This window comes from Bombina bombina, chromosome 4 (assembly GCF_027579735.1).
Source record: "Bombina bombina isolate aBomBom1 chromosome 4, aBomBom1.pri, whole genome shotgun sequence".
Lineage (NCBI taxonomy): Eukaryota > Metazoa > Chordata > Amphibia > Anura > Bombinatoridae > Bombina > Bombina bombina.
This window is the reverse complement of record NC_069502.1, coordinates 310,382,003-310,526,181: the sequence shown is the minus strand read 5'-3', so window position 1 is coordinate 310,526,181 and position 144,179 is coordinate 310,382,003. Positions and strand designations below refer to the sequence as shown.

Below are 144,179 nucleotides of genomic sequence, written 5' to 3'. Positions count from 1 at the left end.
CTGTCTGCCTGTTACCTAAGCTCCCCTCATGATTTTTACGACACCTCCTCCTCTCCCTGCACTTTCTGTCTTCTTAGCTATTCTGTGTTTTAAGATGTAATCTGTAAATTCCATTGAATTAGTCAGTATTGCTTCAGACTTGATAAAGGAAGGAACTCTTCCGAAAGCTTGTCAACTTATAAATGTATAGTTAGTCCAATAAAAAAAGTATTATTGCTCAATGCAATACTCTTGTTATTTTGATATCTAAATCTCTGTACTAACACGGCTACTCCAATATATATATATATATATATATATATATATATATATATATATATATATATATATATATATATATATATATATATATATATATATATATATCTTAGTTAATATAAAGTAATTATTTGGTTGAAAATGCAAAAAATTACACTGGTGCATCTTTCCTATTAAATTGTAAATTGAAGAAAGACTAATAGAGCCTCATTCTCTTTGGGCACACAATGATATACCAGTCATCGTCTTATCAAGATGAATAACTGCAACAGTGAGCCTGAACTGAGTTCACAGCAATCTTCTTTAGCTTTACATTTGACCTTTCCAACTTTATTTTTTCCATATTTTTATTACAAAAATGAACTGTCCTCATGTATTCACTCTGCCTGCCAGAAAGGTTGGCATGGACATTAAGAACTTGGTAATCTGCCACTGTTGATTAAACACCTCTATTTTCAACCTAAATGTAGCAGTATAATTAAAGGTCTGCTGTGTATTTGTTTCTCTAGCATCTGTATAAAAGAGCCTCAGTGTTCTGGCGTACTGTAGAAATACTGTGCTAGGCATGTTTTGGGAGTTTGTATTATCTGACTCTCTTCATTCTTCCTGACTGTTTATTCAAAAACCCTGATGTGTAGCCACCTAATGAACATCAAGTCCAAATAAACTCTGACTAGACATGGTTTTATTTACATCTGATTATAGAAACTGACAAGTGTGGTATTGTTAAATCACACACCACCACACTATAATCATAGCCAAAAAAACAAATTACTGATAAAAAAATATATAGGTATTTTTCTCATTTGTAGAATGAATGATTTATTTTAGTCAAAACAGCAATTTTATATAATGTAACAAAAGTTACATTCACTATCAGAGTAAAACAAACCGTTTTTTTTCTTTATTTGTTTCAGAGTAAGTTGTTTAGTTGAATAAAATCCACACTACTATAGCAAGTCAGCTGTGACTGGGATACAGTTTTCAATTTTGAAACTGGTTCGTTGTAATTTTCTGTCAGAGATAGATTTATCCAATTATGTCTTGGCAAGCCTATAGTACTTCTTGGGACAAATAACTCTCCCAGGCTGTCAGCTTTAAGTAAAAGTGGTTGTGCAAGAGGACACATTTCTTGAATAATGTAGAAACACATGTTCCCTTAAAGCAGTTATGTTTTATTCTTCTTTTTTTTTCTTTTATGGATTTACCTTGTATTCATGTTCAGCGTCATTCTAAGCATAGGAAGAGAAGGTTCTATGGATTTATAGATACACAATATTGTATATATAGACTTTATGGGGTAGATTTATCAAAGTGCGAGTGGACATGATACAATGTAGCGTATCATGTCCACTGCACATCGATAAATGCCGACAGTCTTTAGACCGCTGCTTCATAACTGCTGTTTCTGGCGAGCTTGATAAATCGGCCCCTATATATCTTCATATGTATTTATGTTTTCTACATCCTTGTACTCTAGATAATATTTCACTAAGTAAATAGAAACAAGTGCATAGTTAATTCATAGAGACAAAACATATCTATTTGTGTTAATCTAGAATGTAGCTGGATACAAATTATTACGCAATAAATAAATAAAGCAAGAGCTTATGTTATCCATCAAAACCAATCAGTAGGCCACTCTAAATGGTAATTATCACCACTAGAAGAAAGCAATACAAAATACATAACAATTACATTACAAAGTACAGTTACACTCATAAGAACACCATCTAATAAAAATTATTTAAAAAAATATTGCACAAAGTTGTAAGGGCTCAAAGATTTGAGGTCTCAAAGGCTGCAAAAACATAGAGATACAAACATACTGTATATATGTCTAAAGATGTATTTGTATGTGTGTGTGTGTGTATATATATATATATATATATATATATATATATATATATATATATTATTTTTTTTTAATATGGATGTATCTGAGTGTAATAAAAGTAAATTAAAGCCCTTTGCAGTAAAATCATATTTATGTAATATTCATATTATTATTTTTTTACAGAATATTTTTTTTATTGAGGTCATAAATGTCCAATACAGCTTATGCATTTCAATATGCTTGTTTCTTACAGATACATAGTATAACATACATAAACATCGAAATTATATTTAAAAAAAAAAAAAACTTCCAACAGTTCTTATTACCTCGTTTTTACAGAGGTCACTTTTTGTTTTTGTTTTTTTTCCCTCACTTATTCATTTTATTTTACAGCAATAAACATTAAAGGTGTGACCAAAGGTATAACAACTTAGTCTTCCAAGACTTCTCGCTGAAGTTTTTGGACTCTAGCAGGGGGGGGGGGGTCAAAGCTCCCCTCTGCTTACAGATATTTACTTAATGAGGCTGGTTCGATAGAAGGGGGAATCGGAGGGAGTATGAAAAGTATGATCTGGGGAGAGGATCAGTGGGAGGAGGAAGGGGTAGAGGGGGTCTCATGGTCAAGTTGTTACCATAGCTTAATGGGTCTGCTAGGTTATGATGTTCTCTGGGCCCAGAGGGACTCCCAGGGTTCCCATATAAGGCAGAAGTCATTTATTTGTCTTCTCTCTCTGAAAACATAGTTTTCCATGGTTTTGACATAGTTTACACATTCTACTACTCCCTGCCACCTGGGGATTTGATCTTTTTTCCAGTTCCTTGCAATGAGTAATTTAGTTGAGGTGAGAATATATAGAAGCAAGCAGTGCTTCGTTTTGGGAAGTCTGTCTATACCTCGGTGTAGTACTGCAAGGGCTGGATCTAATGTCTCTAGAAGGTCTAAGGGGGGTTCCCAGCTCTCCGCACTTCCTCCAACAAATAGGGGAGTGCTCAGGAAAGATTTTCTGCAATTTTGCTGGCACCAAGTGCCATCATGTTATAATCTTGAAATATAGTTCATATAGGGTAACGCAATGAGTTATTTTTTTTGTGAGACTAATCGCTTTCGCCCAGTCCTCTGATGTATAGGTCAGTTGCAGGTCTCTCTCCCAAGCCTCCATATGAACCGTTTTAGGGGAAATCAGTTCCTCTATTAGGCATTTATAGTGTGTGGAGAGGGGTTTATACAGTTGGAGGTTAGTCACCCATCTTGTTTCCCAGGGGGGGAGGTCTCGCAGTCTATCCTCTAGGAAACCCCAAGATCTCATCAAGGATCTCAGTCTTAACAGGTCAAATTGAAATCTGGGAGTCAGCATTGGGAGAGACAACATATCTGAATGAGGTCGTAAGTGGTTGTTACAGTAAAAGTCCTTTAGGGAGGTAATGTCTGTCTGAATCCACGTATTAAGGTGAGTGTCGGGAAGCCCCTGTAGTAGTCCCTTTACAGAATGTATAGGTGAGGGGTGAGGGGCGATAAACTTATTGTGCCACAATTTTAAACAGGTTCCCTGGCATCTCTTGCCTATGTCGTTGGCAATGTGTATTTTAGATTGCCAATGCGGGAGGAGCCAGAGCAAGTCCGCCAAGTCGACATACGCTGGCAATGAGGCTTGCTCAAGGTCCCTCCATCTAGTTAGAGGGAGGTCCCTCCCCCATGCCGTCACATGGGATTTCATTGCTGCCTCATATTATGCCTTCACATTAGGAAGGCCGATAGCCCCTCTCTCAGTTGGGGCTTGAATTATGTGCGCCGCCACCCGAGGTCTTTTATTATGCCAGACATTGGAATTGAAAAGTTCTTGAAATTTATGAAGCAGGTTTGATGGGATTGAAATAGGAATGCATAGGAATAAGTAGGTGAGTTTGGGGAGGATCATCATCTTGAGGGCAGCCACCCTTCGCATCCAATATATTTCTCCATATCTCTTGGAATTAAGTTCTGAGTTAATCTCAGCCAAAAGGACCTCATAGTTCTCTTTTATAGTTATGGATTTTATATGGGAGAGAAAAACTCCCAGGTGACGCACTCCTCTAGTTGACCATTTGAAGGAATATAAATTTTGAATAGCCTCTTGTTCATTAGGTAAAATGTTTATAGAGTATGCCTCAGTTTTACCTACATTGATCTTGTAATAGGAGACTTCACCAAATAGATGCAGCAGAGACATCAATGAGGGGAGAGACTCTAGGGGATCCAAAAGGAAGACCGTGAGGTAATCTGCAAACAGCGCCAATTTCTGCTCAGTGTCATGCAGCTTGAGTCCCTGTATAGCCGTGCATTTCCTGATTGCTGACCCTAGGGGCTCAATCGCTAAGCCAAATAGGAGCGGAGAGAGGGGCAGCCCTGTCTTGTTCCATATTTTAGCACTATTTTGGGTGAACAGAAACCCAAACCCCTCATGACTGCTGAATAAAGCGCCTCGACCGCTGTACTGAAGAAGCTTGGAATACCAAATGCTGAGAGGGTCTGAAATAGGAACTCCCATCTCACCCTGTCAAACGCTTTCTCAGCATCAAGGGACAGGGCGAGCATGGGAAGCCCAAGATCCACAGCTTCGGTAAATATATTTAGAAGGCGACGGGTGCTGTCTGATCCCTGCCTATCGAGGACGAATCCCACTTGAACCAGATGTGTGAGTGCCGGTAAATTTTTGCATAGTCTAGTTGCTAGAACTTTGGCGTAGATTTTTGCATCTACATTAATAAGGGAAATAGGTCTGTAACTAGAACAGAGCAATGGACTCTTCCCTTCCTTGTGTATAGTAATGATGTTTGCTTCTAAAAATTCTTTGGATAAAGCAACCTCTATCAGCTACACTCGTGAATAGTTTGAGTAGGGGTGGGGATACAATCAGCAAAAGGCTTTGATAAAAGGTGACAGTGAACCTGTCTGGTCCCGGGGCTTTACGGAGCATAATATTGGCTATTGCCATTTTCTCTAATGTGAATGGTCCCTCTAACTCCCTTCTGGCCTCCTCAGATAGGGTGGGCAGGGCAAGTCCCTCTAAGAACTTTCGTATGGTGCTGGGGCTAGCTCTATCCATTGTCTCTGAGTGTTATACAGGGAGGAATAGTCTGCAAATGCTTTGCCTACTTCCCTAGGTGAGTGGACTACACCTCTAGGGGTTTTAATTAGTGCTATCCTCTGTTGCTGCGTGCGTTTGCAGAGTTTATTTGCTAAGAATTTATCCGCTCTGTTCCCTTTATAGTAACAAGTTTGCTTGATTCTATGTAGGTTTTCCTGCACCCTCTGAGTTTCCCGTCTATCAATTTCCTCCCTAATGGGTCCTATCTGTTGGGCTATCAGGGGCCTGGGATTTAGCTTATTCGATGTCTTGAGCGTGCGTAGGTCTCCGTAAAGTTTAGCTAGCGAATGGCTCCCCGTCTTGCAGGATTTAGCAATTTTTTTGATAAAGTGTCCTCGGAGATACGCTTTTAAGGCTGCCCAAACCATGTCCATACCTATGTCTCCTACATCGTTGTGCACCAGGAACTCCTGCATGATCTTAGAAAGCTCAGGGTTTTCTGTCTCTGATAGACACTGCTCGGGTAGCCTCCAAGAGTGTCTACTGGCCAGTGACTGTAACAAAGAGAAGTCTAGGCAGACCGCATCATGGTCTGACCAGGTGCATGGTTTAATGGTAGGGTTGCTGAAACTATCCAATGACCATGAGTCACATAATAGGTAATCGATCTGCGAATAAGAGTTATGGGCCTTAGAATAGTGCGTAAAATCTTTTTCTAAAGGTGATAGGAACCTCCAGATATCATATAAATTATGTTGATACACAAGTTTGCGGAAGGCATTGGAAGTCGAGGAAATATTTCTGTCAGTTTGTGTCGTCAAGGTGGATTGCTTGTGGGTCCCATACTAAGTTAAAGCCCCCCCCGATCACCAAGTGTCCTCCCCCCCCCAATCACCAAGTGTCCTCTTTTAAGTTGGTCAATGCGGGTCAAAAGCTTATGGAGGAAGGGTATTTGCTTGGTGTTTGGGGTGTAAACTGAAACTAAAGTATACAGAACATCTTTAAGTGTACAGACAACTATGAGAAATTGACCCTTGTCATCACTTTCAGCATAGTCTAGTTTATAGGTTAAATCTTTGCTAATTAGAATAGCTACCCCTCTTTTTTTCCCTTCAGTGTTAGAGGCTAACTCACTTATGGGTAATGTTGGGAGTTCTTGATGACCTGGGAACCCCCTGTCCAGTGTGTCTCTTGGATAAATAGCAAATGTATCTTATGCGTTAGTAGGTAGTGCAACAGGAGTGTTCTTTTCATAGGGGAGTTTATCCCCTGGGCATTTAGAGTGGCCAATCTAATTGGTGCCATGATCCCAGAGGGATGGGTAGAGGAGGGGGGATTTATGAGGGCCTATTGAGGTTGGGTAAAGGTCTCATATTGACGAGGTGCAGTAAACTAGACAACTGAGTATCTCTTAAGGTAAGGAGACTCAAGAGCCCTAGAGACTATTTAAAAGTGATAAATATACACTTTCGCAATGAGTGTTCTGTCAGGGGTGTACCTAGAGGAACACAACTAAGTTATTGGGGGGGTGTTTAGCAGAGAGGAGCCTTTCCCCCCGCCAGTCCCTTATAACAGTAATATAGCATACTTTACAATATATATAATGTGTTAGTCAGCAGGTAGGGTTACGTAACCCAAACAGGGAAAAGGTAAGAAACAAAAATGAAAGGAAGAAAGAAAAACACTGACATATCATTTGTGCAACATTTGTCAGCCATCCCTAGTGGGTATCCCAACAGTCCCCGGACAAGCTTACAGCAACAATACATCCCTATGTATTGAGGTATATGTTGTTGTTTTTTTTGTTCTGGTGCGGGCTCTGGTGACTGGACATTGAGGTGTGTCTCACTAATCATTGGATACAATAATAAGCTTATGGTAATTCTTAGGATATCAGCTGTAAAGCTCAGGTCCTAGAGAGGGGGAAGATCAACAGATTCTTGAACTATATTTAGCTAAACATGTTTGTAAGGACACAACATTCTGATCAACAGTTCAAACATTAATAACAATAACAAAGAATGATTCTAACTTGTATTTTAGTCTCTCAAACAACTGTCTAGGTTTCAGTTATAACAGTCACTATATAAATATTGTTGTTCTCACCCATGTTCATCTATTCTCTCAGATCTCTTCAGGGGGCTGTTTGGGTATCCCGCTGCAGAATAGTCCCTTGTCCCCTGTAAAGGGATATAGAGTGCCTGCAAGTAGGTTCTCTATGTTGTCTCAGTGGGATTCAAGTCTCTAGACTCTGGAGGTTTTTTCGTGACAGTAGCAGATCTTTGCGGGAGTGGTCTCTATGCTAGTGCTGATACCCTCAATTCACTGGCTGTAGTTGAGCTCGTAGAAGGTCCTTCCGGGTCTGGTGGAAAATAATCCCATATCTGAAACAGTTCCCGTGTTTGTTGTGGGGTGGAGGCTATGTATTGTTGACCATGTCTTGTTATGAAGAGCCTCATGGGAAACCCCCACCTATATTTAAGACCCTTGTCTCTCATTATCTTGGTGTATGGTTGGTAATGTCTGTGGAGCTGGAGTGTGTGAGGCGAAAGGTCTGGTTAGATTTGAAGGTTAAAAGGAAAAAAGATGGGATAAAACCCCTTTATAGACTAAGACATTTCGGCTACAGGAGCCATACTCATAGTCCTTAAAATTGTGAATTGCAAGCAACCTTAAAAAGCCTAATGCTCCAATCTAATTTGTAGATGCATTGATCAAAATGTAAAGGTACAGAGGTGAGATAACCAGATAATAGCAATGCAACATTGAAAAAAAGGTATATCTAACATTATTTGTATATATGTATATATCTTAACCCAAGACACGCTTTCATATAAAAGTGATATCTGATGCCTTAACCTTTTCCTACCCAAGATACGGATATTTAAGAGCCAAAATGAGTGCAAATCAATAGGCACATAAGGGCTCAAGTAAGTGCCTGGATTAGTAAACCCAGAAAATATACATACAAATATATTTAATTCAATATGTTATGGACACTAGGCTATAGGGATGGAAATGGTCATAGGTGACTAAATGATATCAAGCGGAAATCCAACTCTGGATCAGGAAAAGTTTTGTTTATATGCTTCATACTGGTGGCATGGATTTGCCAATAACCCCTTAAAAGACTGCATTGCTAAGGAGAGTACCTCTTTTTACACGGTTATCTGTTTTTTCAGACTTCAGCTTATCTGGTGGAATGTATTGGGGCAGTTATATATATTGACATTCTGTTTGGGACTCTTGTTTTTGTTTGGACTAGATTTGAAGTTTAGCAAATTTGTCCGGCAGGTCCTTGTCTTTAACCAAGGCTCTGAGAAGTTTTTCCCGGAAGGTATAATAGTGGAGCCTGGCAATTACATCTCTTGGCTTTCCTTCATCAGCTGATCTTGGCCTGAGTGCTCAGTGGGCTCTGTCAATAAGGGTTTCATGGCCAAGAGTAGTCCCTAATATCGCCTTAAAAAGGTCTTGCAGGTAGTTCTCAAGGTCCTGAGGTTGGACAATCTCTGGGACCCCCTTGATGCGGATATTGTTGTGGAGCGATCTATCCTCAAGATCGGCTAGCTTCATCTCCAAGTCTGAAATTTGGCCGGCTAAGTTTTGCAAATAGCTTAGAAGGTTGGTATGATCTATCGTCAGATCCTCTTGTTTGTGCTCCAATGCCTCAGTATGCTCTCCAATAATGCCAATGTCTCCTTTTAAGTCAGCATGAGATCTGTCAAATTTTCTTGACAGGGACTTGTGATGGGAGGCCAATAGCGATTTGATAGAGTCCATCATGTTGTTGGAAAGGCTGTCGGTTGTAGGAAGGTGAGAGATCTGTTGCGATAAAGTTGTGCCTAACTGGGCATCTGAGAGACTCCCAGTGTCTGAGCCCTTGTCTTCTGAGCCCGTGCGAGCCATTCTAGCTGGGCGCTGAAAGTGATCTACTACTGTTCTTTTGGGTGTGGAGTGGGGTTTCTGCTTTCGCTTATATGCATGAGACATTATACCATAGGTGCAATAAGTATGTCTTATTGAGAACCTTGTTTGTTGTAGGTATGCTACCTTGAGCGTATGGACTGGTGGGGGTACAGGCTTTTCATTTTTATTTACATGCTGCGGCGGTCCAGTATCTCAAATGAGAAAAAAATTACTGAAATATTAACAGACCCTGGCTATCCTCACAGAAATGTATCCTCACTGAGCCCTGCTGGGGGTGGGCTATTGAAAATTTTCTGTAAAAAAACACCCCTTTTTATTGAAAATTTTCTCCCTGCCCCAGGTCTAGAGCAGCCGGATAAGGCTAGAGTAGCTCCTCTCAGTCGCCCCTGCGGATTGTATCAGTGTAATACAGGTTTGAAATATCCAATGAGGAGTGAACGGACACTATAACAACCAATCTGTCTTCTTTGATTTGTTTCCTAATGTCCAGCAAGTTGTTAGTATTGGTTTTATAGGGGAGCCTGGCTATGACTTATCTTGCAAGGATTTCGCTGCTACCTTAGATTTATAGGGCTAGACAACCTCCCTCTATGTCTTAGCTAAGACTCTCCCCCCATCCAGCTCTCAAGAGGCATCTGATTAATAGCCCAGTGTAACTCTACCTCTTCTTGTGCTGACTGATAGGTGGCTGCTGCAGCATGTGTGAGGGGATCCTTAACAGTCTCCTGTTTTAGGGAAAGTCACTTCCTTTGCTTATATTGGGCACTGTAAATTGGCCCTGAGAGTCTCTTGCCCCCTAATAGGCCCCCTGTGCTGAGTGAGTATGTAGGCCCAGTAGTGTGACAGAGAAACCGCTCACCTGATATGGGGTCAAGATGGCAATTTGTGCCAAAAGTGAAGTGGTCCGCCATGTAGCTGCTCCGTTACTAAAGAATCTGGCCTTGTGTCGGTGTTGACTCTCAGGAGCTTCAATGCTGCTAATCAGATCAGCAGTGAGGTGATTGGGAGTGTGGGGCCCTTCTGGTATCTTCCGGTCACCACTTGGGAAGTGCAGGCCCTGTCACTGCCGGGTATCTATTTTGTGGCTGTGGCCTCAATAGGTGCCGTGACCTCAGGAGAGCTCGAGAGAGACTGACTGCGAGCTCTGTATTCTGTCTCAAAGAAGAGGATGCTCCATTTCCCAAGTCATGGTCCCTGGTATAGGCAAACCCCTCAGCTTGCGGTAGTGTGGAGCACTGTTTGTGTCCGATCACTCAGAGTAGGTCAGCGAGTTTCCTCACTGCTCAGACAAGTGTGGGTGATATTTTAAGACCAGATGTCTTTTTTTAGGTAATTTTAAAACTGATTTGCACTAAACTTGCTACGGAACATCAGCCATAGACGTCCGCTCATCTTGCAGGCTAACTCCGCCCCTCCGTAATATTCATTTTTAATAACGCGTTATACTGTGTATTTACTATATATATTTTCCAATGTTCTTCACATAGCATAATATGTTCTAAGGATTTTAAATAAATATATATATATATGGAATAACAGGGTTTCTTGATGAGTACTGGTCTTTTTAAACATCTCCCTTTACTTTTGAAGTATTCTGACTGTTTCTTAATGCTATTGATTGATTTAATTCAAATAATCTAATAGAAATGGACATGGATCCTATTGGAAACCAAACAGCAGAAATGACTTGTATCCTATTGGTTGTATATACCAACTACTAGATTTGTGGATTAATACTAGTGGCTGATTTCATGATCCTAGTACTTAATCATTTACAACTACCTGCTATACACAGGCATTATATAAAGTTACTATTTAAAGATACCCTACATAACTGATAAACATTCCCACTAATGTGCTGATAGTATATTCAACTAAAAATATCTTCTTTGTATCTGGAAAATCCATCTTACGTCCCTTCTGTCAAGGACGAGTTCCCTTTCACCTTTACTTAAAGGAAGTTTAATGTATTCTATAAGTACTAGTATCCTTTATGAAGCCGATTTTGAAAAGTATGGAAATCACTGAGGCTGTATATGATATTCCGTATCATATGGGTGTTCCGGAATTATATCTATTTTTCATGCATAATGTACATGGACATCACACACTGGATATGTAATTAAATAAGTAACATTTTCATTTACATCCTGATGTGAAACTCTATCTCTATCACTTTGGAGGAGAACCTATATATTTTACTCAACTTATTCTCACAATTGAAGGTGCCTTTCTATATGAAATGTGGGTCTATTTTGGCTTTGAATAATAGATAAAGATAATATATTTTGTAGAGTTCTAAATATTTTTGGCACAAACTTAAAACTACAGTATCAGTAATAATTTCTGAAAAATGTTCATACATGCATGGCATCTGCAAAGCTTCTTTCCCAAAATAACATACTTTATACTCTAAAGAATAATCTGTAGTAAAATAAATACAATTTTAGTTTTCTGGACAAATCTAGATATATATATATGGACCAATGATAATGAGCTACTTGAGGTCCTACTGTATGAGTTATGCTATACTCTGACACAAGGTCTATATGCTGATGGTAATGTACTGCTTATATACTGCTTAGGTTCTGATTATTAAGATGTCCATAATGTATGACACAGGATATGGTATGCACACTGTGAGTTGTTTGATATAAACACAAGGGTGCAGGTTTATTCTTTATTCTTTATTTTGTTATTTTATTGTTTATAGTTTGCCTCTGGGTCTCCTGCTAACACCCTTTTCTAATATTATACTGATACAGAATTGACACTGAATCCCTGGTCATATCAGTGTTTATAACCTATGTTCTATTAGAATATCCCACGAGATAGTCAGTACCCACATACCACACTGTTGAGCAGTAACAGTTAACTAACTACTCGCCTGAGATATAATATGTCTACAGATGCTGAGACCTTTGTAGCCATATGGTTGACACCTAGTCACCATATAGCCCATGGGTTACACATCTAGCTATATACAGTATATAGTGCACATAGTATCACCATTTACATAGAGCTGATCTCAGCGGCCGATCTTAATAGCTATGAAACTTTATTGTGCAGTTTGCAAGATATAATAGCTATGTTGATTAATGTAGGTATCCACTATATGACCAGCTCTAATAGAAACTCTGATGCATTAGTGTAACTTGATAGGAGTTGGCAACAGCCACATGCACCACACATCCAGTCGTCCCCTTCAGCAAGCTATGCAAATTAGCCATGTGGATTGGCCTGGAGTCACGCAGATGTCGGATCTGTTACATCCACGCCTGTTTTAACTAAGTAACACAAAGGGTTGCCTAGAGACATATGAGAGCCCAGTACACCAGAGGGATTCAACTCAGGTACGGAGTTTGATTATATAACCATATATACTTTGGTAAGCTCGAGCACGCTGCTCAGTTTATCCCCAGTAACACTCAGTATAGTATATGTGCTGATTTAAATGACAAGTGTCTTTTACCGGGCGTGGTTTTCACATAACCCTGATACTATACACGGCATACCGCATTACTGGTTCAGTTATGTCCCCATAGCATTTCTATTTGGAATATTATCCTCTATTATTCCTTGTGGGTACTAATAATGATCAGTAAGAACTGGATATAGTTTAGTGTGCTGGCTTATCTGATCAAACACATTTTAGTGATATGTATACACTGGCACAATTTATTCACTAGGTCTTTCTGTTTATTTATATCATGGATTACACTATTGTCATATATGTTTTATGTATATAAAGTTGAGATGAGGATACACTTGTTTGATACATCCTGAATGTTTTTATTTTTATTTTTGTATAAAAGTGTGTGTTATATTTGTTACCTGGCAACCAAGGTATTGCCAAGGCAACACAATTTTGGCGCAATTTTCTGTAATTTTGGCATAATTTTCTGTAATTGTTTGATGGGTGGGGCTTAGCACCTTTAAATTGCACTTTGTTCACTTGCACAATTGTCTGGTTTGAGGAAGGGGTCTGTGAACCCCAAAACAATACCACAATAAATAATTAATTTTTTATCTCAATCCAGCGAGTGCAGTCCTTGATTGAAATAGACTATATATATATATATATATATATATATATATATATATATAATCCAGGTTAAAGACTTGCACTCTAGACCCCCAAATTTAGGGTAGATAATTACAAGAGTGCTGGATCAAAAAATACAAACTGTCCAGTTTAACGACAGCACTCACTGTAACCTTCCGTATGCCAGGACTTATCATCTGCCTACATGCTGGGTGATACCATTTGATAAAGGTTCCAGTTGGGCACCGAAACGTCATGGGACTCTTTTTAATACCTTTGCAATAAAAGTTAATTTTTACAAAATCCAATGAGTGCTGTCGTTAAACTGGTCTATATATATATATATATATATATATATATATACACCCCCTTATTTTTATATTGTTTTAATTTTTCCTCATCATAGCCTCATTTGATAATCCTACTTAGCTATTGTTACTAACATTAACCCCTTTACGCCTTTAGGACATCTCATGCCGTTCTAACAGTGCAGGGCTTTAATGTCATTAAGACAGAATGTAACGTCCTACCATTTAAGGTTAACTGCAGCCTGGAGTGTGTAGCAGCATAGGCAGTCCCCCATGATCCGATCCCAGCCTTGAAATCACGTGATCAGATCGGCGATTGGGTGATTTCATTTTGTTTTTGTTCAGATGTGAACACTATTATTCTGCAACGGTCATGTTAAATATTAGTGTAGAAGTAAACTACATCACTTGGGGTCTACCAACAGTAAGTTTGCCACTGTATGGATTCCAAATGGTTGATAAGATTTTAGTAGCTAAATAGAGGCAAAGCAAGAGGTTACAAGTGGTCAATAAATTCAGCAAGTACTCCCTTCCGTGATCCAATATCACGCACAATAAAGTAACACAATAGATTAACTAAACATTAAAAGAAAAGATAGGCATTATACATTCTGTAAATACTGCAATATCATTATATTAGTAACACCCTATTCCTTAGTTGAATTAAACATAATATTTTTCAAGAAGAGACTTTAAGATTTCAATGTATTCTAACACATGTTAATCATTCACTTGTATTATAGGGTTATTAAAGTTCTGAGACCTGTCCATAATTACAACCAGACTCTATTTGCTTTTCTGATAACCAAAGAACTGTTAATTTTAAACTATTCAAGGCAAGTTAAAAGACTTATGTTTAGATAAAAGCACTTGTTTGAGGAAATTACTAAATATAGCTTCAAAGAATTTAGCAGTAAAAGATATATATAATTCCACCTTTAACTCTGTGAAATGTGTGACACAAATACAAAAGTTTAATGAAATAATTCAAATAATGTGCTTCCTGAAATGGCGTGAAAATGAAAAATTGTACTTTGGTGCAGTCTTAGATATAAAGTAAAAAGTATATTAATATAACAGTGTTGGTTGTGCAAAACTGGGGAATGGGTAATACATGGATTATCTATCTTTTTAAACAATAAATAGTCTGGATTACGCTGTCCTTTTAACCTCATAAGGACCAGAGGCGGACCCTGAACGTTGCTTGTCTTTCTATGGGATTGCGTTATTAAGAGCGATATTTCCGGTTACCAGAAGGGAGGAGAGAGGGTATTATAGTGTGGTCCCGGCACTTCTGTAACTTTTAATCCTTATTCATGTGAATTCATTTTCTTTTTAGCACTTCTTCCTCTTTGGTAACTATAGGCATATCTGTTAAATAGTTTATTATATAGGTTAAAGGGATATTACACAGTAATAACATGCTAGGCATAATGATGTGTTCAAAGTAAATATAAGCCTTAGAATAATATGTAGATACATTTTTTTACTATCATATTAGTTAAGTATTGAAGATGTCAGTGTAAAGTTTTAGTTTCTCTTTGGTAATGTGTGCTACCATGTTTGAATGTAAGCTTTTATTTTACATCTCTCTTCTGCTGAGGGCAATTAGTGACAAATATAAATCAAGCTGTGTAAACACAGCTGCATGTAAATCCTGTTAGATAATAACGTTAACAATCCCATGCTCCACACAGCATTTTCTGCAGTCACTTTGATTGTCTGTTTTATATATTACCTATCTTTAGTCACTAGGAGAGACAGATAAATCGAAAACTTAAAGGGACATAATACTCATATGCTTGAAAGTGATGCAGCATAACTGTAAAAAGCTGGCAGGAAAATATCACCTGAGAATCTCTATGTAAAAAAGGAAGATATTTTACATTACAATTTCCTCAGATCACTGTGTAAAAAAGTTATACTTCAGCTGCTGTTCAGCTGCAGGTAAAAAAAAAGGAAGGAAGAAAGAAAGAAAGAAAGAAATGAACATCAGCCAATGAGCATCAGTAGTGCTGAGGTCATGAACTCTTTTACTGTGATCTCATGAGATTTCACTTAACTCTCATGAGTTTTTATAGTAAACTTCCTGAAACTGAATAGGGAAATAACATGAGTGTGCATGAGGCTCGCTCCCTTGCAGGTCCCGGGACATATATACTGATTTGCTGCTTAAAGTCCATTACAATGGGGTGTGAATACTTTGGACATTTTGAGGTAAAATATATTTCTTTTTTACATAGAGATGTTCAGGTGATATTTTCAAGTCAGCTTTTTACAGCTATGCTGCATCACTTTCAAGTGTTTCAACATTTGGGTATCATGGCCCTTTAAGTTCAAACATAGGGGCATAAATTACTTTATAGAAACTCAGAAAAAAAAAGTTTTTAAACTACATATAATTAAACATTTTGGCCCAGATTATAAGTGGAGCGCTATAGATAGACCAGGGTGCTCTATTAATATTATGGGCATGCACTCAGCATAGTAAAAATCTGGTATTACAACTGAATTGTGCGGCCACACAGCCTAAAATAGCGCTAAAAAGTTAACGTGACTAGAGACTTTACTGAAGTAAAGTGTAGGAGCTAAAAAGTGATAAATTATAACAAAACACATGTTAGAAAATATTAAAATAAAACATTTCACTCATATTTATGCATATTAAAATTGATATGTTCAAAGTGATATAAAGGGATATGGTATATGATAAGTTGTTGGACTGTGAAGGGCTCAAAGGTGTATATGTGTGTGTATACATTTGTATGTGTGTATGTATATATATATATATATATATATATATATATATAAAAATATATATAAATACATATGTATGTGCTCATATACATACACACACATACATATGTACTCACACATATGCATATATACCTAAATACATACACATATCCCTTTGAGACCTTTGCAGTCTAACACCTAACATATACCATATACTTTTATATCACTGTATATATTTGAAGTGCTATGGAATCTGAGACTACAAATAACTGATAATAATAATGTATGCATTAATATATATTAGTAAATATAGGAACAAATGTCAGTCAAGGATCTGAATGCTCACAAACTGTATCCAAGTCAACATCAATGGCGCAGTTAAAAAAATGCAAACGAAAAAATTAAAAGGAGACCACACTCACTGAATTTTAGAAAAAAAAACAGCCAAAATATTTATTCTATGTGATGTTTTGGTAACTAATTCCCCTTTCTCAGTCAGAATGTGTCTACAAATCATAGATATAAAGCCCAAAAGCCCCACCCCCAGAGAAAATGCTGCCCAAGCTGTTGTCATAGTGATAATATGTAAATATAGACAGTGACTTGTATATATACCAATACCTATACATACAAATTTACATAACAAAAAACAAAACAAGAAACAAAAATAATGAATTGTTACCCCCTGTGATAAGCTTCAATATTGGGAGTCAATGCCAGCCATAAATTAATGATCCCACAGTTAAGGGGTGTTTGAATATCATCCTGTTAGGTAAGTAAATCTGATCATGAAAATGTGGTAGACATGTTACAAATTCTAACATATTACTTAGATGTTTATATTTCCATCCGCTCTAACAGAGACAGCTCCACTTGGTGAGTGTGTATATAGGTGGAAGAACAATATTCCAATTGGAATGCAACAGGCCACCCTCATGGCAGGACAAGCCCACTACGAAAGTACAACTGTTTGCATTGTGTATAGAGCCCATAATCTTATTGCTTTGTAACAAAAATGTAAAAGTTTCATTGTTGCAGTTTGGAAAACAAGCATACAGGTAGATTATGAGTTTTGCGTTCATGTTTTAACGCTGAAAAAATGGTAATTTCAGCGTTAAAACAGCATCGCAGCCATTACGAGTCTTGTCAGTATAGCTGTATCACAAGCCTTTTAGCCTGTAACGCAATGTCAGTCCTGCACTCGAAAATATTTCATTTTTTATTGGGATTCCCATAGCGCTGCCATTACGAGTTGTGCGGTGAGGCTAAAAAGCTTGCATTAGACCCTATAACGACAAGTTCCGTACCGCCATCTGAGAGCAGTAGTTATGAGTTTTATGCAACAAAACTGTTACATAAAACTCATAACTAAAGTGTTACAAAGTACACTAAGCACCCATAAACTAACTATTAACCCCTAAACCAAGGCCCGCCTGCATCACAAATACTATATTAAACTTATTAACTCCTAATCACTCCCGACATCGCCGCCACTAATACAATTTATTACCCCTCTTCCGCCGTTTACAGACATCGTCCATTATACTAAAGTTATTAACCCCTATTCCCCCGAACTCCAACATTGCCCAGACTATAATAAATATATTAACCCCTATTCCGCTGCTTCCCGACATTGCTGCCACTAAATAAAGTTATTAACCCCCAAACCTCTGGCCTCCCACATCACTACCACTAAATAAACCTATTAACCCCTAAACCGACAGCCCCTCATATCGCAACCACCTAAATTTAACTGTATTAACCCCTAAACCTAACCCTAAACCCAAACTGTAACCCTAAGCCTAACCCTAACCCTAACCGTAACCTTAACCCTAAACCTAATACCCCCTAACTTTAACATAATTAAAATAGAGCTAAATTAAAGTTACAATTATTAACTAAATAATACCTATGTAAAACTAAATACATACTTACCTGTGAAATAAAACCTAAACTAGCTACAATATAAACTAACAGTTATATTGTAGCCAGCTTAGGTTTTATTTTTATTTCACAGGTAAGTTTGTATTTATTTTAACTAAGTAGACTAGTTAGTAAATAGTTATTTACTATCGACCAACTACCTAGTTAAAATAAATACAAACCTAAGCTGCCTTACACTAAAACCAAAAAATAAAAAAACCTACCATTACAAAAAATAACGAAATTATCCAAAACAATAAGAGAGTTACGTTGGTTTTTTAGTCAGTGCAAGGGTTCCTACGCCTGCAATTTGTGGCAAGATAAGAATGGAGTAGATTTTCTGAATTCTGCACGCGTAAGTCCTTACGCTGTATATTGGATACCAAACTGCGCGTGTTTTGTATGTCAGTCTATGGGTAAAAATAATACGGGCGAAGGCAGAAATATACGCGCGTAAGTTGTATGCTACGCCATATATGTGATACCAAACAAGCGCAAAATTTGGCATTGACGGCTTTTGCGGGCGACACCGTATATCGAAACGTGCCCAAGGTCCCTTACACTAAAACCTAACATTACAAAAATAAAAGACCTACCATTACAAAAAATAACGAAATTATCCAAAACAATAAATGTATTCCTATTCTAATACCCTGTTTAAAAAAAACAACCCACCCCAAAATAAAAAAAAACCTAATCTAAAATAAACTACCAAGGGCCATTAAAAGGGCCTTTTGTAGGCCCTTAGAACAGCCTTTTGTAGGGCATTGCCCTAAAGAAATCAGCAATTTTTCTACAAAAGAAAAACATATACCCCCTAACAGTATACAAACCTCACCCCCAAACCCACAAAATAAAATTAAAGTAAAACCTAATCTACCCATTGCCCTGAAAAGGGCATTTGTATGGGCATTGCCCTTAAAAGGGCATTCAGCTCTTTTGCTGCCTATTAAAAATAAAAAATGGCTATGCTAAAAAAAAACACACCCCAAAACGAAAAAAAAAAAAACACACAAAATAACAATCGAATTATCAAAAATAATAACAATTATTCCTATTCTACTAACATTTCAAACCCCCACCCCCAAACCCACAAAATAAAAAAAAATATCTAAAAAAACTAATCTACCCATTGCCCTTAAAAGGGCATTTGTATGGGCATTGCCCTTAAAAGGGCATTCAGCTTTTTTTTAAAAATGCCCAAACCCTAATCTAAAGAATAAAACACCCCAAAAAACCTTAAAAAAAAACCTAACACTAACCCCTCTTTAGGTACTCACAGTTGCTGAACTCCCGCATAAACGATTTTCATCCCGGCAGCTCCATCTTCATCCAGGCGGCTCAATCTTCATCAATCGCGGAACCGGCATGTTCTTCATCCCTGCGGAGGCGGAGTGGTCGATGCGTGGAGGCGGAAGTCCAAGCGAAGGTCCAAGGCGGAGGTCCAGAGGAAGGTCTAAGGCGGAGGTCCAGGCGGAGGTCCATTGATCCAACGTGGAGGTCCTCTTCATACGATTGTCTGCTGCACACTGAGGATTCAAATGCAAGGTACCCCTTTTATACTGGGGGTACCATTGCATTCCTATTGGCTGACAAATTTAAATCAGCCAATAGGAATTAGAGCTGCTAAAATCCTTTGGCTGTTCATATCAGCCAATAGTATTTAAGCAGCTCTCATTCTCTTTTAAGGGCAAGAAAAAGAGCTGAATGCCTTTTTAAGTGCAATGCCCATACAAATGCCCTTTTCAGAGCAATGGGTAGATTAGTTTTTTGTTTTTTTTTTTCTCCAAAAATCTTTTATTTGAATTAAAGCAAACATGCATCTCAGGATTGTAAAATATACAGTAGATACCATTACATATGTAACGTTTTGTTGAGATTCTAGTAGTAGGATTTTGTTGAAATAGTCCAGTGATCACAGAGTAGGTATCGTTTTGTGTACATTTACATTTTTCAGTATATAACAAACATAAAAACAATAATATGAACAATAACAGTCCTTGTACAAAAGTAGTACATTTTGAAAGGACACATAATAATGTTCATTCAGTACTTTTTGAAACAGTGTATTGGTTTAAACTTGGTATTTGTTTGATAGTGTCGGCATTTATCATTGCACCAGCAGTTCTTGTGAACTGCTGGTGCATTGCCGCCCCCTGCAGCGTATTCGATTGGGTTGATTTCTGGCGATGTCTGTCAGACGCCTCAGAGCAGGCAGACAGGTTATGGAGCAGTGGTCTTTAGACCGCTGCTATATCTTCTGTTTCCGGCGAGCCTGAAGGCTCATCGGAAAAACAGGGCATCAAGCTCCGTATGGAGCTTGATAAATATGCCCCTATGTGTACAAGGGGGAAAATAGTTAAACAAAAAACACACATGGCTTATGGGGTCTGTGATGTAGGAGTATGGCCGTGCCCCTGGCCTTCTTAGTGAAAGGGGAGTGGTCAGGTATCCAATAGGAGCGGGAATAGAAACGTTGTGGGGAGTCTATTTTCCAGTGGGTTTCTTGTATGAAGACAACATCGGGACTGTAGAATTGGAGTTCCCTAGCCAAGAGGCTTCGTTTATGGGGGGAGTTGAGGCCTCTTGCATTGTGAGTGAGAAATCTAAGATGGTTCGCCATTATTTTTAGAGTGGGAGAAAAAAGGGGGGGGAGGAATGTTGGGGGTGAGGGTATGTAGGAGACTCAGAATAAGTCTTATGTCAGTGAGCGCTATGCTGATTTTATGAGGTGGAAATAGTCCACCTAGATGGAACCCTGGTGTGGGCTACCTATTTGGGGGGGGAAGCTATATAAGGAAGGGCCAGTGTGTCCGGCCTCACTCCGTCTAGAGTTAAGTTAAATCTCGCTTGTGATTGCAGTGTGAGGGCATCAAGTCATTTGTGCGAAGTTGAGGGATTGTGAAACTTATATGTGTCTATATTGTAACAACAACCCCTAAAAAGTGCCCTGAACAATAACTTGTAAATATAAACAGAAACAATAAAACATTAGATAGCAAATGTTGTAACATCAACAGTTTTGGTAACAATATCGACCATATCTCTCTAGCAGGATATAAATGCTCAACCTGTGCAAGGGTGACCCGTTTTGTCATTTTAGTGCAGCATGTCTTATAATTTAAAGATTAACAACAACAAAGAAATTGTCTGTAAATAACAACCACAACCTATTTTTAACTATTTATGACAAGAGGTAGACATATTTATAATTAGTACGTATTTGACACACAAAAATAACAAGGGCACTATATAGGCAAGCTCCTCATTGGTTTCAATTATTTTGGATACTATATTTAATTTTAGTATCACTATATTATATTCCTTTTGAGGAGTGGTGCTAGCATCTAGTACTGAACTTACAAAGCAAATTGGGATAGAATCCCTTGAAAGAAATGCTATATAGCACTCTCTGCCCAGACTGGGGTAGAGCCACTGATACAATTTAAAATTTAACTTTTATTTCTTTACTTTAAAAAGATGGGTAGACATGAACAGGTTAAAATCATTCTATCTCAAATTGCTAATGACAATTTTTTCGATTATTATTAACTTATTCAGGAGACCGGTTGATTCTTTGATATTAATTGTGTTATTCTATTGAGTCAGTCGGTACTCCCTTATATTAATAAAGTAAGGCTAATAAAAGTTTTCAGAGGTTATTAGTTGTATTGTCCATTTATTCTGTACAGAATAAAAGAATATAAATGGACAATACAACTAATAACCTCTGAAAACTAGTGATACCAAAATTGGGGTAATTGTGCATAAACGTAACAAAGTGAAGTGAATTGTATAACACAAAATCACACAGCCCAAGTTTACATGTAAATGTGAATTTAGCTTGATAATCCTTTCTGCCACCCAAGCCAAAATCCAGTCAATTCATCACCAATACTAATCTTAACAAATATATGAGACATCAAAACACCAGTAATACCCACTACAGGGCTTTTATTAGCCTTACTTTATTAATATAAGGGAGTACCGACTGACTCAATAGAATAACACAATTAATATCAAAGAATCAACCGGTCTCCTGAATAAGTTAATAATAATCGAAAAAATTGTCATTAGCAATTTGAGATAGAATGATTTTAACCTGTTCATGTCTACCCATCTTTTTAAAGTAAAGAAATAAAAGTTAAATTTTAAATTGTATCAGTGGCTCTACCCCAGTCTGGGCAGAGAGTGCTATATAGCATTTCTTTCAAGGAATTCTATCCCAATTTGCTTTGTAAATATTTATAATTAGGCCTAGCCAGACCTAACCCCCGTTGGGGATCCCCTTTTTAGCAATGCTGGAAAGAAAAGGAATTAAAACAGATGGTCAGATATAAATCAGCAATGACTCTTATCTTTGCCAGAAAGTCAAGGTGGGACTGCTGGGGACCCCTGGGGCTCCCGTGCTGTTTGGGTTTTCTGCCTTTTAGGCAGCTGATCTTCAGGTGGCCAGTCAGGTGCAGTGGCTCTCAGTTTCGCCTTGACTGGAGTTGGTTCAATTGTGCTGCCCTGTATTAGGCCCCATTGTGCCAGGAAAGTGGTGCCCTGGGTCAGGGATGAAACAATATGGGTTTGGTTGTCTTTAGTGACAATCAGTTTGGCGGGGTAACGCCAGCAGTATTTAAGACCTGCCTTTCTAAGCTCAGAAGTGACTGGTTGATAGAGTCTTCGGCTTTGCAGGGTGTGGGCTGATAGATCTGGTAAAAGTTGAAGATTCTGGAACTTTTCTGCAATTGGAGGTTTTCTGAAGGCAGCTTGCATTAGCTTATCTTTAAAAAGGAAACTGTGGAAGCAAACAATAACGTCTCTAGGTTTGTCTTGCGTGACTGATCTTGGGCGTAATGCTCTGTGTGTCCTTTCCATTGTGGTGGTCATACCTTCAGTGGAATCCAGTAAGTTGTCAAAGAGTTCAGATAGGTAGGTTTGTAAGTCCGCATTTGAGACCTCTTCTGGTATGCCTCGGAATCTGATATTGTTCCGTCTGGCACGGTCTTCGACATCTGCCAATTTGAATTCCAATTGACTTAATTGATCAGCCAATGACTCAGAGTATGCGAGTAAATTTGATTGGTCAGTAGTGATATCATCTTGTCTCCTCTCTAATGAGCCTACCCTGTCTCCAATTTCTCCGATATCCTTTTTGAGCTCAGCATGACTCCTCTGGATTTCCTTTGTGATAGAGCGTGTCTGCTGCTCAAACATTTTTTTAGTGTTTCTTCTGTGATATAGTGCTGGGACCTGGATATTGAGTTAGCATCCGATTGGGACCTTTCTGCAACTGAATCTGGGTCACTTAGTTCGTCGTGTGAATCATCAGCCGATCTCCTAACTGGCTGTGCGAAGTGATCCAAAACGTTTTTTTTAGGAGGCCCAGGGGTCCTAGATTGCCTTCTCATCGTGTGGGGCATAGTTGCTTCACTGAGCTGTCTTCTTATCGTCTGAAGGGGCAACCTAAGTAAATTGCTAAGTAAGTTAGAAGATGAGAGACTCAAGTATTTTGTTGGATTTGGTGCAACTACCCCTCCATACTTTCCGATCCCAATCAGGTCAATATTTTAACTAAATGAAACAAAAAAGAAAGGGCGCCTCCTAGTGTAGCCAGTATATATAAGGATAAATAGAATGAGATATAGATTTTGTACTCACATGTAGTGAAGGCAAAGATAATGCCTAGATGAGCAGTCTGGAAACTTATCAGTGTCCCAGTTGACTGTGCATAAGAATGCTAGGGCAGCTCCTCTTAGTAGATTTCCAAAATCATCTGAAAAGTAAAAAGATATACAGAGGGCGACTCCTAGTGTGGAATTAGTAAGCAGAGTGTGAACCCACCAGCTTTACCCTTCAGAGATATACTCACAAAGTATAGAGCACACTGTAGTGCTAATGAAGCAAGCTGGGTATATTAAAAGTGGCCCAGCGCACATACCACTCCGGTGAAAGATGGTCCAATGTATTAAAAATGTTCAGATAAAAAATCCAGGAGACTCCAGATATATATAAAAAAACACTTTATATGAAGATATAACAGTGTACAATAAAAATCAGTAGAATTCGCTACGCGTTTCTCAGAGCTACCACTCTGTTTCCTCAGGCAAGTTATATCTTCATATAAAGTGTTTTTTTATATATATCTGGAGTCTCCTGGATTTTTTATCTGAACATTTTTAATACATTGGACCATCTTTCACCGGAGTGGTATGTGCGCTGGGCCACTTTTAATATACCCAGCTTGCTTCATTAGCACTACAGTGTGCTCTATACTTTGTGAGTATATCTCTGAAGGGTAAAGCTGGTGGGTTCACACTCTGCTTACTAATTCCACACTAGGAGTCGCCCTCTGTATATCTTTTTACAATATTTTAACTACAAGTAAGGAAGTGGAGGAAATCACCCCGTAAGAGCAGGAGTCGGCCAGAGCCCCCCCACACAGGTTGAGCAGAATAAATGTTTCAAAGCCTTAACACCTCTAGCTGGCCCGGGAACAGTGGATACGACCTGGAGGAAGGGAAAAAGGAAAAGGGAAGTGACCAACCCAAACGAGGAGCCAAGCTTGGCAAGGGTGCTGGTTACAGGTAACAGAAAACTGTTCTTGGTGTCAAAACCTAAAAGTGCAGGTCTCTACTACTCTGCATGGAGCAGATGGATAGCAATGAAGTTGGTGTCCTGTTAAGGCCTCTACAGGCTTAGTATTGCTGTATAGAAGCAGGTGTATAAATAAAAGTTTCCTGACTGTTTGTTGACAGGAGGGGGGGAAATACGAGACACTAAACAGATCCCCTCTCACTAGAGACCGGCTAGATGCCGGTGTAATTTCACTTTGTGGTTGGGTGACCAGCTGCCTAATGGTATAGTGGTGGCAGGGTTTATTACTCAGGGGTTATGTGTGGTGTTGTCCGGAGTGGAGCCCCGACCCTCCGGACTGAGTCACTGCGTCCCTGGATCCGCTGTCCCCCTTCCTAAGACACAATACAGTTATCTGTGATGCAATGGTGGGGAGGTCCAGGGAAATCGTACGGTAAGTCAGACAGCCACAAAAGTGAGAATCAGTCAGATAGAGAGTCTTACCAGCTCCTTGAAGATGATACTGCGTGTCAGACCTGCCCTCCACTACTAAAGGCCCTGGTGTTGTCTGGTGGCTGGGCCGCAAGATGGCGGAGGTTCATGCCAGAAAGCTGGAGGGCGCGCTTCAGATCAAAGGTGAGACTGCTGAATTTCTGAGTTCCCGGTGGCAGCGGGTAGCAACCTTATTGAAGCGGTACCTCAGGTGGTGGGGCCAAACGAATTGTCAGCTTCCGATGTTGCGGTAGGTGCTTGAATCCTCTCCTCCTTCCCTGACCGCAATCCGCCGCCCCGGAGCGGAGCCCCGACCCTCCGGGTAGCGGTGGCAGACACCGGAGGTGTATGTGGATTAATCTGAAGGCAGGGTCAGCAGAGCCAGGATCCTACTTCTGGGTAGGTAGCTGTGTTGTGGTCTCCAGGCTGTAGGGCCGGTCTCCCGGACTTGTCTGTTGCTGGCTATATTCAAAGGCTGGAAATTGCAATGATAACTCTTAGTCCGACTTAAGGAGTTCTCATCTATGTTAGGTAAAGATGGTAAATTGCACTAGGTAGGTTTATCCACTATAAATGAGAGTTATTTGTAGTTAAAAGAGAGAGCTCTCCACAAACACGTCTCTCCAGCTTGATGGCTAGCTCCGCCCCCCCCAGATTAGGTTTTTTTAGATAGCTTTTTTTATTTTGTGGGTTTGGGGGGGTGGGTGTTTGTAATGTTAGTGGGCCTTTGTATTTTTGTGTAGAAAAAGACCTGATTTCTTTAGGGCAATGCCCTACAAAAGGCCCTTTTAAGGGCTATTGGTAGTTTATTATAGATTAGGCTTCTTTTATTATGGGGTGTTTTTTTTTTTTTAAATGGGTATTAAAATAGGAATAATTGTTATTATTTTTGATCATTCGTTTGTTATTTTGTGTAAAAAAAAAAAATGTTTTGAGGTGTTTTTTTTTTTTAGAATAGCCATTTTTTATTTTTAATGGGCAGCAAAAGATCTGAATGCCCTTTTAAGGGCAATGCCCATACAAATGCTCTTTTCAGGGCAATGAGTAGATTAGGTTTTACTTTATTTTTATTTTGTGGGTTTGGGGCGTGGTAGTTTGTATACTGTTAGGGGGTGTATGTTTTTCTTTTGTAGAAAAAGAGCTGATTTCTTAAGGCAATGTACTACAAAGGGCCCTTTTAAGGGCCCTCGGTAGTTTATTATAGATTAGGGTTTTTTATTCTGGTGGGTTTTTTTTTTAAACAGGGTATTAGAATAGGAATAATTTTCATTGTTTTGGATAATTTCGTTTATTATTTTTTGTAATGGTAGGTCTTTTATTTTTGTGATGTTAGGTTTTAGTGTAAGGCACCTTGGGCACGTTTCGATATACGGCGTCGCCCGCAAAAGCCGGCAATGCCAAATTTTGCGCTGGTTTGGTATCACATATATGGCATACAACTTACGCGCGTATATTTCTACCTTCGCCCGTATTATTTTTACCCATAGACTGACATACAAAACACGCGCAGTTTGGTATCCAATATACAGCGTAAGGACTTACGCGCAGAATTCAGAAAATCTACTCCATTCTCATCTTGCCACAAATTGCAAGCGCAGGAACCCTTGCACTGACTAAAAAAACAACGTAACTCTCTGAAGGCCTAACAAATGCATGCTCAACAACATACATATCAGTAGCTTGGATCTCAAACAGTTAAACCTCTTCCAATCATTTATTATTCCTGCCCCTACAAGTGTGTCAAACCAATCACAAACACCACAACCTCACAACAGGAAGCCTAAAAAACCCGCCAATGCACATCCTCATTAGCCACCATGTTTCCCCTGCTTTCCATAGAGATGCAGCATCATGGGACACAAGGGGTGCATCATGGGGCACAAGGGGTGCATCATGGGGCACAAGCGGTGCTGGAAGCCCTACAAGCCCCTGTTGTTTCGTTTATACATGCTGATTCTATAGTTGCTGCTGAGGTCCCTGGTCATGGTGCTGCTCCTGCCTCAGCTGGTCATCGAATTACATACTGCAGATTTCCACTGCATGTAAGTGAAACTACTACATCCCACCCCCCTTCCCTTAACCACCCTAAAATATCTCCTTAGTTTAATTCATGTTTAGGTCACTATGATTTATGACTATTATTAAGAAGAATCAAAATGGATGTTTATACCTTATGTTCACACCTTCTGTAAATACATTATTATTTAGATATATTACCCATGTGCAGGGATAGGCAAGGTGTCCTTCACTAAAGGTCTTTACTTTAGAAAATGTCCGCCACAGCCTTGCCTCGTGCCTATCCCTACCCATGTGTCAATTTATATTGGATGTGAGAAATCTTGATTTAAATCTTAGAAGTGAATATTACTATATGTACCCTTCAAACACAACTATGTGATGTGGTTTATAGAACATGAATATGTCATAAACATGATAATATTACCTTTTTTGGGCCCATTTCCACACAGGCCTTATTATATGTTTAAACAATATTAGTGTACTAAAACACCCCTCACATAGATGTGGATGACAATTATATTGTAAATAACAGAGGGCAAGATTTATTGTGAACTATAAGAATATTTATTTCTTTTTAGGCTTCTTGGATGAGGGGGCTGAGGTGACTGGAGTGGATTTCCTTGTTCTCCTGGTTTGGGAAGATTCAGATGATTCTGCTGGAGTGCTGGCCACAGATGATAGGCTGGAGGCAGTATCCTGCTGGTGTGTAAAGTGCTCAACCAACACACCCAAGAGTTGATTTTGTTCCCACCATCTATTGTCCATCTGCATCTGCATATCAGAAAAAACTTGCATCATCTGCGACTGGTTTTGAACAATTCCATTTAATGATGCTGCCATGTCCCTCTGCAGCTCTATGTTACACTTGAGTAGCCTCTCTTGGCTCCTTTGAAACCTCTCTTGGCTCCTGTGAAACGTCTCTTGGCCCCTGTGAAACCTATCTTGGCCTCTTTGTCTGCTCTCGCAGCTTGTTATGAGCCTCCTCTGCAGTGCAATGTATTCCTCACCCAGGGGAGAATACAATGCATCCACAGGCTCTTGAGCAGCGGGGCTTCTAGGTGCTTGAGGTGCATGTTCAGCTGCATCTGCTGGTGTTTAAGGAACTACTTCAGCTGCATCTGCTGATGTTTGAGGAACTACTTCAGCTGCATCTGCATGTGCTTGTGGAACTACTTCAGCTGCATCTGCATGTGCTTGTGGAACTACTTCAGCTGCATCTGCATGTGCTTGTGGAACATCTTCATCTGCTGGTGCTTGTGGGACATCTTCAGCTATATGCTCATCTGCAGATGGTGGAGCTCTCCCAAGGGAAGAGGATGGTGGAGCTCTCCCAAGGGAAGAGGATGGTGGAGCTCTCCCAAGGGAAGAGGATGGTGGAGCTCTCCCAAGGGAAGAGGATGGTGGAGCTCTCCCAAGGGAAGAGGATGGTGGAGCTCTCAGGGTGGATTGGTAGTCCCATTGTGAGCACTCAGCCTGTCCAGTTTGCACTTCTTGGGACATACCCTGTGTGTAATAGTCATGACTGCCCTGATATTGTGTTGGGGGGTAAAGAAATGGACCCTTTGTGGCTGACTTGGCTCCTCCTCAAAGCCAAAAGAAGAGTATTCCTCTGGCCAGGAATCTTGCCAGGGCTCATATGGCAATGGTGGTGGCATCACTTCCGGGTCCTCAACAGATGCCATCCAACCCTGCTCATGCCTGGGAGCATAATGTTCATGTAGTTGCCTGTAGACTGGTGGTGGTGGTGGAGGTGGTGGCATGCCTGTGACTGGTGGTGGTGGTGGAGGTGGCAGCATGCCTGTGACTGGTGGTGGTGGTGGAGGTGGCGGCATGCCTGTTTGCAGCCTGGTGACAGGAGGTTCTGTGGAGGAGTCAAATAATGAGAGGGATTAGTACAGTCATATATATATATATATATATATATATATATATATATATATGTCCATGTGGGCATACAATGTACATTGATACATGCTAGGGCCTATACTCATTCTCATGTCAAACTCTATAACATGAATGTGCACAATGTGATTTGTGATATGAGGGATTTTAATCTGAACAGTATACAGGTATGTGTTTCATACAATAGTTATGTGTACATGTCAATGATGGAAAAAATGTGTTCTATAAGTGACACTATGGTCACACAATTTACTTTAGCCTGATGTAGGCACAGAACCTGCTTTCTTAAGCTAAAAGTATTGTGATGGCTATAGTGTCCATTTACTGAAAACTCTACATGTGGCTTGTGGCCTGTGTTACTCTGAGACATGTTAGTATTGCACTATTCAATTTCATATCATGAATTACATTGTTTTACATAGCATTAATGTCAAATATAATTGTAGATGTTTTTGTTAGTAGGCCAAATACCATGCTCCTCATTGTGTACATGAATGTGTGACATTAAAGGATGTTATATCTCAAATACATATCATACTGGTGTGTGGGATGTTACTCACCAGCATGAGGTGCTGTGGTTGCAACCCCTGAGTCACGAGCCCCTGGAAGTCCACAGACTGCTGTGATACTCAGGGACCTGCGTATCATCTCCTGCCAGGTGTTGTATTCTGCTTCCAAGGGTGGACCACCACCTGTTCCCCTCTGGTGCATGGCTTCCTGCCCCATCTTCTCTTTCACCTGCCTCTTACAGTTATTTCATCTTTTTTTGAGGCCCTCAACAGTCCTCCTCTGCAGGGCCACACTGTTGACAGCATCCTCTACCGTCAACCATGCTGTTTTCCTCCTTTTGGCAACACCTTTGCCCTTCTCCTGGCCAAAGAGGGCACTGTGATTGCCCATGATGACCTGGACTAGGGCAACATTCTCAGAAAATGAGAAATTAGGACATCTCATCCTCTTATCCTCTGTGGATACCTGGCTTCCTCCCTGCAATGTCCCTGGTGTGGGTTCCTCCCTATCCTCTCCCTCCTCACCCCTTCTGTCCCCATGTGCACCCTCTGTCCCTCTCCTTGATGTGCCTGGTCTCTGGGGCTCTCGGGCATCTCCCCTCCCATCATCCCTTCTAGCTCTCCCTCTCCCCACTCCACTTACTCCCTGACAGGGACCCTGCTGCTCCTCCTGTCCGCTACAATACTCCTCTCCCTGCCACTCCTCTCCCTTCCTCCCCTCCGCCCTACCTCTCCCTACCATCCTCACACTACACACACTGACACACTCACACTCACTCCCAGTTCAATCACACACAATCACAACCAAAACACTCAGCCTATCACACTGTAAAATTGAAATAAAATGTGTGAGGTGTTAGAAAAAAAAAAAAGTGTTGTGTATTTTGTATATGTATGTATGCAAAATGTGTGCAATATGTAAAAAAGATTTGTAAGTGTACAAGCTTACCCAACCAACAATGCGACCTAACTCCTCTGTTTGCGCCTCTCTCTCTACTAATTCTCAACTGTAGCTCAACGAACCATCCAAACACACTGCAGAAAATGGCGGCTGCGCATGGGTTTATATATGAATTTTAAATAGCGTAATTACGTGGCGCATTTTTAGATGAAGTCGCAGGTCATTTTTACGAGTGTTAGCCTAATTTGCATAAAACTACACTTTATTGAGACTTTACATGGACAAAATACTGGCGTAAGTATTTGCGACGACTAAAATGCGTATTTGCGCACTTTTCGGAACAACACTACTTTGTCCTACTTACGCCACTTTAGCATCTGACAGCGCCGTATATGTAATACCCCGATGTGCGAGGTGAAATTACGGGTGGCGCGGGTTCCCTCGCTTGCGCCGTAAACTACGCCGTATATCGGATTGCGCCCCTTAGGTTTTATTTCACAGGTAAGTTTGTATTTATTTTAAATAGGTAGTTAGTAAATAGTTAATAACTATTTACTAACTAGTCTGCCTAGTTAAAATAAATACAAACTTACCTATGAAATAAAAAAAAAATCTAAGTTAGCTACAATATAACTATTAGTTATATTGTAGCTAGCTTAGGTTTTATTTCACAGGTAAGTATGTATTTGTTTTAAATAGGTATTATTTAGTTAATAATTGTAAATTTAATTTAGCTCTATTTTAATTATTTTAAAGTTTGGGGTGTTAGGGTTAGGTTTAGGGTTAGAATTAGGGTTAGGTTTAGGGTTAGGTTTAGGAGTTAATAGTTTAATTTAGATTGTTGCGATGTAGGGGGCTGGCGGTTTAGGGGTCAATAGGTTTATTTAGTGGTAGTGATGTGGAAAGCCAGAGGTTTAGGGGTTAATAGCTTTATTTAATGGCGGCAATGTAGGGGCGGCAGAATAGGGGTTAATATCTTTCTTATAGTGTTGGCGATTTTGGGGTGTGGCGGAATAGGGGTTAATAACTTTAGTATAGTGTCGGCGATATCGGGAGTGGCAGATTAGGGGTTAATAGATTTATTTCAATGGTGGGGATGTCAGGAGCGGTAGATTAGGGGTTAATAAATGTATGTAGGTTTTGGCGATGTCGGGGGCAGCAGATTATGGATGTTTACACGTGGGGTTTATGTTAGAGTGTTAGGTTTAAACTTAACTTTTTTTTTACCATATTCATCAAATGGGTTGCATTACAGAGCTTTTCATTCCGCGCTTCAGGTGTTAATTTTTTTTCTAAGACTCTCTCTCCATTGATGTCTATGAGGAAAGTGTGCACGAGCACGTCAAAGCAGCATTTGTATTTTGTACGATATGGAGCTCAACGCAACCATATCGCACACACAAGCCGGCTTTTCAAAAACTCGTAATGGCAGTGCTATGGAGGGTGAAATAACGCAACTTTTGTTGCATTCGTTAACTACCTTCTATAGCGCAAAACTTGTAATCTAGGCGATAGTAACAGAGCCAAAGACTACAAATGATATAAAAGTTTTACAATTATGAGGTATCTTATAGGCTATAATACTTTATGTAAAGACTCCTACATTATATCAAACAATTGATTTCCTGTGCTAGAGGTATAGAACAAGTCTCAAAATTATTAACCTACTAAATGTAATTGGCAATCAGAAAATAGCAGCAAAGGTTCAATATTAGCCTCTTTCCCATTCACTAGTGCCATATAGGGCAGGTCTCATCATAGTAGATCAGTGACCTGTCATCACAATCAACTGTATAAAAGCTCTCTTTAACACAGAGACCTAATCATTGATTAACATAAAACAGCTATCTCTAGTAACACCATGTTGCAAGGTTGCAAAGACGGTCACTCTCTTGACCTGATCTTTAGCTATCGATGCACTCTCTTAAACTTCTTTCTGACCACCATCTCCTTACTTGCAACATATCATCCCTCCCTACAACTCTCCCTCCTTCTACTCCTCACACCAAACTTCACAGAAGCATTATGTCTTTAGATCAGCAACAACTTGCTAATTCCCTTAAACCGCTCCTCTCACCCTTCTCCTCCTTTTCCTGCCCTGAACAATCTGTCTGCCACTATAATTCCACCCTTATATCCGTCCTTGACAATCTCGCCCCTCTTACCATTGCTCGGAAATCACACACTCATCCCCAGCCCTGGCATACTTCTCTGACACGGTACCTACGCAGATGTTCCCGTACTGCTGAACGGCATTGGAGAAAATCACGGAGTTCAGCTGATTTTCTTCATTACAACTTCATCTTGAACTCCTACTATTCTGCCCTTAATCTCCACAAGCAACACTATTTCTCTACTCTTATCTCTAATGTTTCTTCAAACCCAAAATGTCTGTTCTCCACTTTCAATACTCTCCTCCGCCCTCCCCCACTTCCTAATACAACTTCTCTGTCAGCTCAAGACTTTGCCAGTCACTTCATTAACAAAATTGACTCCATCAAACATGAAATCAGCTCTCAACATACTTCCATTCTCTCCCCCCCTCAAATACTCTCACTCAACCACAACCCTCATAACCTAAAACTTAGTTCATTATCCCCTGTTACTGAGGAAGAAGTTTTAGCACTTATACTGTGCTCTCACCTCACTACCTGTCCCCTTGACCCTATCCCCTCACAGCTACTCCCCTCCCTCTCTGCTACTCTTACCCCTATACTAACACACATTTTCAACCTCTCCCTCAGCACTGGTACATTTCCCTCATCGATGAAACATGCACTGGTCACACCTATCCTCAAAAAAACCTTTCCTTTGATCCTACCTCCCCATCCAACTACCGCCCTATTTCCCTCCTCCCTCTTGTTTCAAAGCTTCTCGAAAAACTAGTATATGCACGCCTATCCCATTTCCTTACGTTAAACTCCCTTCTTAACATGCTGCAATCTGGATTTCGTCCCTATCACTCCACAGAGACAGCTATTGTTAAGGTCACCAACGACCTACTTACAGCAAAATCAAAAGGTCACTTCTATCTGCTTATCCTCCTTGATCTGTCCGCAGCCTTTGACACTGTTGACCACCTTTGTTTGCTCCAAACCCTCCAATCCTTCGGCATCTGTGACACAGCCCTTTCGTGGCTCTCTTCCTACCTATCAAACCATACCTTCAGTGTAGCCTTCTCTGGGGCCTCCTCTGCCCTGTCACCACTTTCTGTCGGAGTACCGCAAGGCTCTGTCCTCGGTCCCCTTCTCTTCTCAATCTATACATCATCACTAGGTTCCCTAATTAAGTCCCACGGTTTCCAATATCATTTGTATGCCGATGACACCCAAATCTACTTCTCTGCACCAGACCTATCTCCTTCCTTGCTAACCCGTGTCACTAACTGTCTTTCTCAAATCTCTTCCTGATTGTCCTCAAACTACCTCAAGCTAAATCTCTCCAAAACTAAGCTCCTCATTTTCCCCCCTTCTTCCAAAATCTCCACCCCCAATATCTCTATAACTGTCGACAACTCCATCATTACCCCTACCCCGCATGCCCGATGTCTCAGGGTCACATTTGACTCAGATCTTTCCTTCACTCCTCACATTCAGTCCTTGGCTAAAGCCTGCCACTTCCACCTTAAAAACATCTCCAAAAATTAGACACTTCCTTACACAAGACGCAACTAAGATTTTAATCCACTCTCTCATTCTTTCCCGCCTTGATTACTGCAACTCTGTCCTCTCTGGTCTCCCCACCTGCCGCCTAGCTCCTTTACAATCCATAATAAATGCCTCTGCCAGACTCATCTTCCTTACACGTCGCTCTTCATCTGCTGCTCCTCTCTGCCTATCCCTTCACTGGCTTCCTCTTGCCTCTAGGATCAAACTCAAAATTCTCACGCTGACATACAAAGCCCTCAACTGCACTGCTCCCCCCCTATATCTCAGACCTTGTCTCCAGATACTCTCCCTTCTGTCCCCTTCGCTCTGCTCATGACCTCCTACTCTCCTCCTCTCTGGTTACCTCATCGCACTCCCGTTTACAGGACTTTTCCAGACTGGCTCCCATCTTGTGGAACTCTCTGCCTCGCCCCACAAGACTCTCCCCTAGTTTTAACAGCTTGAAGCTCTCCCTAAAGACTCTACTGTTCAAGGATGCATACAACCTACGCTAACCTTACTTTATACCAGTTCCATTCCTCCATTGCTATCCCCTGAACCCCCTTAAGTCCAGCTGTTTGTATATCACCTTCTTAAGAGCTAATTACAACAGTGCAACTCTTGGCAGGGCCCTCTACCCATCTGATCCCTTTAATTGTTTTGTTGTACTACCCTCTGTTTACAGTGCTGCGGAATCTGTGGGCGCTCTACAAATAACCGATAATAATAAGGTAAATCTATATAAGAACTAAAATATTTTTTTTTTACATTTCTGTTCTGATATCCCAATAATTAATTTCATTATCATACTCCTTTCTAGTGAAATGCTTTTGCAATTCTGCCCCCTGCTCACTGGTGGCCAATTGACAGCTAGCCGGTGCTGTCATTTATCCCGATCAGAACGGGATGATATTAATCCACCTAAAAGGTGCGGACAGGTTAAGGAGCAGTGGTTTTATGACCGCTGCTTCTTAACTTCCGTTTTAGGTGCACCTGAAATGATGGGCTTCCGAAGCAGCATCTGCTGCTTATTAAATGGAGCCCATTGCATATACCCAACACTAGATCAATGATTAACTTTTATTCTGCATCTTGTTGAGTTCTGCTTCTTGTCTTTCCTGTCTCTTTCATTAATCACAACCCTGAAGTATCACTTTCAATTTCTCTCTGAATAAAATGTAAAAGCTGCCAAAATATACATTTTCTATATATTTGCATAAATCATCATAACATTGTAAGGATTTATAGTATCTCACAATCCAAAACAAAATAATAATATGTTTGCTTCAATCAAGAGTAAAACATAAAAATAAACACAGTCTTATGGACACTAATGAAAAAATAAAATGAATCAGATAAAGCAAATTTAATAAACTTTCCCATTTACTTTCATTTAAATTGTGCAGTGCTGTTGTATGCACACTTTCTGAAAGACCAGCTTCTACTGAGCATGTGCAAGAGTTTATAGTGTATACTGTATGTCTATATGAGTTTGTGATTTGTTGATGGCTGTCACATGTTACAAGGAGTAGGGAAATGGAAGGTTTGAAATTGATCAGAATAAAATAGACTGCTCACTTGAAATTCAGAATACTGGTCCTTTAAATATCTGCCAAATGATTGGGTTGACATTAAAGTGAATGTCAATTTTGATGCTAAAGTGCCCGTTTTTTAAAAATTTGATTAATAACAGGGGCACTTTAATTCATTGAAATTTACATTTCACTCCTGTTGAGAAAAAAAAATTACCTTTTAATCTTCACAGCAGCTCCAGCTTCCTCCACCCGTCGCTAAGCCTCTTCCTGGGTCTAAAATGAGGAATACGGCTTCCTCCAATCACTGTGTTGAATCAGACACTGATTCCCCCGGGGGGGGGGGGGGGGAGCCGTGATTGGAGGATGACCTATCCATCATTTCTGACATCAGAAATGGCTTGCCACAACCAGAGGAAGCTGGAGCTGCTGTGAAGATTAAAAGGTAAGTTTTTTTTCTCAACAGGAGTGAAATGTAAATTTTGATGAATTAATGTTCCCCTGTTTTTAATAAAATTTTTAAAAAACAGGCACTTTAGCATCAAAATTGACATTCACTTTAAGAAGGGGAAACATTGGACAGAACAAGGAGAGAAGTGGCAGTAATTCTTATGTACTTTGAATCGCTCTTGTGTGTGTTTGTCAGCAGGCATCTACATAGGGAATCAATGGAGTTACAGAAATAGAAACCAAAATAAAAAAGGGTTAAAGACATATTGAAACAAGGTCTACTAGAACTCTTTTCCTGTTATTTCTCTCTTTTACACCACCGACCACAGGGATCTGTTAATTAGATATGGAGACTTTTTAAACTAAAGAGATAAAGGTCAAGTGATTTGTGTAATCAGAAACCCCTTACAGAATTACACACTTGAAACCTGGAGCCATAACATAATATAAGCTTGATGGGCAATGACAGCTGCTTTCAACTGGACACATGTTTTCACCCATGACACAAAGAGGATGCAAACAGATATAGCTAATTACTGGTGTGTTACTAACTAGCTGTTTTGTTTACCATATAGTAACATAGTCTTAGAAACCTAACATGTTTGTTAAATGTTACCTATTATTTTTACTGTAATTATTAAATATACAGGTAATTCTATTAAATGCATTTTTAAATTAGCTCAATAACATAGGAGCATGTTACTTGTAGGTGTCTCCATACTACTTTTGATTAAGTGGACTAGTATATTTATCATAAAACATATAGCATGTTTTAATTGATGGAGTTGAAAAAATAGTGGGTATAATGTATGTCTAACAGGTACATACTGTATATCAATAACGTTGCAAAATATTAAATCTTGAGGTTATTATTTGTATTGTACAATAATGTCTATTTCCCTAGCAGTAAAATGGCATTAGGTGACATAAATTATGGTTGGTACATCCTATTATAACCTATTGTCATTTCAAACTAATCTCTGTGCTCCCAAGCAGAGAAAAAAATTCTACCCATAACTAAGAGCATTGCAGTGTGACTATAAGAAGTAGACCATTAAACATGGATGAAATGTGATCATGCAATTCACAGTTTCACACATACCCTAAATGCTAAAACCAGTTTATGCTCCATACAATCAGTTTGCATATTACAACTAAGTGAGAAGTTGACTGTGTTATGTAGTGAGCAGAACTGTTTATCTTGTACATTGAATTGCAATAAAAAGCTTTATTATATGCTTTATGGCCTATTCTGCATTCTGCACGATCGGTGAAGCTTAGTTAGCATAAATGTATGTAAAAGTAGTCAGTAACCCTTTTAATGCCACAATATCAGATACATAGAGGCCGAATTATCAAAGGTCTTGCTGACGTGATCCGACAGTGCGGATCAGGTCCGCAAGACCTCGCTGAATGCGGAGAGCAATACGCTCTCCGTATTCAGCATTGCACCAGCAGCTCACAAGAGCTGCTGGTGCACCGCCGCCCCCTGCAGACTCGCGGTCAATGAGCCACCAGCAGGGAGGTGGCAATCAACCCGATTGTACTCGATCGGGTTGAATTGTGGAGATTCCTGTCCACCTCATCAGAGCAGGCGGACAGGGTTATGGAGCTGCGGTCTTTAGACCGCTGCTTCATAACTGCTGTTTCTGGCGAGTCTGCAGGCTCGCCAGAAACATGGGACGTCAAGCTCCATTCAGAGCTTGATAGATAGGCCCCTTACTCTTTACCTATGGGATAGATATGTTTTTACATGTTTGTTGTGCACTTGTTTGATTCCTGCAGTTTTGTGTCAGCATGCAAATGCAGTATTGTTTCAACTACATGGTGTTGTATTCTGCATAAATTAAACTTTATGTCACTTAAAGCAAAAATGTCCCCATTTATCAAATTTTACAAACTTATATAGCCAAAAATAAAAAAAAACTGTCACAGGGAAGACAACACATTATATGCAATTAATAAATAATTATATTACACATATATATTAAAACACCATATATAAAAAGCTTATTAATAAAAATGTAGGATCCTACAAAAAACAGAACCATTCTTCATCATGCACTTTACGTTTTTGAAATTCTAAAAAAAAAGTACACTCTTACAAAACCATTCCGATCCGATGTTCCTCTATTCAAAAGTTTGTCAAAGGGAGAAATTTATAAAGCTGCGAGATGCAGCTTTATGCAGCTTCAATCCGGGTATTCAGTAACTAATATGTTACAGTTCAAAATTCCAGGAATAAAGCAGATACTTTGTAGCAACTTTGGAACAGCCTTACATCAACTTAGTTAAAATTGAATATTTTAATTAGCAATCGCTTATACCGGTATAGCTATTCATAGGAGTTTTTTCCTGCCTTGCCTTTGTATGCTTACTGCATTGGAAACTTCTTTTACACCTAATCTCTGAGCATTAACAGCTTGAGAATCTTCATCCCGATCATCCAGTTCAATGTCTTGATCTCAATGGTTTCTCAATTGCTTAGAGGGTTAGTTCTGGCTGCAACGTCATCTACGGTAGCATCCTGGGGACACAAATTACTGCTACGCATTTCGGCAAGTGCTTTGCCTTTCTCAAGCACTATCTTGTGACTATTCACTCTATTTCTGTTCAATTTGGGTAAAAAAAAGTTTAATCATTGCACAATTCTACATGATACAAACACCTCTATTTTCTTTTGAATTCTTTTCTTCTTCTTCAAATTATATATTATATATATAGTCATGCCAAAATTAATGTTTGAAAATACACACATTGGGATAGATTATAAGTGGCACACTAACTGTTGTGCATGAGCAATAAGGGGTCACTCGTTGCACAAATTGGAAATAGCATGCGTATTACAAGTTGAAAAGTAAAAAGCTTAAGCACAATTAAATTTAATGCTCTTCGGGTTAGCTCAACTTCAGAGCGCTGGTTAACTGTTATGTGAGACAAAAATGTGGCACAAAAAAACATCAAAAATATATTTAAAAATACAGTTACATTCATAATAACACTGATAAAAAATATAGAAAACTTGCATTAAAAAGTTTCAAGGGATTAATGATATGAGGTCTCAGATGTTAGGGAAAAAAAGGCAGGCAAAGGGTTTTAACATAAAGATACACATGTCTAAATATGTATTTATGTGTTTATATGTGTATATATGTATTTACAGACATATGCACACATATAAACACATAAATTACGACACTGCATTGGAGCCCTTTGCAGTTAAGTAAAGAAAAGATGTAAAAGCATATTTATGCAATATTCATTTTTAAGAAAGTGTAATAGTGTGTATTTAGGTATATATCTATACCTAAATATAATCATGTATGTGTGTATATATATATATATAAATATATAAATATATATATATATATATATATATATACATACAGAGTATATATACAGTGTTTATATATATTTATATATAGTTATATTTATATTGATATATGTATATATACACATGTATAGGTATAAATATATATTTGTGAAAAAAACATCTGATAAAATAAATATGTATTTATGAATAAATAGAACATATTCTTCTATGTGAAGAAAATTGGAATGTAAAATATTCATATTTTCATGTTGGCTTAGCGCACTTAAGAATATGCAATCATGGTTGTGCACAAGTAGGGTGTTTTTTGCTACAGGTCTATGGGGGAATACGTGACTAAAAGAAAACAGTTTACTTTCAACTTGTAATACGAGCACTACCCAGCGCGTGCAAAAAGAGTTAACTCTCAAGCGGGAGTTTTAAATAACGTTCCACTTGTAATCTGGCCCACAATTGGCTGAGTTCATAGGGAAAAAGACCTCTATTATATCAAATTATTTAAACAAAGTCAATCTTCTCTTATTAAGTACTGTTTACTTCAGCACTATAATGTGGGATTTTTGTCCTCATAGGAATAAACCTTAGGACATTGAGCAAATATTGTAGTAATCAACTATATAACACTGGCTGTTTAACTGGACTTTTAACTGGTTATGTTAAATAATCAAACATTGTTTCTCTGAAACAGGCTCAGAACATTCCATAGCACGATCTGGATGGCCTTTTGATAATGGCACATTGCTGCTATTTATACTTGCTCTGGGGTAGTGCAGGATTTACACACAGGGAGTTAATGTTTTGACTCCAGGTTGCCATGACACTATTTAGATGCCAGGTTGCTCCGTCTCACGTCACTCTCGACGCATCACATCACCTGTGATGTCTCACGCTGGTTTTCCCACGTTGCGTCATTTTCGACGCATCGCACAATTTTTCCTTTAAATGCCATTCAGTTTCTCTGTCTCATGGCCCTAGTATTGAGTATATCTCATGGGTGTGCCTTGAACTATATTTTTGGATATCGAATATTGGCTTGTGACCTGGACCTCCTTTTAACCATTCTTCTCCCTGCTGATTCCACTCTGTTTGTTGCCCGATTGGTTCTGACCTTGTATTTCCCTGACTAAGCTTTTGGACTCTGATTCTGTTTCCTGTGTCTGTTTGGTTTAATCCCTGGCTTGTCGACTCTGTTTGACCTTCCAGGTCACTTCCTGGTATTTAGCTCCTTGCTATTCTCCTGATACTGGCATCCTTCTCCTGAGTCCTTCCGCTACTATCCTAAAGATTTTTTGTTATCACTCCACTTGACGCCGGGATAACAAGACTACTGGCCAGGATTGGTTTGATAGCAAAATATCTGAAGGATTATAACAGTTAAAAGTAAATAGCGTGATCAATTCCAAACAATGACATGTCTATTCACAGCTACAATATTTGTAATTGGCCCACATATGTTGAATGACACAGCGGTGTGACGTAATTTTCCGCTGGCTTTCTCCGGTTCATATATGATTCTGGGCACATTTAAATTTTTTTGTATTTTAATGCCTTCAATTGTAACGGAGCAGGCTGTTTGTTATATTTGACAAAAGACAATTAAGTTGTCCACCTCCTTATGGTATATATATATATATATATATATATATATATAGAGCTAGATACAACATAGTTAGGGTTGCACTGACAAATCAATAGATCCATCAGGTCCAATTTTATTTTTATAAATATATATATATATATGATAGCATATAGAAAAAAGAGAGAGAAGATATATATATACCCGTATATATATATATATATATATATATATATATATATATATATATATATATATATATATATATATATATATGCAATCCTTATCCTTTTTGTTTTCATGTTTTGTTATATTGAGATGAGACTGGAGAGTGCCGTCCCTTGCAACTGAAAGGATAAGATATGCACATGTTTGTTTTTATTTGATTGGCACCACAGTAAGTTGACCTTTAAGGAGTGCCATCACATTCTATATATAAATACAATTATTATTATTAATAATAATAATAATAATAATAATAAAAATTTCAACACATCGCGTTAAAGAATTATAGTAAAGGTCAAGGTATTTGATTGGGAAGGGCTCAAAGGTGTATATGTATGGATTTAGATTTATATATATATATATATATATATATATATTTGCATAAATCTTTGATGAAGCATAAACAACTGAGCATGCATTAAATGCATCTTATTTATCTGATGCTACCCATACAAGTGTAATGCTTACTGCACGCTGATTAAAAAACACATTAGGTGGCTACTTGTTCCGTTTATGAGCTTTATTTCATGCTTTATGTATATATGTGTAAGCATGTAGAAAATGTGAGTATGTATTTATGTTATGTATGTATACACATACATATATATATATATTTTATATACACACATATATAAATGCATACATATATATATATATATATACACAGGGCTGCCACTAGAAATTTTGGGGATATATACACAGGGCCGCCACTAGAAATTTTGGGGCCCCTGACGTAACCATTTATCAGGGCCCCCCTTTTGACATGTGACATTTTTTAACAAGTGACTAAAACATATATGCACTTTATTCTTAAGTGTAGTCATACTTGGAAATGTTGTAAAGGTAGTAGCACACAAACACAGAAACACACAGACACACTCATACATTGAAACACTCACACATAAGTATTCACATATAGACACTCTAGCAGACATGCAAAGAAACACACAAAACACACACAGACACCCAAAAGACACTCAGCACTTGTTTACATTGACCTGACAAGTAATGAGGTAGACTACAATTTTGTCAAAAAAGGAGATTTACAAAACAAGGTATGGAGTTCTGATTTTCTTTTTGTCAAGGAAGATGACAACTAAATGATGACAACAGCATGCAGTGGCTGAAAGGAAGGGCCCTGAACTGCCTAAACAATAATTGAAAGGTTAAAAGGTTACAATCTCAAAGTCTGTAGAAAGATGTGAATAATCAGTAGTAAGGTCAAAATGTCCTAAAAAGGAACAGATAATGGACACACACACACACGCAAACTCAAACACAAACTTGAACATACACTCAAGGAAACAGAGACAGCCTCAGAAAACACACAAAGATATACAGACACACACACAGACACCCACAAAAAACACACAAAGACATACACACACACAGAAACAACCACATAAAACACACAAAGACATACATACACACACACCCTCACTGAGACATCCACAGAAAACACACAAAGACATAAACACACTCTCACAGAGACACCCACAGAAAATGCACAGACATACACACACCTTCAGAGAGGCACCTACAGAAAACACACAGACATACGCACACACCCTCACAGAGACATCCACAGAAAACACACAATGACATATACACCCACCCTCACAGAGACATCCAGAGAAAATACACAAAGGCATACATACACACACCCTCACAGAGACACCCATAGAAAAAGCACAAAGACATATGCCCAAACCCTCACAGACATCCACAGAAAATGTACAAAGACATACACACCCATCCTCACAGAGAGATCCACAGAAAAAAAATACATTCACAATCTTAGAGACACAAAAAAAAGCACAAAGACATAAACACAGACACCCACAGAAACACTCACAGGAGGTAAAATGTCTGCACATTGCATCCCCTAAATCAACAGTGTGCATGATAAAAAATTGCAGAAATTAAGAGATCACTTTTTAAAGAATCATATTTTTAAATGTGCAAACAAAAATAATTCTGTGAATTCAAAATTGTGCATTAATGATCTGGGTAGATGGCTAGATGAAGAAAAGTACTTTTAAAAGGTTGACATATGTTTGTTTTTTTCCCCCATTTTCCCCAACCATGAGCACCACTTCAAATATGGTGTACAAATGTTCCCATCTGTCAGCTGTACTTATGGATTTTGAAAATGATGTACTCTATATGGTCTTCGTGGAACCATAAGCTGTGGTACGCAGTCTCATACCATTAGATCTGGTTAAAGGGACACTGAACCCAATTTGTTTTCTTTCATGATTCAGATAGAGCATGCAACTTTAAGCAACTTTCTAATTTTCTTCTATTACCAATTTTTCTTCGTTCTCTTGCTATTTTTATTTGAAAAAGAAGGCATCTAAGCTAAGGAGCCAGCAAATTTTTGGTTCAGAACTATGGACAGCACTTATTTATTGGTGCTGTCCAATCAGCAAGGATAACCCAGGTTGTTCACCAAAAATGTTATCAATTTTCCTTCATTCTCTTGCTTTCTTTATTTGAAAAGGAAGGAATCTAAGCTATTTTTTTGGTTCAGTACCATGGAAAGCACCTTTTTATTGGTGGGTGAATTTATCCACCAATCAGCAAGAACAACCCAGTTTGTTCCCCATAAATGGGCCGGCATCTAAACTTACATTCTTGTTTTTCAAATAAACATACCAAGAAAATGAAGTAAATTTGATAATAGGAGTAAATTATAAAGTTGCTTAAAATTGCATGCTCTGTCTGAATCACGAAAGAAAATAATTTGGATTCAGTGTCCCTTTAAATGCAGGGTTTAGGCTTGTTTGCATGTATTTCAAAATTAAGTCAGCTGTAGTGTAAACTGAACAGTGTTAAGTTAACCTGTCTCATTTCAAACACTGAGCAATCTTAGTCTGAGAGTATAACATTTTATGCTGATGTAAACATCTTAGATAAAATGCCTCCTTGCATCTGGAAAGTCCTTGCATAAAGGGGCAGTAAACTGGAATGTAATTAAAATATATATATTAATTAAAAAAAAACTCATATCTGCCAAACGTGCCCCTACCATTTGTGTATTAAGGAAGAAACATTTCTGCATGACTTTAAATATAGAATTTCTACAGCATTGTCAAATAATCATAAATACACTGCTGCATATTGCTAGCAAAAATGTGTTTTTATGCCATACAACTACTACCACACTGAAGTTACAATCCAAAATTGCACAAAGAAATAAAAAACATTTACTAAGTAAATCCTACCTCCTCTGCAAATGAAAGTGATCTGCCGTCTGACTCAGGCACACACTGTAAAAACTTAAGGGCCAAGTCTGTCTCACACTGTGCATAGTGGTTTAGTGCACACTCATAAATCCTCTCAAATGCTAATGCTTTACTCCTTGTAATAATATTTCCCACGCTCAATAGCATCTGCTGTAGTACCCTCTGGTGACTACCAACATTTTAAATAAGTTATTCTTGCCTCATGGGCCCCCCTGGCCCATTGGGCCCCTGACAGGAGTCACCCCTGTCACCCCCTGATAGTGGCCACATGCTCACATAAAAATCCACACCAATAAATATACATTTTTGATCCCATCATAGTCCAAAACCTTGTCATATACCATACTCCATTAACTTAGTATTTTAACATTTTTTTAATAATACATTTCCTTTTTTTTTACATTTAATATGTAAATATATGTGTGAATTACAGTACTTTATTTTAATATTTTATACATGTGTTTTGTTATACTTAAATGTTCACAGGCTATTATGCACACACAACATGTAACTCCCCACTTGTAATATGAGTAATATAAGCATGCCCCCCCCCCCGCTCTCCATTTAAAGTATAGGAGTGTGCTATAAAAATGTCAGCTGCTCTAACATTCTCTGGTAAAACTATTTTACCATTGACTTGTAATGCCAGATTGTGTGGTAATCTAGGCCTATATATCTTAAACAGATCCTGCTGTTCCTTTCCCATGCTCCAGATCAATTCATCCTTGATTGAGTTTGTTTTATTTTTAATACACTTGCAGGATTCATCTTTAGCTTTAATCTCCTGTTGACTGGGCTGTGTCCTTCAAAAAGGTAAGTAAGAGATATGCACAGATATTGAAAACAGATTAATTGTGCAGCAAAATGTGTATTTTTAGCAAGCTGTGAATATTTTATAGGGACATGAAACCCAAAATGTTTCTATCATAATTCAGATAGAACATACCATTTTAAACAACTTTCTAATTTGCTTCATTCTTTTGACATCCTTTCTTGAAGAAGCAGCAATGCAAAACTGGGAACTAGCTGAACATCCGATGTGCCAATTACATGAGGCATATACTGTATGTGCAGCCACCAAGCAACAGCTCCTGAGTCTACCTAGGTAAACTAAACAAATTATATAATAAAAGTAAATTGAAAAAACAAAAATTGTATGTCCTTTCTGAATCATGAAAGAAAAAATGTTGATTTCATATCCTTTTAATTTAATTTAATATGTGCTGTATTGTGATATCACTATGCTATGTTCAGCATACATAAATATTTTAACTGAATTTATATATCTTTATTTAAGATGTTTGTCACATTATCAAATTGCACATATAACAAATCAGATGTCTAAATGACATTGACAAGCATATGCAATTAAATATAATACAATGATAAGATTACTCTTAAAGAGTCTTTAATGAAGATATAATTTGCTATATAAATTCATTAACATATAAATTATGTTTTCTTCAAATACAAGTCTAGACTAAAGAGTGCTTATTGTACACATCTTACACATACATTGCATTAGTTCATTTAACTATAATTGCTTAATGATATTATATTATATGTTTGTATCCAAAGGAATATTTTTGGCATAGTTAGTATTAGTTTAGTTTTATAACAATAAAACATGCAGTACACTTTAGTCATCATATCATATTACATTTTAATACTATTGTCACATTATCGCATGCGACTAAGTTCCATAAAGCAATAGCAGTTCTAAATCTTAGAATTTGTGCAGGCAACTATAAAGGTGGTGAAAAAGTTGAAAGACACAGAACATACAATTTATATGGCTGCTTGGAAGACGACGCGTTTCACAGCTCATCGGGGTGCTATACATGCATTTGGAGGTGCATAGCACCCCCCAACACTCCCATAGAACCATGACAATGACTACAAATTCATATGACTACATACCATAATGAAGAAAGAGTCCAGTTTGCTGTTTATAGATAAATAATTATGACTATGTACAATTATGTTTTGAAGCATATGAACTAATAACATAAGTTTAAAAACAAGTTTGAATAATGCCTCTTTAAACTTACATTCCACCATGCATATAATATACACATTGAATGATGAATTAATTACATTTGATTTAACATCAACCATCTTAGTTGATAAAGTGATATACAAAGGGGTTGCAATATTGCGACCACACTAACCTGTGCGTGCATTTCAAGTTTAAATCAAATGCGTTTGGTTTAGCAAGACTGAAGAGACTAAGGGTTCAAAAAAATATAAATACATTAAAATAAACTGTTACACTCATAAATCTCCTAACCCTTTCTTTATATATTAATTTAGTATTGTGGGGAAGTGGATTTCTTTTGTGTGACTATTAAATGTATGTTCATTTTTATTTAAGATTACAATTCTTGGAAGATTCAGTGTATTTGTTTTTAATCTAGATACAGATTGAGTTCATTTTGTGGGGACATACAGTGAGAAACCTTTTGCTTTCTTTTAAATAGCTTATCAATTACATACTTCTAATGTAATAATTAGATATATTTTGGGGACTTTGTCTTGACCTCCTTGGTTTTGGTGTCCATGTGTTCTGCTGTGTTGAGTGAGATATATAGAAAGATCATAGTTTGAGCTGGGCTACAAAGAATTATCCTGGATTAAAACTGAATATTTGTCAAAGAAGCCAGTCATCTTTGCACAGACCATATTGTGAGTATTATTAGAGTGGTGATAACTGTTGTAGGAATAATTGAGTTTATTGGTCATATTTGAAAAATAATCGCATTTGATGTGTTTCATGAGTTGCTTGATACAGATTTAAAATACACACTTTTTAAAAACATAACCGCAATGCTATTGGATAATACAAATGCATTTGAATCATTTCTACAACTCAGTTTTAAGGTGGACTAATAGTATTCATGCAACATTTACATTAATTTACAAAGGGATTTATTAACAAATTTAAAGGGACACTGAACCCAAATTTTTTCTTTCGTGATTCAAATAGAGTATGCAATTTTAAGCAACTTTCTAATTTACTCCTATTATAAAATTTTCTTCATTTTCTTGATGTCTTTATTTGAAAAGCAAGAATGTAAGTTTAGATGCTGGCCCATTTTTGGTGAACAACCTGGGTTGTTCTTGCTGATTGGTGAATCAATTCACCCACCAATAAACAAGTGCTATACAGGGTTTCTGAACCAAAACTTGGCTGGCTCCTTAGCTTAGATGCCTTCTTTTTTAAATAAAGTAAGCAAGAGAATGAAGAAAAATTGATAATAGAAGTAAATTAGAAAGTTGCTTAAAATTGCATGCTCTATCTGAATCACGAAAGAAAAAATGTGGATTCAGTGCTCCTTTAATATTGTGTAGTCCAGCCTACATATTGTGAACAACACTGGGTGCACCAAATGAAATATACTACAAATGTTCTGCCGTTTACATGAACAAATATCATAACTACATGCTGTTTGAAATTATACAAAATGTGAAGCAAAAGAAGCAAATCTAAATGGTTTACATTGTGAGGTGCCACATCTACACATTCCTTTACAGGTTAACTACGAAGTTCCACTTTGAGGTGGCTTTCATAGTTCAATGGGAGATAAAAAATTACTAATTGTAAACCCTCTCTTATAGGAGATATGACACCCCTTAATCAGAACAATCCATCATTTCTCATCTGCTGCCAAAAGGGGGGGGGGGGGTCCTTTTAATTATTTTACAATTCTTGGAATATTGTGAAGAATAAAGAGTTTTCAAAAGTAAGCTTTGTAGTAGAATGCATAAATGTATCGCCATTCCAGTTTTTATAAGTTGTTAACAATCTCATACACATATCTTTTAGCCTTCTCTACTATCATTTTTGTCACATACAAATTTATTGTCTCTTTCTTAGCTTCATGTGTGAACTTAATTCCGTATTCATTATTATTATTAATATACTAATATACTGTACAAGCTTCCAACTGTAATTCTCTACCCTTCCAAATGAGTTAAACATAATCTATATATCTCCAATCAAAATAAATTTCATCTTTATGATTCCTATCTTCAAAGATGTGTGAGACATCCCACCAACCCAAGTAAAGGTTGGGATAGGAGGGGGAAAATTCAACCCACATCTCTGGAGATAGTAAATGTCATCAAAGAAACAAAAAAATAAAATAAATAAATAAATATGGGTAGAATTTCAGCAGCATTAATAATGTATTTTATAAAACTTGCACTAAAGTGACAAGATTGAAAATACCTCAACATTTGTAAGCCAAAAACATGAGGAAGAGAAGAGAGCTGTCACATCTATGACCAACCACATATTCTTTTTCCAAATCACATGTTCCTTAAATTCCAAAAGATTTTTAATATCACACAAAAATATGTATTTAAAGTAATAACTAAAAGGTTGTAAAATACTATCAAGTCATTGCAGCAATGGTTCACATAAGGAACCCATACCTGAAACAGTTGGACTCCCCTTCACCTTGGATAGTGATTTGTGAACTTTGGGCAAGATGTGAAATATAGTTATCACTGGATCCTTGACATATAAAAAAATCAAATGTATCCCGATCCAGATGTCTAGTAGCACACAAACCATCATCAGATAGACTTCTCAATTCCTTCTGAAACTTCCATACCAGATTTCAATTCAATTTGTTATATTCAAAATTATTATTTAACTGTCTCAATACTTCATCAACAAATGTTGACTTATACAAAATTACAATATCTTTATCTGCATTTTTGATGACCAAGAATCTAAGGCTACTCTTTCATCTATTGTTAATTTAGAGCTCATGTTGTCATTTGTCATGCAGCCTCTGTAAGTTGAGGTGAAAACTTTTTGGTACACATTGCAGATATCTGATGAAGTGAGATAGCCATTTAACTCTGTGATACTGCCTAATGAGTGGCTGAAGGAGTGGTGAGTCCCATTAGCTGGGTTATTTTTTTGTCTTGTTCCCTCGTTAGTCATTAGTTACACTTATTCATATTGTGTATATGTTTCCAGATAGTTACTGTTGACTTGCTTAACTAGTCAAAAAAAGAAGCACCATTTCAGTACTCACTTGAATAACCATCTACTCAGGTAGAAGGTCCATTGGTATATATAAAACATAACTAATAAAAACAATAATAATAATAATAAACAGTAAGTGTAAAAATAATTAAAAAGCTTCAAATTCACACTGGATAAATGACCTGTGCACTACACCTTATTGAAAAAAATAACTCAGATTAGCTTATAACTATAAGCAACTATAAAGCACCATAAGGGAGTACCCAATAGGTTCTAAAGATCACTTGATATGCATTTCGCCTCTTGGCTTTCTCAAAAGCAAACTAAACATTCCTAAATCTGAGTTTAAATAAACCTTATCTACCAATCAAGGGGTTGTATTCACACACACCCTCTTAATCACCTATCCAAAATAGGACAAACATCATTGTTTAGTTGTGTGTCATATGACCCTTAATATCCATTAATAGGGCTTCCATAACTTGATCAACATTCCCCAATATTATGATAAAAATGTTGAAAAAACTATCCGTGCCAAATCACACTGATGCATCAAAACACATAACTATCAAATTATTATTATCCACACAATAACATGATACCCTTTGTATTTGTTTATATCATAATTAGTGAATGCATTGCCAACTTGCAGTCACATGTTTCTGAGAACCAATTCACGATTTTCTATTCTATGTAGCAAATGTATTGCATCTTGAAGTCATGTTTTTGGAAGGACAAATCACAGAGGAAAGCATTTTTATTTACCTATAAAATGGACTAATGTTCTATAATTTCATATTTCAAATATACTGTTAATATATTCCATATGGCCCACATTTCCTACCACATATTTCCTGATATCCAGAATACTTAAAGATCTAACATATTGTCATATTTTAATATGTGTTCTATTTGGCCAATCCCAACAAAGGGCTGTGTGTATCCAAACGTCATCTGTAAAAAAAATAGTAATACTCTCAATACAAATTTAGGCACTATAATGTAGCCCTCAGTCCTCCCAATTAAATCTTACTAGCAAGTTCTTATCAATAAACTTTACTTCTTTACCACTAAGTATATGGGAACTAACAGTTGTAGATAATAGTTGATGGCAAGAATTCTATCTTTATTTAAAACATGGTTAACCAATATTAGATTGCTGATTTCCAATCTAATTTACTCTTAACAGAATTAGCAGAATCCTGTCTGTCCATTCATGTCTTTTGGTATCAATGATTGGAGCCAAAAGATACACCTTCTTTCTGCATGTAATAAGGCACATTCCACACCCTCGCCACATATTCCTAATCTGATCAGCTGCTGAATTATCAAGCTTTGAATGGAGCTTGATGCCCCTGTTTCCAAACAAGCCTTCAGGCTCGCTGGAAACAGCAGTTATGAAGCAGCAGTTTAAAGACTGCTGCTCCATAACTGATCCGCTGCCTCTGAGGCTGCGGTCTTCAATTCGCCCGATCCTATACGATCGGGCTGATTGAAACCCCCTGCTAGCAGCTGTCCGAATCTGCAGGAAGTGGGATTGCAAAAGCAGTTTACAAGAACATTTATCAATATGCAGCAGACATGATAAGCTATATCGTATCATGTCCGCTCGCACTTTCATAAATCAGCCCCACAGTCTGGGGCTGATAGTGATGTATCTGTGGCTGCTAGCCTCCCTGCCAGAAGGAGATGTATTGCTCCAGCTGGCATTGCTGCTGAGGAGTGGTTAGTGCCTCATCACCAGAGGCCAGAAATCCCACCCTTCACTGCAAATCCTGGCAACAATATGGATGTCACAGGATTTATCCCCCAACAGCTTTTGGAGTAGTTTCTGGGCAATGATGGGGAACATTGTCGCCAAAACTAATTTATATGCCCATCAGTTCCGTGCTGCAAAGCCTGACTCATATTTGGCAAAGCAGCAATGGGCCCCCATCAATGTGCCAGAATTTAAAAAAATTCTGGGCATTGACTATGCTGATGGGCATCATAAAGAAACCCTCCATTCGCTCCTACTGGAGCAGTAGCCCCATCTGCTCTACCCCCATATTCTCCCAGAGTATGTCGAGGAAGAGGTATGAAATGATTCAACATTTTATGCACTTCAGCAACAACAGTCTATTCCCCCCTAGGGAGCATCCCCAATTTGACAGGTTGTATAATTACCCACTTTGCTGCCAGGTTTGCAGAGTCTTATACACCTGGAAGGAATATATGTGTGGATTAATCCCTGATGAAGTATAAGAGAAGGCAGGGATTCAAGCAGTATATTCTTTCCAAATGCTCTAGGTATGGGGTAAAAGTGTATAAGCTCTATGAGAGCTAGACTAGGTATACTCAGGCCTTCCGAGTGTACAAAGGAAAGGAAATCCACCATGACTTTTCAGGTTGCCCAGAACATATGGAAACCAGTGGCAAGATTCTCTGGGACCTGATATTACCCCTGATGAACAAAGGGTACCACTTGTATTTAGATAATTTGTATACAAGTATCATTTTGTTCAAGCTACTGTATTGCTTTGATGCAGTAGCTTGTGGTACAATTAAAAAGAACCACGCAGGTTTCCCAGGACAACTTGCAGGCACCCGGCTACAAATGGGGGAGACCTCAGCTCTGCGCCAAGAGGAGCTGTTGGCAGTTAAGTACAGAGACAAGAAGGATGTATACCTTCTTACCACCATCCACACTTTGGAGGTCTCTGTAGGTGGCAGAGCTGAGAGCAGAATGAAGCCACTGTAGATCAAGGCTTATAACCGGCATATGGGTGGGGTTAATCTGGCAGATCAACTGTTGCAGCCCTACCTAATTATGCGGAAGACAAGGGCCTGGTACAAAAAAGGTTGTAATTTATTAAATGCAGATTGCAACCCACAACGCTTTTTTGTTGTTCAAAAAAGCAAACTCCAGAATGAAACTTTTTTTTACAGTTTCAGCTCCAGATCATTTCGGGGATTTTGTAACAAGATGCACCTGCTCCCCGGCTGTGATGGGAGAGAGCAGAGTTGGGGCTACCCATTTTATTTTTAAAATCCCCCTTACTACGGCAAAGCAGAAACCTAAAAAAAAAATGCAGACTCTGTACCAAGAGGCGGCAGAGAAAGGACACCATATATCACTGTCCTGATTGCCCTGGACAGCCTGGACTCTGCATTGGGGACTGCTTCAAGAGGTACCATACAATGGTCCAATTTAAAAATAAAAAATTGCCGTTCAGTGTTTTTTTTTTTTTTGGTTATGTTCACTGTTAGAGGTTTTTTTTGTTTGTTTTTTTACTTTTACAGTGCCAGATTTTAGATTTCACTACTCTATTTTGTATAAGTTCTAAAATTGGTGATGTATTTTACCAAAACCCCGTCAAACTTATGAATGGGGGGCATTGGTGTACTCAGAGGGCCTTGCATAAAACAATCTGGAGTGTTTTTTGCAATAACTTACAACAGGCTCTCCTAAATCATAGTCAAAAAGCAATGTGTGTGTAAAAATGAAAATTTAAAAATTACCACCATACACTTTCTCCAATTTCTTTGGCTAAAATGGTTACATCAAAGCACATCATATACAATACCTTGGGGTGTATACATTTCAAATATATACACTTTCATGAAAATAAATATAACTGGGGTATGCAATAGGCCCCAAATTAAAGAAAGGCCTATCAGAAGAAATACTCTCACTTTTAACTAAAATTACAAGTCATAAAATTGCAACAGAACCTTCCCAAAATCCTGGCAAACCTATGCATGGGGGGCATAGGTGTACTCAGAAGGTCTTGCAGAAAACAACCTGGAGTGTTTTTTTTTGTTTTTTTTTAATAACTTACAGCAGGCTCTCCTAAATAATAGTTAAAAAGCAATGTGTGTGTAAAAATGAAAATTGAAAAATTACCACCATACAGTTTCTCCAATTTTTTGGGCTAAAATGATTGCATCAACAGCATCAAAACACCCCATATACAATACCTTGAGGTCTCAACTTCTGAAATATATGCATGTTCATGGCAAACAAATAAATTGGGGTATGTAAAAAGGCCCTCCAAAAGAATATAGGCAAAGAAGCTATGTTACATTTGAAAAAATCACAAACACGTCAGAAGTTTGGCATTGCAAACCTCAAACAACCTTACAAACCTATGCATAGGTGGTATCACTGTACTCAGGAGACCTGCTGAACAAATATTGGGGTGTTTTTTGGCAGTAACACATAACAGGAACTGAGAATCCATGCCTAAAGAACGTGTATGAAAAATAACACAAAAAAATGACTACCCAAAAGTTTGACAAAGACTGGTGGTTGAAATAGTGCAATTAGTTGGGAGTAAATTATATTGACCGGTTTCAGAAATTGAATTAGTGCATGGAAAGTGTTAAAATACCAGTATTTTAAATACACTAGGGTGTCTTCTTTTAAAAAAATAAACAGTTTGATGGGGGTAAATTACATTGGCCGGCTTCAGAAATGTCCCAAATAGGACATGGGTGCATGAAGACAGATGTGAAAATTCCAGGTTGGAAAACTGAAATGCGCCCCCTAAAAATAAGGCCTTTTAGCCTCCTGAGAACCAGACAAACCTATTCATGGCCGGTATCACTGTACTCAGGAGATGTTGTTGAAAACATACAGCTAGATTACGAGTTTTGTGTTATGAGGGAAAAAGCATCGTTATGCTTCATAACGATGCTTTTTCACTAACGCCACTATTACAAGTCTTGTCAGAATAGGTGTACCGCACACCTTTTTGGCCATCACGCATCGTCAGTACCGCACTTTAAGAAAAGTTCTTTTTTCAATGGGGCTCCCATATTACGAGTTTTGAGGTGATGCCAAAAAGTGAGCGGTACAGCCTAAAATGACAAGATCCGTACCGCCATCTAAAGTCAGTAGTAATGAGTTTTATGCTACAAAGCTGTAACATAAAACTCATAACTAAACTGTCACAAAGTGCACTAACACCCATAAATGACCTATTAACCCCTAAACCTAGGCCCTCCCGCATCGCAAACACTATAATAAATGTATTAACCCCTAATCTGTATTAACCCCTAAGCCCCCCACAACGAAAAATATACTATAATAAACTATTAACCCCTAAACCTCTGGCCTCCCACATCACTACATAAATACATTAACCCCTAAACCTAACCCTAACGTAACTCTAAGCCTCACACACCCTAACTTAAATATAATTAAAATCAATCTAAATAAAACTTACAATTATTACCTAAATAATTCCTATTTAAAAATAAATACTTACCTCAAAAATAAAACCTAAGCTAGCTACAAAATAACTAATAGTTATAATATTGTAGCTATCTTAGGTTTTATTTTTATTTCACAAGTAAGTTCGTATTTATTTTAACTAGGTAGACTAGTTAGAAAATAGTTATTAACTATTTACTAGCTACCTAGGTAAAATAAATACTAATTTACCTGTAAAATAAAACCTAACCTGCCTCACACTAAAACCTAACATTACAATAAAATGAAATAAATTAAATGAATCAAATACAATTATCTAAATTACAAAAAATAAAATACGAAATTATCAAAAATAAAAATGAATTACTCCTAATCTAATAGCCCTATCAAAATAAAAAAAGCCCCCCCAAAATAAAAAAACCCTGGCTTACAATAGACTACCAATGGACCTTAAACAGGCCTATTGCGGGGCATTGCCCCAAAGAAATCAGCTGTCTTCATCCAGACGGTATCGTCTATCTTCATCCATCCGGCATGGAGCGGGTCCATCTTCAAGACATCCGGCGCGAAGCATCCTCTTCTTACGATGGTCAACGTAGAATGAAGTTTCCCTTTAAGGTACATCATCCAAGATGGCGTCCCTTACATTCCGATTGGCTGATAGAATTCTATCAGCCAATAGGAATTAAAGGGGAAAAATCATATTGGCTGTTGCAATCAGCCAATAGGATTGAGCTTTCATCCTATTGGCTGATCCAATCAGCCAATATGAAAGCTCAATCCTATTGGTTGAACTGCCAATAGGATTTTTCCCCCTTTAATTCCTATTGGTTGATAGAATTCTATCAGCCAAACAGAATGTGAGGGACACCATCTTGGATGACGTACCTTAAAGGGAAACTTCATTCTACATTGACCATCGGAAGAAGAGGATGCTCCGCGACGGATGTCTTGAAGATGGACCTGCTCCATGCCGGATGGATGAAGATAGAAGATGCCGCCTGGATGAGGACTTCTGCCGGTTTCGATGAGGACTTCGGCCCACTTGGATGAAGACTTCTGCCACCTGGATGAGGATGGATGTCCGGTCTTCGAAAACTGTAAGTGGATCGTCGGGGGCCAGTGTTAGGCTTTTTTAAGGGTTTGTTGGGTGGGTTTTATTAATAGCTAAGGGTTTGGGCAGTAAAAGAGCTAAATGCCCTTTTAAGTGCAATGCCCATACAAATGCCCTTTTCAGGCCAATGGTTAGCTTAGGTTTATTTAGATAGGTTTTTATTTGGGGGTTTGGTTGGGTGGGTGGTGGGTTTTACTGTTAGAGGGTTGTTTGTAAAAAAAAATTTACAGGTAAAAGAGCTGATTTCTTTAGGGCAATGCCCTGCAAAAGGCCCTTTTAAGGGCCATTGCCAGTTTAGTGTAGGCTAGGGTTTTTTTATTTTTGGGGGGGCTTTTTTATTTTGACAGGGCTATTAGATTAGGAGTAATTCGTTTTTATTTTTGTTAATTTTGTTTTTTATTTTGTGTAATTTAGTGTTTATTTTGTTTGTAATTTAGATAATTGTATTTGATTAATTTAATTTATTTTATTGTTAGTTTTTAGTGTAAGGCAGGTTAGGTTTTATTTTACAGGTAACTTTGTATTTATTTTAGCTAGGTAGTTATTAAATAGTTAATCACTATTTACTAACTAGTCTACCTAGTTAAAATAAATAAAAACTTTCCTGTAAAATAAAAATATAACCTAAGCTAGCTACAATATAACTATTAGTTATTTTGTAGCTAGCTTAGATTTTATTTTACAGGTAAGTTTGTATTTAGTTTTAAATAGGTAATATTTAGTTAATAATTGAAAGTTTTATTTAGATTGATTTTGATTATATTTAAGTTAGGGGGTGTTAGGGTTAGGGTTACGTTAGGGTTATGCTTAGGGTTAGGGTTACATTAGGGTTAGGGTTCGGTTTAGGGGTTAATATATTTATTTAGTCTTAGTGATGTTGGAGGCCAGAGGTTTAGGGGTTAATAACTTTGGTATAGTGACAGCGACATTGGGGTGGCAGATTAGGGGTTAATAACTGTAATGTAGGTGGCGGCAATGTTAAAGGCAGCAGATTAGGGGTTAATATGTGTATTTAGGTAGCGGCGATATCGGGAGTGGCAGATTAGTGGTTAATAATTTTATGTAGGTGGCGGCGATGTTAGGGGCAACAGATTAGAGGTGTTTATACGTGGTTTTTATGTTAGGGTGTTAGGTTTAAAAATAACTTTTTCTTTCCCCATAGACATCAATAAGGCTGCGTTACGGAGCTTTTGTTTCCTTGATCGCAGGTGTTAGGCTTTTTTTTTGCCGGCTCTCTCCATTGATGTCTATGGGGAAATCGTGCACGAGCACGTCAAAGCAGCGCTTGTATTTGGGTAAAGCATGGAACTCAACGCCACCATATCGCACGCGAAAGCCTGCTTTTTTTAAACTTGTAATAATTTAAAATTTGGCATAGATTGGTGGTAAAATGGTTGCATGAAAAGAGTCAAAATACCCTAAGTTTATTACCTTAGGTTGTCTTCTTTTAAAAAATATATATATGTGAAGGGTTATTCAGGGATTCCTGACAAATATCAGTGTTCCAATCTAACTATCGCTAATTTTGAAAAAAAAAAAAAGGTTTGTAAATTACAAAGTACTTGTACTTATTGCCCTATAACTTGCAAAAAAAACAAGGAACATTGAGTATTTCTAACCTCATGACAAAATCTAAAAACTATTTAGCATGGGTATTTTTTGGTGGTTATAGATGTGTAACAAGATTTTGGTGGTCAAAGTTAGTAAAAGTGTGTTTTTTTCAATTTTTTTCATCATATTTTATAAAAAAATTTATAGTAAATTATAAGATATGATGAAAATAATGGTATCTTTAGAAAATCCATTTAATGGTGAGAAAAACGTTATGTAATATGTGGGGTAACAGTAAATTAGTAAGAGGAAAATTATAGCTAAACACAAGCACTGCAGAAATATAGTTGGTCACTAAAGGGTTAAAGAAACATGAAACACAAATTTTTTCTTTCATGATTTTGAAAGCACTTGCAATTTTAAACAGCGTTCTAATTTACTTCTATTATCTAATGTGCTTCATTCTCTTTTTATCCTTTGCTGAAAAGTATATCTAGATATGCTCAATAGCTGCTGATTGGTGGATGCACATATATGTCTTGTGTGATTGGCTCACACATATGCATTGCTATTTCTTCAACAAAGGATATCTTAAGAATGAAGCTAATTAGATAATACAAGTAAATTGGAATGTTGTTTTAAATTGTATTCTCTACCTGAATCATAAAAGAAAAAAATGTGGATTTAATGTCCCTTTAAAGAAACATCTTCAATTTATATATAAAGTTTTTTTTTTGTTTTTTTTTTAACAGAACACAGAATTGAGCATTAACTCTTCAAATTGAAAAACAAGAAGCTTACTGGAAGTCACACAAGTTTTTAAATGTATCACAAGATATAAAATCATAAGTTGAAATAATTTAGACTACATCTAAAATTCATACATATGCACCCTGCAGAAATTGATTTGGTAACTTGACTTTTTTTCTATCACTTGTGTCCTACTTTTTGAACAAAATGACTGTTCCTTCATCTGTCTATTTTAAAGACTGTAAGCTATCAACTTTTCTGTTATCCTGATAATTTGACAATTCTGTCATTACATAGCATTCTAAATCCATTGTAGTATTTTATATTACGTTAAGTTCAATCTGACATATTTCATAAAAAGCCTTGTGGTATAGTTTAACCTTATTTTTTTTAGTTTGCTTTCTTACCAAAAAATATATATTACTTTCATGTCTAATGTATTATTAAGCATATCTTTTGCCATCTCACACAAACGCTCAACAAACGTTTCTTTGCTAGGAGCACATGTTCAATCTTAAAGAATTGTTAAAGATTGCTCAGGAAAAAAATGACAATGTAGTTATCTACAATATTGTTGTAAGTCAAATACAATATGTGTAATAATGGTTTGTATTTAATGAGCTGCAGAGTGATTAAGTGTATGTTGCATATAAAGTATTAAATAGTTTTCCCTCTGTCCTTAAAATATTATCTATTTGTAAAACTTACATTATCAAATCTAAAATGCCCTTATATTTAATTGTGCATTCTCAATGCCAGACAAAGTACCTAAGTGTCCTGACAGATTGCAGTAGTATCCACTATTAGTTAGCTATTAAAGGTATCACCTATACTTCGCTTTTGTTATTTTTTACAAAAGGATTTTTACTGTCTTTGAATATACTGGCTAAAACAATACTGCCCTTTCTCTGCAAACAATAATGAAATAGAAACACAAAGTTAAACAGTCATGTATGTTAGATTGGAGTTCACCTTGTATCCAGAAAGCCTACCTTGCAATAAAACTTTTTCCTGACACCTGGACTCAGCTCTCCTTCTTCCTCATTTTGTTACTATTTATGTACAAGAATGCATTTTGAATTGCTTTATATTTTTTGAAACTTGATTATTCTTCCCTGAATGAAGCAAATTTTAATTTTCAGTCTCGTGTATACTTATCTCTCTTCACCAGTGGAGGGGTTGTTGATAAATTGTCAGTGTGCATCAAAGAGACATAGTGCTCAAAATGTAATTTGGGTGTCTGTAGTTAAACACTGTGCTTACTCAGATATCATGTAATTTATTGGGGGTGTATCAACTTGCATCATTACTGATGAATACACATAACTGTCAGCACTTTGAACAGGTGTTATACTTGAATGAGAGTGCACCAGGTATATGTATATATGCTCCATGCACAGTAATTCTGCACCTCAATTTTGAGTTTTATTTATTTTTAATATAACCATATAATTTTGCCTTAATTTAAGTATAAGTAGCTCTGACGTAACATTTTAATCAAAATATGTGGGGGGTTTTTAGATGAATTCTGGCTTTTTTATGCAATGTCCATAAAAAACCGACAATAAAAATAATATAAAACTTTTTTTTTTTTTTAAACAATGTATTCCTTTTGCTTGGACTATAGAATTGGTTACAGATAAAAATGAAAGTTTTAAAAGGAAGTCTGGTATAAGCAGTATTTAGACTGTCCTTATTAATATTTTAGTTAGTACACCATCAGAGGATTGTTGTTGTTGAATGCCAGATTGTGGAGGGTCAAGCCAGTCGCTGAGTGAGTAAAAGTGACAGAAATAGGTATAACAGATCCAGTAGAGTTGTGGTGAGAGGAGGAAAGGAGATTAAGCAATAATTAGAGGGAAATATGGGTTGAAGATGTATTTTTTTACAATAGGAGTAATTATATCATGCTTCAATTGGAAATGGATATATTCCAGTACATATAGAGGGATGGGAAGGATCTGTTAAGAGAGGATATTTGGTGGTGGAGATGGGGCCTATATTGGTAAGAAATAGGATCAAGTTGACAGGCTATTTGGGAGTTGAAAGAATGACAGAACAGGCACTCTGGGCAGCTGAAGATGGTGGATGAATTGAAAAGAGGCAGTGATAGACTGACATTATATTGCGAGCAGGTGCACTGTCTAAGGGATTTTTTATTAAAAGTGACAGGCAAAGTTTTAGACTGTGTGACTAAATAAGGTGAGGGTAGGAAGGCAAACAATATTGTTAAAAGTAGAAAAGAGGAATATGTGCAAGAATTTAAAGGGACACTGAACCCAAATTTTTCTTCTGTGATTCAGATAGAGCATGCAATTTTAAGCAACCTTCTAATTGACTTCTATTATCAATTTTTCTTCGTTCTCTTGCTATCTTTATTTGAAAAAGTAGGCATCTAAGCTTTTTTTGGGTTCAGAACTCTGGAGAGCATGTTTTTATTGGTGGATGAATTTATCTACCAATCAGCAAGGACAACCCAGGTTGTTCACCAAAAATGGGCCGGCATCTAAACTTACATTCTTGCATTTCAAATAAAGATATAAAGAGAATAAAGAACATTTGATAATAGGAGTAAATTAGAAAGTTGCTTAAAATGTCATGTTCTATCTGAATCCCGAAATAATTTTTTGGGTTCAGTGTCCCTTTAATAAGGAATAGCAGGTTTTATTTTAAATATTATAGACAGATATGAAATAAACTTCCTTGAATATAAGATTTCCTCTAAAGGAGCCCAGAAGTGTGAGGGCTTGTTGGGGAGTAGCACTGTCATTTCCATGTGTTTGCAGCAGTGTCAGATGGTTACATACAAGTTGGTAGATACAGTGAGCAGCTGCAAGGTTAGGATAGAAGAGGTTGGAGACAGTGAACAGGAGAGGCTGTAAATGTTTTGAAAATTTCTGCTATGTTTTTCTGTGAAGTCAAGAAGATACAGGAGTTTGGGGTGTTAAGAGTCTATTGCAAAGGGGCATTGTTAAGGAGTGGTCAGAAATGGAAGGATAAGATTGTAGATCTAACAAAGAGTTAATAGCAGAGAAGGTCATTTAAAAAGATATTGAACTGTTAATTTTCTAAAATCCACTGAAGTTCTATAAAGTAGTGGACACTGCCATCTTTAAAAATGTTTCCCCCTAGCTTTCTTTCCTGATGGGGACAATTAAGGACAGATACAACTGCAATAAAAAGACTGTGTAAACAAGACTGTGTGGAACATAAGATTGTTAAAGTAATTCTCTAACAGAGTTTCAACACAGGTTTGTTTGCAGCCTTTCTTATTGCCTGCTTTATATGTGTCTTGAATTGTCCTCAGCAGGAAAGATAGATAAGGGGAAACTTACATTTAAACATGATAGACTATACGTTTATATTAAGTGGACTTATGATATCTTATTTCAATGGATTTTAACAGTACAGAACTTATTGAACCTCTAAAGAGGTTTGCACCTCATGAATGAGAGCTCAATAATGTAGACACAAGCACTGTAAAATGCACTGTTGTGTAGAAAAAATTATAAGATAGGAGGGCCTAAGGCCTAAATATATCTTGCTACTAATACAGTTAATCCCCCCAATTAAACCAAATGTAATACTAGAACAGGTGTGTGATTAGCAGCGCTAAAAAAGCTCGGATTAAATATATATCTCTCTCAAATTTCAATTTATAATTGATTTAATATATAAAATATAAAAAGTCTAATAACAATCTAACATTCAATATAGGGGCGTCTCCCAGTAGACATCAATAGTAGCAGCACAAAGTGGTTACACAAAAAATGTGGCAGCGTAAACAGATACATTTGTGGCAGCTCAAATATAAAATAACACAATATTGCAGCACAAATATATGCAGTGAAATGTCAGTGTTTGACAAATGCTATTTAGCAAAATGTATCAAAAGTTCCAGTTTTAGGGAGATTAGGTTGTAAAATGTCAGTGTTTGACAAATGTTATTTAGCAAAATGTATCAAAAACTCTGGTGTTAGAGAGATTAAGTTAAATTTGCTGGCAGATAATATGAGGCAGTTCACAATCCCCTTGGCGGATCTCAACCATCCAGAGGGATGGTACAATAATTATGGATAAGCGTTTACCTTTACACGTGTCCCCTCAACGGAGGGAGTTGAAGGATAGTGGAAAAAAGATACCTGTAGTTGGATCAAAATCTTCAGTGGAGGTATCTATATTACCCCGTTGTCTTTTTCTCCTTAACAGTAATTCAGATCTGTGTTTGCAAGACTCTGGTAGCAAGTGTGTCACCTGACTCCCCTCTATGCATCAGAGGTCGGAGGTCATGTGGCAATCCAACTGCTACAGATGACAGCGAACGATTATACTGTGCAATCTTCTCAAGGTTTCAACCTTGTTTAGCAAGAAACAATGTATTTAACACCTCCTCTTCTGTGTATCCTAGGCGCCTTAGGAGGGGAGTTTTTAGTAGGTGTAATACAGTTGGTCTAAAAACTGAAAGATTGGATAAAAGATCAAGTATACAGTCACACTATAAATGGCTGGATGTGGCAATTGGTCTGTATATCAGTGGCAGCAAGTTCGCTGTCATCCGTAGCAGTTGGATTGAAACATGACCCCCGACCTCTGATGCATAGAGGGGAGTCAGGTGACCACACGCTTGCTACCGGAGTCTCGCAAACACAGAGCTGAATTACTGTTAAGGAGAAAAAGACAACGGGGTAATATAGATACCTCCACTGTAGATTTTGATTCAACTACAGGTACCTTTTTTCCACTATCCTTTTACTTCCTCCGTTGAGGGGACACGAGTAAAGGTAAATGCTTATCCATAATAATTGTACCATCCCTCTGGACATGGTTGAGATCCACCAAGGGGATTGTGAACTGCCTCATATTATTTGCCAGCAAGTTTAACTTAATCTCCCTAAAACCGGAACTTTTGATACATTTTGCTAAATAGCATTTGTCAAACACTGACATTTTACTGCATATATTTGTGATGCAACATTGTTTTATTTTATATTTGAGCTGCCACAAATGTATCTGTTTACACTGCCACATTATTTGTGTAACCACTTTGTGCTGCTACTATTGATGTCTATTGTGCTGCTATATTGATTGTTAGATTGTTATTAGACTTTTTATATTTTTTTTTATATTTTATATATTAAATCAATTATAAATTGAAATTTGAGAGAGATATATATTTAATCCGAGCTTTTTTTTGGTTAATTGGAGGGATTAACTGTATTAGTAGCAGGATTTATTTAGGCCTTAGGCGCTCCTATCTTATCATTTTTTCTACGCAACAGTGCATTTTGCAGTGCTTGCCCAAGTCATGGGCAATTACAGTGCCCTCTTCGGACAGGAGAAGGGCAAAGGCAGTGCCAAAAGAAGAAAGACTGCATGGTTGGCCGTAGAGGGTGCCGTCAACAGTGTGGCCCTCCAGAGGAGGATGTAGAGGGCTTGAAAAAAAGAGGTGGAATGACTGCAAGAGGCGGGTCAAAGAAAAGATGGGGCAGGAAGCTGTCCATCAGAAGGGAATAGGTGGTGGCCCAGCCCTGGACATAGAGTACAACACCTGGCAGGAGATGATACGCAGCTCCTTGAGTATCACAGCAGTGTATGGACTTCCAGGGGCTCATGACTCAGGGGCTGCAACCACAGCACATCATGCTGGTGAGTAACATCCCACACACCTGTATTATATGTAGTTGCGATATACCATCCTTTAATATCACACATTCATGTACACAATGAGAAGCATGGTATTTGGCGTACTAACAAAAACATCTACAATTATACTTGACATTACTGCTACATAACAAAATGCAATTCATGATATGAGGTGGAATAGTGAAATACTAACATGTCTCAATGTAACACGGGCCACAAGCCACATGTAGAGTTTTCATTAAATGGACACTATAGCCATCCCAATACTTTTAGCTCAATAAAGCAGGTTCTGTGCCTAGATCAGGCTAAAGTAATTTGTGTGACCATAGTCACTTAAAGAACACATTATTTCATCATTGACGTACACATAAATATTGTATGAAACACATTCCTGTATACTGCTCATATATAAATCCCTCATAGAACAAATCACAATGTGCACATGCATGTTATAGAGTTTGACATGAGAATCAGTATAGGCCCTAGCATGTATCAATGTACATTGTATGCCCACATGGACATATATCTGACTGTACTAATCCATCTCATTCTTTGACTCCTCCACAGGACCTCCTGTCACGAGGATACAAACAGCCTACAAACAGCCATGCCACCACCACCACCACCCCAACAACCATCATCACCACCCCAACAACCACCACCACCAGTCATCAGGCAACCGCACGAACAGTATGCTCCCAGGCATGAGCATAGTTGGATGGCTTCAGCTGAGGACCCGAGAGTGATGCCACCACCATTGACATATGACCCCTGGCAAGATTCCTGACCAGAGGAATATCCTTCCTTTGGATTTGAGGGGGAGCCAAGACAGCCACAAAGAGTCCATGAATTTACACCCTCCACAACACAATCTCATGTCAGTCATGGATATTACCCACAGACTATGTCGCAAGGAGTGCCGATTGTAGAGGCTGGGTGGTCACACACTGGTCATCAGTGGGACTACCAATCAACCATAAGAGCTCCACCATCCTCATCCATTGGACGAGCTCCACCATCCTCATCCATTTAATGAGCTCCACCATCTGCAGATGGCAATACAGCAGAAACTACAGTTGCCCCTCTAGCAGCAGAATATACAGATGAACCTGCCCCTCTAGCAGCAGATTATACAGATGAACCTGCCCCTCTAGCAGCATAAGATGCAGGTGAACCTGAGACCCAAGCAGCAGAAGATACAGCTGAACCTGAGACTCAAGCAGCAGATGGTGCAGCTGAACCTGAGACTCATGCAGCAAAAGCTACAGTTGAACCTGCCCCTCAAGCAACTGGCAGCCCTGTTGTTCAAGAGCCTGTGGATGCATTGTAGTCTCCCCTGGGTGAGAAATACATTGCACTCCAGAGGAGGTTAGTTATAAGCACTGAGAGCATGCAAAGAGGCCAAGAGAGGTTCTTCAGGAACCAAGAAACGTTCATAAGAAGCCAAGAGAAATTAGACAAATAGAGCTACAGATGGACATGTCCGTATTGTTAAGTGCAAGTGTTCAAAACCAGTCACAGATGATGCAAAATATGTCTGATCTGCAGATGTAAATGGACAATAGGTGGAGAGAACAATATCAACTCTTGAGTGTGTTGGTTGAGCACTTTACACACCAGAAGGGCACTGCCTTCAGCCTATCATCTGTGGCCAGCACACCAGCAGAAACACCAGAATCTGCTAAAACCAGGAGAACAAAGATATCCACTACAGGCACCTCAGCTCCCTCATCCAAGGAGCCAAAAAATAAATGAATATTTTTATAGTTCACCATAAATCTTTCCCTCTGTTATTTACCATGTAATTGTCATACACATCCATGTGAGGTGTGTTTTATTACACTAATATTGTTAAAACATATAATATAACCTGTGTGGAAATGGCAATAAAACAGGTAATATTATCATGTTTATGACATATTATTGTACTATAACTCACATCCACATAGTTGTGTATAAAGAGTACATAGAGTAATATTCACTTATAAGATGTAAATCAATGTATCTCCCATCCAACATAAATTGACACATGGGTATATATAATACTGATGTTACTGATAAGGTGTGCATTTTCAGGTGTTGTAAGGCTGCAGGTGAGAGGCTGTGTTGTTTATGATTGGTTTGACACAATTGCAGTGGAGGAATATTGATTATAATAATTAAGTGGTCAGCAAGGTTTAAAGGGACAGTTTATTCATAAATATTCTTCCATTTAATTTGCCCCAATGATCCACTTTATCTGCTGGAGTATATTAAATTATTCATTTCCTTTACCCTTATGATTGCATTTGCAATATTTTATTTAGCCTGTGGTATCCCCACCCATTCTTAAAGGGACAGTCAACACCAGATTTTGTGTTGTTTAAAAAGATAGATAATCCCTTTATTACCCATTCCCCAGTTTTGCATAACCAACACAGTTATATAAATATACTTTTTACCTCTGTGATTAACTTGTATTTAAAGGGACACTGAACCCAATTTGTTTCTTTCGTGATTCTGATAGAGCATGATATTTTTTTTTTTTTTTTTTTATAATTTTTTTTATTGGTAATCCATATGGGGGTACAGAAAGAAAAGGAATAAGGTTTAGAGCAGTGATTACATATTAGGGGATACGCTATAATCAAGCTTTTAAAATCAGACCAATGAGAAAACAATAAAGAACAAAATGAAAGACCTTAATCCAGGTCTCGTTGTAAGTATATAGATAGTTCATAGTAACCTCTCCCCTAAAACAGAACAGGAATATTTGAGCCAGAATAGATCCATCTCTAGTTCTGGCAAAGCATAGGATTGTACCCTAAAATGAAACCTAAACTCGTCTTGTTAACCCCTTACTGGAAACCAAAAGAAAAGGTTTTTCTTGTTTTTTAAACAAACAGCTGCCATCAAGTTGGTTTTCAAAGTCAGATAGAATAAATCACAGCTACAAACAGAGGGGTCAATGATTCTACGAAGATAAGACGCTAACACAGACAAAAAAACGACACGACAAAAAGCAAGAAACATAAAAACAAAACAAAACACACAAAGAAAGAAAAAAAAAAAACATAAAAAACAAACAAAAAACGAAAACAAAAAAAAAAACAAAACCCCAATTTATACGAGAAAGGGAGGGGAGGGTAGTCTAATTTCAACTTCCGAGGAAACCCCGGCGATAAGGTATGCTTAGAATTTACCATATTCCTAGTAAAACAAGTTCACTATCCTTAAAAGGATAAATTATGTATTCAATCTCACTGGAAGGAAGTGCTTTGATAAATTGTGACCATTTGGAAAAGAAATTCTTTATATCTTGATCTTTTTGCAAGTTAGTATCCAATTGCTCAATGATACATTGCTTTTTTAAACAATTTTTGACCTCAGTTAAGCTCGGGATGGCTTTTAATTTCCATTTCTTTAAAATCAAATATCTAACCGCGAGGATAGCCATACTTATAATTTTACTAATATGGTATGGTGGCGTGGGGTCATCAGCAAGGAATACTATCCTCCTGGGGGAAAATGTGAAGGAAGGGACCTTGACTATGTTATTAAGCCAAAATTGAACTTTTAACCAGAAGTTGTGGATTTTTGGGCAGTCCCAAATCATGTGCATCAGGCCAGCGGATGGATATGAACATTTGGGGCATTTATTGAACCCCAAATTCCTACATTTAGCGCCTTTCTCAGGAGTGAAGTAAGTCATGTGGAGAAGTTTTAAGTGTGACTCCCTCCACGTAGCTGAGAGAGTAACCCGGAGAGTTTCCTGAATCGAAAAAGTGAGAAGAGCTGGGTCCAAAGAGTCCTGTTGGAGCAGAGGGGACCATCTATAGTAAAGTTTCTCCAAAACATCAGGGCCTTTAAGAGCAGACAAAATTTGATAGATGTAAGAGATTGATGTGAGCCCGTTTTTAAATAATATCAGCCACTTTTCTAAGTCTCCCAGAGACCATTCCCATCCGTAGTCAGTGATCTGCTTGAGAGCAAAATGTCTCACCTGCAAATATGCAAAGAAATTATTATTAGGAATAGCAAACTCCTGTTTGAGAGAATCAAAAGACTTAATGCATCTCCTCTCGAAATCTAATACTTGTTCCAGTCTTACCAGGCCTAGTGATGCCCATTTGGAGAATACAGCTGACTGTACGCCTGCTACAAACTGGGGATTATTCAATATTGGGAGATGTCTTGAGACTTCAGTATTTATATGAAGAACCAAGCCAATCTTTCTCCAAGTGGAGAGTGGATTATAGATGGAGCTCATCTTCTTTATTTCAATAGGGATTATTTTACTATTACAATGAGTCAGTGCTACTTATGAGTAGGGATGTATCATGTTACTCTCTAGTTCCCCGCTTGTAATATAATTACTGTTAGAAAGCCAGTCTACCATGATTCGTGCGAGAAATACTTGATTATATAGACGAAGATCCGGTAGAGAAAGTCCTCCCTGATCTCTCGGTACAGCTAATCTAGCTAACGAGATTCTGGGTCTTCTCTTCTGCCAGATAAATACTCGTAAGGCAGAATTAAATGAAGTAACATCTTTTGTTTTAAGAAGCAAGGGAGTATTCTGAAGGACATAAAGAATTCTGGGGAGGAGAGACATTTTGTACAAAGCTATGCGGCCCGACATTGATAGTGGGAGATTTTGCCAGTTTTTTAGCGCTTCTTTAACGCTAACTAACACTGGAAGTATATTCCATGAGTACCAATTGTCCGGATTAGCCGATATCCAGATACCTAAGTATTTAAAAGAATCCTGAACAATTTTAAAAGGGGTAGATATAGGTGAATTTTGGGTTTGTTTAATCCAAAGAAGTTCTGACTTTGAAGAATTGACAGAGTATCCTGAGAAAGATCCAAATTTTTCAATTATAGAGAGGAGTTTTGGAATGTTTCTTTGTGTATTTGACATATATATTAATACGTCGTCAGCGTAAAGTGCAGTATGCAAGACTTTTCTATTGATCTTGATCCCTTCAATTTGCTGACGAATTTGATTAGCAAGAGGTTCGATAGCTAGATCAAAGAGAAGCGGAGAGAGAGGGCACCCCTGCCTCGCACCTTTTTCTAATTTTATGGCCTGAGTGAGGGAGCCATTAACTATTATTTTTGTATAAGCATTCTTATATAGATTATTAAAAAAAGTCAGAAAATGACCTGACAATCCAAATTGTTGTAAGGTAAATGCTATATGATCATGATGAACCGAGTCAAATGCCTTGCCTGCATCTATTGATAAAATTGCCAGGTCAGGGGTACCCTCTCTAGCCACCTCTCGCTGCCCCTCCCCTGATTTGAAATAGTCTATTACCAGAAACACTTCCCTTATTTTAGCTGAGGAGTTGCGTTTCTTCAGGAAACCAGCTTGATCCTCGTGTATGATACTAGGCAGATGAGATTGAAGCCTATATGCTAGTATTGATGACAAAAGTTTGTAATCCGTGTTGAGAAGCGCGATTGGTCTGTAAGACTCTTTTTCAGCTGGATCTTTACCCTGTTTAAGAATAAGGGAAGTGAATGAAGCCACAAAATCAGGGGAGGGGGTGTTACCTTTGATGTAGAGATCGTTAAAAAGTGAAGTTAAGTGGGGTATTATTTCTGGCACTAGGATCTTATAAAATTCATTTGGAAGGGCATCTGGTCCCGGGGTTTTATTAAGAGTGAGCTTCTTTATTGAAGCGGATACTTCAATCTCTGTTATCGGGGCACAGATCTGTTCCAGTATTTGAGAAGTTAACTTTGGAAAATGCGTTTCCCCCCAGAATTCCTCCCTTTGTTTAAAATCAGAAATCTTTTGTGCATATATGGATTTAAAATATTCAGTAAAGATATCGAGGATTTCTTTGGCTGTCTTATAAATTTTGCCTTCATGGCGAAGTGAACTTATTAAGGGAGAGGCCCTGTCGCGACTAACCAAATTCGCAAGAAGCTTCCCAGTTTTGCTCCCAAAGCGATACAATTTTGCCTGCATGTTTAGGTCTTTCTGGGATGATTGGTAGAGAAGGAATGAATCTCTTTCACGCTATGCAGTTGTATACTTCCTCCAGTTCTCAGATGATTTCAGTAGTATATAATGATTATAAGTATTTGTAACTGATTTCAGTAGTTCTTTTTCTCTTACCTTAAGTTTTTTTGTCCTTGCTATAGTGTACGCTAGAATTTCGCTTCGCAGGACCGCCTTAGCTGACTCCCAAAAGATAGCCGGTTTAGTAATGTATTCACGATTAAATAATGAAAATTCACGATATTTGGCTATGAGCCAATTTTTGAACTTGTTATCTGTGGCTAAATAGCGAGGAAACCGAAAGCCCGTATTTCTTAAAGAGGTGGGGCTTAACTGAAACTGCAGAGAGATTGGCGCATGGTCCGAAATAGTGATTGGAAAGATTTCTGCAATTATGTTAGAGCTAGAAAGCCTATCATCAAGCAAAAACAGATCTATCCGTGATAGCGATTTATGGGCCCTTGAGTGGCAAGTAAAATCTCTGGCTTCAGGATTTTTCAGTCTCCATATGTCAGTAATCTTTAAATTATGTGAAATTTTATTGAATAGCTTTGTTTCCAGATTATCTCTTTTAGTTTTTATAGTGTGGGAGCTTTGCCTGAGTCTATCTAGAGGATGCTTTGGGGCCATATTAAAATCACCACCAAGAACTAGGTAGCCTGCTGCACATAACATAAGCCTGTTTTGAAGAATGTCCCAAAAGGAAGGGTTAAAAACGTTTGGGGCATAAACATTACACAAAGTAAAGAGAATTTTATTAATTTTAATCTTTGCAATAATGTACCTTCCTTCTTGATCTGTATCTACCTGTATGATCTCATAGCAGAGTTTTTTCCCCAGGAGGATAGCCACCCCGCTCTTTCTGTTAGAGGAGGCAGAAAATATTACCTCTTTAACCCAAGAGGCTTTTAATTTAAGCACCTCTTCAGCTTTTAAATGAGTTTCTTGAAGGAAGGCCAAATCAGCATAATTCTTCCTCAGAAAAGTTAATATTGCCTTTCGTTTAATGGGTGAGGTAAGGCCTCCTATATTCCAGGAAATTAATTTAAATTTATTATCAATAGCCATATGAATTTAAAAAATATTGAAGTATTGGGGGAAAAGGAAAAAAACAAAAACAAAAACAAAACAAAACACCAAAACAAAAGAAACCCCCCCCCCCCCCCACGAAAAACACAAAATCACAATTAAACATAAAGCATTATCCCATTCCAAGCAAGCTGCTGGGGGGAGTTTACCCCAACTTCCCCTCTTCTCTTGATTTTCTGGTATTCTGATCATTGTACAGTGCTTATGATATCAACCTAACTATATTGTTGTACTTGTCTTTTAGCCTTTACCCGAGGGAAATATCTCCTCAAAAAATTTAACTGCATCTTGTGCTGAGTCATAATAAAATGTGTTTCCCTCCCTCTGTATTTTTAATTTTGCTGGATAGAGTAAGGTTGCGCGTATGCCTTGGTTTATGAACCTCGAGCATATTGGGGCAATCTCCCTTCTTCTTGATGCTACTTCTGCTGAGTAGTCCTGGAAAATAAGAATTTTTACATCACCTAGGAAAATAGGTTGATGCTTACGGAATGCTTGGAGAATTGCGACTTTATGCTGAAAGTTCAGAACCTTAGCAATTATAGGCCTTGGTCTCGAGTTGTCTTTATTTAGTGAAGGTGCGCCTATCCTATGGACCCTTTCAATTACTATCTTAGGGAAGGAATCTGGAATTTGCAGTAATCTAGGTAATGTCTCTGTAAGTAGTTTATCTAGATTCTCATATTGTTTTTCCTCGGGGACTCCAATGATCCTCAAATTATTCCTTCGAGATCTGTTCTCCAGATCTTCTATTTTACTCTGCATTTTGGAAACTGTTGTATTTAAAATATCAAGGTTATTTTTATAGGTCATGTTGGTATCCTCTAAATCTGAAATCCTTTGCTCCGCTTCAGAGAGTCTATGAGAGAATTGTTTTACCTCATTTGTCAGAGATGCTATATCTTGCTTAATCTCTATTTTCAGAGCCTCAAATTTAGGAGCTAGGGCATCAGAGATCTTACTAACAATGGTTTGGATGTCTAGTGACTCGCCTGGGAATGGATTTGTACAAGGTGTCTGTACTTCTATTGAAGTTTCATAAATTGCTTTGTTTTTTTTATCTCTCTGTCTTCCTGCCATCGCTGGGGGGGAATTTTTCGAGTGATTGTGAAGGTATTTATCCATGTGTATAAGTGGAGATTAGTGAGACTATGTGGTGTATTAGTGATAAAGGAGAATGAAAAAAAAAAAAAAAAGGGGGGAGGGGAAAAGAGGGGAGTGAGTGAGTGAGTGAAAAGGTGAATCAGATGAGTTTATAAGTGTGAGGTGATAAGACAGTTAAAGAATTAATCTTAGTGATGAGTGATAGTTTGTGCTTATGGGCAGAGAGAGAAAAAATAAAAAGGGAAAAAGGAAAAAGTGCAGTGTTTTTTCTTCTTCCCCCCTCGGCACGGCGGAGGACAGTGGGAATTCTTATCAAGCCAGACAGCTATCTCCTTTATGGGAGATCCTACTAATTTTCTCTAGTGTAAATTGTATGGCCTTATGCTCTTTAATTAATTGAACTCCAAGGCTATTGTGCTAATCTTCCTTCTATAGGGCTAGTTTTTCATTTATTGAGGAAAAATAGTTTGTAGTTAAGCCTCTGGTAGTTTTCCTTTAATTGCAACTTTGCCCTCTTCACTTCTATAACTTAAGTTGCCAGATTAGCCTTTAGTGATTATTTTTACATTCCTAGAGAGTGTTCAAGACAGAAAGTCAGCCTCCTATTCTCACCTGGCCTTGTGAATATTTGGAGTAATCAGCTCTTTCCAATTAGGTAATTTAGGATTATGTTAGTAATTCACTGGTCACCCCAAGATATACAATTATCCTTGTTTTTTAGAACCTTTTGCAGTTTGCGCAGAGTACCATATTAAATGATAAATACACTTAACTCTTTCTCAATAAACAATTTTGTGTCAATTATATAACAAGCTACTATGTTTCTGTTGAGAGACAGAAAGGATTCTAAGAATTTTCAGTTTATGCACCAATAAGTATTTGCTTAACGTTACTAAGGCACCTTAGAGATTTGTTCAGTCAGAGGGCCAGACAGGTTTCTCTAACTCAAAGTAACATGATTAAATTCAAGAAGAGTAGAGAATGTCATCTTATCTAGTAAATCATCATATAATATAGATATCTAAATCTTTAACCACAATTATTCAAAATTAATTGCATTGAGCCAGATATCCTTAGTTTCTCTTCCCTTTCCTTTCTTTCCTTTTTTTAAGTTCAATTTCTAGCTCTTATCTGAAATGGATTAAATCAAGAAACAAAGAAGGAAAGGGCACACAGTAAGAAGGAGCACAACAAAAAAAAACAAAAAAAAAAAAAACACCAGCATATAGCCAGGGTTTTTCTAATCAATAGGTAGTTTTCCTTCTGGCTTGGTACCATATAATTCTGGGCTAGTTGTGCAAGACTTATGGCCTCTTTCCAATTAGGTAATTTAGGGTTATGTTAGTAGTTCACTGATCACCCCAAGATATACAATTACCCTTGTTATTTTTTAGCACCTTTTACACTCTGCACAGAATACAGTATTAAATGATAAATACACTTAACTCTTTCCCAGTAGGCAATTTTGTGTCAATTATATAACACGCTACTATGTTTCTGTTGAGAAACAGAAAGGATTCTAAGAATTTTCAGTTTATAAACCAGTAAGTATTCATTAATAAGACATCTTAAAGATTTGTTCAGTCAAAAGGCCAAACAGATTTCTCTAGCTCAAAGTAACATAGTTAAATTCAAGAAGAGTAGAGAATGTCATCTTATCTAGTAAATCAACATATAGTATAGATATCTAAATCCTTAACCGCAATTATTCAAAACTACTTGCATTGAGCTATATAGCCTTAATTCCTCCCTTTTTCTTTTTCCTTTTCCTTTCTTTTTTAAATTCGATTTCTAGCTCTTATCTCAAATGGGTTAAATCAAGAACCAAAGAAGAAAAGGGCACACAGTAAGAGGGAGCAAAGAAAATAAAAAACAAAAACAAAACATAAGCATATAGCCAGGGTTTTTCTATTCAATAAGTAGTTTTCCTTCTGGCTTGGTAACATATAGTTCTGGGCTAATTGTGCAGGACTTGTAGCCTGACTTCTATCCACAGTTCAATAGTTAGTCCCGTTTTTTCCTTTTTAAGAATCTTTCAATTATACTGTCCCCTCAGTCCTGCGGCTTATTTTCTTTCTGATATGTGCCACCTTGCTCTCTCCCCGTCTCCCTTTATCCGGCAAGAGCCTACAACTGGAAAGTCTCTCCCTGCACCCTTTTCTCTGAAGTGTTCTCCCAGACTCACCCGCACCTGCACCAGCGTGTTGTCCTCGGTCCCTCTCCAGAATTGGCTGCCGGAAGATTCATCCAGTTACCGCAGCTCCAGGAAGTTCCTCTTGCTGATCTCTCTCAGCATCCGTAGTTTCCCTCCTCTCACGCAGCAACGGTGGGAGAGGAGGAAGGAGGGGCTCCGTCAGCAAGCGAGAGGCCGGTTCACGATCTGCGGTATGTCTCCTCTTTATAGGGCCTCTTCAAGGTCCCCCTGCACCCCTCTCACGCAACACCGGTGGGAGAGGGGGGGGGGCATCGCTAGCATCCAGCAATGACCGCAGGGAAAATGGAGTAACAGCTCTTCACAGACCGGCCCAGGGCTGCCGCAGAAGGTCCCAGACCGACACAGGTGAGCCGGGGACTGTGGGCAGGGAGGATTCAAGGCAGCGGGTGCAGCGGAACAAGCCTCCAGGGAGCTCGGGGCTTGCAGATGAGAGGTTTTTAAGTATACAGCAATAGATACAGTCTCTTCTCCTCTTTCTCTCCCAGATTTTAAATAGAGAGCCGGTATACTGCGGGCTTCACAGCCTTAATAGCTAAATTGTGGAGTACTTAGATTTTTTTAAGTAAAAGTACTAATAGTATGTAGTTCGCAACTTGCTTGTTTGCTCAGCGGGGTGTAGTGCCGCTGAAGGGTTCCTTGAGTGGTGTCAATTACTGTCCTGTTAGCAGACTCCCATCCTGTGGAGAGGCGCGAAGAACACACCGCCAGCAGCTGTGGGACTGGAGATTGGAGCTCAGCTACACCTGCTTGCTCCTCCTCCACCGGAACCCACAGAGCATGATATTTTAAGCAACTTTCTAATTTACACCTATTATCAATTTTTCTTCGGTCTCTTGCTTTCTTTTGTTGATAAATAAGGACATCTAAGCTATTTTTTGGTTCAGACCCATGGAAAGCACTTGTTTATTAGGTGGGTGAATTTATCCACCAATCAGCAAGAACAACCCAGTTTGTTCACCAAAAATGGGCCGGCATTTAAACTTACATTCTTGCATTTCAAATAAAGAAACCAAGAGAATGAAGACAATTTGATAATAGGAGTAAATTAGAAAGTTGCTTAAAATTGCATGCTCTTTCTGAATCACAAAAGAAACAATTTAGGTTCAGTGTCCCTTTAAGCTTCTGACATCCCCCTGATCACATTACATTTTATTAATTATCTATTGAATTTCATTTTATCCAATTAGTGCAGTGTCTGCCAAAATCCACGTGTGTGATTACAATGTTATCTATATGGTTTACATGAACTAGCTCTCCCCCGTTGTGAAAAGCAAAAGAAAAAGCATGTGATGAGAGGTGGCCTTCAAGGGCTTAAAAATTATCATATGAGCCTTCCTAGGTTAATCTTTCAACTAAGAATACCAAGAGAACAAAGCAAAATTGGTGTTAAAATTAAATTGGAAAGTTGTTTGAAATTACATGAAGGTTTTCTTCGGACTTAACTGTCCCTTTATATATTTTGGCCTCAAGGCCAAGCTGTGTTAACACAGCCAATACAATATATTACACTCCCAGTGGGTTCTAGAAGAGATAAGGTAATACAATTTTGATTTCCCATTGTTCTCTCCAAGTATTGGTGAAGGTGATTGGTTTAAGAACAAATAAAAAGTAAAGAAGCAAGTCTATGTACACAATGTGATAAAGTAATGAGATCTGATTATACATACAAACTCAATCCATTTGATTAGGTTGTGGCTTCAAAACACTACTAAATCAGCTATTTCAAATACACAAATAAACCTTAAAAAAGCAAATTTAATACATTTTATACTGTACTGTCCCTTTAACTATTTGAGATGCTGCTTAAATGTATGTGTTTGTTAAGACTTCCAGAGAGTTACGTTGCTTTTTTAGTCAGTGCAAGGGTTGCTGCGCCTGCAATGTGTGGCGAGGTGAGAATGGAGTAGATTTTCTGAATTCTGCGTGTGTAAGTCTTTACGCTGTATATTGGATACCGAATTCTGCACCAGTTCTATGTTAGTCTATGGGAGTAAAAAATGCGGCCGACGGGTGAAATATACATGCATAACTTGTATGCTACGCTGTATATGTAATACCAAATTGCGTAAAAACCATTGTCGCCGGCTTTTGTGGGCGACGCCGCATATGTAATGGGGCCCAATGTATAACATAAAATTCTGTAGATTACCGAGTTTGTCTTAGGCAACATTCCAAACTACCAAACTGCACCTCTTATTTCGCCATTTAAATTTTGTATTGCTAAAGGCTGGCTCTTAGGTTTGAGATACCAGTTTGTTAATATAATTTTGTAGCTTTTAGTTACTAGTTTGTTAATAAAATGTTCTTATCTGTGTAAAATGTCTTTCAAGTTCAGACAGTTGCAATATATAGAAGACAAAAATGATGCAATACTCATCAGTATATTTGTATTTAGTTTAGGTTTCGTTAATAACATTTTGTCATCTGAGAAGACTAAATGTGCCTTTATAGAACTTTGCTAGGGATCTTGCAATGCTGGAGGGTTATTTTGGGTGAGCTCATCTGAGCAAAAAGCTTTTGAGAATGAGACCCAAAGTGTGAATGCAGTAGAAAATAAAATGATGCACTAAAAAGTACTAAGGTGAAACAGTAAGAAGTGTGAGGCTGATGTAAAGCCTGCAAAGAAGAATCTTCCAAGGAAGGCAATTGGTTAGATTTGTTAAAGCATGTTTTAAAAATGAGCTGCTTTTGATCTGCTTTATGAACTTAAAATTCATTCCAGAATTCATAAAACAACAATTACATTCCAGTCTTTATGAAATGAGACAGAAAGAGTATATAGTATTCCTATGGGAAAAAATAGAGAGTTGTGTAGATATGGACTCTTGCTCCTATACAAAGTAGATATAAATATTTGTATACACAATGTGCAGAAAAATTTTAGTAGGATAAAATATTGATTATATTATATTATATTATAACACTCTGTTAAAATATTTCTAATGTGACTGGTCACAAACCAATATAAAATATTATTCTGATAACATTTCAGGCGAACAACCACCACAAAAGATTAACGTTTTATCCTTTGTGTTTATTGGGTAGTGTGTATAACTTTAGGTAGTATTATGTCTCAGTTTAAAAGGATGTTGTACAATCCGTGTAAAAACAACTGGTAACCTCCTACTCAGAAGGTGTTGGTATAATGCAGAATATCCATATGTCTCTAAACAGTGCTCTACAACGGTGTGTTCAGTAAATAAAAATCAGATTTATACACCTCTACTTTGAATACCTTGTATCCTCGGCTTGTCCTTTCTGGCGACTTACTTTTTTTTTTAACTGTTGTCCACTAGCCGTATGACAGGTGTGTACTGAATACTTTTCCTGGTCTGTCACCATTGGAGCGTCATACCATGTGACTGCAGTTTAGACAATCAGGAGTTCTGTTTAATGGACTTCTTATAATAAAGAAAGGTCTCCCACCATTAACGGGTTACTCCATTTTCACGGCTTTATCAAGATGGTTAATTCATGTCCATTGTGGTTTTATATACACACTCCCACTGATAAGTGATTGGTTGTTTCCCTACTACAGAATTTAAGGGGGATTAAATAATACAAGTGGTATTTTACTCACAACTTATAACATTGTGCAAATGATTAAGATAAATTAGATTATACTCTATCGGCTAGATTACGAGTTTTTGTCAGAAAGGCTTGCGGTGCTAACAAGCCTTTTTTTCCCACCGCTCCCTTAAGACAACGCTGGTATTACAGGTCTTTTTTAAACCTGGCGTTAGCCGCAAAAAGGTGAGCGTAGAGCAAAATTTAGCTCCACATCTCACCTCAATACCAGCGTTGCTTAAGTCAGCGGTGAGCTGGCTAAACGTGCTCATGCACGATTTCCCCATAGGAAAAAGTGGAGCTGAGCCAGCTGAAAAAAAGCAGTGTCCAGCTTCTAACGTAGCCCTATTATTTCCTATGGGGAAATGAATTTTATGTCTGCACCTAACACCCTAACATGAACCCCTAGTCTAAACACCCCTAATATTACACTTATTAACCCCTAATCTGCCGCCCTCGCTATCGCTGACACCTACATTATATTTTTAACCCCTAATCTTCCGCTCCGGACACCACCGCCACCTACATTATCCCTATGAACCCTTAATCTGCTGCCCCCAACATCGCCAACACCTAACCCCTAATCTGCCCCCAACATCGCCGCAGCTATATTAAATTTATTAACCCCTAATCTGCTGCCGCCAACGTCGCCGCCACTATTATAAATTTTATCAACCCCTAAACCTAAGTCTAACCCAAACCCTAACACCCCTCTAACTTAAATATAATTTAAATTAAATGAAATAAATTTACCATCATTAAATAAATTAATCCTATTTAAAACTAAATACTTATAAAATAAACCCTAAGATAGCTACAATATAACTAATAGTTACATTGTAGCTAGCTTAGGATTTATATTTATTTTACAAGCAACTTTGTATTTATTTTAACTAGGTACAATAGTTATTAAATAGTTTTTAACTGTTTAATAACTTCCTAGTTAAAATAAAGACAAATATACCTGTAAAATAAATCCTAACCTAAGTTACAATTACACCTAATACTACACTATAATTAAACTAATTAACTAAACTACCTACAATTAAATACAATTAAATTAAATAAACTAAATTGCGAAAAAAAAACACCACGCAACCCTACTCTAAAACCCCCCCCTCTTAAAAAAAAATAACACTACCCCCCTGAAGATCTCCCTACCTTGAGCCGTCTTCACCCAGCCGGGCACAAGTGGACCTCCAGAGGGGCAGAAGTCTTGTCAATCAGCCAATAGAATGCAAGCTCAATCCTATTGGCTGATCCAATCAGCCAATAGGATTGAACTTCAATCCTATTGGCTGATCCAATCAGCCAATAGGATTTTTCCTACCTTAATTCTGATTGGCTGATAGAATCCTATCAGCCAATCGGAATTCAAGGGATGCCATCTTGGATGACGTCATTTAAAGGAACCTTCATTCTTCGTTAGGACGTCGATGGAAGAGGATGGCTCCGCGTCGGCTGGATTGAAGATGGATCCGCTCTGGATGGATGAAGATAGAAGATGCCGCCTGGATGAAGACTTCTGCCGCTTGGAGGACCTCTTCTGCCTGGATCGGATGAAGACTTCTGCCCCTCTGGAGGGCCACTTGTGCCCGGCTGGGTGAAGACGGCTCAAGGTATGGAGATCTTCAGGGGGGTAGTGTTAGGTTTTTTTAAGGGGGGATTGCGTGGGTTTTAGAGTAGGGTTGGGTGTGTGGGTGGTGGGTTTTAATGTTGGCGGGGTATTGTATTTTTTTTACAGGTGAAAGAGCTGATTACTTTGGGGCAATGCCCTGCAAAAGGCCCTTTTAAGGGCTATTTGTAATTTAGTAAAGGGCTATTTGTAATTTAGTAAAGGGTAGGGAATTTTATTATTTTGGGGGGCTTTTTTATTTTATTAGGGGGATTAGATTAGGTGTAATTAGTTTAAAATTCTTGTAATTCTTTTTTTTTCCTGTAATTTAGTTAATAACTATTTAATAACTATTGTACCTAGTTAAAATAAATACAAAGTTGCCTGTAAAATGAATATAAATCCTAAGCTAGCTACAATGTAACTATTAGTTATATTGTAGCTAGCTTAGGGTTTATTTTATAGGTAAAATACCGAACCCTACTCTACAACCCACCCAATCCCCCCTTAAAAAAAGCTAACACTAACCCCCTGAAGATCACCCTACCTTGAGCCGTCTTCACCCAGCCGGGCACAAGTGGTCCTCCAGAGGGGCAGAAGTCTTCATCCGATCAGGGCAGAAGAGGTCCTCCAGACGGCAGAAGGCTTCATCCAGGCGGCATCTTCTATCTTCATCCTTCCGGAGCGGAGTGGGTCCATCTTGAAGACATCCGACGCGGAGCATCCTCTTCTGTCCACGGCCGACGACTGAATGAAGGTTCCTTTAAGAGACGTCATCCAAGATTTTTATACACATTATCACCACCAACACTGGTACACAATATCTCTTATGGTATCCTCCTCCTAGTCAATATCAGCAATCCATTCATTTGATTTACTGCATTTTTTAATCCACACATTGGATTGATTTCTTTCAGACATTGTTTGAAATTTTAACTTTCTCATATTTTTATTGGGGCTACTATTATTATTGCCTCTGCATCATTTTATATTCAGTGTTTTTATATAGATATATTCAATATTTAATTTGTACAAGAGTGGATCCACATCCTATTGTTTTTATTGTCATTTATTACCACTGTACCCACCGTGGCATGTTTTACACTTGTGTACTAGATTTACAATTAAAATATTTCTAAATACACACTCTACGCATTGTACAACACCTAGCCCATTTGAGGAGCTCTGAACACATTTATTTTGTTTGTGTACTTTTTAGCACTTTAGTTAAGAGTTTTATGTTTCTGCTTTGGGACCTCTCAACGCTGCTTTTTAAGCCTAACGCAGAACTCGTAATCTAGCCGTTAAGTTGGCTGACTTACCTATCACTCTAGGACAAATGGATTCAGATCCAATTCAGAGTTAAGACCTAGCAGAAATAGGGTTCTCATTTCATATATCATTTCTGCTTCTTTTCGCAGCAGTAATTTCTCAATCTCCCCCCCTCACAATTTTTTCTATACTTTACAAATACCCTAATTGCTCAAATCTTTTGTCCTATTATTATGAACAGTTCTAAAATGTTCGTATAATCTACTGTCTTAGTCTCCTTTTTCTATATTATTAAGGTGTTCTCTTATTCTTGTTCTAAAGGTTCTTGTGGTCTCACCTAAATATTGCTTTTTGCAGGTACATTGAATTAAGTAAATAACCCCTTTGTCAGTGCACCTAATGGTATAATGAAATTTGTATGTTTTTGGTGTATTTGTGGATGTATAACACCTTATTTTAATACTGTGTTCACATGCCATGAAACTATAGCATGGGAAAAATCATACAATTCATTCCCTAGAAGATCTACTTCTCTGTTTTTTTCTTAAAATCACTTGGAGATAGAATATTTTTCATATTTCTTGCTTTTCTGTAAATTACTGTTGGTTTATCTGTTGTGAGATTACCTATAATAGGATCTGATTTTATGAGGTATCAATGCTTTTGTTTAATATTTGTTTTTTTGTGTTGACAGCTGTAGTTAGTGACAAATGGAATTTTTATAGTTTCCCTTTCTTTATTAGTCAGACTTGGGATCTTTTGTGTAAGGATTTATTTTCTCTCTATTTTTCTAACTTCTGTTATTGTTACTCGTATTTTCTCGGAGTCGTAGCCTTTTTCTAGGAATCTGTTCTTTAATATTTCAATTTGGGTGTCATAATCTATAAATTTAGAACAATTCCTCCTAGCTCTGAGAAATTTTTCTTTTGGGATATTTCATATCCACGGATCTAGATGACGACTATTAGCATGCACATAATTGTTTGCATCTACAGTCTTAAAGTAATTTTTGTTATTTAACCCACCTTCATCTATATAAATATCTAAATCTAAAAAAAATATAATTTCTTTACTTTTAGTGTATATGAATTTTAAATTTATATAATTTTTTCTTCAAAGAAGCATATTAGATGTTCTTCACTTCTTTTCCAAATGATTATAATATAATCTATGTATCTTTTGATGAGTACAAGGTTTGCACCTAAGCCATGCTCCTGGATTAACTGTTGTACTAATTTACCCATGAATAGATTGGTATAGCTTGGTAAAAAACTCATACCCTGGTTTGTAAATATAAACTACCATTAAAAGCAAAAACGTTATTCTTTGGAACTACTCGTCAGCTGGGATCACTAGAGATCTCCACTGAACTTTGAGTTAGGTTGCTCCAGAAGCCCTTTGCCCCAAAGCTCCATTCTTCTGGGGACTTGTTGTACTTTTGATGGGCATGGGTTAGGGTGATTACCCAGAGGGAGCTCACTCTGGAACCTGGAATTTTTGACACCACCCACCTCGGACTGTTCCTGCGTACCCTTTTCCAGGCTGCTGCTCCAGTCCACAGCCAAGGATCATGTCGCTTTTTGGACTGTGACTTCTAGGGGCACGGAGCTCTCCAATGGTATCCTGGAAGCCACCACTGCCTTCGGATCACACTGAAACTATGAACTAGCTGTTGTGGGGATCTCTATACTCCTATGGCCCTATGGACATGCCAGCCTGTCTTTAGGGGTGGTGATCTCTTGATCAGATAAGGCTCTTATCAGATGGCAATTGTGTATACTGCGTGAAGTGTCCTGCTGATAGAGGAGAAGTGCCCAGTGGCCTGGAACCATGGAAGCCGTGTTCAGATGGCGAATGCAAGAAGCGCTGGCCCAGCTGGCTGGTTCTGGTTCTGCACAGGATGAGCTGGGGTGTAGGGACTTTATCCGCCGGGAACTCTGGAGGGAGGCTCTTCAACAGGAGCAGGAAAGGTCCTCTCCACTGCTGAGGAAAGGTACTGGCTCCAGATGGCCTTCCGAGTGCCTTTCCTGGGAGAGCAGCCCAAGGAGGAATGGCTATCTGAATTATATGGACTGGTCCAGACTGAGATGATGCTGGATGACGGCTACAGAGCCCACTGATGGTATGCTATACAAGTACAACCATGGATGGAGGATGGTGGCCCTGGATTGCTATGTAAGAAGCTGACAGAGGACTCAGACTTTGGGAGCGAGGCCAAGTGGAGACCGGAGGAAATTGGAGAGTACTGAGGGGGACTGTTGAATCTCTCAGGGGTACCCTGGCTGCAAGCCAATCTGGATTTTATAAGTGTCCAGGAATGGGAGCTGGAAGTTAAAGCTCCTATATTCCATTCAGCAGCAGCCTATGGAGCGTTTGGATTGAAACTTTGTCACAATACCAGCAGAAGTGTTGGCTTTAGGGCAGAGCGTCGCTGGCCTCTGCCCAGTACCTGCTATATGTCTGCATTTCAAGGGAGAGGAGGTAGCCAACCTTTCTCCTGTCAGGGTTTTTTCCCTGCTTTGTTTGCCATGTGCTGCTGGCAGCCATTTTACTCACCTCTCTTGCTGACTCTGGTGTATAGTGTGTGATGCTGCTCATTTCCTGCATGCCCTTTTATGGCCAGACTGGTGTACATCATCCATTTGAGACAGGTTGCAGTCTCAGAATTGTGATGTCATCACTTATTATTTAAAGGGCCTCTGTTCAGTATGCTTTGCACTTGCGTTGTCTCAGACCTGTTTGTGAGAGTTCCTGTGTATTTCCTGGCTTTCTGACATCCCTCCTGGTTCCTGATCCCTAGCTTGTTCCTGACTCTGTGGTTCTCCTTGTTCCTTATTCTGGCTTGTCTGACTACTCGCTTTGGCTCCTGACTCGGCTCGTCTGACTATTCACATTAGCTCCTGACTCGGCTCGTCTGACTACCAGCTCTGGTTTTGACTCCTGGCTTGATATTTGACCTGTGGACTTTTTTTATTATTTTTTGCTATTAATAAAGGTGTGATTATTTTTGCACTTCTCATCTCAGTCTGATTGCTGGCACCCTGAAATTACGCAAGGGCCATGAATCCTGATTGTGCTAATAATCCACCTTTACATACCATAATTTCCAGGATGGATGAACAGTATCACTGCTTGGATCAATTTGCACTAGCCCTGCAAAACCTGCCGACTCGCACTGCACATTTGGACCAAAGTGTTCTGCAAGTTATGGCTGCTCCTGTTTCCGCTGCTGCACCTAGTCCTACCAGGAGCATGTTCGGTTCTGCACCTCTACCTCAGCGATATGGAGGTGATCCTATTCAGTGCAGAGGGTTTTTGAACCAGGTGGGCATTTACTTTGAGATGTTACCTCAGGGGTTTCCCTCTGACAGAGCTAAGGTGGGATTTCTCATCTTGTTACTCTTTGACACAGCTCTTGCCTGGGCTAATCCCTTATGGGAGACTAATAAACCTGTGATTTCAAATTACACTGAATTTGTGGCCTTCTTTCAAAGCGTATTTTATGTTCCAGCTCGCTCCTCCTCTGCTGCTAAACGACTCATGTCCATTCAGCAAGGTACGAGATCTGTTGCTCAGTATGCCATTGAGTTCCATACGTTTGCCGCAGAGGTGGGTTGGAACAATGAAGCCCTTGTCACCTCGACAGGCCAGATGGGCGCTAATTTTGTCTCGGTTTGATTATGTGGTCTCCTACCTACCTGGTAGTAAGAATGTTACAACAATTCGACAATTTTCACCTCTGTCCAAGGAGGAGTCTGTACCTACTCCAGTTATACCGCCTGACCATATTTTGGCTGCTATATCTACTAATTTGACTTCTCCCTTGGGGGAGGAGATCCTGGCTGCACAAACCAATGCACCTCCTGAGAAACCTAGTGGTAAGTGTTTTGTACCGGAGAATCTTCAAACTAAACTTTTGCAAACGTACCACTATTCTAAAGCCGCTGGTCAACCTATTGCTAATGGTGAGCGTCCTTGGACACATCTTTCCATGGACTTCATTGTCAAGCTCCCTGTTTCCAATGGCAATACTGTTATCCTTATGGTGGTTGACCGTTTTTTTAAAATGTCACATTGCATTCCCTTGAAGAAGCTGCCTACCGCTCAGGAGCTTGCTTCAATTTTTGCCTGGGAGGTCTTCCGTTTACATGGATTACCCAAGGAGATAGTGTGGGACCGGGGTAGCCAGTTTGTCTCCAGATTTTGGAATTCCTTTTGTGCTCAAATGGGGATCCAGCTTTCCTTCTCCTTGGCATATCACCCTCAATCCAATGGGGCTGCGGAATGGTCTAATCAAGCTCTGGAACAGTTCCTCTATTGCTATGTCTCAGATCACTACAATAATTGGTCTGAACTGTTACCTTGGGCAGAGTTTGCTTGCAATAGTGCTATTAATGATTCCTCCAAGTTATCCCCATTCATGGCGAATTATGGGTTTCAACCATCCTTGTTGCCCAATTTATTTATGCCTCAGGGTATTCCGGCTTTGGAGGAACATCTCCAGCAACTCCATCCCACGTGGGTGCAGATTCAGGATTGCCTTCATCGTTCTATGCAGCGCCAAAAGTGCCAGGCTGATTGTAGGCGTCTGCTCGCGCCTTCCTACCAGGTTGGTGACAGGGTTTGGCTGTCCTCCCACAACTTGAACCTTTGTGTGCCTTCCAATAAACTGGCTCCCCGTTATGTTGGTCCTTTTCAAATACTCCGACGGGTCAATCCTGTGGCCTACGCTCTTGACCTTCCTCCTGCAATGCGCATCTCCAATGTTTTTCATGTCTCCCTCTTGAAACCTTTGGTTTGTAATCGGTTTACCACTGTGTTGCCTCATCCCCATTCTATCTTTGTTGATAATAATGAAGAATATGAGGTCAGCAGCATTATTGACTCTCGTATGTCCAGGGGCCGCGTACAGTATTTGGTTCACTGGAGGGGTTATGGTCCAGAGGAGCATTCATGGGTTCTCTCCTCTGATGTTCATGCTCCCGCCCTCCTCCGTGCCTTCCATGCCCGTTTCCCCAATAAGCCTTTTGTCATCCCAAGGGGGAGAAGTCGTTGAGGGCAGAGTACTGTAAGGGTTTTTTCCCTGCTTTGTTTGTCATGTGCTGCTGGCAGCCATTTTTCTTACCTCTCTTGCTGACTCTGGTGCATAGTGTGTGATGCTATTCATTTCTTGCATGCCCTTTTATGGCCAGATTGGTGTACATCATCCATGTGAGACAGGTTGCAGTCAGGTTGTGATGTCATCACTTATTATTTAAAGGGCCTCTGTTCAGTATGCTTTGCCCTTGCGTTGTCTCAAACCTGTTTATCAGAGTTCCTGTGTATTACCTGGCTGTCTGATTTCCCTCCTGGTTCCTGATCCCTGGCTTGTTCCTGACTCTGCTGTTCTCCTTGTTCCTGATTCCGGCTCGTCTGACTACTCGCTTTGGCTCCTGACTCGGCTAGTCTGACTGTTCGCTTTGGCTACTGACTCGGCTCGTCTGACTACCAACTCTGTTTTGACTTCTGGCTTGTTATTTGACTTGTGGACTTTTTTATTATTGTTTGCTATTAGTAAAGGTGTGATTATTTTTGCATTTCTTGATTGATTCCTGGCACCCTCACATCTCCACAGTGGCAGAGGAATTTCCAGGGAGGGGAGATAGCCAATCTCTCTCCCCAGCGACAGAACCAGTTCCAGGAAGAGAAGGTAGCTGACCTCTCTCCCCTGTAGCAGAAGGTTTACAGGGAGAGGAGGTAGCCAACCTCTTTACACAGAGGCAGAGACAGTTCCAGGGATAGAAGGTAGCCAACCTCTCGCCCCAGCAGCTTAGCGTGTTCCAGGGATCCAATCTCTCTCCCTAACTGCAGAGCCATTTCCAGGGAGAGGAGATAGTTGACTTCTCTCCACAGTGGCATAGCCATTTTTAGGAGATAGCCGATCTGTGTAGAGATTACCGCAACCTTGGCAAGCGGCTCCTGACCCGGAAACCCCAGAATCTGTGTGGGCGTTAAACTCCTGACCTCCTGGAGTGCCGTAGCCGTAACGGCGGATCAAGCCGAAAATAGTAGCAAAAACAAAAATAGGCAGGCACTCTGCAAACCGCAAAGTGTTTAAAATCAGTAACACTTTATTAGAGCAATTTAAAAGAATACATGCAGACAAGGCAGTAGAGGTAACAGACAGTCTAACATGTTTCACGCCACAACAGGCGCTTACTCATAGACTCATCTCCCCAGCGGCAGAGCCATTTCCAGGGAGAGGAAATAGCCAATCTCTCTCACCATAGGCAGAGTGATTTCCAGGGAGTAGGGATAGCCATTATCTCTACCCAGTGGCAGAGCCATTTCCAGGGTGGAGAGATAGCTGATCTCTCTCCCCAGTGTCAGAGCCGGTTCAAGGGAGAAGAGGTAGCCTATCTCTCTCCCCAGCGGCACAGCCATTTCCAGTAGCAGAAAGGTTTCCAGGGAGAGGAGGTAGCCAAACTCTTTCCACAGCAGTAGAGACAGTTTCAGGGAGAGAAGGTAGCCAACCTCTCACCCCAGCAGCTTAGCGTGTTCCAGGGAGAGGAGATAGCCAATCTCTCTCTCCAGTGGCAGAGCCATTTCCAGAGAGAGGAGGTAGCCGAACTCTCTCTACAGCAGCATAGCCATTTACAGGGAGAGGATATAGTCAATCTCTCTCCCCAGTGGCAGAGCCATTTCCAGGGAGAGGATATAGCTGATCTCTCTCCCCAGCGGCAGAGCCATTTCCAGGGAGAGGAGGTAGCCAACCTCTCTCTACAGTGACATAGCCATTTCCAGGGAGAGGAGATAGTCGATCTCTCTCCCAAGCCGCAGATCCATTTCCAGGGAGAGGAGATAGCCAATCTATCTCCCCAGTGACAGAGTGATTTCCAGGGAGTGGGGATAGCCAATCTCTCTCCCCAGTGGCATAGCCAGTTCATGGAGAGGATATAGCCAATCTCTATCCCCAGTGGCAGAGCCATTTCCAGAGAGAGGAGGTAGCCGACCTCTCTCCAACAGCCTCATAGCCATTTCCAGGGAGAGGAGATAGTCAATCTCTCTCCCCAGCAGCTGAGCCATTTCCAGGGAGAGGAGATAGCAGATCTCTCTCCCCAGCGGCAGAGTGATTTCCAGGGAGTAGGGATAGCCAATCTCTCTCCCCAGTGGCAGAGCCAGTTCAGGGAGAGGATATAGCCAATCTTTCTCCCCAGCAGCAGAGCTATTTCCAGGGAGAGGAGGTAGCCGACCTCTCTCCACAGTGGCAGAGCCATTTCCAGGGTGGGGAGATAGCTGATCTCTCTCCACAGCATCAGAGCCGGTTTCAGGGAGAGGAGGTAGCCTATCTCTCTCCCCAGCGGCACAGCCAGTTCCAGGGAGAGGAGGTAGCCGACCTCTCTCCCCCGCGGCATAGCCATTTAAAGGGAGAGGATATAGTCAATCTCTCTCCCCAGCAGCAGAGCTATTTCCAGGGAGAGGAGGTAGCCGACCTCTCTCCACAGTGGCAAAGCCATTTCCAGGGTGGGGAGATAGTCGATCTCTCTCCACAGCATCAGAGCCGGTTTCAGGGAGAGGAGGTAGCCTATCTCTCTCCCCAGCGGCACAGCCAGTTCCAGGGAGAGGAGGTAGCTGACCTCTCTCCCCAGCGGCAAAATGGTTTCCAGGGAGAGGAGGTAGCCTACCTCTCTCCATAGTGGCAGAGATAGTTCCAGGGAGAGAAGGTAGCCGACCTCTCGCTCCAGCAACTTAGCATGTTCCATAAAGAGGAGGTCAGCATCCTCACCCCCCCCCCCCCCAGTGGCAGTGGCCAACAACAAAAATGGAGGAGAGTTTGGGGCTGGACCCGATCAACTAATTCAGGTCCATACCAGTGGGAGAAATGTAATGGGAGCTTTTGTTACTTTTGCACTTGGAAAGGACGGTCCCCAGCCATGGATCAAGTCACTTTTTGGACTATGACATCTAGGGGCCCGGAGCTCTCCAATGGAATAGCTGCCGCTGCCTCTGGATCAGCCCAGAACTACGACCTAGCTGTTGTGGGGATCTCTATACTCCTATGGCCCTATGGAGGTGCCAGCCTGTCTGGAGGGGCGGTGAACTCTTGATTAGATAAGGCTCTTACAGATGGCAATTGTGAATATAAGCTGTGTGTTGTTCCCAATAAAGTCTGTTCGTGTTTAACCTTAAATCTGGTCTCGTCTGGTTATTAGGGTGGGCTACTTTCTATAATCAGTTTCCCGCTATACAGCTACAGGTTCCAGGGTGGAAGCAGGCCCATTTGGCGGAGATACTCAGTCGGGGTATCCGGGATCCATCACATGAACATTTGGATAGATTAGAACTTATAGAGGAGGGGGGCGGAAACAAAAATCCAACCAAAAAGAAATAAAGATAAAGAAAGCAGGTATCTTAAATTTAAGTAAGAAAACCTTAACACAAGAGTAAAATAGAATTTTACAATTAAGACTATCTTTTGATACCACTATAAAAATGAATGAATTCAAGACTCATATACATATTAAACACTTTGTAAGAAAATTAACATTAAAAAGATATTTTATGACAAAATCCATTATAAAAATAATAAATACAGACACCTAAATTACAAGTTTTGCAGTACGGCTATACCGCTGAAAAATTGGCCTTTGTTTGCATAATGGCAGGTCACCCGTATTACAAGTCCCGGCGGTACGGCTATACTGCAAGCGTTTTAGCCAGTACTGCAACTCTTCATTCTGCACACAAAAAATGGCTTTTGAGTGTTGCATTTTCAGGCCTACTGTATTACAGGTTGAGCGGTAAGGCTATTCCGTTAGCTTTATAGCTTATACCGCCACAATACATTCCGCGGTAAAAAACCAGTGGTTATGGATGTTTCACAAAACTTGTAACAAAATTGTTACAAAGTACCATAAACTATTTATTAACCCCTAAACCACCATCCCCCTCATTGCAAATACTATATAAAACCTATTAACCCCTAATCCGCCGCCCACCCACATCACCAACACTAAATTAAAGTATTGACCCCCTAAACCACCGAACCCCACATAACTACTACTAAAATAAATCTATTTACCCCTAAACCGCTACCCCCCCGCCCACATTGCAAGACACTAAATTAAACTATTAACCCCTAAAGCACTGGCTCCCACATTGAGACAGACTAAATGAAACTATTAACCCCTAAACCTAACATCCCCTAACTTTAAATTAAATTTACAATATAACTATTGTTAAAATAAATGAAAACTTACCTGTGAAATAAAAAGAAACCTAAGCTTAAACTATAAAAAAAACTAACTAAAATAATTAAAATAAACTAAAAATAAAAAACCTAGGCCTAGATTTAGAGTTTTGTCGGTAACGACCCGCGTAGCTAACGCCGGCTTTTTTCTGGCTGCACCATAAAAATAACTCTGGTATTGAGAGTCCACAAAAAGGCTGCGTTAGGCTCCAAAAAAGGAGCGTAGAGCATTTTTAACGCAGCTTCAACTCTCGATACCAGAGTTGCTTACGCAAGCGGCCAGCCTCAAAAACGTGCTCGTGCACGATTCCCCCATAGGAAACAATGGGGCTGTTTGAGCTGGAAAAAAACCTAACACCTGCAAAAAAGCCGCGTTCAGCTCCTAACGCAGCTCCATTGTTTCCTATGGGGAAACACTTCCTACGTCTGCACCTAACACCCTAACATGTACCCCGAGTCTAAACACCCCTAGCCTTACATTTATTAACCCCTAATCTGCCGACCCCGCTATTGCTGACCCCTGCATATTATTTTTAACCCCTAATCTGCCGCTCCGTAAACCGCCGCTACTTACATTATCCTTATGTACCCCTAATCTGCTGCCACTAACACCGCCGACCCCTATATTATATTTATTAACCCCTAATCTGCCCCCCTCAACGTCGCCTCCACCTGCCTACACTTATTAACCCCTAATCTGCCGAGCGGACCTGAGCGCTACTATAATAAAGTTATTAACCTCTAATCCGCATCACTAACCCTATAATAAATAGTATTAACCCCTAATCTGCCCTCCCTAACATCGCCGACACCTAACTTCAAACATTAACCCCTAATCTGCCGACAGGAGCGCACCACTACTATAATAAATGTATTAACCCCTAAAGCTAAGTCTAACCCTAACACTAACACCCCCCTAAATTAAATATAATTTTAATCTAACGAAATTAATTAACTCTTATTAAATAAATTATTCCTATTTAAAGCTAAATACTTACCTGTAAAATAAATCCTAATATAGCTACAATATAAATTATAATTACATTGTAGCTATTTTAGGATTAATATTTATTTTACAGGCAACTTTGTAATTATTTTAACCAGGTACAATAGCTATTAAATAGTTAAGAACTATTTAATAGTTACCTAGTTAAAATAATAACAAAATTACCTGTAAAATAAATCCTAACCTAAGTTACAATTAAACCTAACACTACACTATCAATAAATTAATTAAATAAAATACCTATAATTATCTACAATTAAACCTACCACTACACTATCAATAAATAAATTAAATACAATACCTACAAATAACTACAATGAAATAAACTATCTAAAGTACAAAAAATAAAAAAGAACTAAGTTACAAAAAATAAAAAAATATTTACAAACATAAGAAAAATATTACAACAATTATAAACTAATTACACCTACTCTAAGCCCCCTAATAAAATAACAAAGACCCCCAAAATAACAAAATGCCCTACCCTATTCTAAATTACTACATTTCAAAGCTCTTTTACCTTACCAGCCCTGAACAGGGCCCTTTGCGGGGCATGCCCCAAGAAATTCAGCTCTTTTGCCTGTAAAAAAAAACATACAATACCCTCCCCCCCAACATTACAACCCACCACCCACATACCCCTAATCTAACCCAAACCCCCTTAAATAAACCTAACACTAAGCCCCTGAAGATCTTCCTACCTTGTCTTCATCCTACCAGGTTCACCGATCCGTCCTGAAGAGCTCCTCCGATGTCCTGATCCAAGCCCAAGCGGGGGGCTGAAGAGGTCCATGATCCGGCTGAAGTCTTCATCCAAGCGGGAGCTGAAGAGGTCCATGATCCGGATGAAGTCTTCTATCAACGGTATCTTCAATCTTCTTTCTTCCGGATCCATCTTGCAGACCTCCGATGCGGAACATCCTCTTCTCCCAACGCCTACTAGCCGAATGACGGTTCCTTTAAGGGACGTCATCCAAGATGGCGTCCCTCGAATTCCGATTGGCTGATAGGATTCTATCAGCCAATCGGAATTAAGGTAGGAATATTCTGATTGGCTGATTCCATCAGCCAATCAGAATCAAGTTCAATCCGATTGGCTGATTCGATCAGCCAATCAGATTGAGCTTGCATTCTATTGGCTGTTCCGATCAGCCAATAGAATGCGAGCTCAATCTGATTGGCTGATTGGATCAGCCAATCGGATTGATCTTGATTCTGATTGGCTGATGGAATCAGCCAATCAGAATATTCCTACCTTAATTCCGATTGGCTGATAGAATCCTATCAGCCAATCGGAATTCAATGGACGCCATCTTGGATGACGTCCCTTAAAGGAACCGTCATTCGGCTAGTAGGCGTCGGGAGAAGAGGATGTTCCGCGTCGGAGGTCTGCAAGATGGATCGGGAAGAAAGAAGATTGAAGATGCCGTTGATAGAAGACTTCATCCGGATCATGGACCTCTTCAGCTCCCGCTTGGATGAAGACTTCAGCCGGATCATGGACCTCTTCAGCCCCCCGCTTGGGCTTGGATCAGGACATCGGAGGAGCTCTTCAGGACGGATCGGTGAACTTGGTAGGGTGAAGACAAGGTAGGAAGATCTTCAGGGGCTTAGTGTTAGGTTTATTTAAGGGGGGTTTGGGTTAGATTAGGGGTATGTGGGTGGTGGGTTGTAATGTTGGGGGGGTATTTTATGTGTTTTTTTACAGGCAAAAGAGCTGAATTTCTTGGGGCATTCCCCTCGCAAAGGGCCCTGTTCAGGGCTGGTAAGGTAAAAGCGCTTTGAAATGTAGTAATTTAGAATAGGGTAGGGCATTTTGTTATTTTGGTGGTCTTTGTTATTTTATTAGGGGGCTTAGAGTAGGTGTAATTAGTTTAAAATTGTTGTAATATTTTTCTTATGTTTGTAAATATTTTTTTATTTTTTGTAACTTAGTTCTTTTTTATTTTTTGTACTTTAGATAGTTTATTTCATTGTAGTTATTTGTAGGTATTGTATTTAATTTATTTATTGATATTGTAGTGATAGGTTTAATTGTAGATAATTATAGGTATTTTATTTAATTAATTTATTGATAGTGTAGTGGTAGGTTTAATTGTAGATAATTATAGGTATTTTATTTAATTAATGTATTGATAGTGTAGTGTTAGGTTTAATTGTAATTTAGGTTAGGATTTATTTTACAGGTAATTTTGTTATTATTTTAACTAGGTAACTATTAAATAGTTCTTAACTATTTAATAGCTATTGTACCTGGTTAAAATAATGACAAAGTTGCCTGTAAAATAAATATTAATCCTAAAATAGCTACAATGTAATTATTCGTTATATTGTAGCTATATTAGGGTTTATTCTACAGGTAAGTATTTAGCTTTAAATAGGAATAATTTATTTAATAAGAGTTAATTAATTTCGTTAGATTAAAATTATATTTAATTTAGGGGTTTGTTAGTGTTAGGGTTAGACTTAGCTTTAGGGGTTAATACATTTATTAGAATAGCGGTGAGCTCCGGTTGGCAGATTAGGGGTTAATAATTGAAGTTAGGTGTTGGCGATGTTAGGGAGGGCAGATTAGGGGTTAATACTATTTATTATAGGGTTAGTGAGGCGGATTAGGAGTTAATAACTTTATTATAGTAGCGGTGCAGTCCGCTCGGCAGATTAGGGGTTAATAAGTGTAGGCAGGTGGAGGCGACTTTGTGGGGGGCAGATTAGGGGTTAATAAATATAATACAGGGGTCGGCGGTGTTAGGGGCAGCAGATTAGGGGTACATAAGGATAATGTAGGGGGCGGTCGGCAGATTAGGGGTTAAAAAATTTAATCGAGTGGCGGCGATGTGTGGGGGCCTCAGTTTAGGGGTACATAGGTAGTTTATGGGTGTTAGTGTACTTTAGAGTACAGTAGTTAAGAGCTTTATGAACCGGCGTTAGCCCAGAAAGCTCTTAACTACTGACTTTTTTCCTGCGGCTGGAGTTTTGTCGTTAGATTTCTAACGCTCACTTCAGACACTACTCTAAATACCGGAGTTAGAAAGATCCCATTGAAAAGATAGGATACGCAATTGACGTAAGGGGATCTGCGGTATGGAAAAGTCGCTGCTGAAAAGTGAGCGTTAGACCCTATTTTGAGTGACTCCAAATACCGGAGTTAGCCTAAAACCAGCGTTAGGAGCCTCTAACGCTGGTTTTCACGGCTACCGCCAAACTCCAATCTAGGCCCTAATTTACTAAATTAAATAATCCTAACACTATAAAAAAAAATACAAAAAATAAAAAAGATTACAAAAATAAATAAACGAAATTATCCAAATTATTAAAAATAAACCTTATCTAATACCCCTATAAAATCAAAAAAGCCATACTAAATAAAAACACCCCCAATAGGATTCAAGTAGCTCTCATCCTATTGGCTGATTTGAAAATTGCAGCTAATAGGAATGCAAGGTACCCCAAATATAAAACGGTACCTTGCATTCAATCTTCAGTGTGCGACGACGATCGCATGAAGAGAATCCTCCACGCTGGATGGGTCTGCGGCCGTCGGTCCTGCTCCGCAACCACCTCCGCTCCGTGCCGCCTTTGTTCCTGATGAAGATAGATGTCCCCGCGCTGGATGAAGATGGAGCCGCCTGGAAGAAGACCTTCATCACCGTACTTCAGAAATGGTGAGTACCTATTTTGGGGTTAGACTTAGTTATTTTTTATTTTGGGTGGTTGGTTGTGGGGGGGGGGGGTTTACTGTTAGGGGTATTTTGTAATTTTTTAACGTAAAAGAGCTGTTTAACTTAGGGCAATGCCCTACAAAAGGCCCTTTTAAGGGCTATTGGTAGTTTATTGTTACATAAATTAGTTATATTGTAATTTTAATTTAGGGTGTATTAGGTTTAGGGGTTATTAGTTTAATTTAAGGTCGTGGATAAAAGTCTTTTGATAAAAAAGACTTTATTACTCTTTTTTAACAAAAGACTTTTATCCACAATCTTTTCATTTTTTCATTCCCACTGTGTAGATTTTTAACTTTAAGTTGGGCTTTTGGAAGTAGAGCCATATTTTTGTCACCTCTCTGCAGAGCATTGTATGTGATCCCTAAGGCTGCTTACAGAGAGCCGCAGTCACAGTTTCCAGACGAGTTGGTAGTTTGCAGCATACAAAGGAGACTTATCTGGACAACTCCTAAGAGTCCAGGAGGCTATTGTAGCACTTCTCAAGTGCTTGATACTTTGTAAGTATAACGGTATCTGCGCATTTGCGTGATTGAGCTACTTATTGTGCACTATGGTGGCGTCTTTTTCTTTTTTATATCTTCTAGATGATCCAACTTGGCTGACCAGCAAGACTTGGAAGAAGCAGAATGCCTCTTGCATTGGTGAAAAAGAAGTTTAACCCTTTGATTGGATTGGGACTTTGTATCACATCACATTTGGATAAGTGATTGATTTTAAAACATTTTTTTGTTTTGTTGTTTTTTGTTCATTTCTTGTGTACATTGATTTCTGTATTGTTGTATTGTTGTATACCACAGTAATACATTCACACATTATTATTAACTCATGATTATTAACACATTTATATCGCCATTTTTTATTTTTATTTTTATGTCTTGAGATTTTTATTTAGACCACATATAAGTTTGGCGCATCCAACAATTTTATTAATCTTTTCAGGTTTATTTCAGTAGTTGTGATGTGGGGGGTCGGCGGTTTAGGGGTTAATACGTTTATTTTAGTAGTTGCGATGTGGGGGGGCAAACGGTTTTGGGGTTAATAGGTTTATTTTAGTAGTTGTGATGTGGGGGGCCGGCAGTTTTGGATTTAATAACTTTATTTAGTGTAGGCAATGTCGGGGGGCGGAAGATTAGGGGTTTATGTTATGGTGGGTTTTTTTTACATAACCTTCTTGTCCCCATAGACATCAATAGGGATTGTGTTATAGAGATCGCCATTCCACAATCACAGGTGTTAGTTTACACTTTTTCTCCATTGATGTCTATGGGGGAAAACCAGCTCGAGCAAGTCAAGTCAGGCCTTGGCTTTTGTGCGGTATGGAGCTTATCGAACCATATCACACAACGCAAGAAGTTTTGTAAGTTGTAATGACAGCGCTATGGAAAGTGCGGTACCGCTAAATTTGTAGCGTTATTTATGCTCCGCGTTTAGAGCATAACTTGTAATTTTGCAGCGAATCAGTTAAATTAAATAATAAAGGAATTAAATTTACAGATTTTAAGCCAAAATCTAACTTCTACCCATTATATGAGAAAGGGAGCAATGTAGAAGTATTTGAACGATTAGTATCACAAGTCTTAGCCAAAATTGATAAAAAAAAAAAAATCAAATACAACATGACCAAAAAAGAGATATCCTCACAAATTTACAGAAAGACGATACAATGATGATAACTTTCTTCACTACAAGTTCATCTTGAACTCTTACTATTCTGCCCTTACTCTATATAAGTAACATTACTTCTCCACTCTTATTTCTACTCTTTCTTCAAACCCAAAACGTCTGTTCAATACAACGTCTCAATCAGCTCAAGATTTTGACAGCTACTTCAATAACAAAATCGACTCCATCAGAAATTAAATCAGCTTTCAACATGCTACCAGTCTAAAACCCCCTCAAAACCTCAAAAACAATTGTCCAAAACCCTCATAGCCATGAATTTATCTCTTTTGCCCCTGTTACAGAGGATGAAGTTTCTGCCCTTATACTATCCTCTCATCTCACTACCTGTCTCCTCGACCCATCCCCTCACATCCACTCCCCTCCCTCTCTTCTACCCTTACCCCTAAACTCACACACATCTTCAACCTCTCCCTCAGCACTGTTATATTTCCCTCATCTCTTAAACACACACTGGTTACACCTATCCTCAAAAAACCTTCTCTCGATCCAACCTCCCCATCCAACTACCACCCTATTTCCCTACTCCCTCTTGCCTCAAAGCTTCTAGAAAAGCTAGTATATGTACGTCTATCCCATTTCCTTACACTAAACTCCCTCCTTAAACCACTGCAATCTGGATTTCGCCCCCACCACTTCACAGAGACAGCAAAAGGCCACTTCTCTCTGCTTATCCTCCTTGATCTATCTGCAGCCTTTGATACTGTCAATCACCCTCATTTGCTCCAAACCCTCCAATCCTTAGGCATTTGAGACCCAGCTTTCTCATGGTTCTCTTCCTATCTGTCTACCAATTTCTGTTGGGGAACCGCAAGGCTTTGTCCTCTGTCCCATTCTCTTCTCAATCTACACATAATCATTAGGTTCCTTAACAAAGTCCCACGGGTTTCAATACCATTTGTATGCTGCTGACTGTCTTTCTCATATCTCATCTTGGATGTTTTCTCACTACTTTAAGCTAAATCTCTCCAAACCAGAGCTCCTTATTCCCCCCCTTCTTCAAAAATCTCCCCACCCCAACTTCTCTATAACTGTTGATAACTCCATCATTACCCTTACCCTACATGCTCAATGTCTTGGGGTCACACTTGAGTCAGATCTTTCACTCCTCACATTCAGTCCTTGGCTAAAGCCTGCTGCTTCCACCTTAAAAACATATCTAAAATTAGACATTTCCTTGCACAAGACACAACTAAGATTTGAATTCACTTTATCATCCTTTCCCGTCTTGACTACTGCAACTCCATCCTCTCTAGCCTCCCTAGCTGCTGCCTAGCTCCTTTACAATCCATAATGAATGCCTCTGCCAGGCTCATCTTCCTTACACGTCGCTCTTCATCTGCTGCCCCTCTCTGCCAATCCCTTCACTGGCTTCCTCTTGCCTCCAGGATTAAACACAAAATTCTCATGCTGACATACAAGGCTTTCAACTGCACTGCTCCCCTCCTACATCTCAGACAATGTCTCCAGATATTCTCCCTCCCGACCCCTTCGCTCTACTCACAATCTCCTACCCTCCTCCTCTCTTGTTACCTCCTCACATTCCCATTTACAAGACTTCTCCAGACTGGCTCCCATCTTGTGGAACTCTCTGCCTCACTCAAGACTCTCCCCTAGTTTTGAAAGCATCAAGCGCTTCCTAAAGACTGTACTATTCAGTGATGCATACAACCTACACTAACCTTTCCTAACTCCATTGCTATCCCCTTGAACCCCTTAGCATGTAAGCCTAGGAGCCCAGGTGTTTCTAGATCACCCACAAAAAATTGACTACAACAGTGCAACTCTCGGCAGGGCCCTCTACCCATTTGATCCCCTGTAAATGTTACCTTGTATACCGCCTATGTTTATAGCGCTGTGGAAGCTGTCGGCGCACTACAAATACCTGATTATAATAATAATATGCATACTAATAACTATGTAAAAGAAGCTAACCACCTCCTAAATGATTCCGATACCTACCAGAGATTAAAACGTAACCTAATCAACAATATGCAAATTAAACTACATACCAAGTAAAAAAATGCTTAAGAAGAGGGTTTGATTAATTACAAAGAATTCAGTTATATATATCAGAAGTTTCCCAAAATGGCCATGTTCTATTTTTTGTAGAAAATCCACAAGAGTATTAAAAATCCCCCAGGAAGACCGATCATTTCAGGGATTAACTCTATAAATTTTAATCTATCCGAATATATTGACCGACAGTTACAGGTATATGTACATAACTTATCTCCATATCTAAAAGACACCACAGAAAGTATTAAAAATCATAGAGGATATACAATGGTTTGAGAATTAAATTTTACCCATTTGCGATGTATGCTAACTTTACACAAGTATAAAGCACGAGAAAGGTTTAGTAGCAGTAAAATGGTTTCTAAATGGGGAAAGCACAGCACAACAACAACCCAATAGTTTTAGCATCTTATTCATTTTAACGAATAACATTTTTGCTTTTAATGGTAGTTTATATTTACAAACTAGAGGCACGGTGATGGGTATGAGGTTTCTTTAATGGGTAAATGGGAACAACAGTTTATCCAGGAGCATGGCTTAGGTGCATCCTCATACTCTTCAAAAGATGCATAGATGATATTATAATCATCTGGAAAGGAAGTAATCTAATATGCTTGTTTGAAGATATGAACAAAAATGATATAAATTTAAAATTCACATACACTAAGTAAAGAAATGATCACTTTTTTAGATTTAGATATTTATGTAGATGAAGGTGGGTTAAATACCAAAAATCACTTTAAGACTGTAGATGCAAACAATTATGTGCATGCTAATAGTTGTCATCTAGATCGGTGGATAAGAAATATTCCAAAAGGACAAGTTCTTAGAGTTAAGAGGAACTGTTCCAAATTAATAGATTATGACACCCAAATTGAAATATTAGAGAACAGATTCATAGAAAAAGGGAATGGGGCCTATTTATTAAAGGTTTTGCGGACCTGATCCGACAGTGCGGATCAGGTCTGCAAGACCTCGCTGAATGCGGAGAGCAATACGCTCTCCGTATTCAGCATTGTACCATTGTACTCACAAGAGCTGCTGGTGCAACGCCACCCCCTGCAGACTGCATATCTTAGATTTTCATACTGTTTAGATCAATTTTAGAAAGTTGTATACCTATAAAGTTGAATTGCAAGTGAAAGGTAAGTAAATTTATCTATATGCAGTACTCATATTTATGTTCAGATTTTGTTAATATATAGTTCCGGGAACTGCTTATTAACATTTTCGTTTTGAAGAAATATTTTTAATAATGGGACAATGTAATTGCAAAAAATGTTATTGTCAGAGTTTAAGTGCTTATTCAAAGAAGAAAAACATTCATAATTTAACTCTTCTCTTAATCAAACTTAAAGAGATGGTAAACTATGTGCCAATGCTACGCTGCATTTGAACAAGCTAATAAAAATAATAGCACTTTTATTCATTACTTTCCTTTAATATTCATGTATTAAAAATAATATCTCACAAACTGTTTAAATTCTGTTGCTATCCATCTATTTTCATACTTTTTTTTTATGGTCATGTTCTTTAAGCTTCAAGTCACATCCCGGCCAGCTGGAAGAAACCCACAAGCTCCTTACTCATATAGCGCATGCGCTTATTATTAGATGCGTCTCCAGAGTCTCCTATTCTAATAGCCTGTTATGTTTCTAATCGCTGTGCAAACGTGTATACAATGAATATATAAATACATTTTATACATGGTATCAAAATACATATTTAGTGCATGCGCAAAGGTATCAGTGAAGACTCCAAGCTCACAGAATGACATAGGGAGGGGGTGGGACCGCTCTCTACATGACACAGTAAAGACAGCAGGAAGAAGAGAGGGGGGGAGTAAGCCTCCGTCATGCGGTAATAAATATATATTATTTTAATAATTACAGATTGAAATACATTTTTTTTAAAGTTAGTGATCCACAATAGTATGTATTTACTTATGTAAAGTGGTTATTAAATTCTGCAAAAAAAAAAAAGAACCTTCTGTTGTTAAATGCAAGATATTTGTGGACATATAGTTAAAAAGAATACAATAGGAATACCTGTAAGAGAGCTCCCACTGGGTGGCAAATGTTAACTAAAGTGGTCTGGCTAGTAAATACATTTATTATAATTTCAATCCACTTTAATAATAAATATACACCTCTATAATTATTAACCTGAAAATATATTATAGGGTTGCAGCTATATTATTAACATTTTTTAGAGTGATGTTAAACAATACCTTTAAAAAGGAAAGGGTTAAGACAGAAGCAATTTAAAAATATTTACAGGGAGTACAGAATTATTAGGCAAATGAGTATTTTGACCACATCATCCTCTTTATGCATGTTGTCTTACTCCAAGCTGTATAGGCTCGAAAGCCTACTACCAATTAAGCATATTAGGTGATGTGCATCTCTGTAATGAGAAGGGGTGTTGTCTAATGACATCAACACCCTATATCAGGTGTGCATAATTAATAGGCAACTTCCTTTCCTTTGGCAAAATGGGTCAAAAGAAGGACTTGACAGACTCAGAAAAGTAAAAAATAGTGAGATATCTTGCAGAGGGATGCAGCACTCTTAAAATTGCAAAGCTTCTGAAGCGTGATCATCGAACAATCAAGCGTTTCATTCAAAATAGTCAACAGGGTCTCAAGAAGCGTGTGGAAAAACCAAGGCGCAAAATAACTGCCCATGAACTGAGAAAAGTCAAGCGTGCAGCTGCCAAGATGCCACTTGCCACCAGTTTGGCCATATTTCAGAGCTGCAACATCACTGGAGTGCCCAAAAGCACAAGGTGTGCAATACTCAGAGACATGGCCATGGTAAGAAAGGCTGAAAGATGACCACCACTGAACAAGACACACAAGCTGAAACGTCAAGACTGGGCCAAGAAATATCTCAAGACTGATTTTTCTAAGGTTTTATGGACTGATGAAATGAGAATGAGTCTTGATGGGCCAGATGGATGGGCCCGTGGCTGGATTGGTAAAGGGCAGAGAGCTCCAGTCCGACTCAGACGCCAGCAAGGTGGAGGTGGAGTACTGGTTTGGGCTGGTATCATCAAAGATGAGCTTGTGGGGCCTTTTCGGTTGAGGATGGAGTCAAGCTCAACTCCCAGTCCTACTGCCAGTTTCTGGAAGACACCTTCTTCAAGCAGTGGTACAGGAAGAAGTCTGCATCCTTCAAGAAAAACATGATTTTCATGCAGGACACCTGATCTGAACCCCATTGAGAACCTGTGGTCCATCATCAAATGTGAGATTTACAAGGAGGGAAAACAGTACACCTCTCTGAACAGTGTCTGGGAGGCTGTGGTTGCTGCTGCACGCAATGTTGATGGTGAACAGATCAAAACACTGACAGAATCCATGGATGGCAGGCTTTTGAGTGTCCTTGCAAAGAAAGGTGGCTATATTGGTCACTGATTTGTTTTTGTTTTGTTTTTGAATGTCAGAAATGTATATTTGTGAATGTTGAGATGTTATATTGGTTTTACTGGTAAAAATAAATAATTGAAATGGGTATATATTTGTTTTTTGTTAAGTTGCCTAATAATTATGCACAGTAATAGTCACCTGCACACACAGATATCCCCCTAAAATAGCTAAAACTAAAAACACACTAAAAACTACTTCCAAAAATATTCAGCTTTGATATTAATGAGTTTTTTGGGTTCATTGAGAACATGGTTGTTGTTCAATAATAAAATTAATCCTCAAAAATGCAACTTGCCTAATAATTCTGCACTCCCTGTAATATAAAATGTTGATATAACAATAAAAACAGCAGTTAATACTTGCGCTAGAAAATCTTGGACAAGGTGATCTTTCATTGCAAACAGCAAACTGCAATCCAAAGCACAAGTCACCCGGCCGGTGCTAATTAATGCTCCTGCTTAAGCTAGAAGTAAGCTTTTTGCATATGTCGTGTTGCGCTCATATTATGAGTTGAAAGTAAACTGTTTTTGCTCACTCTATCTATCTATCTATTGGGTACTTATAGAGCATGAACTAATCACCTGTGAGGGTCTCAAGGCGCTAAGGGAAAGCAGATAGGAGGAGGGGTGGGGGTGGGCGTTCAGTCGAAGAGCCAGGTTTTGAGGTCCTTTCTGAACTTTGTAAGGGAGGTGGATTGTCTGAGGTGCAGCAGGAGGGTGTTCTATGTCTTTGCTGCTATGTGGGAGAAGGATCTTCCGCCCACTGTGGATTTGCTGATGCGGGGGATGACTGCGAGTGCTTGGTCAGCCGATCGTAGTTGTCTGGTGGGGGTGTAGAAATTTACGCGGTGGTTTATGTATTCGGGTTCGAAGTTGTGTAGGGCCTTGAACGTGTGGGTAAGGAGCTTGAAGGTGATTCTCTTGTTGATGGGGAGCCATTGAAGGTTCCTTAGGTGTTCGGTGATGTGGCATTGGAGAGGGATGTCGAGGATGAGTCTGGCTGAGGTGTTCTGATACATTGGAGTCTCTTTTGGAGTTTGATGGTGGAACCGGCATAGAGTGCGTTGCCATAGTCTAACCGGCTGCTGACAAGGGCGTGGGTGACTGTTTTCCTGGTTTCGGTAGGGATCTACTTGAAGATTTTTCGTAGCAGGTGGACTATGTGGAAGCATGTTGAGGTGATGGCATTGATTTGTCGGTTCATGGAGAGTGATGAGTCAAGGATGAAGCCTAGATTTCATGCGTGGCCGGTTGGTGTTTCATCCAGGTGGTGACTGCTGTCAGGCCTTTGTGGACTTTCTTTTTGGTGGTGGTGGGATCTCGGGTGAGTGAGATGATTAACTGGGTGTCGTCTGCGTAGGAGACGATGTAGAGGTCAAGGCGTCGGACGATGGCTGCGAGAGGGGCCATGTAGATGTTGAAGAGGGTGGGGCTCAGCGAAGATCCTTGCGGTACACCACAGTTGACTGGTGTGGGTTTGGAGGAGAAGGGAGGGAGTCTGACTTTCTGGGTCCTGCCCGTAAGGAAGGAGGTGATCCATTCCAGGGCTTTGCTGCGTATGCCAGCGTCATGTAGGCAGGTGCAGAGGGTGTTGTGGTCGACAATGTCAACGGCTGCTGAGCGGTCTAGGAGGATGAGGGCGGCAGTTTCTCCTCGGTCGAGCATGGCATGGATGCCATCTGTGGCAGAGAGGAGGGCGGTCTCGGTGCTGTGGTTGCTTCTGAATCCGGATTGGGAGTGGTCCAGGGTGTGGTTGGCCTCAATGTGGTCAATAAGTTGTGAGTTGATGGACTTCTCTATGACTTTGGCCGGGAAGGGGAGTAGCGAGATGGGGCGGTAGTTTTTCAGGTCTGTGGGGTCTGCCGAGGGTTTCTTCAGCCGGGGTTCCAGTTCTGCGTGCTTCCAGACATCCGGGAAGGTGCCGGTTTTGATGGAGCAGTTAATGGTGCGGCAGAGTTCAGGGACAATGGTGCTGCTTGCTTTGTTGAATAGACTAACAAATGTGATACAATTCCCTACTAATTCTTCTGGATCTATCTTTTGTTTAACACAGTTGACCATCCTCTCCTCTTACAAATCCTACATTCTTTTGGCATCCAAGACACAGCCCTCTCCTGGTTTGCTTCCTATCTCTCAAACTGCTTGTTTACCGTTTCCTTTAAGAGCATATTGTCTGATCCTTTGCCTCTCTCTGTAGGAGTACTGCAAGGCTCTCTCTTGGGTCACTTGCTTTTTTACTATATATATGTCTTTCCTTGGAAAACTAATATACTCCTTTGGGTTCCGGTACCACTTATGTGCTGAGGATACCCAAATCTATGTTTCCTCTCCTGATAGCTCTCCCTCTTTACTCAACCAGATTACCATCTGTCTCTCTGCAATTTCCTCTTGGATGTCTTTGCACTGCCTCCAACTCAATCTGTCTAAAACTGAGCTGCTTCTTATGCCTCTATCTCTGTACCCAGTGTTACGGATGTTTGCAGGGCTATACAAGTAAATGATAATAATAAGAAAAATAATAATTTTTAAAATTAACTGTATTTACAGAATGCATATAATAAAAAGGCATAGATAGAGAGAGAGAGAGCTAGATAGATAGATGATGATAGATAGATAGATGATAGATAGATAGATAGATAGATAGATAGATAGATAGATAGATAGATAGATAGATAGATAGATAGATAGATAGATAGATAGATAGATACTTTTTACACTGTTATAATACCTTATTAACTGAAAAGCTGCTATATTGTTTTTTAGCAGTCATTTTATTGACCCCAAAAAGTAATATAACAGTCAAGCTTTAGAGTAAAATGAAGTCATGTGAGGTCAAAAAGGTGACTGTAAAGTTTTCATTAGAGACTTAACTAGCAGCACCGTTCAGGGCTTTATGTCACGCAAACATAATTAGACTGAGCACTTTTATTCTTAAACAAGGATACCAAGTTGACTATTTTCTCTGGATATCCCTAAATTACCTCTTGACTTTGCATTGTTTGCTCAGGCATAACATGTAACTTTCATTTATTGTGTCATTCTGCTAAAATATGTGCACCAAGGGACAGCTAATTATTACAGTCAATATCACAGCACTGTATTATGTTGATGTGATATTATTTCTACCGTATGAAAGAAAAATAAAACATAATACTTACATTAAAGGCAGGTTATATATATATATATATATATATATATATATATATATATATATATATATATATATATATATATATATTTGTTAACATTATTTAAGCTTTACAGAGCTTTTTGAAAATAAATGAAAAAGGAAATTAATAAATTAATTTAAATAAAATTGTAGCCAGAATATAAGTAAATATTTCATTTTTTAGCAAGAGTTGTTTCTTTAAATTTTATAAATTGAAAAGGAAGACAAAGTACAAATGTAAGGTACCGCAGCAATGTGTACCCTCCCGAACTGGCAGCTAGTTGGAGGGTTCCCAAGCATTGGTATAGTTTCTAGTGGAGATGTGACTGAGGGTAAGGCAAAGACCTAGCGGAACAGACAAGGTGGGAAACAAGCAGGCAATGTGGCAAAAAAGGGTAATCCAAGAGAGTAGTTGAGACAGGCAAAAATTGATACACAGTCCAGCAATGAGGTACATAATCACCAGGTAAAATAGTGGTCAGGTTCAGGCAAAAATGGTCAGAGGAATATATCAGCAATACACAGCAAAGCACACCCTAGGAGCAAGTCCAACTAACAGACATGGAGGACAAGAAGTGCTGATTATTTATAGCAGTAGCTGATTGCAGATCTACAACAGCTGGCAGGCAGGTAGAACCAAAGTGTAAAAAACAAAGCAAAAAAACAGGTTAGAAAAAAAAAGCATAGAGACTAAAGCTTTCTTGTGGCTCAGAGCTAACTCACTGCTATACCAATCAGCAGTCCTGGGATCAATACCCATGTAGGCCATGGCACAAAACAGAATTCAAATATTCATTACCAAAAGTCTTCATGAAGATAATAGAAAAATACAATACATATATACACAGTGGGCTAGATTACAATTGGAGCACTAAGTTATCACTCACCGGCAAATTTGCCTGTTTTTTGGCGGGCAATAATTAACCAGCCATTACTAGTGGCTGGTTATTGCTACCGTGAAATTGCGTTAGAAATTAGCGCTTATAAAATTAGCACGTATATGTGTCTAGGGTGATTACATAAGTCTGTGAACCCTTGACTTGTTCTCAGTTTGTTTGATTGAGAACTTGCATTGTATGACTGTATTAGGGACCCAGGTTTTGGGAGAGACCTTGACATGGTACCTGGGCTTGTCCCATTTGGCCAGATGTGGTAACTAACTAACTGGCTGTGCTTATACAGCTTATCTATAGCTTGGACCTAAGGTCAGAAACTTTCAGAATAGGTGGGGATACCACAGACTAAATCAACTATTTCAAATGCCAATATAATGGTAATGAAAATACTTGTAAACAATTTAATACACTCCAGCAGGTAAAGTGTATCATTGGGGTCAAATGAAAGGGGAAAACATTTTTGAGTAAACTGTCCCTTTAACTGTCTGAGAATCTGGGGACAGTGCAGCTAATTTAAGTGCTATTGAGCACCCAGGGCTTAGCATGTTGTAGGGTCATAGAATGTGTAACCAGTCCAGTCTGAGAGTGCAGTCCCCTTCAGTGTTTTTTTTATGTCTAGGGTGATTACATAAGTCTGTGAAACCTTGACTTGTTCCCAGTTTGTTTGATTGAGAGCTTGCATTGTATGACTGTATTTGGGACCCAGGTTTTGGGAGAGACCTTGACGTGGTACCTGGGCTTGCCCATTTGGCAGGATGTGGTAACTAACTCTTCCAGTTTTGCTTTTAATCTTAGCTGAGTACTTGCAAGTGAGTGTAGACTTACTCTGTGTGTAATATATTTATTTTTATATATATAGTTTCCAGTAAAAGACTGTACTCTCTGGAGTTCCATAAAAAATAGTTTTTATTAATCAATATTAAAAAAGCGAGAAAACATGACATTTTGATGCCCTACTGGCATCTTTATCAAATGTCCCCTGTAGAAAGCAGCAATATCACCTACGTGATGTTCCAAAGGAAGTCATATATATAAAAATAACCATATTTAGACATGTGTATATGTATATTATTGTGCTTGTCATATAACATGTATCTTTGAACTTTTATAACTTATTTTTTATTAATATTTATTTTATCATTTTATTAGATAGTGTATATATGAGTGTAAATATATTTCATAATGTATTTACGTTGTGTTTACTTTCGACTTGTAATCTGCACGCAAGCTAACACGGGCAGGATATTTTATTATCGCACATGCTAACAATAGCACACCACTGTTAATCTAGCAATGAATGTTTAAATTAAAAATCACTTTTAAGGGTACTCTGCTACTAATTACTGGTACGTGATCAATTTTGCTCTAGTAGTGTTCTGTCTTAGATCGTTTAAAAAAGCACAAGTTTGTTATTTAGCTATAAATGCCTCTACTATCAACCAAAAATGGGCCTATCAAGCCTTTAGTGTTTTTTACAGTCATGTTTCGGGCAGTACATTCATGCATCATGTCTCCTTTGACACTCACAAAGAACCTTTCAGTATACAATTGATAACTATTTTAGGCAATAAAGAAATTGAAACTGCAGAGCATGCAGGATTCTCTTTTGGAAACTACACATTTAATAGACATTAAGGGATTAAATGCTTACCGGATCCTTCTTCACAGAGGAGAGGATTTAACATAACTTAATTAAATAACTATGTACATGAGAATGTAGTGCGAAATAACGACAGACAAACTTTTTATGGGAAAATTTTGTGACCGTCACAGGCCATAAAATTGTATTAACCTAACAAACTAGATAGAACTGATAGAACTGAAATATATATGGCGGCATAGAGATCAGCTACCTAGAACAGCAGGAGATCACCGGCCCAACGGGAACAGCAGCAGAGGGGTCTCTGCCCTAAGGAGATGACGCTGAGGGGTTGCAGAGATCACGTGACCATCCCTCAAAAGGGAGGAAGGAGGGTTACCGTCACGTGCACGTGAGGGCCTACCCTCCTCCCCGGAAGTCTGGTCATCACTCACCCCTAGCGACCTTCTCCTGCGCAACCGGACCGAGGATCTCCCGCCGCCAGGGTGAAAGAAGATCTTCCACCTAGATAAGGATTCCCTGTTACCAAGCCGTGTAAACCGCATAACAGGGAGAGGAGATCCATATCCTACAGTAATGGCTTATTGGGCCTAGGGTGAGTAGCCATAGCCCTGCCATTAAGGTGCCGTCGAAAATACAACATCATTAAAACATTACAAAAGGGGAAGGGAGGGAGGGGAAAAACTGCTTCAGCCAGGATCCGGAGAAGAAGAGGAAGTTGCAAGGGAGAACTTGGCTTATCTACTGGTAAGGAGGGGCCTACCCTAAATTGCAACAATGTTGCACCCAGCACCTTCCCTCTCTCTTCTAACCCACTCTCCTACAGCCTTAACCCTTAGACTGCTCCAGGCTTATACTAAGCCCTACACTGCATTAAGGGATTAAATGCTTACCGGATCCTTCTTCACAGAGGAGAGGATTTAACATAACTTAATTAAATAACTATGTACATGAGAATGTAGTGCGAAATAACGACAGACAAACTTTTTATGGGAAAATTTTGTGACCGTCACAGGCCATAAAATTTTATTAACCTAACAAACTAGATAGAACTGATAGAACTGAAATATATATGGCGGCATAGAGATCAGCTACCCAGAACAGCAGGAGATCACCGGCCCAACAGGAACAGCAGCAGAGGGGTCTCTGCCCTAAGGAGATGACGCTGAGGGGTTGCAGAGATCACGTGACCATCCCTCAAAAGGGAGGAAGGAGGGTTACCGTCACGTGCACGTGAGGGCCTACCCTTCTCCCCGGAAGTCTGGTCATCACTCACCCCTAGCGACCTTCTCCTGCGCAACCGGACCAAGGATCTCCCGCCACAAGGAAGCATTTTAATGGTACCCTTGCCGCCAACCCACAACCCGATTTACAGGAGGGGTAACAGAGCTCTCTGAATGTCCCCTATGAATAAATCCAGCCCCACATCTGAAAGGTGAACTTTATCCCTTCTATATAGCTCGGTTCTATCAGCCGAAATGGCTTCGTGCCGTACCACGAAGCCACCTGACCCAGTGACGGTTTTCGCTACAGACGCATTGATCTTCTTCCTAACCCGGTATGCCGCCGTATGGGCCGACATATGCCTCCAGTGGAGACGGGGTATTATATGGGACCACCCTATCATGACCCCCGGGATGCGTACTCTTAGCCACCCAATGTCTGCCTGCATAACCTTAATCAACTGTAAAACTGGTATGGCCCCCACATCGTTACCCCCTAGGTGAAGAATAATAATGTGAGGCTTCCCCCAGCGTACCAGGGCCTCAGATATGGTTCCTGCTAATGGGGGCCAGCACATCCCCCTATCACCCAACCACCTAACGGATGCCTTGTTGGGAGGGAGACCTAGGGATTGGCCAATTGGGAGGGACGCACAGCGTAGGGAGGCCCAGTGGACAAAGGAGTGGCCCACAATCCAGATTCGCTTCACCCCGGGGGTAGTGCCTGTGGAGACAAACATTTTAGTATCCTGAATTAACATCTAAACATTAAACAATTGGACGGACATAGGTTCTGAAACAATTGGACCGCCAACGCCCAATACGTTTTATGTCCTCGCACGAGGAGCCCGCTTGCGCAGCGTTAGTCGCGGCCCCTATGCGAAAAGAGTGCGGGGCCAGTCTGCTAGCGTCCAGCCCCGCCTGGACTGCCGCCAATTTTAGGACCCTACCGAACTGAAATTTGGAAAGGGATCTGCCGTCCGCATGGACCAGAAATTGTCCCGGGCCAGGCGGCCTTTGAGCCAGGTAAAGGTTAACGCAGTTAACCGGGCAGCATGCGCTGTTCACCTGAGGGTGAACGGGGATCCAGGTTCCCTTTCCCTCCTGATCTGTCTTTGATCGCGGCAGGAAAAGAAGTAAGGAATCAGGGGCAGCTCTAATATGCTGCAGTTGTATACCTGCCCCTGACGCCTGCTTGGAGGGTGCTACTACCTCACTAACTCTAAGAGCGGCGGCAAAGGCCAGATTAAACGCAGTTTTGAAGAGTAGAGCTTCAAAATCTGATCTACAGACCACGTCGAGCGCCAAGAGCAATCGCTCCAGGCGGTCGCGGGTGATGGGTTCGTGCGTGTCTATTTTCCGCTGCTGCGATCTGCCCCAACCCTTGATCACCTGTCTAATAAAAAAGGAATTGGTTGGGTCAGGAATGGCTAATGCCCTATAGAAAAATGAGAGGGCAGCCAATTTGGATTGTATTGCCCCCTGACGGGCCCCAGAGGCATGCAAACTCACCAGCCAATCATGTAAGGTGTCCCTAGACCCCTGAGCAGCATCGGCTCCCCTGGACGCACAGAAATTGTCCCATTCAGACCACATGCGGGCATAGGCGTGCCAAGTGGATGGTGCTAAGGAGGAGCGGACCAACGGCAGTAAGGCTATCCAGGAAGGACGAGCTGCCAAAGGAAATCAGGACAGCGTAAACCCACGGCTGCAGCTTTGGGGGCTAACTGGCGAAATGTCACCCATTCGAATCGTGACAGGGCGTCAGCTACAACATTGTTAACGCCCGGGACATGACGGGCCTGGAACTGGATGTTAAGGTCCAGACAGCGCAACACCAGGTGGCGCAGCAAGGTAATGACCTTTGCTGAGGTGGCTGACAAGTTATTGATCGCAAAAACCACACTGATGTTGTCTGTCCAGAACACAACAGTCCCGTTCGACAACTTCTCACCCCACAGCTCGACCGCCAAGACCACGGGGAATAGCTCCAGGAGAGTTAGGTTTCGAGTAAGGCCTGCTGGGGCCCAGGACTCCGGCCAGGGCTCCGCGCTCCACTCTCCCTGGAAATAGGCCCCGTAACCGTGCGATCCAGCTGCGTCAGTGAAAAGGTGCAGTAACTGGCTAGACATGGGAGGGGTACGCCAGACCCGAATCCCGTTAAATCGCGTGAGAAATTGTTCCCAGACTACTAGGTCAGCCAGCAATTCACTCCCTAGGGTTATCTTTGATTTCGGGTTTGACCTACCACTAAGCTGTCTTTCCAGTCTACGGTTAAAAACCTGACCCATGGGGATAACTCTGCAAGCGAAATTAAGCAAACCTAACAGGGATTGTAACTGTTTCAGGGAAATAACTGCATTAGAGACTGCCGCTCTGACCGCCTCAAGCATGCCCTGAACTTTAGCAGGTGGCAACCTACAGAGCCTAGCCTGGGTGTCGATTTCGATTCCCAGGAAAACTAAACAGGACGCGGGGCCTTGCGTTTTGTCCTCTGCCAGGGGCACCCCGAAATGTCTCATGACGCTGCGCATGATGTTCATTGTGGATAAACAATCATCGGAGCCTGCTCTCCCTACAATGAGAAAATCGTCCAGGTAGTGTGCTATGGGATCGCTGCCCACTTCTGAAGCTACGACCCAATGAAGGAAACTACTGAACGCTTCAAACAAGGCGCATGACAAAGAGCAGCCCATGGGCAGGCAGCGATCCACGTAGTACACACCTGCAAACTTACAACCCATTAGATGGAAAACTGAAGGGTGGAGTGGAAGAAGCCTAAATGCCGACTCAATGTCTAGTTTCGCCAATAGAGCACCATGACCCGCCCTCCTGACCAGGTCTAGTGCGCACTGAGCTGAGTTGGGGGTCAATGGCATCATTGACTGAGCTACCTTTTGGGTACGACAGGTGCTGAATGAGGCGAAACTTCCCTGGCTCTTTCTTGGGAACCACCCCCAACGGGGAAATGACCAAATCAGGTAAAGGTGGGGCAGCAAAGGGGCCAGCCATTCGCCCTAAAGTCACTTCTTTATTAATTTTATCCCTCACTACTTCGGGGTGTTGGTATGCTGAAATAAGGTTCCTATTAAATTTCTTACCCTTGATTTGCCTAAATGTGGGGATATGAAAACCAAATGAAAAACCCTCCCATAACATACGTGCCGCCGCCTGGTCTGGGTAAGCCCACAACCAGGGTGCCATGGCATGTACCTTAATTGGCGTTTCCGCCTTTCTGGCCCAAGTTTGCTGAAGGGGGCTTATTGGTATGGTCCCTACGTTTGATGCAGTCACTGCCAGGGTGTGGACCAGAGCAGTACCTGCAGACGTGTCTGAAGGTGCAGGCGCTACCCTTGTCGCATTTTTTGTCCTGGAAGGGCCAGCAAGTTCCCCCCCATTTCCTGCTTCTGGTATTGCGAAAGGACTGCTGCGCTGATTGCTGAGTTGAAGTTACAGCAGCGGGTGCACCCCCTTTTGGGTCCATTCGCTGCCACAACTGGTTATCAGTAGAGTCAAAAGTCAGGGAAGGATTTCCTGCCATTTTCCTCCTGAACTCAGCATCATATTCCCTCCACACACCTTCACTGTGATTACGCTGAATCCAGTGAATAGTGTCCGTGTATTTTAGGATAGGCAAACTCTGGGAGGGGTACTTTTCGATATAACAGGAGGAAAAGACCCTGAAGCACTGGAGCCACTCATCAAAAGTGTCTGGGCGTTTAAATTTTTTAGGCCCTGTTCCCTCAACGCTCCTCTCTCTCTGCCTATACGCCTCCACCGAAAGGTCAAATATATTAACATATTTTCCACGGTGAATCCTACTGACCACCTTTTTACGCAGGTGTCTATGCAATGAGTATATTTTTCCTGGGCTTGCGTCCCCATAAAGGGCTGCTCGCCTTTCGGAGATGGCCCTGGTAGGGAGAGGTTCAGCTGGCACCTCTGTACATGGGTTTTGCGGGGCGGTGTTACTGGCGCTGTCCTGCTTATTATCTGGCTTGACCCCCCTCTTTAAAATTTTCTTAATCATTCTAAACATTTTCTTCTGACCTGCCCCTTGTAAACCCAAGGAAGAGTCAGTCTCAGACCCTGAGTCAGAAGAGGATGAGTCAGAGGAAGAATGGTCATTGTGTGTAAATAAAGCATTCTCACCGTGACTAATGGCAGGAGGTCCCTGACCCATGCTGGAAACGGGCTGGCCTGCTTGCTGGTTTTGGAGGGCGACTCCTGAAGACCCTTGCTGTGCAGTGGAAGTGGTGGCTGCCGCTCCTGCTGTAATGCTGCCTGCTACTCCTGCATCCGCCCCACTCATGACTGTGGCAGTGTTGGTCCGTGTTTTTGCTGCACTTTGTGATCCAATTGCTCCCTGCAAAAGAGATAGAATTTGGCGAGCACTTTGCCCAATGGATGTGTCTGGATTATCAGTAGCAAGGGGTGGATGAGCTATATGAAGCGGTGTATGAAATCCCTGACTTGCTGACTGTCCATTCGCAGATGTCTGAGCATTCACACCCTGCTGGTCTGCAATAGGGTTATGGCTTGCCTGGCTTATTGATTGTGCATGGTTTAATGAGTGTGCATGAGCGCCCTGCGTGGCTGCAATGGGGGAGTGGAGACCCTGAGCAAGGGGTTGTACCCCATGTATGCCTAACATAATGGGATGTTGTAGCTGGCCTAAAGATTGCACATTTGCATTATGTATGCCAACCAGGGGTGTATTATATCCCTGAGGTGCTGCTTGTACGTTCACACCATTCAAAACCGCATTCACACCAATGGGGGATGGTAAATGATGAGACGATATATGATGCTCAATGTTCTGATTCACATGCATACTGCGATCATTGCCTTGATTCACATGCAGACTATTATCAGACATATGTGTATTAATGACAATATCATGCGGCTGAGCGGCCGCTTGTACTAAACCACTATCAGCCCTGTGTGGGTTAATAATATCGGGAGCGGCCTGCTGAACGGCATTTGCGTTATCTCCCATTTGTAAAAACTGTAATGGCCTCATTGCCCTGGAAGGGTTAACTCTGCGTGTCCCCCTACCCCTATCACTGGCTATCTGCCTGGTACTACCTCTTATGATGGAGCGACCCCTTTGATGCCCCTGAGGATTAACGTTCAAATGTGCTGTTCGCTTGCGCTGTTTGCTTGCGCTGCTAAGGCCCCTCCGACCCCCCACTGATAACCCGCCAACGGCCAAGGACGGCTCTCGGTGCTCACCTGCAAGTGGCGTTGCCCCGGGAGCCGATGTCCTTGCGACCGCGCGGGAATCTGCCAAGCCGGAAGTGCCGATGTCCGCTTCCGGTGACGTCACTAACATGGCGTTGACACCGGAAGTCGGACCCGGACCACGCGGCTGGCGAAGGAGATCGCTAGGCCCTGGGGAGTGCAGCATAGGCCCTGGGGTGGCATGGGCCTCGGGTATGGTGCGCCTATGGGCAAGTGAACCGGGTGTTGAGGGCTGAGGGGCCGTTACAGAGGCCATGTTCCAGCCGGGCTGGGGATCGCGTGTTGTCACGTGTGGTGCCTCAATGAGAGGTGTGAAAGGGCGATGGCTGCTGGGGGTAGTTAAAGCAGGATCCGGATCCTGACTAGAAGGATCAGGAGGGAAAACAGCTGGTGTCACGCTGGGCCCTGGGGAGGCTGCAGCCATTGCGGATATTATGTTTTTTAACAGGTCAGAAACTGCTGACATAGCAGCAGGGGGTACTGCACTAAGAAATGAGGCCTGTACACTATCAAGGGGTAAATTAACCTGCTGGGTCTGCAATGCTTGCGGTGTGGGGGATTCCTGAGCTAACTCAATATCAATAGGTCCCTGCTCTTCCACATTATGAACCTGGGCTGACACAACAGTAGTATATTGAGTTGGGGGAATGATATCTAAATCATCCTCAGAAATAGATTGAACACTTATCTTTATTTTTTCTTTTGCAGGTGCAGGAGGTTCCTGTTCCGACTGGTAACGTCTGGGAGGCAGAGTAGAACGCCTGGAACGATGCATAGCTGCACTGGTGATGACAGAACTGCTAAGAAAAACTGCTTCAGCCAGGATCCGGAGAAGAAGAGGAAGTTGCAAGGGAGAACTTGGCTTATCTACTGGTAAGGAGGGGCCTACCCTAAATTGCAACAATGTTGCACCCAGCACCTTCCCTCTCTCATCTAACCCACTCTCCTACAGCCTTAACCCTTAGACTGCTCCAGGCTTATACTAAGCCCTACACTGCATTTTAGCCTAATTCAAGACTGCAACAAACTTAAAAGGACACATTGTGTCCTAAACAGATTTTACAGTTTTATGCGGATATGAGCTTGATGTTCTGTAAATAATAGAGGTGTTAAAATCTAATATTTTGAAGTCAACTGCACACAATATAAAATGTTTAGATTTTTTATCTTCCCTCAACACATTTTTGGAGAAGTCTTCTCACTGAAAATATGACTGAAACACATTCTCATTGTCACTGTGGCGACAACTTGTTGTAACCATAGGGTAGACTGACGGAGGAAGTGCCTAGGAAGATACACACAGGTGTTGGTATTTTCCAGACTCCATTTACCCACCACCCCATCAAAAAGACCTCACACTTGAAAGAGGGGAATCTTTACATGCCCATCTAGGGTGCAGGTGATTCCCATAAAATGTGAAAATATGGATAGCACTTATAGGAGATGATCCTCTTTCCAATGGGTCACACTCTTTACTGTGGCATGAGTAATCATCTAATAGAACCAAATGAAATTAAATCATAGCGTGTGAGACAACTAATTAAAACAAAAAACAAGAGTAACAGTGTGCCTGTCCAGCTGCCTAACAAAATGGTTGTTTTTTGTGACTCTAAATATCTCCTCATGTCCAACTTACCAGAGATCTATATTATAAGACCCCCCCCCCATTCATTTGAAAGAAGGTGGGTCCCATCATTCAAATAAGGAGTTTAAAAATAACAGATGTTCAAATAAATGGAACTAGGAAAGTGTAAATATACATGGAATTTTGTAAAATTCTATGTAGATAACTTTATGTGCAGGTGTTTTTGATTGCCATTTTTAAACTAACTTTTGCTTTGAGAAGGTTATATCTATGTCAAAATATCTTGTCAAAATGAATTGTAACCTCTCTAGGAGAAAAGAATGTGTGTATCTAACATTTTTATGTTTGTTGTTCCTACTTTTTGTTTGCATAAACTGAAGGATTTTGCAAGTTGATCACATTTTCTTTTCATTTTGAAACATTTTTTATTGAATAACATAGTATGGCGATGCATCTGACAAGCTAAGTCATTTTGACTTCATGTTCACATAACATCAGTTTACTGCTGGGCATCTTAATGTCTTTTTACCTGAAAATTAGAGTTTTTTTCCTTTCAGTTGTAGAACATTATTTACAATCAGTTACTGCTAATATGAGTCACATTGTAACTGAGGTAATTGCAATGATCAGTTTTATATGTTTGTTAAAATATCCTGCCTCTCTTGATCCTATACTGCACCAAAAAAAAGTGTATATATATTTTATAATAAAAGATTTATAATCCTACTTGGTATCTTCTGTTCATCCGCCCCTCTTCATTTCCTTCCTTTTGCTGTCCCACCCACTCTCTGCATAGGCTTCCTAAGGCTTTCAAAGGGCTGGACAAGAGTATCATATGACACACACACTGATTGGAAGTTCATTGGAATTGTCATTAAAAAGAAAAAAGAGATCATATCAGTGGGTCGGTGTAACATTGTTATAGAAGCATTACTACAAGCACATATTTAACCCTTTTCAAAGATAGATTCATAAAAAAAAGGTACATATACTTTTTTAGTGGCAAAGAATATGTATATGGAATTTGATTAGCTAAAGTTTACTATCACTTTAATTTTTTTTTTAAAGAATTTCTTACTACAGTAACTCTCATTTAACTGTTTAAGTGGATGCTTGAATACTTAAAAAAACATAAATTCTAATGTATAATAAGACAGCAAGTGGATTTTGTCTCTGTGTTTCATGAAGCAATAATATATTTCTGATGTGAAAAATTTGGCAAATCTGTTATATATTTAACAAAATATGATTTTGTTTGACCTAAACATTTATAAAAGGGACTTTAAGCTGTTGGTGTGCAACTGCAGAAGCAGGGTTACTACTTATGCTGTGACTGCAGAACTCTTTGCAGTTGTTATTATAACGCCTTATAGCTGCTAGTTGGTGAATCTCTGCTTATTCGTGCTAGGCACCACCATTTTGGAGCACACATATTCTTGTATCCTGTGTCAGAATTGGTGTGCATTCACAGATCAGTGATGTTGTATGCTTTTTGACAGCTTGCTTTGCCTTTTACTTCAATTTAGCGTTTGCAATAGAGAATGCTGGAAGCTTTACATTTTTGCATTTTTTTTACACAGTTTCAAAGTTAAGGGACAGTTTACTCAAAAATTTTCTCCCCTTTAATTTGTTCCCAATGATCCACTTTACCTGCTGGAGTGTATTAAATTGTTTACAAGTAGCTCCTTTACCCTTATATTGGCATTTGAAATTGTTGATTTAACATGTGGTATCCCCACCTATTCTGAAAGTTTGTGGCCGCGCGTACCAGCTATAGATAAGCTTTGTAAACACAGCCAGCAGAAGAAATTACACTCCCAGTGTGATATAGCAGAGATAAGGTAATAAAATGTTGATTTTCCATTGTTCTCTCAAAGTACTGGTGATTGTTTTAAGGACAGATATAAGATAATGAAGCAGGTATATGTACACAATGTGATACAGTAATGAGATCTGATTATACCTACAAGCTCAACCTATTTTATTAGGTTGTGGCTTCAAAACACAAAATCAGAGCTTTAATATACACAAATAAGCCTTAAAAAGCTAATTTTCATACATTTTTTACTCTGCAGTTGGTAAAAAAAGCAATAGTAAACACATTAAGGGAAAAACTATTTTTGAGTATACTGTCCCTTTAATTAACAAATATAAAATGCCCACATGAATAATAAAGAACAGTGCAACCACTGAAAACATATTAATCTCTCTCTCTTTGTATTGTGTATGATAAACGGAAGTGCATAATATGGCTTGTCAAAAAGACCAAAATGTCACCGATCTTTGACATTATCTGTCACATGGTGTGTGAATACTTATGCTCCAAAATGGAGGTGCTCTGTGTGAAGATATTGCTCTTGTAAAGGGTTTAAATGAAAGAATGGCTTTATAGAGGATTTTAAGCACTGGAGAAAAACAATAGCATGGTGAGTAAACTAGTAACCATCCTATTGGAGTTGTACCCAACAATTCCATGTCTCTTTAATTGCCAAACATTTATCAAAGTTTCAGATCTGTTGGCCATAGAGATGAAACTTTAATAAACAGCCCCATTGGATGTGCACAAGAGGTGAAGCATAAAATAATTTGTGTTTTTATAAGAAAATGCAATTCCAAGATAAAACACAATGTCATATGCACAGACAATTATCATACCCATTATCACTTCATTATAATGCTTATTAACAGAGGATAATAGTTTTGAATGTGAGAGAAACTTCCCTAATATTCTCTGTATGGAGCTAAATATTCTCTGCATGTAGTTTAGTTTTTTATTGAAAAGGCCTAATCACTTGTGAGGAATAAAAAGTCAATAGGGATTAAGAATAACAATTTAGATAGCGTGTGCAGCAAATAAATCCTTTTGAACAAGGTTTGGTTAATTGCCTGTTTTATTTCTCTGTTCCTCGGCAAGATCATAATCTGTTCAATGAGCTGGATAACAATATCTGGTGACATTACACAGTAAAGTGTCAATAGATATTGTAAGCTAGCTTCCTTGGAGTCAATTCTGTTACTTGCTATACAGCTAAGCACAGTGAGAATGAAATTAAGTCAGAAGTCTTATAGAGGAGCTCAGTGATAAAGCTATTTCTTGCCTGTTTCATTTACTTTATATGTGACCATGGGCAAGAAACCCAGAGCCACATGGTCATGAGATACCTTAAAATCCAGATACAAAAACACATTAACATTTATCTTCATATTTTTTTTAAAGTGTACCTTGTATGCAATGTTAAATTGTAATGCATTATGTGTCACCCACATAAAACTCAAATAATTCTCTCTCCCATCTATAATACATAACATTTCTGTCTTTTTAAAAATAGGCGTTCCTGTACTGAATAAAACCAAATTACCAGGACTTTGTTTCACATATTTATGCTCTTCCTGATAGTTTAATTTTAAATTTATTCAGTTTTTACACAACCTTTTTCAGGCAAAAATAAAAATAAAAAAATACATCCCTCCTATGGGTGCCACAATTTTGTTGCAGGTATCTGAAGGAGAGTTGCTTCACATGTGAAAAGACTTTGGCACTGGAATGCAGTGAAAGCTAGGTTTCAACATGGCAGCACACATGACTAGAGGGAGACGGAAATTAACTCCAATACTACACTTATAAAATTAATTTAGTTTTTAATGTCCCTTTAATAAAATATCTGATATGATGTGATGTGAAAGTGTACCTGTGATGTAGAGCTTCTCCTAATCAGACTGTGCAGACAAGGCTGTGACTGAGTTGCAAAAGGGTTAACAAAACACTTTCTAAATTATTCTTGCTCCAGAAAGTACTAAAATCCCCTTTATCACCACCCTTATGTGCATCTATAACTCCAAATGCTGCCACCACAAAGGATAGATACAATTATGAGTCTTTTCTCCCCTACTAAACAGATTAAAATTAAAAATTATTTTTTTAATAAAAAATATATCTAAAAACACAATATTAATATTACCAGTCTCGTTCAGTAACACGGATCAAATATTAGACAAAGGCTAAACTTAATTAAAGAAAATGTATTATGAGCAAAAATGTGACAGTGCATTTGTAAAAGAAAAAAAAAATATGTTTAATAAATAAAATTACACAAGGCAAAACAGTTTTAGAAATAAAATTGAGAAAAACGATCCTAACTGTACTAAAGAGCTTGGCAAGAAAGGATGGTCACTCATGCAGTTATTACATAGTCTACCATGTAGAATGACAAACTTACATTGTTGAAATCAAAGTTATATACCCTTTTATCTGATATAAGATTTCTAGACCAACGGTCCAACGGTCCTTCCCGAGTGGGGCCAGAAAGTAACCTGTTTTATTTCTCTCCCTTATGGCTGGTTATTAAAATCTGAGTCCTTGGCTGAAAATATAGAACACCTTATAACTTTTTTATGTACAGTATATCTAGTTCACATACACATATAAGCAATTCCCCCTGGGATGTCATGAGGATTATTTTGATACCAAATAAAATATATCTATCATATTTGGTCACCCAATCACATAGTGTGATACATATGTCATAAGATATTCCAAGGTGTCACCTCTGATCAACCTTGGTTGTCTCTGGATAAAAGCACTGTTTTTCATCATGTCTCTGCTAACATCTCTGCATCATAAAAAATACTCTATGTGTTGGGGCTGTAAAACTGACATTAGGCAATAACATTTTTGCCAGTGAAGCTTACAGCTAATTATGACGGAGAAAAAAAAAATACAGGGACACACATCCTTTGGAACAACAAAAACATTTAACACATAGATACAAAGTTAACCTCTTGCGACTAAAATCATGACACCTCCATGACACCTCCCCCAAATAATAGATACAAAGGGAGGAGGCACACAAGCCACTCCAGGTGAATATCAAACATAGCTCTACCTTGATGTTTTAACCCCATTCCCAGACAAATTACACTGAGTGGTTTTGCCATCATGGTGCCCTCCATTTAAAAATGATACACAATGTGCTTGGTCCAGTTGTTTTAAGATATTGAAAGGCCCCTTCAATGCAGCATGTAGCTTGCTCTGCCTCATCAGTGTTTATACAAAAACACTCTGCTCCATCTCATACACTCCATCCCTGGCAGTAGAATCCTGCACAGTTCTTGTATGAACATGGCATTGGCAGCACTGAGTTTTGCATGTCCCTTAAATGTGCATCATACCCTGTTACAGTTGTGTCTGTGATGCACAGTTTGGTATGAGTACAGAGTAGTCTCTGGATTCAATAACAACATTGTAGTCATTTGCTCTCTCCAGTTGTGCCAGCTCAAGCTGATACTCTCTCTAGAAGATTTGTGTTCAGCAGCAATCTGGAGTTCAGCTGCAGTCCTAGCAACTTCTCATTCAGCAGCAGCCTGCTCTTGGAATTATAATATCAGTTGTATCCTTAAATTTGAGTCTGCTGATCTCACATGCTTTAGGATCATTTGCAAATAACAGTCCAAGGGATTTCCAGAGCTTGTTGAATCACTGCGCATAGCTGTAGTCACCTCTCTTGAGGCTTCGACTTATGCTGCCAGGGTGCTGTGATAATATATAAAAGCTTATATTAGTACCTCTTTGATTTTTCCACAAGAGGGAATATCTCTCTCCTGGCATAACAGTGCCATCATTTCCTTGGTCTGCTGCTGGTATGCCTCCATAGTTAAAAATGAAATAGGAAATGTAATTATATAAGATAAAGACGTGTTTAACAAATAAATGACTCAAGGCAAAACAGTTTTAAAAATAAAAATGAGAAAAACAGTTCCTAACTGTACTAGCTTGTACTGCAATCATTCCGATCCAATCAGGATTATTGACACCCCCTGCTAGCGGTCACTTGTGCAATGGTAAATGCCGACAGCCCCCTAGAGTAAAATGTAAGGGTTAAAAAAAATGTGCACCAAACACAACATGAATTTATTAAAATATAGTGTTACACTAATGTATACACTATCTGATAAAAATGTATTCATATAATTATTAATCAGCAAAGAAAAGCAAACAGGGTCCAGGAGTGTCAGTTAAAATGGTAATCCTTTATTTGATAAATGATAAAAGTCACGGTTATACAGGATAGAGCACACATGGGTAGGCTGTGGCTGTGAGATCAGCTGACGCATTTCGGCAGTTATGCCGTAGTCATAGCTAATTATCTCACAGTCACACCCTATTTACATAGCCCTGTCTGGGCTGTGATTGGGTAAAACTAATGTTAAAACAAATTATTATTAGCCATGCCTACTAGATTTTGTCTTTATTTTAGTGACAACCCCTATCCCTATATGGGGATTCTATAACATGTAACCCTTCTCATATGACTTGCAAAAAATATATACATATAAATAGTTATAGTGGGACCCTTCAACAACGACATGTTTTTAGAATTTTAGAAACCCTTTTCTTACATATATGATTAATTGTGATAGACTCCTTGTGTGGTCCATCAAATTCAAACTGGTTCATAACATTTAAATGTTCTTTTTATTATGTAATTATTCTTAACCCATTGTGTTTCAGTCTTATCTTTATTTCCTTGTAGACACTACAATAGCAATAGTAACAATATCAATATCAATATTAGTGAACAGCAGTAAGTTATTACGCCCAATATATTATCAAGTATCGTATTTCAACAGATTAATATACTTTCTGACATCATATTCATTTTTAAACAGTATTATACATTCATTTTCATTCCACTCTTGTTATGTGTTAATGCCTAGTTTAGAAAAAATGGGTCAGGTGTGCCTATGGAATTACTCTTAGTCACATGGGCCCTAAAATCTACCTGAAAAAACTTCCATGTTCCTTAATCGGCTGTACCTCTCTGCAAATCCCTTCACTGGCTTCTTCTTGCCTCCAGGAATAATCACAACATTCTCACTCTGACATACAAGGGCCTCAACTGCACTGTTCCCCCTACATCTTAGATCTTGTCTCCAGATACTCTCCCTCCCAATCCCCTTCACTCTGCTCACAATCTCCTACTCTCCTCCTATCTTGTTACCTCCTCACAATCTGTTTACAGGACTTTTCCAGACTGGCTCCCACCTTGTGGAACTCTCTGCCTCGCTCCACAAGACTCTCCCATAGTTTTGAAAGCTTCAAGCACTCCCTAAAGACTCTACTGTTCAGGACGCATACAACCTACACAAACCTTTCATAATACCAGTTCGCCTCCTCCATTACTTTCCACCATGAACCCCCTTAGCATGTAAGCCTAAAAGCCCAACTGTTTGGCAGATCACCTTCATAAGAGCTGACTGCAGCAGTGCAACTCTCGGCAGGGCCCCTCTACCCATTTGATCCCTATAAATGTTACCTTGTATACCGCATATATTTATAGCGCTGCAGAATCTGTTGGTGCTCTACAAATAACCTATAATAATACTAATAATACACGTGCTAACTTGCACACATTAAGGGTCAGATTACAAGTGGAGTGCTAAATATCGATTTCTTGAAAGCAATATTAGCTTTTTTGAGCTATGTCGGGTTGTGCTTTGTATTACAAGAAAGAAAAAAATAGGTATTTTGCAAACACCGACTAGCGCAAAAATCTGATCATCCAATATTGTGTGTGCATTCACAAATTCTTCCATAGAAGTCAATGGAGAAAAAAAGTGGAAAAAAACTAACACCCAACTATCGCTCAAACATTTCACAATTGTGCTAACCTAACATTTCATATTCCAATATACTTAGTATAACTGAACATTTTCTATTTATTTATAAATAAAAATTTCTACATATACCTGATGGTTTTTTTTAAACAAATATTTATATTTATACCTATATATATATAAGCAAAAGTTCAAAAGGTATATGCACTCTCACCACCATCCTCCAACCGTCAGGGTGCTCTGAAGAGGTATAAGCAAAGGAGATAAGATGAAGCACTGACTGGACTTCAGATTACTGTGTACAAAATATTTATTTGTGACGTTTCGGGACCATCAAACGTCCTTCTTCCTGACAACCCAAGTATCCAAACATACAGAACTTATAAAGGCCTGTGAAACCCTCCCCCACTACGGCCACCAATCACTGGAGACCGTGTGCAAAAACAAGGGGCTATACCATAAAATAGCCCAAATGTGAAACATAACCCTTTGATGCAACAAAACATATGCATCAAACTAACATGTGCCTTAATGTTATTGAATAAAGTAAAATATTGAAAAACAACAATGTGTGTCATTAGGACGTGGTGCGAGATCCTACTTACTACCTGCTCCCTAAATCAGAGGGTCCCCAGTGGATCATTACAATGGAACAGTCCACAACAACACACCCTATTGGCTAAAACAGACCACCTCACCCCCAGTGGGAGTCATAGTTACTAATATAAACAAAAACAAAACAAGGTCGGCGCAACCGGAAATCATCCACCTCGATGTATATACAGTCTTACAGCCCCCGGCTGAATCTTACTACGTAGTGACCTTTCAACCTCTTATCACCCTGCCCAGATGTGTACCACAGTGGATCTAATCGGATAAACCTAATGTAACAGCCATTCCGTTGTGAGATCAGCTGTCTTGTCAACACATAGAGCATCCACTCACGTAGACTGTGTCGGGGTACCTCCCCCTCGGTCGCGATAGATGTATCATCATCACACCTCCATTCTAATTGGTTGTGAAGGTATTGACCTCTCCAATAACAACACGGTGACTGAACCTAGAATGACAACATCCCTCCTGTCTGTGTCAATATATCTGCGATGAGGCGGAGGAGGGCGAGAACCGATCTTACAAATAACCTTATATATTAACAACCTGAGCCACAGCTTAACATACGGCTCACTTGTCCGAATAAAGAGCCAACACCATCAACGCCTCTCATTATGTGGAAAAAATGTGCCCCACCTACAAAACATACTCCACATTGTGATCTCCCCCAATATCCCATTGTTCAAATAAATTGATCTCCAGCAGATAACACATAACCGATTCCCATAAGACTAAACTAACTATACCGTATCTGTCCAAGATGGACGCATAACTAAAAATCATACGACAACCAAAAACTCCTATAAATTACTCTATAGATCATATCTAGGACTGTGCAAATAGCGTCAAACAGTCAACGCAGACAACTAACCTCAAAAGCTCAACATGCAGTAATCGACTTCTATCGTTAAAAGTTAAAAGTTGAAATTGAAAATAAACCCCATCTCCCTAACTTGCAGTGACAAAACGTATCTAGTACATATGCCGGTATGCGTCTGAAAAGAGACCTATACTGGGCAGGGTGAGCCAATCCCATAGGGAAATTCATACACTGAATGGCGCAAGCCTGTCTTAATAAATCATCCAACAACCTATTCGCTCAGCTAGAATAAAGCTCATACCAGATCCGGGAACAGAGAAGTGGGACCACGTCCACGATAAATTTAAACAAACAAGTGAACCTAAAATAAGTGAAAATACAACATTAACACATACATTTAAAATTGAGGCCTCGCAATAAAAACAAATAATCCTACATGCCACCTTATTGCACCACTGGGTTCCACTATTGCTGAATCCTACAGTGTTTTACTGTTGCAGATGGAGTTGTATACTGAAAAGATGTTCACTTCAATTCTAAAACAACATCTCCACCAAGATCCACTAAAAGTAAATCACCCAGTGTTGCAACCACCTGATGGACAATACATTAGCCAACAGAGTCAACAACTAGAATGATTAGAATAGTTGATACTCATTGTAGTACATATTACCAGACAAATGTTCTAACCCACACTATTTTACAATTGTGTACTCTCATACTGAAATGCAATCGGGTATCATAAGACATTGAATGTCATATTATTAAGAGGACTCATCACAGGAACGCTTGCCACCCAGTTTGGACATTAAGGCCCCTGGGCACCAGGGTGCCAAGTTCATGTATACTTCTGGGATCTTTCTGTAGCAGGGTCTTGGCTCTGTTGCCCCCTCTCCTCGGTGCTGGAACGTGATCTATTATCCGGAATCTCAAGTCCGTAACTGTATGCCCTCTCTCCAAGAAGTGTTGGGCTACTGGTTGTTCTGATTTTCCATTTTTCAGGGCAGTCCTTATAATTGATCAGTGGTTTGCCATCCGGGTCCGGGCATCATCAATAGTTTTCCCAATATAGAAAAGCCCACAAGGACAATTGAGAAGGTAGATAATGGGAGTTGTCGTGCATGTGAGGAAGTAATCAATCTTATATTTTTTCTCAGGGTGTTGGAACATATTCCCAGTATGCATGCTATTACATGTCACGCAACCCATGCATTTAAAGCAGACGCCTTTCCGCTTCAGCCACCTCTGTTTGTCGGGAGGTATTGTACTAGATATGTACTAGATACGTTTTGTCACTGCGAGTTAGGAAGATGGGGTTTATTTTCAACTTTTAACTTTTACTGATAGAAGTTGATTACTGCACATTGAGCTTTGAGGTTAGTCGTCTGCGTTGACTGTTTGACGCTATTTGCACAGTCCTGGATATGATCTATATAGTAATCTATAGGAGTTTTTGGTTGTCGTATGATTTTTAGTTATGCGTCCATCTTGGACAGATACGGTATAGTTAGTTTAGTTTTATGGGGATCGGTCATGTGTTATCTGCTGAGACCAATTATTTGAACAATGGGATGTTGGGGAGATCACAATGTGGAGTATGTTTTGTAGGTGGGGCACATTTTTTCCACATAATGAGAGGCGTTGATGGTGTTGGCTCATTATTCAGACAAGTGAGCCGTATGTTAAGCTGTGGCTCAGGTTGTTAATATACAATGTTATTTGTAAGATCGGTTCTCGCCCTCCTCCGCCTCATCACAGATATATTGACACAGACAGGAGGGATGTTGTCATTCTAGGTTCAGTAACCATGTTGTTATTGGAGAGGTCAATACCTTCACAACCAATTAGAATGGAGGTGTGACGATGATACACCTATCGCGACCGAGGGGGAGGTACCCCTGACACAGTCCGATCTGATAAGATCCACTGTGGTATACATCCAGGAAGGGTGATAAGAGGTTGCATAGTCTCTACGTAGTAAAATTCACCCGGGGGCTGTAAGATTGTATATACATCGAGGTCGATGATTTCCGGTTGTGCCAACCTTTTTTTGTTTTTGTTTACATTAGTAACTATGACTCCCACTGGGGGTGAGGTGGTCTGTTTTAGCCAATAGGGTGTGTTGTTGTGGACTGTTCCATTGTAATGATCCACTGGGGACCCTCTGATTTAGGGAGCAGGTAGTAAGTGGGATCTCGCACCACGTCCTAATGATACACATTGTTGTTTTTCAATATTTTACTTTATTCAATAACATTAAGGCACATGTTAGTTTGAAACATATGTTTTGCTGCATCAAAGGGTTATGTTTCACATTTGGGCTATTTTATGGTATAGCCCCTTGTTTTTGCACATGGTCTCCAGTGATTGGTGGCTGTAGTGGGGGAGGGTTTCACAGGCCTTTATAAGTCTGTATGTGTGGATACTTGGGTTGTCAGAAGAAGGGACGTTTGAGGTCCCGAAATGTCACTGTAAGGTGTATAATCCAACGGGGGGGTGTCAGCGCAGACCAAAGCCTGGGGCCTACGGTACCACGAGAGGCAGATGCAGATTTATCTGATAAGGAGCTCCCTGAACAGATTCAGACCACGCAGCATTATGATCCAAAGCTATTCATGTTTATTGAACATTGTAATCATGTCTTATAGCGTACAGAGACAGCACATAGGGTTAAGGGGATGACACGTTTGGACCGCGTCATTTTACACAGTTATACAGAGCAGAAATACATGGAAAAGCTAGAACATGAGTTTCTCATAACAATATTTACAGAGTCATAACAAACTACCATCTGCAGAGACAACCAAGTGTCTAAAGCCTCTTGTTTACATTATCTTATGCTATCTTACTTCTAGGCGTTAGGCCAGGGTACATTGGCAAGGCCGAATAGCTAAAGAAACTCATAACATGCATAATATTCTCACTGCATAATAACCCAGTATAATAAAGTCTATTCCTTCTAAAATGGCTGCGAGGAACAAGATGGCTGCGAAGAACAAGATGGCTGCCATCAGGTTCATATTACCCCTAACATACCACCCTTTTATTCTAACAGAATAACATAAAAACTAAAACAACTTAACGAATATAAACAACCTTATAGCGAGATGGCTGAGCGGTGACATTATGGAAAAAGGAATGGTGAGGGTTAGCATGAGTACTGGTAAGCTTATTTTTCAGTCACAAATAAATATTTTGTATACAGTAATCTGAAGTCCAGTGAGTGCGTCATCTTATCTCCTTTGCTTATACATATATATATATATATATATATATATATATATATATATATATATATATATATATATATATATATATATATAGATGATTATATATAAGTATAGATATATACAGATAAATATAGGGATATCTATTTCTAAATATATAGAACATATTCTGCTATCTGCAGAACATTAGAATGTGAAATATTTAAATACAAATACAAGGTTAAACACATATATATATATATATATATATATATATATATATATATATATATATATATATATATATATATATATATATATATATATTCATCTTTAGCAATGTATCTGTATATATCTCTATGTTAAAGTACTTTGGCGGCTATTTTTTTAACACCTGAAATCTCATATGTTTGACCCCTTATAACCTTTTTGTGCAATTTTTAAAAAAATAATTTTTATTAAATAGTGTTACTATGAGTGTAACTGTACTTTGTAACGTATTTTTAAGTGTTTTGTGCAACTTTTTAGTTTCAGAAAACAGTTAACCACAGCTCATGCGATCGCAGTAAGAATTGCAATTAAAACTTATCGTGAAAACATGATACTGCTTGCGCAAAAACATTTTCACCTTACTTGTAATCTAGCCCTTAATGCGAAAATCCCAGATATGCCAAGTTAAATTGGTTAAATGTTTTTTTTTTGTTTTGTTTTTCAAGTGGACTGTTTAAACAGAAAATCTAACACATAGATTACGAGTTTTGCGTTAGAGGCTATGCGGTGATAACGAGCAGTTTTCTCTCACTGCTCACTTACCTACAGCGCTGGTATTACGAGTTTTCAGAAACCGATCGTTAAAAGACAAGAAGTGAGCGTTGAGCAAGATTTTGCTCATTACCGCACTCCAATACCAGCGCTGCTTAAGTCAGCGGTGAGCTGGTCGTATGTGCTTGTGCACGATTTCCCAATAGGAATCAATGTGGAGAGCCAGCTGAAAAAAAGTCTAACACCTGCAAAAAAACAGCGTAAAACTCCATAACGCAGCCCCATTGATTCCTATGGGGAAATAAAAGTTTTGTCTACACCTAACACCCTAACATGAACCCGAGTCTAAACACCCCTAATCTTACACTTATTAACCCCTAATCTGCTGCCTCCGACATCACTGACACCTGCATTATATTATTAACCCCTAATCTGCCGCTCCGGTCACCGCCGCCACCTACATTATAATTATGAACCCCTAATCTGCTGCCCCCAACATCACCGCCACCTACATTATATTTATTAACCCCTAATTTGCCGCCACCAATGTCACCGCCACCTACCTACACTTATTAACCCCTAATATGCCGTCCCCAATGTCGCCGCCACTATAATAAACATATTAACCCCTAATCCGCCGCACTCCCACCTAGTAAACATTAGTTAAATATTATTAACTACTAATCTGCCGTCCCTAACATCGCCGCCACCTACCTACATTTATTAACCCCTAATCTGCCGCCCCCAACGTCGCCGCCACTATATTAAAGTTATTAACCCCTAAACCTAAGTCTAACCCTAAACCTAACACCCACTAACTTAAATATAATTTAAATAAATCTAAATAAATATTCCTATCATTAACTAAATTATTCCTATTTAAAAATAAATACTTAACAATAAAATAAACCCTAAACTAGCTACAATATAAATAATAGTTACATCGTAGGTAGCTTAGGATTTATTTTTATTTTACAGGCAAGTTTGTATTTATTTTAACTAGGTAGAATAGTTATTAAATAGTTATTAACTATTTAATAACTACCTAGCTAAAATATATGCAAATTGACCTGTAAAATAAAACCTAACCTAAGTTATACTAACACCTAACACTACACTACAATTAAATAAATTAACTAAATTAAATACAATTACCCAAATTAAATTAAATTAGCTAAAGTACAAAAAACACACTAAATTACAGAAAATAATAAACAAATTACAGAAATTTTAACTAATTACACCTAATCTGATAGCCCTATTAAAATAAAAAGACCCCCCAAAATAAAAAAAACCTAGCCTAAATTAAACTACAAATAGCCCATAAAAGGGCCTTTTGCGGGGCATTGCCCCAAAGTAATCAGCTCTTTTACCTGTAAAACAAAATACAAACAACCCCCCAACAGTAAAACCCACCACCCACACAACCAACCCCCCAAATAAAATACTATCTAAAAAAACCTAAGATCCCCATTGCCCTGAAAAGGGCATTTGGATGGGCATTGCACTTAAAAGGGCAGTTAGCTCTTTTGCCGCCCAAACCCTAATCTAAAAAGTAAAACCCACCCAATACACCCTTAAAAAAACCTAACACTAACCCTCTGAACATCGACTTACCAGGAGACGTCTTCATCCAAGCCGGGGGGCGAAGTGGTCCTCCAGACAGGCAGAAGTCTTCATCCATGCCGGGCAGAAGTGGTCCTCCAGACAGAAGTCTTCATCTAGACGGCATCTTCTATCTTCATCTATCCGGCACGGATCGGGTCCATCTTCAAGACATTCAATGCTGAGCATCCTCTTCATCCGACGACTAAAACAGAATGAAGGTACCTTTAAGTGACATCATCCAAGATGGCGTCCCTTAGATTCCGATTGGCTGATAGAATTCTATCAGCCAATCGGAACTAAGGTAGAAAAAACTGATTGAAACAGCCAATAGAATGCAAGCTCAATCCTATTGGCTGATTGGATCAGCCAACAGGATATTGAACTTCAATCCTATTGGCTGATTGCATCATCCAATAGGATTTTTTCTACCTTAATTTTCTACCTTAATTTTAGGCTAGGGTTTTTTTTATTTGGGGGGGCTTTTTTATTTTAATAGGGCTATTAGATTAGGTGTAATTAGTTTAAATTTCTGTAATTTGTTTATTATTTTCTGTAATTTAGTGTTTGTTTGTTTTTGTACTTTAGCTAATTTAATTTAATTTAGGTAATTGCATTTCATTTAGTTAATGTATTTAATTGTAGTGTAGTGTTAGGTGTTAGTGTAACATGGGTTAGGTTTTATTTTACAGGTCAATTTGTATTTATTTTAGCTAGGTAGTTATTAAATAGTTAATAACTATTTAATAACTATTCTACCTTATTAAAATAAATACAAACTTGCCTGTAAAATTAAAATAAATCCTAAATTAGCTACAATGTAACTATTATTTATATTGTAGCTAGTTTAGGGTTTATTTTATAGGTAAGTATTTATTTTTAAATAGGAATTATTTAGTTAATGATAGGAATATTTATTTAGATTTATTTAAATTATATTTAAGTTAGTGGGTGTTAGGTTTATGGTTAGACTTAGGTTTAGGGGTTAATAACTTTAATATAGTGGCGGCGACGTTGGGGGCAGCAGATTAGGGGTTAATAAATGTAGGAAGGTGATGTTAGGGACGGCAGATTAGGGGTTAATAATATTTAACTAATGTTTGCGAGGCGGGAGTGCGGCGGTTTAGGGGTTAATATGTTTATTATAGTGTCGGTGACGTTGGGTGCAGCAGATTAGGGGTTAATAAGTGTAGGTAGGTGGCGGTGACATTCGGGGGGGCAGATTAGGGGTTAATAATTATAATGTATGTGTCGGCGATGTTGGGGGCAGCAGATTAGGGGTTCATAAATATAATGTAGGTGGCGGCGGTGTCCGGAGCGGCAGATTAGGGGTTAAAATTTTTATTTTAGTATTTGCGATGCGGGAGGGCCTCGGTTTAGGGGTTAATAGGTAGTTTATGGGTGTTAGTGTACTTTTTAGCACTTTAGTTATGAGTTTTATGCTACGGCGTTGTACCATAAAACTCTGACTTTTAAATGCGTTAGGACTCTTGACAGGGTAGGGTGTACAGCTCACTTTTTGGCCTCCCAGGACAGACTCGTAATGCCGGCGCTATGGAAGTCCCATAGAAAAAAGACTTTACAAAGTTTACGTAAATCGGTTTGCGGTAAGACCAAAGAAGTGTGCGGTCACCCTAAACCTGCAAGACTCGTAATACCAGAGGGCATAAAAAAAGCAGCGTTAGGACCTCTTGACGCTGCTTTTTTACCCTAACGCACAACTCGTAATCTAGCCGTAAGATTCCATGGGAATATGTTCACAAATACTTTTTTTTAATGGGTTGGAATACTGCTGTAGAATTGATCGTGAAAAATCAATTAGAAGTCATTAGAAAACAAAATAACTGGTTTTGGAGAGTTTTTAAATTAATTTTAATTTGAAAACCTCATATGTTGCTTCTGAGAAACTGGAATACATCCCAGTAAATACATATTTTTTGAAGGAACTAGAATATTGTCTAAGATTGTCTTTGCCAAATCTTTTCTACTATAAAAAGATGACGGTGCAGGGATCTACAAACTATAAATCATGGTTTTTCAAACTCACAATTATATTACGCAAGTTTACTGTAAAAACCTGTGCAAACGATTTCTGTTTCAAATAAACAAGATGGAACAGCAAACTCTTTTATTTCCTGGTCACAAATACCTAATTTCTGAAAGAAGTCTCATTTATGAAGAATAAATTACTGTAACTTAGAATCACAAAAACGTGAGTGTAAAATAAAAACAAAGATTTTAAGAGCACAATTGCTTAACTCCTTTTCTATATGTCGTGGTCATGATTTCTGTTTTTTAAGCTTTTCCTACAGATCTCATTAGCTGTTCGAGACATCACATTTATATCTATTAAATAAATATACATAGGTTAATGTCCTGCTCACTACAGAGGGACTATACAATATTATTGAAAATAGGTGTAGTGGATCTACAATATATATCTTGAAATAGACATCTAAAATGGAGTCTGTGAACATTTAAGAGTGTATTACACATGCATACGATACTTTCCAGTATTCCAAGATTATTTGGAATAATTCTAACATGCCATAAATTCCAGTTTTGAACTTTAGAAACACCCTTTTTGTGTTGAATTTTATTTGTCCATGTTCTTGTGCAAAAATTTAGATTGGGAGGATTGTGATCTTTAAAGCTCTTTTTGTCCAATGATTGTACGGGTAATTTCCAGATTGGGAGCTAAAAACAAATTCCAACAAATTACATACAATTACATAAAATTACATGCTCTATTTGAATCATACATTTTTCATTTTTATTTTATTGTCCCTTTAAGGTAAAGTAAAGGAGTTTTCAAATATTTACACATGTGCAATTCTTTCAATGGTTTAAAAATGACAAATGACTGCATCAGTTACATTTTTAAATATGCGACCGCCAATATTGTGACATAGTACTGCAAATGGACATACTAGAGTTAGATTATCTTAATATAATAATAAAACTGAGTAGTTAATGTGTTAAATACTTTAATATATAAAATGGTTAGTTCTTCATGTAAATGTTGTTTGCATTTGACTATTATTGACTTTTCCTCTGTAATAAGTTTTATTAGCACTTATTGCAAGTTATATGTCAAATGCTCATAGGCATCGTACATCATTGTGTATAATTGTATGCAATTGTGAAAAACAAGAAGAAATCTATCAGCATGATAAAATATTTAAAAAATAGAATTGACAGTTACTAAACCTGGGGTCCAACATCTGAAAATGTAGGTAGTGTTCTGAACTGATCAACAGTATCTGAATAGATGTAAAGCAATATTCATTTAGAAACAGAAGACAAGAAGAGCAAAGATGACATATTGTAATGGCAAAGTTGTAGTTTTTGGATTACAAGCAATTAAGAACCTTTATTAGGCAAATTGTCCACTGCCTGACAAAGGGGAAATTAAACGTTCCTGGTTTAGATAGAGCATACAAATTTAAAATACCTTCAATCCCGATAAAATTATAATCTCCAATATACCTGTTGTGTTTTCACTCTATCCAGCTTCACTGAACTTATCAGACTTCTCAACTTCATACATTTCTATCATCAATTCACTAAACAATGGACAGAGTGGTTAAATTAGCTTTAGTGAATGAGATGAATAAAATAGGATAGGAAAATTATCAGCGTTTGTGGTGGATTTTGTTAAATGTGTCCTAAAAATCTTCAGAGTGCTATATTTGTTGTTTATTTTCATAAACACCATATATTATATTTGAATGCTTGTAGTTCTATTTGAAGTAAATTCTCGTAAATTGTGCACAAATATGTGCAAATAATTTGTTTTACTTTCCGCAGATAACCAAGAATTAAAAAAATCTAACTTTCAGCTTTACAAGATTGAGTAGGACAGAATTAAGCTTCAGCAATAAAGAAGCTATAAACTTCTGTCAATGAAATGTAGAGCAACCCTGCATAAGCTATACTTGATCCATGCTTCTTCAGACTTATAAGGATTATGGCAACATTCACAATCTATCCTCGGTTTGCTCCCGAAAACATTTTTTGCTTTCCAACCACATTGGGAGCTGAGTTTCTTGAGTGATTTTTTAATAGCCCATCGCAGCGAAAGCATTTTCAACCATAAAAGGACTTTTTGTGTGTTAAGTACCTCTTTCCAAAATAGATACTGGGAGGTCTCCTGAAACTCACACATTCAATAGCATAATAACACCTCGCTAGGTTAAAAGATAGCTCTAGTCATGTAACTCCTTTGTTAACTCTGCAAAGAAGCTATGTATGTTTGACCTCCACCTATTTTCATCACAATACATCCTCGACACTCAGTATCCATAGGAATGCCATAGGTATCTTAGTGAGATGAACATATAGAGGCCCATTTATCAAACTCTGTATGGAGTTTGTTGGCCCGTGTTTCTGGCAAGTCTTCAGACTCGCCAGAAACACAAGTTATGGAGCAGCAGTCTAAAGACCACTGCTCCATAACCCTGTCCGCCTGCTCTAAGCAGGGTTGATTGACACCCCCCTGCTGGCGGCCCATTGGCCGCGAGTCTGCAGGGGGCGGCGTTGCACCAGAAGCTCTTGTGAGCTGCTGGTGCAATGCTGAATACGGAGAGCGTATTGCTCTCCGCATTCAGCGAGGTCTTGCAGACTTGATCCGCACTGTCGGATCAGGTCCGCAAGACCTTTAATAAATAGGCCTCATAGTCACTTCAGGACACCAACATCTACAAATGATTTGTTATTCAATTTTATTTTTAATATTTAATTGTATGTCTCACTTGCGCTGTTGTGATTGTCCCTACCAGTACTGGTCTTATTAAAATATAGTATTTAACTCCAATCGCTATGGAATCAAAGCTTCACTACATTAGCAAGCATGGGAATACACATCCTCAAGACCCCTGGGGTGGCCCTTTTCCATTTAGGTACACACAAACTACCTAGACACCAGGGTACACTATGCATCTATCTATTCTCTGCTGTTAAGCTTTCAATAGCTAGGGCTTGGAAAAGAACCAGTCCCCCCGCTTAGTCGGACGTGGTTACCCTGATGGCCTACATTTACTCAATGGAAAAAAACATTTACTACACTAGAGACAAGTTAGACTTTTTTGAATTAATCTGGTCAGATTGGAAGGACAGATTTAATACCCATTGGCTCCCGAGCTTTGAGGCATAAATAGAAAGCTCTTACCTGAGAGAAGGAAACAAGGCCCTCACTCTCTTTCTGACCCATTCCCTTTCATAGCAGAAGTGATCCTTATATACTATGGTGAATACGTCCCTTAAGACGTCCCCCTCCCTCATTCCCCCCCCTTTTTTTTTTTCTCACCTCCCCCCCCCCATTTGTGCTAGGGTATCCGGCTCCAGCTGGTTCCTCTTTGTGTGTTGAGGAGAGCCGGAATCCGCATTGCTAAGCCATTTTTGTTATGACATTAATACTTGTGAATTGATACTTACTCATTGATGTACATGTAACCTGTATATGTAGTACGCTTAGTTCATACTGCTGTTTGTACACTTTTGTTGAAAATAAAAAATATTTTGGGAAAAAAAAAAATATATAGTATTTAAAGGAGGTTACTTAGTTGCAAATTTCATAGTTAACTATTTCATAGTTAACTATTTCAAACCATGGAACTCAGAGTCACAAATACCTGTTCCAAGTTACAAATTAAGTAATGTAGGCACAAGCACTTTGAAAGGCAATCCCATGACCGTGCTTGTACGTAGATTGCATATATGCGCACTACCTATAAGAAACGGTTGACAAAGGTGCAATTTTGTTTAAGGGTCTCTTCAGGAAGATAGCAAGGTGGCGAAGGAGTCATTAGTTACAGTTTAAAGAATGTTACAATCCAGTAAAAAAGATATTATAAATCTTTTGCATAGAAACTTGTAGCTTGTTTTCAGTTCACGCCACAATGGAAATGGTCCTTTAACAAACAATAAAAATAAATATTGTTTAAAATAATAGTTGTTGCACAGTGACCATATAGCAATAGACAAACAGTGCACAGTCTGCCTGTCCTGGAAACCTAAAAGATACTTTTAGATGGGATAGCAGTGGTGTGCGTGGAAACAAATTGCAATAGTTAACTATAAAAGTCATGACTAAGAAATTTTCCAAATGTCAATAATGCTAGTGACAATCTTGATAGTGCGAGTGAGTCAACACATATACATATGTACTGTATATGTCCCTATAAATATGTAAATGTGTGCCCTGTATCCTGTATACAGCCTCTCCAATAGGGATGAATAGAACATTAATGAATGTATGCTATTAATATACTTCTAGTATGTCTCCATGGACCATTTCATAGTGTTTAACATATGTGTAAGCTAATAGACTGTTTGGAATTACCTTTTAAGGACGTATCAAGTGCCTAGAGGTATTGAATTTGAAAAGACAAAAACGGTCTCAAAAAGCAGTTGAAAAGTGACTAATAAAAGTATTGTGATCGCTTTTTGGCTGCATAGGGAAAATAAGGCTTTTATCAAAGATCTGGAAACCTATTTGCGACTGTGGGATATTCCAAATCAAAAAGTAGCCTTTACGACTCAAAAAAGAGACTACAATGCTGCTCCCAAAAGATTGTGATCAAGGCCTCTGAAAATTATATTTATTCTTAAAGGAACTGTACCGTTAAAACTAAACTCATCAATCAGATGGAGCATGCAATTTTTAAACAACTTACAATTAACTTATATTTAATTTTCTTAATTTTCTTTGTATCCTTTGTTGCGAAGCATATCTTGGTAGGCTCAGGAGCAGAAATGCAATACTGGGAAATAGCTGCTGATTGGTGGCTGCACATCTATGCCTCTTGTCATTGGCTCACCCAATGTGGTCAGCTAGCTACCTATAGTGCATTGGTGTTCCTGCAACAAAGGGTACCAAGAGAATGAAACATCTGATAATGTAAGTAAATTGGAAAGTTAGAAAATTTAATGATCTATCTGAATCATGGAAGACAAAAATTGGGTTTCATGTCTGGTTTAGAGAGAACATGCAATTTTGAAAAGTCTTTTATTTTACTTCTATTATCAAATGTATTTTGTTCCTTTGGTATTCTTTGTTGAAAAGCAGAAGTAGGCTTAGGATCAGCAGTGCACAACTAGGAGCTCATTGGTGATTGGTTGCACATACATCCTTCTTATTATTGGTTCACCAGATATGTGCAGCTAAGTCTCGTTAGTATATTGTGTGTTAAACAGCTTTGCCGGGGTTAAAAACCATTATATACCAACAATGGTGTAGTAACAAAATGATTTAAAACATTAGAGCATTTTTTTTTCTTGCACTTTTATACCTCTTTAAAGTTTTCAGCTGGTTGAGCTAAATAATTTAGCATTTTCTCTGTAAACTAATTTGTTGTGCGGTGCATTTGATTAGTGCACATCAGGAAGTCAGGGATCATTGCATTCATTAAAGTAATAAATTAACAACCTTGTGACTATTTATTATACAGAACCACAATAAGAAACATGTTAAAATCACTCCAGCTTATTTATTTTCATTGCAGTAGCAAGATAATCACCTTGACATTATTTATATGCCGATGGTATTATCCGATATAAGTTTATTAATGGATAATAAACTCTGTTACATTAACTGCATTGTGAAAATGATTATACAATGGGAAATCAAATCTCCAAAACTATTTTAAGAATATTAGAATAATTTGCTAAGAATACAAGTTAAAGGGATATGAAACCCACATTTTTTCTTTCATGACTCAGATAGAGCATGCAATTTTAATCAACTTTCCAATTTACTCCTATTATCAATTTTTTTTGTTCTCTTGGTATCTTTATTTTAAATAGCAGCACCTGGGTGGGGCTTGCTGATTGGTGGCTAAATGTAGCCCTATCACTTGAGCTGAAAACACACATTATTTAATGTCATTTAATGTAATTTAAAAACAGGGGATATCGAAGCTCAAAAAATGTCTAGGTTTCCTTAAAATCTAGTATAAATTAAACAATCACTAATCTAAATGTTTATGGAATTTAAAAATGTTAGTTTTGCATTAAAAAAATCCACAAAATAGAGCCTTCTACTTAAATGTATCTTTAGTATTACATTGTGAATAATATACAGAGTGCAGTTGCCCTGCTTGCTGACAGACTAAACAAAGTGATACCTAGGTATGCTCTTCAACAAAGGATACCAAAGAACAAGACAAATTTGATTATAGACATACATTGGAATTTTTTTTTAAACTGTATACTGCATTTGAATCATGAAGTATGGGTTTCATGCCCCTTTAATAGTTTAATATGGCTGCTTATGCAGTTTTGTGAGGCTGGAGTTTACTCTCATGCAAGATGCACAGTGTAACATTAGAGTTGTTGCTATGTAAAAACTCTGTGGCTACAATACACAACTTAAATATAAACAGTATTTTAGCTATTGTATTCCACTGGACAATGTGAGAAAATGCTTCATGCACAATTATCTACAAGCTTTAGCACAAAGCAGAGCTACCCAAACGGCAGACTGTGGGCCACGTTTGGCCCTCAGTATCACTTGTTACTGATGAAGCAATTCAAGCACCTTTTTAGGTACTTAAAGGGACAGTCTACTTGAAAATGTTTATTGTTTTAAAAGATAGATAATCCATTTATTACCCAATCCCTAGTTTTGCATAACTAACACTGTTATATTAATATATGTTTTACTTCTGTGATTACCTTGTATCTAAGCTTCTACAGACTGCCCCCTTATCTCTATAGTTCTTTTGACAGAGTTGCATCTTAGCCTATCAGTGCTGACTCATAGAAAACTCTACGGGAGTGAGCACAATGTTATCTATATGGCACAAATAATCTAGCACTGTCTAGCTGTGAACACATGTCACAATGCAAGGGCTTAGAACAGAACAAAGCAAATTTGATGATAAAAGTAAACTGGAAAGTTGTTTAAAATTGCATGCCCTATCTGAGTTATGAAAGTTTCATTTTGACTAGACTGTCCCTTTAAGCATTTGCATTTTTTACCAAATGTTGTAACCCCTGTCCAGTCTTCCATTAGTTACTAGACCTCCATATATAGGGATGACCCTGATATAAAGCAAGGAAATGGCTGCAATGCAATGTCTGAATTTGGGATGCATACTCAGGGCTAGTTTGTTACATTTGTTAACTTCATAAAGAGGTCTATCCAGCCTTGCTGTGCTCTCCAGCTCTCTAACTTTACCAGTCTCTATGTTATTCTATGAAAGTGATTCACTAAAGCTTACTTATCTGTCCATTATTTAGGGTTTAGAATAGCATAGAAATATGTAAAGCTTGACTGGTTGGAGCAACGTCTTAGCAAACTGTGAAAAAGCAGTTCATTTCCTAAGAAAAAGGCAATATATTTTTTTTACTTTTTGACGTGAAAGAAAGTCTAATCCTTTAGCTATTGCATTTTATTTTATACTTCTAGACCGTCATTTATTTTTTAATAATAAACGAATAAACCTGTGCGTATTAACCGCATTTCTAGGCTGGTAACAAATTCGCTTCACCCTCTCATTCCTATTTTTATTAGTAACGCAAATGGTTTTCATAGCATTAAGAAATACTTCAAGAACAAACATAGCAATGTGTGTATAATCATGTTCATTTTCTTTACAACAAGTAAATGTGCTGCTGTCTTGTTGATACAAGGCAGAGACAGCAGTAAGTCGAGTAAATGTAAATAATGTACTATTGTAATGTCAGCTACAGGATCAATTACCAAAGAAGAATACAAATAGCAAAATGTATTTCTGTCGCTAAAAGTATTATATTTAGGCAGTTTATAATCATTATTTGGATGCATGCTCTAGACTTGTCTTTTAGGATTCTTTATACAAGTGACACTCATTATCATGACTTCAGAGCTTTATTTGCTCTCCCTTTCTGAATGAATGTGTTGATTTAAATGTCTTCAAGCTCAGTGTCAGCTAGAACAAAATTAGCTCATTACATGCCACTGAAATAGATTTTATCATTCTCATATTACAAACGTTAATATTTCAAGTGGCTGACAGAACATCTAGGGCTTCACACCCTTACTATAAAAAAATAGTTTGCACTGGGGTTTGCTGATTGCTCCTAGTTTATTTCTCTGTACACATCGTGACTAAATCTTAAAGAGACAGTCTAGTAAAAATTAAACTTTCATGATTCAGATAGGGCATGAAATTTTAAACAACTTTATCATTTTCTTTTATCATCAAATGTGCTTTGTTCTCTTGGTATTCTTTGTTGAATGCTAAACCTAGGTAGGCTCATATGCTAATTTCTAAGCCCTTAAAGGCCGTCTCTTACATCTCAGTGCATTTTGAATGCACTAGTTCATGCCACTAGTCAGCACTGATTGGCTAAATACAAGTCTGTCAAAAGAACTGAAAGAAGGTGGCAGCCTGCAGAGGCTTAGATACAAGGTTATCACAGAGGTAAAAAGTATATTATTATAACTGTGTTGGTTATGCAAAACTGTGGAATGGGTAATAAAGGGATTATCTATATTTTTAAACAATACAAATGTGGTAGTAGACTGTCCCTTTAATGCACTTTCCTATTGACATCCCTATGCACATCACTAACATGCAGACAGTGTATCTAATCCATATAAAATCACTCATACTACAGATCTCATATGCAGAGCATCTCCATAGGACTAATATATATGAGTTTAGGAACTGGGGTCTGAGGGAACAAACCCCTCTCCAAATGTTTTTAATTGGGTATTAAAGGGCCACTGTAAGTAAATATTTTCTAAGCCTGTTACTAACTAACTACCCCAAATACGCTTTTTATCAATAGCATTTCATTAACATATTTCTACCGTACATCAGAAATCTTGTCTGCAAATTTAATTGTTTTCCAAACCCACTCCGTGGGTATCCTTTGCTCTGTACCAATCCGTTTACAATACCTAGGTTTCAAAATGGCGCTTTAAACACAAAGTTATTGGTTTAAGTATTTTGAACATGCAGTGTTGAAAATAGTGGGCAGGATAACGTGACATCATCGGCGAATAAAAGATATAACTTTTAGAACGTTATGAAACTTCGTTTTGGAGAAAATATAGGTGAGTAGGTTTTAATTAATGTTTATTAACTTTAATATGTTAGTTGTTTAGCTTAAAAATTATAACAGAAAGTAATCCTTTAATAATTGCACCTTTGAGATATTTTTGTAACACTAGAACAATAAATAACAAAATCATAGCATACTTTGGGCTAGATTACAAGTGGAGCGGTATATTTTCCCCCCACGGTTGTGAAAACTCCACTAGAGTTAAGCTTTTTGCGCTAGTCATATTGCATTCGTATTACAAGTTCCCAAAAACTTATTTTGCTCTAGCGTTAACCCAAATAGCGCAAAAGTCTTACGTTTTCAAGTGCATGAGCATGTGCCCCCCCCCCCTCCAAAAGAAACCACTGAAGAAAAAAAAGCGGAAAAAACACCTGAGATCGTGCAAACACCATCGCAATTTCGCATTCCCCATAGAAGTTATGGGAGAAAAAATAAATATTGAAAAAAAAAAACTCATTGCTCAAACATAGCATATTCTCATTAGCAAATGTTAAATATTTACAGCAAATACATAGTTAAAATCTTTATTAAATATGAATATTGCATACATACAGTATGTTTTAACATGCTTTCATCTACTTCATGGGAAAGGGCTCTAATGCACTAATGTCTATATATGTGTACATATATATTAATGTTTTCATATGTGTATATATGACTGTAAATACATATATGTACACACATATAAATACATTCTTGTATATGTACACATATATAAACATATACATATATATACAAATACATCTTTAGAAATTTAAATGTTAAAGCTATTTGCCTTTTTTTTTTTTTTTAACCACCGAGATGAGCGCTTATAACTTTTTTGGGCAATATTTTTTTTAATAATTTTTATTAGACAGTGTTAATATGAGTGTGATTGTTCTATGTGATGTATGTTTTAAGTGTTTTGTGCAACTTTTTATTTTCAGAAAACAGTTACCTACAGCTATGAGATCGCGGTAAGGATTGAAGCATAAATGGCGATTTCGCTCAAATGATTTCAATACCAATAATCCTCAAGTAGCCTGATCCTCAATAAGATACAGGTAGGCTTACTTGAAATTACGAATTTAACGACCTGTCATTGGTCCTTACAGATGCCTATCATAGATTTTCTATTAACGTTCTCATAACCTATTAGAACGGAGCTAGGGTGGGACTTCCGGTTCACAGGATATATATCCCCAGAGATGCGGCGGCTCGCTGCCTTTGATAAAGCCCTATCGGGCGAAACACGTCAGGGGAGAGTAGTGAATTCATTCACACTCTGTCTTTATGTTATTTTATTAGCCCGGTATAATTATGATGTTTTCCGCACTAAACACACAACTTTAGCTAATTTGTTTATGGTTGGGGTTGTGCCAGACCTAGCATAGCTGATGCACATGCTCTTATGATTAAACCGGTTACTGAGTTTGGTAATGTCTCAGAGGTTTTATACGTCTCACCAGTCTTAATATAGGGCTGCAATTGACTCGTTAATATTGTGCACAAGAACAGTGACTTTAGCTTAACAGCATAGACCGTGTTCAATTGGAAATAATGTATATAATATTTTCCGTGTTGAGATAGAAGCATCAATACGCTACACTGTTATTATCGGATACTTGAACTGAAAGCACTGTTTGATGAAACCCTTAGAGTTAACGTAACTACAGTCTTGGTTGTGCCAGACTTAATATAGCCGGTATGAATGAGTGACCGCAGATCATATGCTAATACTGCGGGGCATTACTAAATGATTCCAGCATGAATCCTTAAACCTAGAACTATAAGAAATATTACGGTCTGCACTAGATCCAAGCTGAGTATATGCCCACTTCACTTTTATCTCAGAGATTTTTTATTGTAGCAGAAACCGAACACGCTAACTATATTATTTACCTTTGGAACTATTTAGTTCAAATTGGTATATTTAATTCACTCCCAGAGTGGTGGTTATTGTACCTCCGATTTCGGAGGCAATGCTAGCCGCCCAGACCGTCATATGCAGAGATATTCAATGGGTTATGTTGCTGAAATAGACAAAAACATTGTGAACAAACCATCATAACAAGATTACATGCACCTATGTGTGGGCTAATTTTCCTTTACCTGAAGGGTGCTTATATGAATTGATTCACCATCTATTTTTACGGCATTTATTCAGCCCCTCTGATAACTAATTGACTAGAATGAACATGTTGTTTGTAGACATACTAACTACTTTGTAAATAATCCTAGATTTAGGACGTTTCGAAACATAGGGGACAAGTGACATTCTGACTTGGGTTATAGTCCCTAATACTTTATACTGTTACTATCTGACAAACTTGAACGAATGCACTATCCTATTTACATTGTGGGAGTCAATTTGCTCACGTTCTGAGTTGCGCCCAGATTTAACATAAAACTAGCTATTCACAAAATCTAGCCTACTACCTACAATATAAATAAGTGATTGCATCTCATAAGGTTGGTGCCGATTGGCATTAACAGACATTTCAGCTTGAATAATATTACTACTGAGTATTTATAGAACGTATCGTCTGCATACAGATTCAAGCTTAATATTAGCTACAATACTAGCATTTAGATACCATCTTTGTACAGTAGTGCAATATTATTTCATCCCCTATTTGAGCATTTTATTCAATACCAATATAACCCTGTTCACCCATATAGCGTTTGTTTACAATACTTCGATCTAAGTGAAGTGCTATTAGAGGATCTTACACTCTAGTCGTACAGACGTTATAGGTTGTGGTATCTAAGGATACATGGTTGTTGTGCCAGCAGTACCCATATTCCTCACCCCGCATCAGTAATAAACAGCTCTCATTTAGCTGAATATATCCTATATATGTACTACACTATTTTGTAATTTAACCCTGTGGATCACACATCTCTGACCAGAAATTTGGTGATTCATTGAAACATTCCATAGAGCTCTCAGCAGAGATATTTTGTTGGGATAACCTACACTGTTGGGGATATTCTTTTCCCTTATCCATCCTGTGTGGTTTAGTCATAATTAATATGTAATTAACTGGAATCTATATTTTAGATCACTATTATCATGTGGATATTTAGGCCGAATCCTTACATAGAGTGA

General features: G+C 38.8%; 1 long non-coding RNA gene across 2 annotated transcripts; it reads left to right on the top strand.

The window, feature by feature from the left end:
- Positions 1 to 36,059: 36,059 nt before the first annotated feature.
- Positions 36,060 to 142,131, top strand: LOC128656231 (uncharacterized). Of its 2 annotated transcripts, none has more exons than XR_008401984.1 (3): positions 36,060 to 36,110; positions 45,257 to 45,308; positions 142,015 to 142,131. It is a non-coding gene; the product is annotated as an uncharacterized LOC128656231 (long non-coding RNA). The 2 variants fall into 2 exon arrangements; XR_008401983.1 differs by lacking the exon at positions 142,015 to 142,131 and adding an exon at positions 114,538 to 114,701 and having other exon boundaries at positions 36,069 to 36,110.
- The last annotated feature ends 2,048 nt before the right edge of the window (positions 142,132 to 144,179 follow it).